Below are 144179 nucleotides of genomic sequence, written 5' to 3' on the forward strand. Positions count from 1 at the left end.
CAAGAAAATTATTTTTCTGGGAGCAAGTCTAAACACAGCTTACCAAATGGCATACCTCACACCAGAAAAACAAATGGCTCTTCCAGCTTACTTCAGACAACTGTCCACCAGGCACCAACTCACGGCAAGGAAAATCCTGCAAGTCCTGGGGTTAATGGCCTCTTGCATCCTCCTTATTCTTTATGCCAGACTGCATATGAGGAAACTTCAATGGTACCTAAAGAGCCTTTGGTGTCAGCACTCTCAGGATCTAGAAACTCTGCTACCAGTGATCCCCTACCTAAGAGAATTTCTTTGGTGGGCCAAAGCCTGCTCCCAGAACAAGGGATTGCCTTTCCACCCCCCCTGCCACCCAGACCCTCACCACAAACTCATCAGACTATGCTTGGGGGGCTCACCTGGATGGGCAGATGCATATAGGGCCAATGGAACTCCCAGCAACTCTCCCTGCACATAAATCTAAAAGAAATGATGGCAGTGCAGCAGGCCTTGCTAGCCTTCAAACCCCTCCTCCCTCCAGGAGCTCTCCTCATCAAAACAGACAACACCACACTGATGTGGTACATCAACAAGCAGGGTGGAACTCACTCCTACCCCCCTGTGCAGGATGGCCATGACCCTTTAGTTCATAGCTTCCTCCATGAGTCACCTGATAGCTCAATACCTTCCAGGCTCCCTCAACACCCTGGCAGACCAATTAAGCAGACAAGTCCTGGACCCCCATGAGTGGCAGTTCAACAGGACAACCTTCTCTCAGATAACTCTAAAATGGGGAACCCCAGAGGTCGACCTCTTTACTCCCCCTCCAACTAACAACTCAGCAAGTTCTGCACCAGGGAGCATCACATCATGGCATGGAGAGTGGATGCCCTGACCTTCCCCTGGGAACACCTCTCAGTCTACGCCTTCCCTCCCCTTCATCTTCTCCCCAAAGTACTGATAAAAATAAGGGAGGAAAAACCAAGGGCCATTCTCATAGCTTTAGAATGGCCCAGGCAACACTGGTACCCCCTGCTGTGCAGCCTGTTCCAGCTGCCCCCTTGGCATCTTCCCCAGATTCCAGACCTCCTAACTCAGAGGAAAGGAGGATTCCTACACCCGCAATTGCAGACTCTCAATTTGGCAGCTTGGCTTGTAGCCTGGGCCTTAACCAATCTGCTCTCCTCAACAAACAGGTTCTGGATGTTCTCCATGAGGCCAGGTGCCCCAGCACCAGGAAGTCTTATGCAGATAAATGGAAGAGGTTCTGCACCTGGATCCAGGCAAAAGGGGCAGACATGACACAGCCCACCATCCCCCTTATCCTGGATTACTTAACTGACCTGCTGAACAATGGCCTTTCCTTCTCCTCCATTAAAATTCATCTCTCAGCAATCTCTGCTCATTGCAATTGCTCATTGCAACACTGAACAGCCTGTTTTCTCTCACCACCTGATCAAGCAGTTCCTCAAGGGAGCTAGCAACCTAAGGACTCCCAGAAGGGCACCAACACCCACATGGGACCTCATCTTTATATTGGAGAAGCTCACCCTGCCTCTTTTTTGAGCCAGCTGCTTCAGCAGATCTAAAATTTCTCTCCTGGAAAACTGCCTTCCTCCTGGCCATAACCTCAACCAGAAGAGTCTCCGAGCTGCAAGCTCTAATGGCAGTGAAACCATTCATAATCTTTCATGCTGATAGGGTCACCCTCAGGACCAACCCCTCTTTTATGCTCAAGGTGATATCCAGAGTGCCCCTTAACCAATCCATTCACTTGCCCACCTTCTTTCCCAACCCTCAAAACAAGGGCGAAAGGATTCTGCATTCCCTAGATGTACACAGACAACTCCTTACTATCTAGAGAGGACTAAGCCCTTCAGAAAATCTGAACAGCTACTGGTAAGCTTTGCTTCAGAGGCAGAGGGTAAAGCCATCTCCAAGCAAACCATTTCCAAATGGATAGCACACTGCATTCATTTCTGGAACAAACACCGTGGTAAGCCTCTCCCAAAGGGGATTAGAATCCACTCCACCAGAGTAGCGTTCACCTCAGCAGCTTTCCTCAGAGGAGTACCTACCAGAGACATTCTGGAGGCTGCCACCTGGAAATCTGTTCACACCTTTACCAAGCATTACCATCCGCCTCTCTTCTCAAAATCCAAGGCAGGGTTTGCCTCTGCTGTCTTGCAGGACATGCTAGCCAACCTCTAAGTTCCCTTGACTGCCTCCACCCTTTCTCCTCAGCTTTGGGAATATTCCCAAATGTAATGACTGCAACAGTGAAACACGAAGAACATAGTACAGTTGTGTACACTTACCATAAATGTAGATGTTCAACTATCTTCACTTTTGCACTCCTGGTTTTCCTCCCTCATTCCCCTCTTTACTGTACTCTTTTGGTTGTTCTCCTTTCCTAGGAAGAGACATACTGTTTTGTGGTGTTACTCTGGTGGGGATCTGACTCCAGTTCCTGGCCTCTTCCTTGGGGGCTCCTGACAGGTTAAGGCAAGAAAAACTGATGTAATGGCATCAGCTGCCTTCCTTTATACCTCTGATGACGTGACGTCAGTCTGCAAGCGGCAGCAACCGATACACAAATACTGTCTCTATTCTGGCCGGCTGAGGGCTATCCAGGCAGGTATAACCCAAATGTAATGACTGCAACAGTGAAGACACTCAAACATCTACATTTATGGTAAGTATACACAACTGTACTTTCTCTGCTTTGCCCTTAGGATTATCCACTGTCCCAAGGGTGTTCACCAAGTGCTTGGCTCCTGTAGTTGCCTTTTGCAGACTTCAGCGCATTCATGTTTTCCCATATCTGGACGATCTTCTGCTGTTAGCTCCTCTAGCTCAGACTCTGGAACACAACTTTTAGTTCACCACATCTCTTCTGCAGAAGCTGGGGTTTACAATCAATCTCAAAAAGTCCATCATTACTCCATCTCAGGACCATGTTTTTCCTGGGGTACAGGTTGCAGACAGATCTCATACTGCCTTCTTTGCCTCCTCCAAAGGCCCAGGAGCTTATTACCTTTTTTTCAAGGCCTTCTCACTCTGACTTTTGTCACAGCCAGGGAGTTTTTCAGGCTTCTGTGGTTCATGGCATCCACTACTCCCATACTACCCCTGGCAAAACTGCACATGAGACAGTTTCAGTGGTATTTGAGAACACTTTGGATGCAACATGCTCATCCATTGATTTCTGTTGTTTCTCTACTTCCATGTCAAAAAAGGAATTCATTTGATGGATTCAACAAGTTTCCCTAAACCCAAGCCTTCCCCTGCATGCTCTACTTCCCAACCATGAGCTGTACACAGACACATCAGATGTGGGATGGGGAGCAACCTTTGCAGGCTTGAAGGTTTAGGGTCTGTGGTCTCCTTCATGGAGGAAAGAACATATCAACATAAAAGAGATGAGAGCCCTTCTCCTTCCTCTTCAGGCCTTTGATCCCCTGTTTCATCTAAGACCTCTCAAACTGTTTACAGACAATACCACAGTTCTTTGGTGTGTAAACAAGGTGGGGGTAAAAGTTGTATTCTTTTTGCTAGCTAGTACTCCTGGTTTGGGAATTGCAGTTCAATTTCAGGTGACTCTTCAAGCAGTGTACATCTCTTCCAGTCAAAACATTGTAGCGGACACTCCCAACAGGTCCATGACACTGTCCCACAAATGGATGCTTTACAAGGATGTGTTGCTGGGGTTCCCCTTTACAAAGTTGAACATTCAGAAACTCGAAATTCATATGGCCGACTCCATATGCTCAAATTTCTGAAGCTCGACTTAGTGAAACGGAACCACAAAAAAAGAACATAAAACAAAAAAGTGTTTCTGCAGGGGGGGGCAAGCCCACCGGCACCCCCCCACAACCCTGCTACTTATTTATTCCAACTCTGAGATCGTACTACAGCACAGAAAGGAATTCTCCTATTCTGAGCTGTATGCCATTCCCCATTCACACAGTCGAGCTTCCACAATTTTGAGCATATGCATTTCGAGATTGTGGCGTCAATTTGTGAAGGGGAACTGTTCTTGGACATTCATCACACTTTACCTCACATGGTGGACCTACTCACCTAAGACAAGGGATCTTTGATTCATCCACATCTCTCAACATTGAGTCTGACATTGTGGGTGATAGGCTTCTGATTCCTTTTAGACATCTTTTTTTCTGGGGACGTGCTTAGGTTTCTTCATTAGGCCAAAAAAAACAATGCTAGGAAATCCTACTTTTCTAAATGGAAGAGGTTTCCATCTGGTGTCGTTCTAACAATCAGGATCCACTCTCTGTGGTCTATTTCACCAGTTCTGTCTTACCTGTGTGATTGCTTAATGCTGGCTTGTCTTATTCGTCTATGAAACTACCTTTGTCAGCTATTTCCTGCCTGTCTGCCTTTTTTTCCTCCTTTGGTTTCTAGGCTAGAGGTTAAACGTTTTTCTTAAAGGCATCCTTCACATTAAACATCCCAAGAAACCAGTTTCTCCTCCTTGGGAATTACATTTTGTTTTTGAAAAGCTGACCTAAGCTCCCTTTGAGCCTGCAACATCAACTTTGTGGCAACACTGCACCTGGAAATTTGTTCTCCTGTTAGCTTTGACTTCTGCTAGAAGGGTATCTGAGATTCAGGCTTTAATGGGTATTCTACCTTTCTTGATTTTCCATAAAGATAGGTTATCTTTACGTACTAATCCTTCTTTTATGCCCAAGGGTGTAAATGAGTTGTCATTTAATCAAAGTTTTCATTTGCCTAACTTTTTTTCCTTTATCTCAGTCCTCTAGAAAAGATTATGCATACCTTGGATGTGCATAGACAGCTCAGATTTTACTTGAATAAAATTAGCTGTTTCTTTTCATCCCAAGGCTCTGGGATTGCCTCTTTCCTCGCAGACTGTTTCTCTTGGATATTGAAGGCTGTTTCTTTTTGTTATGTTTTTATGGCAAGAGTCATCGTTTTCATATGAAGGCTCATTCTACTATGGCTATGGTTTCTTCAGGTGCTTTTCTTTAAAGTGTTAGACACTGACTCCATTCTGGAAGCAGCTACTCCAACTTCAGTTCATACTGTCACTAAACATTACAAATCAGATGACATCTCCAGATCTAGAGTAGGGTTTGCTAGAGCCATTCTTCATGGGTTCCTAGAGAACTCCTCTGCTTCTTCCTCCTCCCAGGTAACCCCATGAGCTTTTGTATTCTCACTTATGTTAAGAATGCTGCAACAGTAGAATAGAAGGATATAGTATAGTTGCATAAAATCGTACCATAACCATAGATGTCCTTCTCTTCTATGTTGCAGTATTCTGTCCCTCCCTCCTTCCCCCTGGTGCTTGCTTCTTTTCTCGATGTATTCATGTTTTTGTACCTCCTTACACTCCTTGAGCTGGTATTCCTCCTTGAGGCATTCAGTTCTGAGGATTGTACGTGTGGGCATCTCTTTTATGGCCAATGTATGCTAGGGCCATTTGTGAGACGTCACATGTACTAGTAGTATACTGGACGGACGTCGGGTTAATATCTCTCATGTTAAGAATACTGCAACATAGAAGAGATGGACATTTTACACAACTAATTTTTCTCCCACCATAGTATCATTAGTTGTTCTGCTTCCTGCCTATGGCATTGACAGCGGTAATGCTCCCCCAACATTGTAATATGTCCTGTTTGTTCCCTGTGCCCTTACTCTGTTGGCCTCCCCTACTCCAACAAAGTCTCCCATGACCCTGCCAGGAGCATTGCAGTGTTAGCACACAGCACATCATGTATGGTGTGACAGCTCTGTGTGTGTGGCAGCTATGCATTCTGAAGCTGTCACTGCAGTATGACATATGTTACCAGTACTTCTGTCTGCTGTCAGTTTTTGTATCTGTCACTTTTCACCACTATCCTCATTTTTTCCATAGTCTTATCCGTGTTTATAGTGCAGTGTCTTGTAGTGTAGCAAATGTGCTGTTTATTGTTTTATGTTAACTGCCAATGTCCTGTAATTCATATGAATAAGACAGTGCATTATCAGCCCTAATCTGCACTGTAAGGCATGGTCTCTTTCCTGCATGTGTACTATGGCCAGTTAAGATGTGCGCTGGCTGTTTCACTACACATGCTTATGGCCATGATGATTGTTCTACCCCACTGCCCATTGTGGCAGTACTTTAGCATGTAATTCATGTAGGATGTGAGTGACTGTGAAGTTTGGCTGCACATCTATTACCCTGCTCAATGCTACTGACCATACATTGTACTGGCATAAATGGCATCATGCTACTGTACTGCCCATTAATACTTGTTACTTGGCATGTGTGACATGCATCATCATGCTACAGCTGTCATTTTCACTCATAGACTTGACCTTGCATGGAGACATGGGTTCTGCATAGTCTGAGTGTGGCAGGTATACTGCTTGTTGTCCAAACAATCAAGAAACCTACAGGGTAGCCAAACAGACCACACAGGAAAACGAAGTGCATATACAATAAAATCAGTAGTCCGACCATCTCGTAAACTATTTAAGTATAACACAAAGCTTTCAAGTTCTCACAATTCTTCCTCAGTATCAATGCAATTAAAGCAATACTTAGCTTAAATAGTAAATGTAATTGGTAGCCAGCTTGTCAAATTACAGCAATAAATCACATGATCAAAAAAACAAACTCATTCATAATTACATTAAATAAATACCTAAAATAGTAAAAATAAATACTTAACATAATACATGACATATTTAAAAACACACAGAATTCTAAAATGTTAGTTGACATATGTTTGTTTTTCTTTAAGTAAAGGTTTTTACACTATTAATAGAATTGAGGCCTGGTGAATGGTCATCACAAAAATAATCCACTTATTTTCCTCAATTTCTGTTTTATTAATTATATCAGCACCTCTTCTATTAAGGTAGATTTTCTGTAAGACTCTAAGACTCTAAACTTAAAAGTATGTTCATCCCCACTTAGTAAGATATGTTTATACAAAGCATGTGACTCAACTTTCCTACAAATCTCTGATAAATGTGATGAAATTCTTTCTTTCTGTTTCTGATTAGTTTTTCCAACGTAGAAACTGCAACATTTTTTACAATTTGCTAAATAGACCACATTTTATGTAGTGCACATCGTATACACTTTAAAAGTAAACAGTTGCTGTGTAATTGGATGTATAAATTGAGTAGAAGGATTAATGCACCTACAAAACATGCAGTTAAAACAAGGAACAGTACCCTTCTTATTAACGTGTAAATCTGACTTCTTAATATTGCATTTATTATTTTTATAACAAGTATGTTTTAAACTTCTCTCCTTCTTATACATAAAATGAGATCTATCACCAATTAATGTATTCAGTTCATTGTATGATGTCAGTATACACCAGTTCTTATTTGTGGTGTACATCTGTTATATTTTGTCATATAACTTAGTTGTCTATAGTTTCCAACCATACCTCTCAACCTGGAAACATCAAAAATCTGGACAAGGCCCATGAAAAATAGGTACAAATAGGTACGCTGATTAACATAAAATTTGCATACATGATTGCATAACCCCGCCCGCACCAATGGAATTGTGGGATGCCAACTTTCAAATGCAAACTGAAGAACAGACAACCAAACTATGGCACCAGAGTCCCCCGCAGCCATTCCAATGTCCCATTACCTGGCTATTTCGCCTCATTTACCATAAACACTAATGTGTACATACTGCTTTAATTCTACAGTGATTATTTGGAGTTTATTTTTACATTTTATAGCACAATGCACAAACACTAATAGATATCAGCTAAACAAAGCAATACTGTCTCACAATGAAAATTGGCATTAAAACTTATTTGCCCTTGAAACTCACATTAATTGAAACATCCAAAGAAAATGCATCTGGCCAGTAGTGGATAAAGATTACCTTTGGGTTGTTTTCAAATCATAGGCCCTTGCACACAAAACAAGAAACATACATGCGTTCTTTGATACACCTTTCTGACTTTATTAAGTTATATTCCTTGTATACTACAGCACAGTTGTTAGACTTAACTTACAGCAGATTTTAAATTTATTGTTTGAACAGTTTTCCAGTAGGTAATGAAACAAATGCATGAATCAATAATGACAAAACTGCCCATTTCAGAATATTTCCATCATAGAGGTCTACTTCCACACACACATGAAATAATAATGACAAAACTGCCCAATTCAGAGCATCATTTCCATCATAAAAATCTACTTACACACACACTATATATAGTGACAGCAGTGTAAGCCATAGGCATCTTGCACAGCTTCTCACATTTATTTTCAGTTTCAGTTTTTTTTTTGAGGGGGACAAAGGGCCAAACTGGAACACATTTTAAACATAGTTTGTATAATTTTGTAAAGTTGCTAGAATAAAATGCTGCATTACCACCATGCATTTCACTGCCAAGTCTTAGCCCCCCAGGACACTGTGCATTACAGTCAGAGCAGCATACAACTAGGCAATAGCAGTTTCCTGAAAGCCAGGAAGACTGAAACTTAAATGGCTATCATTTAGTGAATTCATTTCTCACTTCTCACCACAGCTCTCAACCTCTTAGCACAAAAAACCTGGACAAAGCCAGTAATGGGGGAATACTGCCCCAAAATAGGGGCATATTTCAAATACTGATCTTATAAACTTATAAAACTGCTAAAATAAAAGGTTTTGTGTTACCAGTTATTTTCTGAAGAATATGACATCTGAAATTCAAACACCTGTCATTAATTTAGTGAATTCAACCCTTCAGTGATTTGCCACAAAAAAATCCTGAAAACAACAGATTTAATGAGGAATAGAACAAAAATATGAGGCATAAATTCACAAGTGGTGATGGCTAGGAACTTTAGGCTCACACACACACACACACACACACTAGAAAAGGAAGTCATATCTGTTATACCAAATATAAAATAAAAATCAGATTCAGTTGCTCTTTGCAGCCAGGCTGTAATACCATTATGCAGATTGTTTAGGGATACCAGTCACTGTATTACACATGAAACATTTTTTTTCTTTCATTTTTTTAGCATTGATTGTACTGTTGTCACATCCCTGAACGGAAGAGGTTTGTGCGGGCTTACATACTTTATATGGTCTGTTATTCTGATTGTCCCTCCACGTCCTCAAGGACACTTTTTCTTTAATTTATATCCCAGGCCCACTGGTGTGATGTTGGGTGTTCTAGTCCATAGCAGAGAAAAAGATGATGTCATCTTCGACACACTACAAACATACTTCAGGCTGTCAAGGATTTACTGCATAAACAAACAAGTATGCTTTGCATTGCAGAGATTTATTACACAATTTATAGGTGTTTATGGCATGGGTGGCCACAGTGGTGCAGCAGTTAGCATTGTCGCCTCACAGCAAGAGGTTCTCCAGTTCGATCCTCGGCTGGGGTGCTTTCTGTGTGGAGTCTGCATGTCCTCCCTCTGGTCGCGTGGGTTTCCTCCGGGTGCTCCGGTTTCCTCCCACATCCCAAAGACATGCTGTAGGTGGATTGGACACTCCAAATTGGCCCTAGGTGTGAGTGTGTGAATGTGTGTGCCTTCTGTGGAAGGTTGGGCGCCCGGCTGGCAACTCATCACCGTAAAACTCTACTGCCAATCATGAGTGGACAGGTGATCCACTGTGGCGACCCCTAACTGGGAAAAGCTGAAAGAAGAAGAAGATATGGCCAAAGTGTAATTCACCAGGTCTGACCTTCTGAGGTTTAGCATTCCATGCTGTGCAAATTCAGCTCTTTTGAAGTGCACGGACAAAAGTCATACAAAGCCTAACAAAGGTTCATACCTATAAAAGATTAACACATATATTCACCTTTTCTTTTGTTGCTTTATTCACTATCAACATCCTGAAATTAAAAGGAATTATCCTTGGGCTTCTGCTAACTGACTTCCTGTCAGATCTAGTCAATACCCTGTAAAAATAAAATCACCCCTGGCAAGTCTTTGGCAACCAGATGTTTAGCATTTAACATTTTAGACATACACAAATACATAAATGCATCCCATCTTCACCATGTCCATTTCAGAGTTACAGAAAGCAGAAGCCTTTCCCAGTACGGCATAAGGTAGGAAGCAGTCTTTTTTTCTTTTTCCATCAAGGCTTTCACAAAGTCTAAAGCAGCCATGCATTCTAAGAGACAAGCTACACAGGGCCCTTCTCCAGGCCCCATGCCTAAAAAACAGATGCTTAAAATGGCTGAGGATTTAATTACTCTTATCAGGGGTTCTCAACCCCCCCCGGACAAAAGGCCCAGAGTGGAGGAAGAATCCCCCTCCTCTGACCAGGCCTCCATTATTTCAGAGCACTCTGATGAACAGGAACATTCTTACTCCCCTTTTGAAGATTCTGATGCAGAGGAGTCCATTCCCTCTGTCTCCCCCCCAGAGGATTACTCATTTGAGGAACCCTTGCATACCTTGAGAGAACACTTCCACTGGGAAGGCCAAGAGTACTCAGACTCCAAGAAAAGGCTTAGGGATTTTCTCTTGCTACCTCAGCACAGGCCTCTGGCTATACCTCCTGTCTTAGACATACTAGATGATGTGTATTCGGAGGCCTGCCTTAACCCAGACTCTTTACCTCCAGCCCCAGTCAAGCCTAACAGGTACTACCGGGTTCCTGACTCACACCAAGTTTTATACAAAAGCCATGCGGCTGACCCAGAAACTATATCACAGGGCCCCAAGGGAATTAAGGTCTCCACTGCTAAAAATCCATTACCTTCCGAGAGAGATTCCAGATCTTTAGAAAGGTGGGGAAAAAAGGTATGCACCTCGGCCACCTTAACCATGAGGGCATTAAACTGCCAGTTCCATATGTTAAAGTACCAACAGTTTCTGTTATCACAGTTGAGAAGCAAAATGTCACAACCTGAACAACCAGACTTGAAGGAGTTTGCAGGATTTGATGCATAGTGCAGAACAAGTGGGTAAACATACCTTGCAATGTGGTTTTGATGCTCTAGAGGCCTCATGTAGAGCTGCTGTTACAGGATCAGTCATACATAGACATGCCTGGCTCAAGGAGCAAACCTTACCAGATCATGTCAAAGCTAAATTACTAGATGCCCCTCTACAAAAGGATGTATTATTTGGTGTTAAAGCTGAGGAGGTATTAAAGAAAATGGAGGAAAAGGCTAAATCAATGCAAACAGTGAAATATTTTCTACAGGTACAACCTCCATGTTTCAGTAGAAATTGGCCTTCCAAAAATTGGTCCTTTCCAACCACGGACAGACCCCAAAGAGGTAGATACAGGCGCCCGAGGGGCAGAGGGCAATCTCAAGGATCGTTTAGAGGCAGACAATAAGCAAGCTCCTACACAAAGAGGTGGTGAGGATAGTTCACAGCCATTCAGAAAGCAAACCCAATGACTTTCTCCTTTGCATGCTAAGCAAGGCTCAAATGGCAGCACCCTTAGGTGGAAAACTGGCATTATTTTCGAAAAATTGGCATATTGTCACAAAAGACAAATGAATCCTGGACATTATAAACAGAGGCTACAGATTCCATTTTCACACCCTTCCAAAAATGAGAGGCATGCCAAACCTGCCACACAATCAAAGGGCAGAGGCACAAAGACAAATTTCAGATCTCATGGACATGAAAGCTATTCAAGAGGTACCTATTCAAGACCAAGGTCAAGGTTTTTATTCCAGACTATTCCTGGTACCAAGGAAGGGAAAAGATTGGAGACCTATTTTGGACCTATCCATCCTAAACACATTCTTACTCGTGCCAAAATTCAAGATGCTCACATTACAGCAGCTTCTTCCCATGCTGGGCAAGGAGTCTTGGCTGGTAACATTGGACCTCAAGGAGGCATACCTACATGTCCCAATCAGACAAAATTGCAGAAGATACCTCAGATTTCTTGCAGGTTCAACCCATTATCAATTCTCTGCATTGCCCTTTGGCTTATCTACTGCGCCCAGAGTATTCACGAAATGCCTGGCATCAGTAATTGCCTACTGCAGACTTCAAGGGATACAGATATACCCATATTTGGACAATTGCCTGATCCAAGCGGACAGCAAGCACCTACTTCTGAAACATCTGGCTTTTGTAATAATGTTGTTGAATTCTCTGGGATACACAGTCAACAAAAAGAAATCAAGGCTAATACCCTCTCAGAAAATAATTTTCCTGGGTGACAGCTTGGACACAAACACCCAGATGGCCTACCTCACGCCAGAGAAACAGGGGCAACTAACTCAATACTTCAGAAAACTAGCAAATTTCACCAGGCTGACTGCAAGGAAAATCCTGCAGGCTCTGGGATTCATGGCATCTTGCATCCTACTAATCCCATGTGCAAAGCTGCATATGAGGAAACTTCAATGGTGCCTGAAAAACCTATGGTCTCAACACAGCCACAGTTTGGAAACAATAATACCACTAATTCCATGTCTTCAAAAGGAATTTCTGTGGTGGGCTCAAGCATGCCAAACAAACACAGGTCTCCCATTCTGCAAGCCTCGAGCAAATAAAGTCATCACAACAGACGCCTCGGACTATGCCTGGGGGGCGCACATGACAGATTGGTGCATTCAGGGCAAATGGTCCCAAAAAGAAAAGCACCTTCACATCAATCAAAAGGAAATGCTAGCAGTAATAAATGCTATTATAGCTTTCAAAGACCTTCTGCATCCAGGTCAACTATTGATAAGGACAGACAACACCACAGTAATGTGATACATAAACAAACAGGGAGGAACCCATTCATACCCCCTATGCAGGCTGGCCATGTCACTTTGGAACATGGCTCTGGAATTACAGATCGAACTTCAAGCACAATACTTGCCAGGCAAGGAAAACACGCTGGCAGACAACCTAAGCAGAAATATGATGGATCCACACGAATGGAAGTTGCATCCTGAAGTTTTTACAGAGATAATTCAAGCATGGGGAAGGCCAGACATAGATCTCTTTGCCTCCCACAAAAATCACCAATTGACAAAATTCTGCTCAAGGACTTTTCATCCACAGGCCTGGAGAGTGGACGCTCTCTCTTTCAGTTGGACAACAATGACAGGTTATGCCTTTCCACCTCTTCCTCTGCTGCCCAAAGTTCTATTAAAAATCAGAGCAGACAGATCAAAGATGATTCTCATTGCTCCAGACTGGCCAAGACAGCACTGGTACCCACTACTGAGGAGCCTGACGCATTCCGCACCATGGACCCTACCTCTAATGCCTCTTCTTCTGACTCAACACAGCTTCAAAACTCTTCACAGTCAGCTGAAAACACTCAATCTGGCCGCATGGAAGATTCCTTAACTTCACAACAGACCCTACTCTCCAAGGAGGTGCAGGATGTCATTTTGGAGGCCAGAAGGCCGTCTTCTAGAAAAGCTTACTCGGCAAAATGGAAATGTTTTTGTGCCTGAAATGAGAAAAGGGCCAGAATCCTGGAAAACTGAATTTACCTCAAATATTACAATATCTAGCTGAGCTGCTAAGCAGTGGACTTTCATTCTCCTCCATCAAAATCCATGCCTCAGCCATTTCTGCAGAATACAACACTGATCCACCTTTATTCTCTCACCCCCTGTTAAGACAGTTCCTCAGAGGGGCTAAAAATGTAAAACCCCCAAGGAAACAACCAATACCTGCTTGGGACCTCAATTTCATTCTAGAAAAGCTGACCTTGCTTCCTTTTGAGCCAGCTGCCTCAACAGATTTGCAATATTTGTCCTGAAAAACAGCCTTCCTTCTGGCTATCACCTCAGCTCGCAGGGTATCGGAACTACAAGCCCTCATGGCTGTGCAGCCTTTCATAATTTTCCATCAGGACAGAGTTTCCTTATGAACCAACCCGTCCTTTATGCCAAAGGTGGTATCCAGGGTAGCTTTGAATCAGGCAATCCACTTACCTACCTTTTACCCTAATCCTCAAAACAAAGGGGAGAGACTACTACATTCCTTGGACATCCACAGACAGCTGCGCTATTATTTGGACAGAACAAAGCCTTTCAGAAAATTAGAACAACTCTTTGTGTCCTATGCTATAGGAGCTCAAGGGAAGCCAATTTCCAAACAGCCAATCTCAAAATGGATAGCCCACTGCATACGCTTTTGTTACTCTTTTCATGGTAAAACTGTACCTGCAGGCATCAGATCTCACTCCACAAGGGCCACAGCTACCTCTGCAGCTTTCCTCAGAGGAGTTCCTACCAAAGATATTTTGGAAGCAGCCACTTGGAGTACTGTGCATACCTTCTCCAAGCACTACCACCTACCATTATACTCCAAAACTAGAGCAGGCTTTGCCACTGCAGTCTTGCAGGGCATCCTGGCTCCTCCTAGTTCCACCTAGTGCCTACCACCCCTTTTTCAGCTTTGGGATTCTACCCATCTGTTATGAATGCAGCTGTATGCACGATGAACATAGTACAGTTTTGTACCTACCATAAATGTAGATGTTCGAGTGCTAATACAGCTGCAGTCCAGGTTTCCCTCCCTCCTTCCCCTCTTGGGACAGGCCTATTGGCTAACACCTCCTCATACAACCTGATTGGGGTATTCATTTATGGTGTATTTGCTTGCAACTACTGTATTTTGATTATATTGCATTGCATTATTACATAAATTTATGTATTGCCTTCCTTCTGGGGGCACCTGACATCTGGGGCAAGAAAAACTGAAGAAAATGGCGTCGACTGGTTCTTTTATACCCCTGTCGCACTGACGTCAGGGAAGAAGCGACGACAACCGACGTCGGACCTAGACTTTGGAATTTGGCCGACCGAGGACCCGCCTGACGGCAGGAGAACCCATCTGTTATGACTGCAGCTGTATTAGCACTCGAATATCTACATTTATGGTAGGTACAAAACTGTACTTTCTTCGTGTTTCATTGTTGCAGTCCTCACCCTTGGGTTATCTGCCCACAGGTAACCCTCAGTCGACCCGAATACCAGAGTCTTGAGATTTCTGTGTCGATGTTGTCGCCTCTTCCATGACATCAGGTCGTCAGGGGTATAAAACCGGCAGCTTGATGCCATTACATTAGTCTTTCTTGCACAGTAGGAACCTGTAGCAGAAGCAGTTCACAAGTGCTGGTCAGCCGCTACCTGAAATTTTCATTTTTTGAGTTTCAGACCTGAAGTCTTCTAAAGCTAAGTACCCCGTTGGGGACCCTTTTTTTCTTGCTCTAACCGATGTCAGAAAAAGTTAACAACTGTCTTGCCTGTGGAAAGCAATTACGCCACAGAGATTTCTATTCTTACTGCATCACCTTTTTGGGCCCAGACCACGATGTTCCTTGCTGTTGGTTTTGTGCCTTGTTTAACGCCTGAACCATTCATTGTCGGGCTATCTTTGCCGCTAATTTCTTTTGCTATCACTCTTCTGAAATGGCTTCAATAAACTATCCGACTACCGATCTTCTGAAAAAGCATAAAGATAAAGATAGAGACAGACCGCATAGGTCCAAGACTGCTAATGATATTTCCCTTAAGCTAGTTGCTAGTCCGCCGGCACTCGGTGAGGCACCTTTGCAGCCCCTGATGCCCACTTCTACAGATTCGCAGGCCTCTGCTGAGACCCATTCAGAGTCCGGTATGCTGTGAGATGCTTCTTCAGCTATGGAACCTGTGGATGTCTCTACCTTGGTTGGGTCCGGAGCCGCTCTGCAGGCACTGGCTTCCAAGGGTGTATTCCAACCTTCTGATGTTCACATTAAACCGACAACTTCATTTTCAGCTAAAACTACTGAGTTTCTCAGGCCCAGAGTACGTGCTACACTTAGAAAACTGATGACCAAACACATGCTCAAACTCCCATGGCACAAAAACAAATGCTTAGAATGGCTGAAGACCTTATTACCCTAATTAGGGGAAGCCAGCCTTCTCCTGCTAAGACACACACAATCGAGATTCATTCTGACCCTTCAGACCAGTAGTCTGATGACTCTGACCCTTCTGATTATCAGGACATACCCTTATCAACCTATGAGGATTCAGATGCAGAGGAATCCATTCCCTCTGCCTCCCCTCCAGAGGATTTTTCATTTGGTGAAACCTTGCATACCTTAAGAGAACATTTCCACTGGGAATGCCAGGACTACCCTCAGTCCAAAAAGACTCAGAGAATTTTTAGAGTTGCCTCAGCGCAGGCCTCTAGCTATCCCCCCCTGTCCTGGATATTGTAGATGATGCCTTCATGGAATCCAGTCTCACACCAGACACCTTACCTCCTGCCCCTAGAAAACCTGACAGGTACTACAGAGTACCCGATTCTCACAAATTTCTCTTTAAAAATCCCTCTGCGGATCCAGAGACTATTTTTCAGGACCTAAAGGCATTAAGGCTTCTACAGCCAAAAACCCTACCCTTTCAGACAGGGATTCCAGAGCTTTAGACAGATGGGGTAAGAAGGTATATACCTCTGCTATTCTTGCCATCAGGGCATTGAATTGCCAGTTTCACATGTTGAAGTACCAGCAACATATTATGGAACTAATTAAACAAAAAATGGTGTTACTTCCAGATTTTGCAGAAAATATTTACAACAGTTACTACATTCTCTAAACTAAGTAAGTAAGCATACTTTGCAGTATGGCTCTGATGCCCTAGAAGCATATTGCAGGGCTGCAGTCACTGGGTCTGTACTAAGAAGTTATGCTTGGCTGAAGGAACAATCCTTGCCAGATCATGTCAAATCAAAATTACTAGACGCTCCTGTTGGTGAAGCACCCACCAAGAGGAGAAAATGCTGAGAGAAGAAAGGAGCCACTTTTTGAGATTTTAAGTATTTTTCCTCTATTTATTTGATAAGTTTTTCTGCATAGCTGCCTAGTTTGAGCATTTTCTGGCTGTTTAAACTTGATTTCTGCATTAGTAGCTGTATTTAGAGCACAACCAAAAGCTGTATACTGAATTTCCTGTTTGCACTTAATTTTAAAATCGTTTTTTTCTCAAAACTTGCATATTTTCTGTCTTTGACCTAGCATTCTTGTGTGGGGGTCATTTACTGCACTGTCATAACTTGATATTACTTGTGAACCTCTGCTATCTCTGAAAAAACAAAAACAAAACAAAACAAAAAACAAAAAAAAAAAAATCTTGCTTTTTTTCCCACTTTTCTGAGATTTAAAAAAGTTCAAGTTACAGACTTGCTGTTCTTGAACTGTTTTGTAAGTTTCTGTGAGGCCATTTTTGCTTGGGCTAAAGGAAAGTCTCTCTGTTGATCAGTGGCAGTGATAAACATTGAGCTGCTTCCCTGTCCCCCGTGGGAGTGGTTACTGACTTGAAACTGTAGTTTTATTGGCCAAAAGGGGTCATTTCCAAAACTCCTTCATCTTCCTCTCTTAAAACCTAGTTGCCTTGTGGTTTTGGCATCTTTTCAGGCTTGTTGGCTGTTGGTGAAGCACCCACCAAGAGGAGAAAACGCTGAGAGAAGAAAGGAGCCACTTTTGAGATTTTAAGTATTTTTTCCTCTGTTTATTTGATAAGTTTTTCTGCATAGCTGCCTAGTTTGAGCATTTTCTGGCTGTTTAAACTTGATTTCTGCATTAGTAGCTGTATTTAGAGCACAACCAAAAGCTATATACTGAATTTCCTGTTTGCACTTAATTTTAAAATCGTTTTTTTCTCAAAACTTGCATATTTTCTGTCTTTGACCTAGCACTCTTGTGTGGGGTCATTTACTGCACTGTTATAACTTGATATTACTTGTGAACCTCTGCTATCTCTGAAAAAACAAAAAAAAATCTTGCTTTTTTCCCACTTTTTTTGAGATTTAAAAAAGTTCAAGTTACAGGCTTGCTGTTCTTGAACTGTTTTGTAAGTTTCTGTGAGGCCATTTTTGCTTGGGCTAAAGGAAAGTCTCTCTGTTGATCAGTGGCAGTGATAAACATTGAGCTGCTTCCCTGCCCCGTGGGAGTGGTTACTGACTTGAAACTGTAGTTTTATTGGCCAAAAGGTCATTTCCAAAACTCCTTCATCTTCCTCTCTTAAAACCTAGTTGCCTCATGGTTTTGGCATCTTTTCAGGCTTGTTGGCTGTTGGTGAAGCACCCACCAAGAGGAGAAAATGCTGAGAGAAGAAAGGAGCCACTTTTGAGATTTTAAGTATTTTTCCTCTGTTTATTTGATAAGTTGTTCTGCATAGCTGCCTAGTTTGAGCATTTTCTGGCTGTTTAAACTTGATTTCTGCATTAGTAGCTGTATTTAGAGCACAACCAAAAGCTGTATACTGAATTTCCTGTTTGCACTTAATTTTAAAATCGTTTTTCTCAAAACTTGCATATTTTCTGTCTTTGACCTAGCACTCTTGTGTGGGGTCATTTACTGCACTGTTATAACTTGATATTACTTGTGAACCTCTGCTATCTCTGAAAAAAAAAAAAAAAAAAAAATCTTGCTTTTTTCCCACTTTTCTGAGATTTAAAAAAGTTCAAGTTACAGGCTTGCTGTTCTTGAACTGTTTTGTAAGTTTCTGTGAGGCCATTTTTGCTTGGGCTAAAGGAAAGTCTAGATACAAAGTAAAAAACCTGTACGCTATGCCAAAGTCCCGATGAGCTTCAAAGCACAAACAACTCCAAATAAAAAGCAACAGGACACTGCTGTGTTGATAAAATGTAGATAAAATTTAATCCAACATAGACAGATAAAACACCAGGTAAGCGCTTTCGGGTTACACCCTTCATCAGACAAAGATACATTCTTCAAACAACATTTTTAAAAGATAAGACAACCAATAGCATCTAGTGAAAGACCCGCCTATTTTGGAGGGTGGGTTTAACTTGAATGACATCATTTAATCCTGGTATCCTGTGTGCCATAAACTCTATGATCCATCTTGATTCAGCCAAAGCTGTCTGATGTTTTACATCACCCCCTCCCTACTGTTTGGTTTGATGTTAACAATAGCCCTAAATTTGAAGCTATGTATAGGGTTGCCACTGATATGCCTATATAAGGCATTACTCGGGTCACTATTCCTGACGCTGCTCAAGTGCTGCAAGATTCTAACCTTAAACATATTGTTGGTCATTCCAGCATAGAAACAAGGACATTCAACACATTCGGCTAAGTACACTATGTTCATGGTCCTACATGTGGCCCTCCCTTTTAAATGAAACACCTTCTTAGTTACTGGATGTATAAATGTGGTTTCTTTCTTGATATGACTACAGGCCTTGCATATCCCACAGGGAAGTGTTCCTGCAGTAAACTTCAGGGGTCCACCTTGACCACTCATCTTCTCCTTACACAATAGATCTTTAAGATTCCTATTTCTCCTATATTGGAATCTAGGACTATTGTCAACAATCTCCCTTAGTCCAATATCACTGGTTAAAATATTCCAATTGTTTTGTACAATCCTATTAATGTCTTTTATGTTGCTACCATATGTGAAACTCAGTTTGGGACCCATTTGCATGCATGCATTGTTATCATTTGACGATTCCCCTCCATATGTTCTCTTTAACCAGGGCTTATATCTAGTCCATCTTAATTTAACACTATCATCAGTAGCATGATGTACCAGTCTTTCACTGTAGCCTCTATCCTTAAATAATTTGTCTAATTTATCCAACTCTTCATCAAATTGTGTATCCATAGCACTCACCCTGGATATGCGACTGACCTGCCCCTTTACAATATTTGGAAAAATATGTCGGGGGTGCATGCTATCGTAGGACAGCAAAATGTTTTGCCAACACTCTTTCCTATACAAACTAGAAATAAAACCTTCCTGCGTCTGTTCTACACAAACATCCAAAAACTCTGTATGAGTGTAGGATGTTGTGGCAGTAAATTTCAAGAATGTGGTGGTGGAGTGGATGTAAGAAAGAAAGCGGTCAAATAAATTGCAATCTCCATTCCATAAAATAAAAATATATCCACAAAACGGGCATACATACTTATGTAGCCCTTCCATACTTTGTTATTCAGAATTGTGGAGGATTCCCAGTTGGAGAGAACCAGATTGGTGTAGGTGTTAGCACAGGGGGTGCCCATGGCTACCCCTGTGCTTGTCTGTATATCGAACCTGCTCCTATAAACACATTATTTTCCAAGACAAGTGTCAGCAAATCCTTCACTAACTCAATTTTATATGAATCCACATCTTGCTTTGCAAGAAGCTCACCCACTGCTGTTATGCCATAATCATTCGGGATGACAGTGAATAAACTGTTAACATCTAATGTAATCATTAACAGTCCATCCATTCCATTGGGTCTAACTATACCCCCCAGTATCCTCAGGAAGTGTCCTGTATCCACTAGTATGTTATCTATCCGTTCCATATATGGTTTAAGAGTGGCTTCCAACCATATTGATATGTTCTCAGTAACCCAACCCCTGCCAGACACTATAGGTCAGGGGTGGGTTACTAGATTTGTATTTTAGGCAAAGCCTTGAATACTGGTGTGACTGGTTTGTCCACCGTAAAACTCATGTGTATCAGGTGTGATCCTCATATCATACAATAAAGACCCTAACGCTGGTGCACCTTATCAATGACCAGTCTAACACCTAGGGATTAATCTCCAAATAAGTATCATCTGTTAACATGTTTTTTACTTTCTCATTATACCATGCAGTGTCTAAAACCACCACTGCACCTCCCTTGTCAGCCCCTTTTAATAGTTAGGTCTTTGTTATTCATCAAACATTGTAAAGCCATTTTCTGTGGTATAGTTAGATTGTAATATCTGGTAAAATTACCATCTGAAAAGTATTTAATTAAATCCCTCTCACAGCCATTCATAAAGAGATTCAGTGTGGGTGTAAAAGGTGGCACAAAGCTACTCGGTTTTTTAGGAAAAGCAACATTATTTTCAGTATTACCAAACATTACCTTCAACATGACATTGCGAGAAAACAGCATCAAGTCCATAATAATTTCATTGTAAGAACAAACCTTACTGGGTACAAAGGTAAAGCCTTTGTTCAGTACTGTCAATTCATCTCTATTTAGCGTATAAGAAGATAAGTTGTAAACAATACCAGTACTGACATGAGTAGTCAATAGAGAATCTTTCTTCTTTTGTCCATGTCCTGTAAACTTAAAGATCTCTTCCATACTCCTTTCTTCCTTACTGCAGCTGGTAGCCTGTCCAAAAAACCTTCATGCACTTGGGCTACCTTCGGTCATGCTCCAGAGGCATATACAGTACTTTCATTGACCATGGAGTTTGTAGTTGTGGAAGCCGTCGGTAATAAGGTCACCTCATCGGAACTAGTACTCTCTATCAAAGCGGAGCTTGCAGGTACATCATGGACAGTCATTGTACTTCCTTCCGACACAACATTTAATCCATGTGTAGCCTGGCCATTGCCACTGTTTCCCTCATCACTACTCACATTCTGTGCATCTAATGCGAGCGGAAGCAATTCTGTAGTGTTTCCTGCAAAGTTAGTCACGCTTTTTCCACGTAGATCATAGTCACGCCCCCCAGCAACAGGATGCGTTACTGACTTCCTTGGTATCCATTTATTAGTGTCCGTTGGTGCCTGATTATGCCTTGGCCAAACGAAGATATTCCCATTGGAGAAATCTTCAAAATCTCTTTTAATTTTACTTAACTTTGTATTGCGCAGCTTCTCAGCGTTGCTATGAAAAGATTCATGCAGCACTGCCAGTCTCTGCACATACTTGGAGTCAGTGAACTCAGAGTCTAATTTGCTTTGTAGCTGCTGAACTTCTAACTTCAGCCCTTCTAATTCAGGGGCAAAAAACTAATTCAAAAGGTTCATGTATTGGAAACTAGTGTTGATATTCAGTGTTTGCCACCTCACTAGTAGATCCGGATATCGATCTCCCTGGGCTGGCATGCAGAGTATCCTCATGCCCCTAGGTACTATGCCATATTCGAGACATGCTTCCAAATGGAAGGATTGCCATTGCAAACGTTGCATTTTGTTCATTTTAAAGGAAAGATCATGTAATAAGTCCTCAAAAGTTCTATCTACTGCCACTGGTACAGATTTACCTTGTTGTCCATCCTTCTTGACAATAAAACCTAGGTTCAATAATGGATTATCTTTCATAACCAAGGTTTTGTTCCAACGACAGTTACTTACTTCACCTGAACAGACATTCAGGGAAGAAACATCAACTCCAGTTGTATCCCTCACAGCATGCATAGCGTAACAAATATAAAAGTCCAAATACAAAGTAAAAAACCTGTACGCTATGCCAAAGTCCCGATGAGCTTCAAAGCACAAACAACTCCAAATAAAAAGCAACAGGACACTGCTGTGTTGATAAAATGTAGATAAAATTTAATCCAACATAGACAGATAAAACACCAGGTAAGCGCTTTCGGGTTACACCCTTCATCAGACAAAGATACATTCTTCAAACAACATTTTTAAAAGATAAGATAACCAATAGCATCTAGTGAAAAACCCTCCTATTTTGGAGGGTGGGTTTAACTGGAATGACATCATTTAATCGTGGTATCCTGTGTGCCATAAACTGTCTGATGTTTTACATCACCCCCCCTACTGTTTGGTTTGATGTTAACAATAGCCCTAAATTTGAAGCTATGTGTAGGGTTGCCACTGATATGCCTATATAAGGCATTACTCGGGTCACTATTCCTGATGCTGCTCAAGTGCTGCAAGATTCTAACCTTAAACATATTGTTGGTCATTCCAATATAGAAACAAGGACATTCAACACATTCGGCTAAGTACACTATGTTCATGGTCCTACATGTGGCCCTCCCTTTTAAATGAAACACCTTCTTAGTTGCTGGATGTATAAATGTGGTTTCTTTATTGATATGACTACAGGCCTTGCATATCCCACAGGGATGTGTTCCTGCAGTAAACTTCAGGGATCCACCTTGACCACTCATCTTCTCCTTACACAATAGATCTTTAAGATTCCTATTTCTCCTATATCGGAATCTAGGACTATTGTCAACAATCTGGAGTGGATGTAAGAAAGAAAGCGGTCAAGTAAATTAGGGGGGGTGATGTAAAACATCAGACAGCTTTGGCTGAATCAAGATGGATCATAGAGTTTATGGCACACAGGATACCAGGATTAAATGATGTCATTCCAGTTAAACCCACCCTCCAAAATAGGCGGGTTTTTCACTAGATGCTATTGGTTGTCTTATCTTTAAAAATGTTGTTTGAAGAATGTATCTTTGTCTGATGAAGGGTGTAACCCGAAAGCGCTTACCTGGTGTTTTATCTGTCTATGTTGGATTAAATTTTATCTACATTTTATCAACACAGCAGTGTCCTGTTGCTTTTTATTTGGAGTTGTTTGTGCTTTGAAGCTCATCGGGACTTTGGCATAGCGTACAGGTTTTTTACTTTGTATCTTTACTTTTATATTTGTTACGCTATGCATGCTGTGAGGGATACAACTGGAGTTGATGTTTCTTCCCTGAATGTCGGTTCAGGTGAAGTAAGTAAATGTCGTTGGAACAAAACCTTGGTTATGAAAGATAATCCATTATTGAACCTAGGTTTTATTGTCAAGAAGGATGGACAACAAGGTAAATCTGTACCAGTGGCAGTAGATAGAACTTTTGAGGACTTATTACATGATCTTTCCTTTAAAATGAACAAAATGCAACGTTTGCAATGGCAATCCTTCCATTTGGAAGCATGTCTCGAATATGGCATAGTGCCTAGGGGCATGAGGATACTCTACATGCCAGCCCAGGGAGATCGATATCCGGATCTACTAGCGAGGTGGCAAACACTGAATATCAACACTAGTTTCCAATACATGAACCTTTTGAATGAGTTTTTTGCCCCTGAATTAGAAGGACTGAAGTTAGAAGTTCAGCAGCTACAAAGCAAATTAGACTCTGAGTTCACTGACTCCAAGTATGTACAGAGACTGGCAGCGCTGCATGAATCTTTTCATAGCAACGATGAGAAGCTGCGCAATACAAAGTTAAGTAAAATTAAAAGAGATTTTGAAGATTTCTCCAATGGGAATATCTTCGTTTGGCCAAGGCATAATCAGGCACCAACGGACACTAACAAATGGATACCAAGGAAGTCAGTAACGCATCCTGTTGCTGGGGGGCGTGACTATGATCTACGTGGAAAAAGCGTGACTAACTTTGCAGGAAACACTACAGAATTGCTTCCGCTCGCATTAGATGCACAGAATGTGAGTAGTGATGAGGGAAATAGTGGCAATGGCCAGGCTACACATGGATTAAATGTTGTGTCGGAAGGAAGTACAATGACTGTCCATGATGTATCTGTAAGCTCCGCTTTGATAGAGAGTACTAGTTCCGATGAGGTGACCTTATTACCGACGGCTTCCACAACTACAAACTCCATGGTCAATGAAAGTACTGTATATGCACGACCGAAGGTAGCCCAAGTGCATGAAGGTTTTTTGGACAGGCTACCAGCTGCAGTAAGGAAGAAAGGAGTATGGAAGAGATCTTTAAGCGACGACAGGGACATGGACAAAAGAAGAAAGATTCTCTGTTGACTACTCATGTCAGTACTGGTATTGTTTCAACTTATCTTCTTATACGCTAAATAGAGATGAATTGACAGTACTGAACAAAGGCTTTACCTTTGTACCCAGTAAGGTTTGTTCTTACAATGAAATTATTATGGACTTGATGCTGTTTTGTCGCAATGTCTTGTTGAAGGTAATGTTTGGTAATTCTGAAAATAATGTTGCTTTTCCTAAAAAACCGAGTAGCTTTGTGCCACCTTTTACACCCACACTGAATCTTTTTATGAATGGCTGTGAGAGGGATTTAATTAAATACTTTTCAGATGGAAATTTTACCAGATATTACAATCTAACTATACCACAGAAAATGGCTTTACAATGTTTGATGAATAACAAAGACCTAACTATTAAAGGGGCTGACAAGGGAGGTGCAGTGGTGGTTTTAGACACTGCATGGTATAATGAGAAAGAAAAAAAAAATATTAAAAGATGATACATATTTGGAGATTTATCCCCTAGGTGTTAGACTGGTCATTGATAAGGTGCACCAGTATTTAGGGTCTTTATTGTATGATATGAGGATCACACCTGATACACATGAGTTTTTACGGGTGGACAAACCAGTCACACCAGTATTCAAGGCTTTGCCTAAAATACACAAATCCCTAAGTAACCCACCCCTGCGACCTATAGTGTCTGGCAGGGGTTGGGTTACTGAGAACATATCAATATGGTTGGAAGCCACTCTTAAACCATATATGGAACGGATAGATAACATACTAGTGGATACAGGACACTTCCTGAGGATACTGGGGGGTATAGTTAGACCCAATGGAATGGATGGACTGTTAATGATTACATTAGATGTTAACAGTTTATTCACTGTCATCCCGAATGATTATGGCATAACAGCAGTGGGTGAGCTTCTTGCAAAGCAAGATGTGGATTCATATAAAATTGAGTTAGTGAAGGATTTGCTGACACTTGTCTTGGAAAATAATGTGTTTATAGGAGCAGGTTCGATATACAGACAAGCACAGGGGGTAGCCATGGGCACCCCCTGTGCTAACACCTACGCCAATCTGGTTCTCTCCAACTGGGAATCCTCCACAATTCTGAATAATGAAGTATGGAAGGGCTACATAAGTATGTATGCCCGTTTTGTGGATGATATTTTTATTTTATGGAATGGAGATTGCAATTTATTTGACCGCTTTCTTTCTTACATCCACTCCACCACCACATTCTTGAAATTTACTGCCTCAACATCCTACACTCATATAGAGTTTTTGGATGTTTGTGTAGAACAGACGCAGGAAGGTTTTATTTCTAGTTTGTATAGGAAAGAGTGTTGACAAAACACTTTGCTGTCCTACGATAGCATGCACCCCCGACATATTTTTCCAAATATTGTAAAGGGGCAGGTCAGTCGTATATCCAGGGTGAGTGCTATGGATACACAATTTGATGAAGAGTTGGATAAATTAGACAAATGTTTTAAGGATAGAGGCTACAATGAAAGACTGGTACATCATGCTATTGATGATAGTGTTAAATTAAGACGGACTAGATATAAGCCCTGGTTAAAGAGAACATACGGAGGGGAATCGTCAAATGATAACACTGCATGCGTGCAAATGGGTCCCAAACTGAGTTTCACATATGGTAGCAACATAAAAGACATTAATAGGATTGTACAAAACAATTGGAATATTTTAACCAGTGATATTGGACTAAGGGAGATTGTTGACAATAGTCCTAGATTCCGATATAGGAGAAATAGGAATCTTAAAGATCTATTGTGTAAGGAGAAGATGAGTGGTCAAGGTGGATCCCTGAAGTTTACTGCAGGAACACTTCCCTGTGGGATATGCAAGGCCTGTAGTCATATCAATAAAGAAACCACATTTATACATCCAGTAACTAAGAAGGTGTTTCATTTAAAAGGGAGGGCCACACGTAGGACCATGAACATAGTGTACTTAGCCAAATGTGTTGAATGTCTTTGTTTCTATGTTGGAATGACCAACTATATGTTTAAGGTTAGAATCTTGCAGCACTTGAGCAGCGTCAGGAATAGTGACCCGAGTAATGCCTTCTATAGGCATATCAGTGGCAACCCTACACATAGCTTCAAATTTAGGGCTATTGTTAACATCAAACCAAACAGTAGGGGGGGGGTGATGTAAAACATCAGACAGCTTTGGCTGAATCAAGATGGATCATAGAGTTTATGGCACACAGGATACCAGGATTAAATGATGTCATTCCAGTTAAACCCACCCTCCAAAATAGGCGGGTTTTTCACTAGATGCTATTGGTTGTCTTATCTTTTAAAAATGTTGTTTGAAGAATGTATCTTTGTCTGATGAAGGGTGTAACCCGAAAGCGCTTACCTGGTGTTTTATCTGTCTATGTTGGATTAAATTTTATCTACATTTTATCAACACAGCAGTGTCCTGTTGCTTTTTATTTGGAGCTAAAGGAAAGTCTCTCTGTTGATCAGTGGCAGTGATAAACATTGAGCTGCTTCCCTGCCCCCCGTGGGAGTGGTTACTGACTTGAAACTATAGTTTTATTGGCTGTTTTGGGTCAATTCCTGGCTCTTTCCAGCCCCTACTATCAACCACGCTTTAGAGTGCTTTAGCGCGATTTAGTGCGGAGTTGCCACTAGAGCAGTATCGGGCAGCGCTGGTTTAACAAGGTTAAACTTTTTCTGGCTCCATAAAGTCTGTTCTTCATTTTTTCCCTTAGAACTGCTCTACTAGTAATCTAAACAGTATATCCCATAACTAAAAAGCGCAGCACTTGTTCCTAAAAGCTTTTACTTGTCTTAAAAGCATCTTCTTTTCAGGTTTAGCACTTCTGTATTATACAAAGTCCCTCACTAGCAAAACCCCCCCAGGAGTACCCACTTCCTTACTAAGTCCTCTCTTATTCAGTTACACCCCTAACTTCTAAATTTCTCTAGCATGTCAAAGGGCCAGATGCTGGCATCCTCTGCTGTCCAGTTGGTGAATTTGGGAATATTGAGGCAATGTTACAATTGCCTCATGTACACTGACAACCCTCTCCTCCTCCCACATAACACAAATACTTGCAAGAGATGCAGCTATTTAGCCAAACTGGAGGCTGAGCTCTCTCAACTCAGGACTGGCAAGACCAGACAGGAGGAGAAGGCAACTACACACACCACAAAACCAGTCTCACATAAAGCTATCACAACAATGAATCAAACACATAAACACACAAAGTCATACTCGGAGGCTCTGAGCAAAAATTTACCTAAACAGCAGAGGCCTCCAAAGCAGACATCCAAGCAACTGCCACCTCATGACACACCACAGGCAACACATAAACCACAAAATCAGTGTGCAAAGCAGTCACAGCCTTTAAGGCCAAATACAACACCAAACATACTTGTCTTAGGTGACTCCATAGTCAGACACACTGACGTCCCACTCACCAGGCTGAACAAGGAGAGGGTCACAGTAAGCTGCCTATCGGGAGCTAGAATCCGCCACATAACACAAGCACTCGGGTCACTCCACAGCAAGTACAAATATGACACAGTCATTGTCCATGCTGGTGTGAACGACCTGAGACGTATCTCCCTGGACTACATGAAAAGAGACATAGAGGAGCTCTCTGATTATGTAGCCCAGGCAGGTATGACCCTGACCCTGAGCAGTATCCTTCCTTCACCAAGAATGATGCCACAACATAGAGACAAGATGATCAGCTTTAACAATTGGCTTAATTTCTGGTGTCATTCAAAGGGGATCCAGTGTCTGTCTGCCTGGGATGACATGCTTGACAAGCCACGCTGCTCAAGGGACGGCTTGCACCTGTCACCCTGGGATTCCGGATATTGGCTAAGGCTCTTGCCACCCCATAGTGCCTTATTTAGGCAAGGCTCAAATTCTAAACCTACCACCCTAGAAAACAAAAATGGGAAGAAACTAAGGGTAATGCTGCTCAATGCCAGAAGTCTAAATCTCAAAATGCACGCTCTCGAGGCCCTTCTCAGTATGGAGAACATCGATGTCTGTGCTGTGACTGAAACCTGGTTCAAGGCTCCTGAGAGCACCCCGGCACTATTAGGTTTTACCTCATATCATGCGTTCCGGCCCCAAAACCCGGACCACACCACAAAAGGAGGGGGTGTATCCATAGTCATCAAGGATACCCACACCTCCAGGTTGGTGGCAACGCACGAAGCATCGGAAACCATCCAGGTGCAATTAACCATAGGCAAAACTGCTCTACAATTTGTAGCATGCTACAGGCCACCCTCCCAAACTCAGGAACCCCACACAGCCTTCCTGAAGACACTGGAGGGTATAAATGTATCTCCAAACACCATTATATTGGGTGACTTCAACTACCCGAATATAGACTGGGAACATTACTCAAGCCCCAACTTTCTAGCCCAAAGGTTCCTGGAGTTCATAAATTCAAATGCCATGGAACAACTAGTCACCGTTCCCACAAGAGGGGAAAATATACTAGATCTCATCATCACTAACATGGGGACAAAATACTCCACACCGGAAGTATATCCCTCATTGGTGAGATCTGATCACAAACTTATCTCACTGGAAATCCACATCCCGCCCCCACCCCAAACAAAAAAGACCACAGTGAAGAACTTCTCTAAAGCAAACTTCACACTACTCAAGACTGGTGTGGTATCCTTCAAGGCCCCCGAGCCAGTGGAAACCACAACCCAAGCTGCGGAAGCCCTTACAAATGCCTTCTACGAACACCTCCAGGACTGCATGGATCAGGCAATCCCTAATAAAACCAAGACTCTTTCCACCAAGGGCAAACGTCCAGTCTGGTGGACCCCAGCCATAAACAAACTTTACAATAAGAGGAGAAAGCTGTTACATGATAGAGCAAAATCCATAAAAGAGAAGACACCCTTGATCATTATTAGTAAAAAAATATGAGCACTCATAAAATCATCCAAGGCCAAATTTGAGAGAAAAATTGCAATAGATTCAAAAGACAATCATAAGGCCTTCTTCAGCTGTGTTAGAAACCTGGGTGGAAACTCCCAGATATGCGCAGAATTAGTCCAAAATGATACAAAAATCACTGAACCCACAGACATTGCCAACATACTGGCAGACAGGTTCAGTGCAAACTTCACCCCTCCCCAAAAGGAGAGATAACTATCCCAGCGGAGTGTAGCCTCCCAGACATCTCTAATGCGCAGGTGAAAGCTGCTCTCTCTAAAGCTAAAAACACAGCATCAATGGGACCGGATGGTGTCCCTGGCTGTGTACTACATGAACTCAACGAGGAACTAAACCCGCACATAAGGCAGCTGTTTAATCTTAGCCTTACCACAGGATACGTGCCCAAGGAGTGGCATACGGCAACTGTAGTCCCACTCCACAAAGCCAGTACCTCTACAGACCCTGGAAATTACCACCCCATAAGCTTAACAAGCCTGGTCTGCAAAGCTATGGAGAGGATCATAATGGAACTCATAAACAAAGACATAGGGGACTTGCAGACATTGGACCCGACCCAGTTTGGCTTTGTCAAGGGCAGATCATGCCTTTTGAACTTGGTCGACTTCTTCGAAACAGTCACCAAGGCCATTGATGAGGGAAAGGCAGTCCATACAGCCTACCTTGATCTTGCAAAAGCTTTCGACACAATACCCCACTCGGGTATTATAGAGAAACTTACCAGCTTAAATGTAAACCCATATGTCACAAGATGGATTGCAAACTGGCTAAAGGACAGAACCCACAGGGTTAGAGTTGCTGGCGCCATGTCAGACTCCAAGCCGGTCACAAGTGGTGTCCCACAGGGCTCAGTCCTTGGCCCCCTGTTGTTCGGCATCTACTTCTCAGAAGTACAGGCAAACATAGGAGGATTATGGCTGACAAAGTTTGCAGATGACTGCAAACTGGGCGCCATAGTGGAAAGTACATCGGACACAGATATCCTTCAGAGGGGTCTCACGGAAACTGATAACTGGTGCCAGAGCCATGGTCTGAAGTTAAATGCCAAAAAATGTATAGTCATACCCTTCGGGAAAAACAAGGCAACCCCAAGCTACCATATAGGTGGCAATCCATTAAGCACAGAAGAGGTTATCAGGGACCTAGAAACCCAGGTTGACAGTGGCCTTTCTTTTGACACTCACATTGCTAAAGTGGTTAGAAAGACCTTCTACATTGCCCACCTGATCATGAAGGGATTCACATCCAGATCAAGTGAGGTCATTGTTCCCCTGTACTCTTCACTTATCAGACCAATGATCGAGTACAATGCCCCATTCGGGATGTATCTCACCCGACACTTGCAGCAATTGGAGATACCCCAAAAGTTCCTCACCAAAAGGATAAAGGGACTCCAAAATCTGTCATATGCTGCCAGACTGAAGAAACTCCAGCTCTATTCAGTCGCATACCGCCTGCTCAGAGGTGACCTGTGCCTGACATACAAGGCCATGTCCAACCCGGAATTAATGGACATGATTCACCTCAAAAAATCCAAATCTACCAGATCCACTAGAGCAAGCGACTTAAACCTTAGCACGGGTATAAATAGGACATGCTGGAGGGATAGATTTGTCACCCAGAGACTCCCTAGGCTGTGGAATAAAATCCCGGTCCATGTGAGGCAGAGCACCTCGCTGGCTCTGTTCAAGAGAAATCTTGACCGGTGGATGGGAGATCGTAGGTTTACCCCGGGAAGCATCTCTGTGTCACTGCTGGACAGAGGCACAACAAACTAATGGGCACAGTATTTTTTAACATAAGGGGTGGCGTAAGCCACAAAACTTTGGGCTAGGCTTATAAATGCCTTAGGGCAGATAGCCTAGTATAAACCTATGAACCTATGAACCTATAAGGACTGCTTGTTTGGCACCAAAGCAGAAGAGCCTCTTAAAAAGATGGAACGAAAAGCTCAGTCTATGCAAACTGTTTGATTTCTTACAAGTGCAGCCACCTAGATTCAGTAGGCATTGGCCTTCAAAAAAACTGGTCCTTTCCTGCTCATATCACTCCAAACCCAAGGGAAACAGACCACGCAGACAACAGTTTCAGAGTATGCAGATATCAAAACAATGGAGTACTCCCACCTCAAAAACAAGGAGTGGTAAGCCACCCCCTTATGGTAAAAGTTAACAATGACTCCTCCATTATCCTTCCCAGCCCTGCCCAATTACTTTTGCCCCTAGAAGGAAAACTTGCCCTTCATGCAAGAAACTGGATGTCTATTACTCAGGACCGATGGGTCCTAAACATTGTATCCCAGGGGTACATATTCCACTTCCATTCACTGCCAGCCCCAAGTGGATTCCCAGACCTTCCTCCAAACCAGTGGGCAGAGGCACAAAAGTAAGTACTTTCCCTGCTCAATATCAGGGCTATTCAACCTGTTTCAGTACAACAAAGGGGGCAGGGTTTCTACTCCAGACTCTTCCTGGTGCCCAGAAAAGATGCCTCTTGGGGCCCAATCCTGGACTTATCCATTCTCAACACATTTCTTGTGGTCCCAAAATTCAAAATGCTTACCCTGCAACAGCTTCTCCCTATACTAGCCAAGGATGCCTGGTTAATCACCCTAGAGTTAAAATAAGCTTATCTGCACATCCCCATAAGGGGGTCTTGTAGGAAATATCTACGCTTCAGGGCAGGCTCTATACACTATCAGTTCTCTGCACTTCCCTTTGGCTTATCTACTGCACCCAGAGTACTCACAAAGTGCCTGGCTCCAGCCATTGCATACTGCAGGCAGTGAAATATCCAAATTTTCCCATACTTGGACGATTGCCTAATTCAGGCGGACACTCAGGAATTGCTGCTTCAGCACCTGGCATTCGTAAAAAGACTCCTAACTTCCTTGGGTTACACCATCAATGAAAAGAAATCACAACTGGTGCCCAGTCAAAAAATTGTATTCCTGGGAGCAGGCTTGGACACAACTTCTCAGATGTCTTTTCTCACTCCAGAAAAACAGGCCTATTTGACCAAGTACTTTAAACAACTGGCCACCAAAACCCACCTATCTGCAAGGAAAATGCTGCAGGCCCTAGGGTTCATGGCCTCATGTATTCTGCTAATTCCATATGCAAGACTGCATATGAGGAAACTTCAGTGGTACTTAAGTCTTTGGTGCCAACATTCTCAGGACCTGGAAACAGCCATTCCAATCATACCTTGTCTAAGAGCACAGTTCCTTTGGTGGGCAGAAGCATGCAACCACAACAAGGGACTGCCTTTCACTCAACCCCTAGCTGCCCAAACCCTGACAACAGACGCATCAGACTATGCATGGGGGGAGGCCCACATGGCAGACAAATGCATTCAGGGCAAGTGGAGCCCAGAGCAAATGCACCTACACATCAACCAAACAGAGATGCTAGCTGTACAGAATGCTCTGACAGCCTTCAAATCCCTAATCCTTCTGGGACAGCTGCTGATAAAGACAGACAACACCACTGTTATGTGGTACATAAACAAGCAGGGGGGAACCCATTCTTATCCACTCTGCAGGTTAGCCATGGCCCTGTGGAACACAGCCCTGAGCAACCAAGTGCATCTACAAGCTCAATTCCTGCCAGACAAACAAAATTCACTGGCAGACGACTTAAGCAGAAGTCTCCCAGACCTACACGAGTGGCAATTGGAGCCCAACACCTTCAGCCATCGAATCCAGAGGTGGGGGACACCGGAGGTGGACCTGTTTGCCTCCCCTGAGAACCACCAGTTGAACAAATTCTGCACCAGGAGCCCTCACAGCAGGGCCTGGAAGGTGGATGCCATCTCCTTCCAATGGGAAAGCCTCTCAGTTTATGCCTTCCCCCTCTGCCCCTCCTCTCAAAAGTACTGCTCAAGATTAAACAGGACAGGCCAAGGGCAATTCTTATTGCCCCAGACTGGCCACGCCAGCACTGGTATCCACTCTTACGCAGTGTGACTACAGTGCCACCCTGGCACCTTCACCAGACCCCTACCCTGCTGTCTCAGCAGGGGAGGGACATATTTTGCATCCACAGCTGCAAACCCTCAACCTTGCAGCCTGGCTTATCCTCTGAATACACCACCAAAAACCCTCAGCAAAAAGGTGCTGGGTGTCATTATTGAAGCCAGACGGCCTAGTACCAGGAAATCCTATGCTGAAAAGTGGAAAAGATACTGCTCTTGGAATCAATCTCAAAGAAAGAACACAGCACTGCCCTCCTTACCTCAAATCCTGGATTACCTAGCAGAGCTACTCCACAGAGGCCTATCCTTCTCCTCCATTAAGATGCATGCCTCTGCCATATCAGCTCATTGTAATACTGAGCCACCTCTATTCTCTCACCCTCTCATCAAACAATTCCTGAGAGGGGCTAACATCTTAAGGCCCCCTAGGAGAGCACCCAGCCCCACCTGGGACCTTAACTTTGTACTGGAAAAGCTCACACTTCCCCCTTTTCAACCTGCGGCTTCAGCAGAGTTAAAATTCCTCTCTTGGAAAACAGCCTTGCTTTTAGCCATAACTTCAGCTAGAAGAGTGTCTGAGTTACAGGCACTAATGGCTGTGAAACCCTTCATTATTTTCCATGCGGACAGGGTTTCCCTCAGGACTAACCCATCCTTCATGCCTAAGGTGGTGTCCAGCATGGCTCTAAACCAATCCATCCATTTGCCTACCTTCTACCCTAATCCTCAGAATAAAGGGGAAAGGATCCTGCACTTCTTGGACATACACAGACAGCTCAGATTCTGCCTTGACATGACTAAACCTTTCAGAAAATCTGACCAGCTGCTAGTCAGCTTTGTTACAGGGGCAGAGGGCAAGGCCATTTCAAAGCAAACCATTTCCTAATGGATAGCACACTGCATCCATTTCTGCTATAAGCACCATGGAAAACCTGTCCCACAGGGAATCAGAACACATTTCACTAGGGCTACTTCCACCTCTACTGCATTTCTCAGGGGAGTCCCTATCAGGGACATTCTGGAAGCTACAACATGGAGTTCTATATACACCTTCACTAAGCATTACCACTTACCTATTTTTTCTAAATCCAGTGCTGGATTTGCTAAATTGGTCTTGCAAGGCCTGCTAGCTGCCACTAACACTTCTTGACTGCCTCCACCCTTCCTCAGCTTTGGGAAACAACCCAAGGGTGAGGACTGCAACAGTGAAACATGAAGAACATAGTACAGTTGTGTACACTTACCATAAATGTAGATGTTCGAGTGTCTCACTTTTGCAGTCTTGGTTTCCCTCCTTCCAGCCCCCTGTTTTTTCTCTATGTTTTCTACCTGTACTCTCTATGGCCATTTTTTATGGCAGTGTAATTTACTTTTTACTGATGGTGTTCCCCACCATATACTAGCTTCCTATTTAGGAGGCTCCTGGCATTTGTGGCAAGAAAAAGTAATGTAATGGCATTGGCTGCCGGTTTTATACCCCTGACAACCTGACGTCATTGAAGAGGCGACAGCATCCGACGCAGAAATCCCAAGACACTGGTATTTGGGCTAACTGAGAGTTACCTGCGGGCAGATAACCCAAGGATGAGGACTGCAACAGTGAGACACTCAAACATCTACATTTATGGTAAGTGTACACAACTTTCCTCTTGAACAGTGTCAGAGGTGCTCTGTGTCACATGAATTGGTGGCCTGTTCCAAAAATGCAGCAGTCACTGGGAGTTAAATCTGTCCCTCCAGCATGTCCTATTAAAGTCACAGACCATATTTAGGTTCCTGGAATGGGTAGCCCTAGTCCCGTTTGATTTATGGATATGCAGCAGGTTGTTTAGATTTGGGTCTTGGATTGCTCTGTAGGCCAGGCATAAATCTCCCCTAAGAAGTCTGTACCATACGAAGTATAGTGACAGGGACCTTAATCAATCTGTGTAAGGCACATGCTGGAGCCTCTTGATCTTCTTTGTTAGAAACCTCTGACGTCTATTAAGGCTGTCCTTTATCTCTCCCTTTTTCTGCTGAACCTCCGTAGTACTTTCCCAGCATAGACCAAGAATGACGGATAGTTTAAAAACTAAATTCTTTAATGTAAACAACCAAAACAAACATGAAAACACCTCGGATTTAGCGCTTTCATCTCCCACAACGGAGACTTCTTCAGAATCCAATTTTAAACTAATCCCAACAGTCTTTTATATTGTTCGTTGATTCCCAATAGTAGTTAATTGATTAATTGCTTAATACAATATTAAAGTTTAAATTTAAAAGGGCACTTCATCTTCGTGTTGAACCATATAAAAATGCAATTGATAGTACAAATTAAATAAAATATTCAAGATGTTACATTCTTTAAAAATACTGAATGGGTAATAAAGTGCGTAGATAATTAAATAGTTGAATAAATAAATAATAATAATAATATTAAATTATTTAATTAATTATTTATACTGCATTTATTCTATTAGTTATTGTATAATATATGCCCTTTCATCAGCATCAAGATATTTTATTATTTATTTATTCAACTATTTAATTATCTATGCACTTTATTACCCATTCAGTATTTTTAAAGAATGTAACATCTTGAATATTTTATTTAATTTGTACTATCAATTGCATTTTTATATGGTTCAACACGAAGATGAAGTGCCCTTTTAAATTTAAACTTTAATATTGTATTAAGCAATTAATCAATTAACTACTATTGGGAATCAACGAACAATATAAAAGACTGTTGGGATTAGTTTAAAATTGGATTCTGAAGAAGTCTCCGTTGTGGGAGATGAAAGCGCTAAATCCGAGGTGTTTTCATGTTTGTTTTGGTTGTTTACATTAAAGAATTTAGTTTTTAAACTATCCGTCATTCGTGGTCTATGCTGGGAAAGTACTACGGAGGTTCAGCAGAAAAAGGGAGAGATAAAGGACAGCCTTAATAGTGCCGGGACGTAATTGGTGTTTGGTGACATATTTTTCTTGGTTACAAACCTCTGAGGTCTCCCTAATTGCTGCAGGTGCTTACTATGGCACATGCCAAATGGGGAGTTATACTCAATTATGGGCCAGATAATTGCCAAGTATAGGGGGGTTATAATTTCTTTTGCTGTTGAGGTGATGCCTTTACTAATCAAGTACACTACGTAGAAAGCTTTCCTTACTACAGTAGTCACATGGTGGTCAAAGTTAAGGTTGCAGTAAACCTGTAGTCCCAGGTCCCTTACCACTTTATGGGTGCTTAGGGTATTGTTGATGATTCGATAGCATGACGGGACATTGTTTGTGCCAAAGAGAATGATGATCATTGCTTTGCATTCATTTTGAGACCATGACTAATATACCAGTCATTGGTCTGTGTAAGACCCTTCTGGAGTATACTGACATAATTTGGGGATTCAGTGATTGCACCTAGTTTGCAGATGTCTGCAAACTTGGTCAGCCACAACCCCTTGGTTTTGACCTGAACTTCTGAGAAGTATATACCAAACAGTAGGGGGCCCAGCACTGACCCCTGTGACACCCCACTGGTAACAGGTCTGCTGGTTGATGTGGAGTCACCCAGTTTGATAGCGTGTTTCTGGTTTGTAAGCCTGTTGGAAACCCATCGTACAACAAAGGGGTTTACATTCAGTTTACTAAGTTTATTGGTAATGCCTGAATGTGAGATTGCGTCAAACCTTTTGCCAGTTTGAGGTATGGTGTGTGCACAGATTTGCCCTTGTCAGTGGCCTTGGTCACATTTTCAAAGAAATCCACCAAATTTAACAGGTAGGATCTGCCTTTTATGAAATTTAATTGGGTAGGATCCAGGGTTTGGAGGTCACCTATGTCTTTATTTATGAGGTCCAAAATGATACGTTCTGTGGCCTTACAGATGAGGCTGGTCAGGCTTATAGGTCTGTAATTCCATGCGTTTGTTGCTAGGCCACCTTTGTGGAAGGGAATAACTGTTGCTGTTCTCCATTCCACAGGAACAAAGCCTGTGGTTAGGCTATGATTGAAAATAGATATCTGCCAATGTAGACCCAACATCAGGCCAGTATACAAAATATTATAGCTACTACTAGTACATGCGACGTCTCATGTATGGCACTAGCATATGTTAGCTATAAAAGGGAGGTCTGCATGTACAATCCTCACAACTTCTTTGCCGCCACTCTGAACACCATCTTCATTTATCAGTTTGATCACCTGAGTTATTGTCTGCTGTTTCAGTTTCATTTGTTTTTTTGATTATTGCTATAGCTACTGCTTTCTTTTCTGAGGTTTCATGTAATCTAGGAAAGGCAAGTGCCAGTGTGGGAGGCAGATTCCTTATAAGTATAGTCATGAGCTCTGTCTTTTTTTGCTTAGGCCCAAAGCATGACTATACTGCTTGTAAGATTTGCAAGTCATTCTTCCCTAAAACTCTGCATAGTCATCTTTTATCTCTAAGTCTGTATTTAGAAAATCCGCATTTGAAAGGTTTAGCTGGGGAAATCGTGGAGGGTGCCTCTGGTCTGTCAGTTGAGCCTACTATTAAGAGGAAGGCCAAGAAGCCTAGGCCTGAATTTATGGCTGTGCCTCCTACTTCTGATATATCTCTAGAAGTCAGTAAAGTCCTATGGATGAGTCCAGAGATTGGAGCAGTTTCTTCAGTGGGTACCAGTTCTGATGCCATCAAGGAATCCTTTTCAGGCATGTCCTCGGAGGCTGTGCAGATGTTTGCATCAGATGTGCAGAGGGAACCAAGGCTAATTGTTACTGAAGGACCTAGGGATGTCCCTCAGATTTTGGTTAGGGAAGAAATCCCATCTTCTATTACAGAATGTAGGACTGTGTCTGGCCCTTCCACCTTTCATCATGCAAATGTGCATGTCAAGAGAAAAAAAAACTAAGCACATTCCTGTGCCTGAGTCTTCACAACCTGATTGGGAAACATTTTCCCAAGGCTTGTTTAATGCCTTTTTGGCCCTGAAGCCCCCTTCAGGTTCTGTTCCACCCTTTACTTCCTCTGCTCAAAAAATAACCAGGAAACTTGACTCTTCTGAGGAAGAGGATTCCTCTGGAGATGATTCCTTAGCTTATGCTTCACAAATTACATCTCCTCTTGAATGCGCTTCCCCTGAGTGAGGAATAGTCAAATGGTACATTTTCTCCAGTGGAAGAGAGAACCTTTGTTGAAACTATAACAAAATGATAGAATTCTTTAAAGGGGATTGCTCTCAGGTTTCTGATGTTCAGAAAAGATGGTATGACCTTTTGCAAATGGAGTCTGCCTCTCCTTCAGCTGTTCCTCCAATATTCCCAGCTTTCTTGGATGTCTTTTCATCAGCTTCTAAATTCCCTGATTCTCAGCCTCCTGCTCCCAAAAGAGCAGACAGATTTTTTAAGGTGCCAGAAGACTGCAAATTTCTGTATAGATGTCCCACAGCAGATCCTGCTGTGCTCCACTGCTTCTGACAAACCTTCTAGATTGTTGCCATATACTTCACTCCTTCCTTCTGATAAGGAGAGTAAGATTATGCAAATATTAGGTAGAAAGGTTTGTACCTCTTCTACTTTGGCCTTTTTTGCAATTAATTATCAAACTCACATGACTAGATATGCTTTGGCCCTGCTGTCTCATACTTCTCAAGCTGTCTCTGATCTTCCAGATTCAGACGCAAAAAATCAGGTCTTGTCTTTAAGTGCTTCCTCTCAGGTGGTACGCCACTCTATTAAATGCAGTTATGATGCTGCAGAAGCATCTCCCAGAGCTGCTGCTTTGGGTTCTGTCCTCATGAGATATTCGTGGTTGAGACTTCAACCACTTCCTGATGATATTAAAGCTAAACTTATGGATGCTCTCCTGGATAATAATTTTTTGTTTGGGGCAGCTTCTGCTGAACTGTTCAAAACTTTGAAAGAAAAAGGTAAGGAGCTTCAGGATTTGAACCATATTTTTGTGTCTCCTGTTCCAAAGTTTTAGAGAAATTCTCCTTTTAAGACTTCTTTTAGGAAGGAAACTCACTTCTCTACTCCAAGGAATAAGAAAGGTGGTACGAAGTCTCCTCAGGCTAAATCTTCTCCAGCTCCTGCGCAAAAACAGGCTTTTCCAGGTAAGCCAGGTAGTCTGTGACTACCAAGTTCTAGACAGTTCCACTCCTCTTTCTTCTCATCTATCCCTTTGTCTTCCAATGTGGGAATCTATTACCCAAGACTCCTGGGTCCTTTCCATTGTAAAGAAATGGTACTTCATGGTTTGGGAAACTATGCCTCCATTCATGGGCATCCCACAGCCTTCTTTACAGCAAATGGATCTTTTTCCAGAGGTTATTTAAGAGTTGCTTCAACAGGGATCCAATCAAGAAGTTCCAGCTTCACTAAGAGGAAAAGGTTTTTACTCAAGAATGTTTCTTGTGCCAGGAAAGATGGCCTTTGGAGACCCATTCTGGATATTTCCTCACTTAAACACTTTTCTAAAAATTCCCACTTTTAGAATGATATCTTTACAAACTCTGTTTCCTCTGATTCTTCCTCAGGCTTTCATGGTGTCTCTGGTTATAAAGGATGTTTATCTCCACATTCCCATTCACTCTTCTTACAGGAAATTTCTCTGTTTCTTCCTTGCATTACCAGATGGTCTTTGTGCTTCACTGTTGCAGTCATTACATTTGGGTTATCCCTGCCTGGATAGCCCTTGGCCGACCAGAATACCAGAGACTTAGTATTTGTGTGTCAGTTGCTGTCGCTTGCAGACTGACATCAGGTCATCAGAGGTATAAAGGAAGGCAGCCAACACCATTAAATTAGTCTTTCTTGCTGTGGAGCCCGAAGCAGAAGCAGTTTGCAGGAGTGCCTGTCAGCCATTACCTGAATTTGTTTCCGAATTGAAGTTGAAGTTTTTGAAAGCTAAGTACCCCGTTGGGGATCTTTTTTTCTTGCACTAACTGATGTCAGAGAAAGTAAATAATTGTCTCACCTGTGGAAATCAGATACCACACTGGGACTTCCACTCCTACTGTATCACTTGTCTAGGCCCAGAGCACGATGTTCCCAATTGCCGATGTTCTTCATCTCACATTGCTGCAGTCCTAACACTTGGGTAGTCCGCTGTCCCAGTCGGCCCGAATACCAAAGTATAAGGCTGACGTCGGTCAAGGCGCATTTGTCTGACATCAGGACGTCAGGGTACAAATGCGCATGACCGACGTCATATCCTCAGTCTTTTTTGCCGCATGGTCCGATGCAGAAGCAGTATTGCGAGTGCAGGTTGGCGTTCTGAAATTTTCTGAAGTCGGAGTTTCAGACCGAATCAAAGTTGGCTAAGTACCCCGTTGGGGAATATTTTGGTTTTGTCTTGCCTCAGTATTTAACCGGATGTCAGAAAAAGTGAATAACTGTATTTCTTGTGGGAAACAGATACCTCATAGAGATTACCATACATTGTGTATACCTTGCTTAGGGCCTGAGCACGACGTTGTTGGCTGTCGCTCTTGTGCTAGATTTAACAAACGCACTATTAAGAGAAGATTAGATTGTTCCAGGTTAGTTTTTGGGAAGCGTTGTAATTACAACATGCCATCGGATGCTCCGACGCCCGCTTCGTCTAAAAAGCGCAAAGACAAAGCAGCGAAGCCTAGGGTAGAAGAACCGTCTGTCCTGGACGTCGGTTCTTTAGAGGGCTCGGTGGAGCCGGTGGTTCTACCAGAAGTTCCTTTGGATTCTCAGGGAGAGACTTTACTGTTACAAGATGTGTCCTCTCAGGAGGTAGGCCAGGCTGAAGGGGCTTCTCAGGTAGCTGTTCTCCCCTCTCTTCCTAAGGTGGTTAGGCCCTCCCCTTCTGTTTCCAAGGCTCCTTCTAGAGGCCGGCCAGGGTTAACTTCAGTGGGGGTCTCCCCTAGTTCTTCAGGGTCTCTGCCTAAGAAACATATGCTTAAAATGGCAGAAGATTTGATTACTATGATTAGAGGTTCTTTACCCCCCCCTGATAAGAGGCCTAGGGTGGAACCTGAGCTTGAGAGTTTTGAGCAGTGTTCGGAGGCTTCTGAGTCTTGACTGAAGACTTGCAGGAGTATCCTCCTTATTCTGATTCTGATGTAGATGACTCTACACCTTGACTTCTCCTCCTGAGGATTTTTCTTTTCAGAGACTCTTCATTCCATGAGGGAGCATTTTAAATGGGAAGGTCAAGATTTCTCTGATTCTAGGAAAAGGCTTAGGGAATTTTGTTTCTACCCCAGCATAGGCCTTTAGCTATACTTCCTGTTCTGGATGTGGTAGAGGATGTTTTGCAGAGGCTTCCTGAACCCTGATTCTTTGCCTCCTGCCCCAGTTAAACCGGACAGGTATTATAGGGTGCCTGAAGCTCATAAGTATCTTTTAAGAGTCCTAGGGCAGACCCAGAAACTGTTTCTCAGGGCCCTAAAGGGGTTAAGGCTTCTGTTGTTAAAAATCCTGTTCCTTCCGATAAAGAGGCAAGGGCTTTGGATAGATGGGGGAAAAAGGTGTATACTTCTTCCACTTTAGCCATGAGGGCTTTGAATTGCCAGTTTCACATGTTGAAATACCAAAATTATCTCCTTTCACAATTGAAGTCTAAGGTAGATGCTCTGGCGGAAGGTATTGAGTGTAAAGAGTTGCAGGATTTGGTTCATGTTTCTGAACAGGTGGGTAAGCATTCCTTGCAATGTGGTTTTGATGCTGTACAGGCCTCTTCGAGGGTGGCAGCCACTGGTTCTGTTCTTCGCAGGCACGCCTGGCTGAGGGATCAGAATTTAGCTGAACATGTAAAGACAAGGATTTTAGATGCTCCTTTACAGTCTGATGTGTTGTTTGGTGCGCCTGTGGAAACAGTTTTAAAGAAAATGGAGGACAAGGCTAAGTCTATGCAGACTGTTAAAGATTTTTTGCAGGTTCAGCCTCCAAAGTTTAGTAGAAATTGGCCTACTAAGGGGTGGACTTATCCTTCTTATGATTCTCAGTCTAGGGGTAGATCTAGACGTGGTAGGGGCAGAGCTCAAGGTTCTTTTAGGCCTAGAACAGGCAGTTCGCCTGCCCAGTCTTCTGGTGAGGGCAGGGGTCAGTCCTTTCGTAAGCAGACCCAATGACTTGCCTTTTCAGCTGCCAGAGCCTTCTCGTCTGGCAGCACCTTTGGGAGGAAGGCTGGCACTTTTCAAAGAAAATTGGAGTGTTATTACCCAAGACAGATGGGTATTGGATATCGTTCACCACGGTTACAGGTTTTATTTCCATACCTTGCCTCCATTCAAAGGCATGCCAGACATTCCTCCTATACAAAGAAAAGAGGCTCACAAGCAAATTTCTCTGTTGCTCCAGATAGGGGCCATTCAGCCGGTTCCTGTGCCAGAAAGGGGCCTAGGATTTTATTCTCGCCTGTTCCTAGTACCAAAAAAGGGGAACACGTGGAGACTAATTTTGGATTTGTCTATCCTCAACACTTATTTGGACATTCCCAAGTTCAAAATGTTGACGTTACAACAGCTTTTACCTCTGCTGGGCAAAGATCACTGGATGGTAACTTTAGATCTCAAGGAGGCTTACCTTCATGTGCCTATCAGACTCAGTTGCAGGAAGTATCTGCGTTTCGAGCTGGAAATTCACATTATCAGTTCTCTGCATTGCCCTTTGGCTTATCTACTGCGCCCAGAGTATTCACAAAGTTCTGGCTCCAGTTGTAGCTTTTTCAGGCTAAAAGGAATACAAATCTATCCTTACTTGGACGACTGTCTGATTCTGGCTCAAGAAAAGGACGAGCTTCTTCAGCATCTGGAATATGTGATAGCAGTGCTAAGATGCCTGGGGTATTCTGTGAACGAAATAAAGTCCAGTCTAGTACCCTCTCAAGACATGTGCTTTCTGGGTGTGAGACTGAATACAGCAGCCCAGATGGCCTTTTTAACCCCGGACAAACAAAAGAGTCTATCCCTTTACTTCCATCAACTATCTCATCAGTCCGTGCTGACTGCAAGGACAGTCCTTCAAGCATTAGGGTTCATGGCATCTTGTATTCTGGTGCTTCCCAATGCCAAACTGCATATGAGGAAGCTGCAATGGTATCTAAAAAATGTATGGACACAGCACTGCCAGGATTTGGACACTGTCATTCCAATAATACCTTGCATTCAAAAGGAATTTTTGTGGTGGGCTCAGGAATGTCACCTAAACAAGGGACTCTCTGTGACCCGGCCAGAGGCGAGTCAGATTCTAACGACAGATGCCTCAGACATAGCTTGGGGAGCTCATCTGAATGGAAAGTGGATACAAGACAAGTGGCCTGCCAGACTACAGCATCTACATATCAACATGAAGGAGATGTTAGCAGTCCAGTTTGCATTAATGGCTTTCAAGGGGTTGCTTCTTCCAGGGCAGGTGTTGATTCTAACAGACAACACTACTGTCATGTGGTACATCAACAAGCAAGGGGGAATACATTCTTATCCTCTATGCAGGCAAGCAATGATTTTGTGGGAGACTGCACTCAGCTTGCAGCTAAATCTACAGGCAAGGTTTCTGCCAGGAGCACAGAACTCCTTAGCAGATGTGTTAAGCAGGCAAATCATGGATCCCCACGAGTGGAAACTGGATCTTCATGTATTTCAACAATTGACAGTGTCCTGGGGAACTCCAGACATAGATCTGTTCGCTTCTCCACTAAACCACCAGCTGCCAAAGTTTTGCACGAAAAGGTTTCATCACACAGCTTGGAAAGTGGATGCTCTTTCTTTCAGTTGGGAAAATCTTCATGTGTATGCCTTTCCACCTCTGCCTCTCCTCCCAAAGGTACTCCTAAAGGTCAGACAAGACAAGCCAAGGATGATTTTGATAGCTCCAGATTGGCCTCGGCAACACTGGTACCCATTACTGAGGAATCTGGTAAGGAAGCCTCCATGGCCTTTACCTTTAATTCCACACCTTTTGTCTCAGAGGGACGGTCATCTCCTCAATGTCAAGCTTCACTCTCTTCATCTAACAGCCTGGCATATTCTGTTTTGAACCACAGCAGGTCTCATCTTCCTCAACAAGTTTTGAATGTGATTATGGAAGCCAGAAGGCCTAGTACACGTAAAGTGTATGCAGAAAAATGGAAGAGATTTTTATTTTGGAGTGCAGCAAAGGATTTGGATGTTTCAGAGCCTAATTTGAGTGTGGCTCTTCAATATCTTACTGAGTTATTGGACAAAGGTTTGTCTTTCTCTTCCATTAAGATTCATGCTGCAGCAATTTCAGCTCACTATGATTGTGACCCACCATTGTTTTCTCATCCTTTGTTCAAGCAATTTCTTAGAGGGGCAAAGAATATCAGACCCCAATAGAGCTCCTACTCCTGCTTGGGACCTCAATTTTGTGTTGGAGAAACTTACTCTACAACCTTTTGAGCCTGCGGCTACTGCTGAATTGAAATACTTGTCATGGAAGACTGCTTTTTTGTTGGCCATTACTTCTGCAAGAAGGGTTTCTGAATTGCAGGCCCTTATGGCGGTTGAGCCTTTTTGATTTTTCATAAGGATAGGGTATCATTACGTACTAATCCTTCATTTATGCCTAAGGTGGTTTCTAGTGTGGCTTTAAACCAAACTATTCATTTGCCTACTTTTATGCAAATCCCAAAATAAGGGGAAAAGATTTTGCACACTTTAGATGTACACAGGCAGTTGCGTTATTATTTAAGCAGGACTAGGATTTTAGGCAGTCTCAGCAGTTGTTTGTTTCTTTTGCTTTGAGTTCCCAGGGCAAGCCTGTGTCAAAACAAACTATATCTAAGTGGATTGGGTTTTGCATTGCATTCTGTTATTCCCATCATGGCAAGGAGATTCCAGCTGGGATTAGGCCTCATTCCACGAGGGCTACTGCCACTTCAACAGCATTTCTAAGGGGTGGCAACTAAGGATATTTTGGAGGCAGCTACTTGGAGTTCAGTGCATACTTTCTCCAAGCATTACCACCTTCCTCTCTATTCTAAATCCAGGGCTGGTTTTGCCACTGCTGTGTTGCAGGGCATTTTGGCAGCTCCTGCTTCATTATAGTTTAGCCATCCTCCCTTACCTCTGCTTTGGGATTCTACCCAAGTGTTAGGACTGCAGCAATGTGAGATGAAGAACATAGTACAGTTTTGTACGTACCATAAATGTAGATGTTCAAGATCCACATTGCTGCAGTCCAATTTACCTCCCTCCTTCCCTCTGTGTTTAGGGGTGGTTGTGTGGGTGGGGTTCTATTTTCTAAATTTGTATATATTGTACATATATTAGGTACAGGAGTGTTTGGTGTTTTTTGGTTTTGGCCTTATCTTTTTAGGGTCTTCTGACATCTGGGGCAAGAAAAGACTGAGGATATGACGTCGGTCATGCGCATTTGTACCCTGACGTCCTGATGTCAGACAAATGCGCCTTGACCGACGTCAGCCTTATACTTTGGTATTCAGGCCGACTGGGACAGCGGACTACCCAAGTGTTAGGACTGCAGCAATGTGGATCTTCGAACATCTACATTTATGGTAGGTACAAAACTGTACTTTTCTGTGCGTTATTCACCACCCGAACTATCTGTTGTCCGGCCTTTATTGTAGCCAGATTTTTTGGTCTTCAGTCCTCAATTTCTGATATGGCTTCTATTAGCCATCCGAAAGCAGATCTACCAAAAAAAGTAAAGATAAAGACAGAGACAGACCGCACAGGACTAAACCTTCCGACGACACAACCGTTAAGCTGGTCGTCGGCTTTCTGGAATTCATTAAGGCACCTTTGCAGCCCCTGATGCCCACTTTATTTCATATGCAGGCCTCTACGGAGACCCTTTCAGAGTCTGGTATGCCACAGAAATCTTCTTCATCTAACGATCCTATAGTCGTCTCTACCTTGGATGAGTCCGGAGCTGCTGAGGAAGGCCTTCGCACTACCGAATCCAGACATAAACCGATGTCTTCTTTTCTGACTACCGCTGTTGCTAATCCACCAGACACCCTTAGACTTGCAAGTAAAACCATGCTAAGAAAACCCACCCACAGATAACCACTTGCCCCTGCACCTCTGCCTCAGTCCCAGATGCTTAAAATGGCAGAGGATCTTATCATGCTCATTAGGGGTACTCAACCCACTCCTTCTAAAAGGAAAAGAGATTTGTCCCCTGAGGTTTTGTCTGACTCAGTTTCTGACTAAATACTGCTTACACTAAAAAAACTTTGTAAAAAAGAAACAAGCTGGCTTCAGGAGTACAAACCACAATTTATTGCTGTTTACTGTGAGCGCTTTCATAAGAGTAGATACTCCAACTCACAGTAAACAGCAATAAATTGTGGTTTGTGTTCCTGAAGCCAGCTCATTTCTTTTTGACTCAGTTTCTGAGCAATCCGATGTATCTGTTGATGTAGATGACATACAGCCCCTCTCTGCATATGGGGATTCTGATGCAGAGGAATCTATTCCCTCAGCCTCCCCTCCCAAGGACTTCTCATTTGGGTAAACCCTACATACACACAGGGAGCACTTTAAATGAGAAAGCTAGGATTACCCTCAATCTAAACAGGGGCTCAGAGAAATTTTGCACCTGCCTCAGCACAGCTGCCTAGCCATACCCCAGTCCTAGAAGTAGTGGATGGTGTCTTTCTTGAAACCAGTTTGAGCCCTGACACCATTTCCCCTGCTCCCAGAAAGCATGACAGGTACTACAGAGTCCATGACTCTCTCAAATTTCTTTTTAGGAATCCGTCTGCTGACCCAGAGGTCATTACTCAAGGCCCCAAAGGGGTTAAAGCTAGTTCAGCCAAAAATCCTACTTCCTCTGATAGGGAATCCACAGCTCTAGACAGATGGGGTAAAAAAGTATATACCTCTGCCACTCTTGCTGTCAGAGCACTTAACTGTCAGTTCCATATGCTAAAATATCAACAGCATATTTTGGAACTCCTTAAGAAAAAGATTGCAACCTTTCCTACTCTTGCAGAATCAAAGGACTTAAAGGACTTAATGCATTCTGCTTGTCAAGTAACCAGACATTCCTTGCACTGTGGTTTTGATGCCCTAGAAGTTTCCTGCATGGCAGCAGCCACAAGATCTGTCATTAGAAGATGTGCATGGCTCAGGGAACAGCCCCTAACAGACCATGTAAAACCAAATTGCTTGATGCACCTTTGCACAATGATAACCTATTTGGTAACAAAGCAGAAGAGGTGCTAAAAAAGATGGAAGAAAAGGCCAAATCTATGCAAACTGTTAAAGATTTCTTACAAGTGCAGTCCCTTCAGTTCAGAAGACACTTCCCCTCCAAACATTGGGCATTTCCTGCACCCACCAAGCAGGGACAGCCTAGGTCTCGGGGGAACAGGCCTCCCAGGATACAGTCCCAAGGCCCACAGAGATCTAAGCAGTGGACTTCCTCCACTCCCAAGCAAGGGAGTTCTAAGCACCCCCCCCCCAATAGCAAGAACTCACAATGACTCACCCCCAACCCTCTCCACTTCTGAAAACCAAACGCAACCCCTCGGTGGAAGGCATTCCATTTACTCAAACAACTGGGCCACCATCATCAATGACAAATGGGTCCTCAAAATAGTTTTTCAGGGGTACAAATTCTCCTTCCACGCCCTCCCAACCTCCAAAGGGTAGCCAGACCTCCCACCAAATCAGTGGGCAGAGGCTCTAAAACTAATCCTTACCTTGATTTCCATGAAAGCAGTAGAAAGTGTCCCTGTAGAGCAAGTAGGCCAAGGCTTTTACTCAAGACTCTTCCTAGAAACCAGAAAAGAGGGCACCCGGTGCTCCATTTTGGACTTGTCCATCCTCAACACCTTTCTGGTGATACCAAAATTCAAAATGCTCACCCTCCAGCAGCTGCTACCTATGCTCTCCAAGGACGCTTGGCTAGTCACCCGGGGCCTAAAAGTGACATACCTCCACATCCCCATTAGGGAGTCATGCAGGAAATATCTTCACTTCAGGGCAGAATCTCAGCACTTTCAGTTCTATACTCTTCCCTTTGGCTTATCTACTGCTCCCAGAGTTTTCACAATATGCCTGGCTCCAGCCATTGCCTACTGCAGGTGAAAAAATATTCAGATTTACCTGTACTTAGACGACTGCCTCATTCAGGCAGACAGCCAGGAAAAGCTGCTCAAGGACATGTCCTTTGTAAAACACCTGCTAACCTCATTAGGGTACACAGTCAAGGAAAAGAAATCCAAGCTAGTACCCACCAAGAAAATTATTTTTCTAGGAGCAAGTCTAAACACAGCTTACCAAATGGCATACCTCACACCAGTAAAACAAATGGCTCTTCCAGCTTACTTCAGACAACTGTCCACCAGGCCCCAACTCACGGCAAGGAAAATCCTGCAAGTCCTGGGGCTAATGGCCTCTTGCATCCTCCTTATTCTTTATGCCAGACTGCATATGAGGAAACTTCAATGGTACCTAAAGAGCCTTTGGTGTCAGCACTCTCAGGATCTAGAAACTCTGCTACCAGTGATCCCCTACCTAAGGGCCGAATTTCTTTGGTGGGCCAAAGCCTGCTCCCAGAACAAGGGATTGCCTTTCCACCCCCCCCCCCCTGCCACCCAGACCCTCACCACAAACTCATCAGACTATGCTTGGGGGGCTCATCTGGATGGGCAGATGCATATAGGGCCAATGGAACTCCCAGCAACTCTCTCTGCACATAAATCTAAAAGAAATGATGGCAGTGCAGCAGGCCTTGCTAGCCTTCAAACCCCTCCTCCCTCCAGGAGCTCTCCTCATCGAAACAGACAACACCACACTGATGTGGTACATCAACAAGCAGGGTGGAACTCACTCCTACCCCCTGTGCAGGATGGCCATGACCCTTTGGTTCATAGCTTCCTCCATGAGTCTGCACCTGATAGCTCAATACCTTCCAGGCTCCCTCAACACCCTGGCAGACCAATTAAGCAGACAAGTCCTGGACCCCCATGAGTGGCAGTTCAACAGGACAACCTTCTCTCAGATAACTCTAAAATGGGGAACCCCAGAGGTTGACCTCTTTACTCCCCCTCCAACCAACAACTCAGCAAGTTCTGCACCAGGGAGCATCACATCATGGCATGGAGAGTGGATGCCCTGACCTTCCCCTGGGAACACTTCTCAGTCTACGCCTTCCCTCCCCTTCCTCTTCTCCCCAAAGTAGTGATAAAAATAAGGGAGGAAAAACCAAGGGCCATTCTCATAGCTTCAGAATGGCCCAGGCAACACTGGTACCCCCTGCTGTGCAGCCGGTTCCAGCTGCCCCCTTGGCATCTTCCCCAGATTCCAGACCTCCTAACTCAGAGGAAAGGAGGATTCCTACACCCGCAATTGCAGACTCTCAATTTGGCAGCTTGGCTTATAGCCTGGGCCTTAACCAATCTGCTCTCCTCAACAAACAGGTTCTGGATATTCTCCATGAGGCCAGGTGCCCCAGCACCAGGAAGTCTTATGCAGATAAATGGAAGAGGTTCTGCACCTGGATCCAGGCAAAAGGGGCAGACATGACACAGCCCACCATCCCCCTTATCCTGGATTACTTAACTGACCTGCTGAACAATGGCCTTTCCTTCTCCTCCATTAAAATTCATCCCTCAGCAATCTCTGCTCATTGCAATTGCTCATTGCAACACTGAACAGCCTGTTTTCTCTCACCACCTAATCAAGCAGTTCCTCAAGGGAGCTAGCAACCTAAGGACCCCCAGAAGGGCACCAACACCCACATGGGACCTCATCTTTATATTGGAGAAGCTCACCCTGCCTCCTTTTTGAGCCAGCTGCTTCAGCAGATCTAAAATTTCTCTCCTGGAAAACTGCCTTCCTCCTGGCCATAACCTCAACCAGAAGAGTCTCCGAGCTGCAAGCTCTAATGGCAGTGAAACCATTCATAATCTTTCATGCTGATAGGGTCACCCTCAGGACCAACCCCTCTTTTATGCTCAAGGTGATATCCAGAGTGCCCCTTAACCAATCCATTCACTTGCCCACCTTCTTTCCCAACCCTCAAAACAAGGGCGAAAGGATTCTGCATTCCCTAGATGTACACAGACAACTCCTTACTATCTAGAGAGGACTAAGCCCTTCAGAAAATCTAAACAGCTACTGGTAAGCTTTGCTTCAGAGGCAGAGGGTAAAGCCATCTCCAAGCAAACCATTTCCAAATGGATAGCACACTGCATTCATTTCTGGAACAAACACCGTGGTAAGCCTCTCCCAAAGGGGATTAGAATCCACTCCACCAGAGCAGCGTTCACCTCAGCAGCTTTCCTCAGAGGAGTACCTACCAGAGACATTCTGGAGGCTGCCACCTGGAAATCTGTTCACACCTTTACCAAGCATTACCATCCGCCTCTCTTCTCAAAATCCAAGGCAGGGTTTGCCTCTGCTGTCTTGCAGGACATGCTAGCCAACCTCTAAGTTCCCTTGACTGCCTCCACCCTTTCTCCTCAGCTTTGGGAATATTCCCAAATGTAATGACTGCAACAGTGAAACACGAAGAACATAGTACAGTTGTGTACACTTACCATAAATGTAGATGTTCAACTATCTTCACTTTTGCACTCCTGGTTTTCCTCCCTCATTCCCCTCTTTACTGTACTCTTTTGGTTGTTCTCCTTTCCTAGGAAGAGACATACTGTTTTGTGGTGTTACTCTGGTGGGGATCTGACTCCAGTTCCTGGCCTCTTCCTTGGGGGCTCCTGACAGGTTAAGGCAAGAAAAACTGATGTAATGGCATCAGCTGCCTTCCTTTATACCTCTGATGACGTGACGTCAGTCTGCAAGCGGCAGCAACCGATACACAAATACTGTCTCTATTCTGGCCGGCTGAGGGCTATCCAGGCAGGTATAACCCAAATGTAATGACTGCAACAGTGAAGACACTCAAACATCTACATTTATGGTAAGTATACACAACTGTACTTTCTCTGCTTTGCCCTTAGGATTATCCACTGTCCCAAGGGTGTTCACCAAGTGCTTGGCTCCTGTAGTTGCCTTTTGCAGACTTCAGCGCATTCATGTTTTCCCATATCTGGACGATCTTCTGCTGTTAGCTCCTCTAGCTCAGACTCTGGAACACAACTTTTAGTTCACCACATCTCTTCTGCAGAAGCTGGGGTTTACAATCAATCTCAAAAAGTCCATCATTACTCCATCTCAGGACCATGTTTTTCCTGGGGTACAGGTTGTAGACAGATCTCATGCTGCCTTCTTTGCCTCCTCCAAAGGCCCAGGAGCTTATTACCTTTTTTTCAAGGCCTTCTCACTCTGACTTTTGTCACAGCCAGGGAGTTTTTCAGGCTTCTGTGGTTCATGGCATCCACTACTCCCATACTACCCCTGGCAAAACTGCACATGAGACAGTTTCAGTGGTATTTGAGAACACTTTGGATGCAACATGCTCATCCATTGATTTCTGTTGTTTCTCTACTTCCATGTCAAAAAAGGAATTCATTTGATGGATTCAACAAGTTTCCCTAAACCCAAGCCTTCCCCTGCATGCTCTACTTCCCAACCATGAGCTGTACACAGACACATCAGATGTGGGATGGGGAGCAACCTTTGCAGGCTTGAAGGTTTAGGGTCTGTGGTCTCCTTCATGGAGGAAAGAACATATCAACATAAAAGAGATGAGAGCCCTTCTCCTTCCTCTTCAGGCCTTTGATCCCCTGTTTCATCTAAGACCTCTCAAACTGTTTACAGACAATACCACAGTCCTTTGGTGTGTAAACAAGGTGGGGGGGGGGTAAAAGTTTTATTCATTTTGCTGGCTAGTACTCCTGGTTTGGGAATTGGCAGTTCAATTTCAGGTGACTCTTCAAGCAGTGTACAGCTCTTCCAGTCAAAACTTTGTAGCGGACACTCTCAACAGGTCCATGACACTGTCCCACAAATGGATGCTTTACAAGGATGTGTTGCTGGGGTTCCCCTTTACAAAGTTGAACATTCAGAAACTCGAAATTCATATGGCCGACTCCATATGCTCAAATTTCTGAAGCTCGACTTAGTGAAACGGAACCGCAAAAAAAAAACATAAAACAAAAAAGTGTTTCTGCTGAGGGCAAGCCCACCTGCACCCCCCACACCCCTGCTACTTATTTATTCCAACTCTAAGATCGCACTACAGCACAGAAAGGGAATTCTCCCATTCTGAGCTGTATGTCATTCCCCATTCACACAGTCGAGCTTTCACAATTTTGAGCATATGCATTTCGAGATTGTGGCCGTTCGAATTTGTGAAGGGGAACTGTTCTTGGACATTCATCACACTTTACCTCACATGGTGGACCTACTCACCTAAGACAAGGGATCTTTGATTCATCCACATCTCTCAACATTGAGTCTGACATTGTGGGTGATAGGCTTCTGATTCCTTTTAGACACCTTTTTTTCTGGGGACGTGCTTAGGTTTCTTCATTAGGCCAAAAAAAAAACAATGCTAGGAAATCCTACTTTTCTAAATGGAAGAGGTTTCCATCTGGTGTCGTTCTAACAATCAGGATCCACTCTCTGTGGTCAATTTCACCAGTTCTGTCTTACCTGTGTGAATTGCTTAATGCTGGCTTGTCTTATTCTTCTATGAAACTACCTTTGTCAGCTATTTCCTGCCTGTCTGCCTTTTTTTCCTCCTTTGGTTTCTAGGCTAGAGGTTAAACGTTTTTCTTAAAGGCATCCTTCACATTAAACATCCCAAGAAACCAGTTTCTCCTCCTTGGGAATTACATTTTGTTTTTGAAAAGCTGACCTAAGCTCCCTTTGAGCCTGCAACATCAACTTTGTGGCAACACTGCACCTGGAAAATTGTTCTCCTGTTAGCTTTGACTTCTGCTAGAAGGGTATCTGAGATTCAGGCTTTAATGGGTATTCTACCTTTCTTGATTTTCCATAAAGATAGGTTATCTTTACGTACTAATCCTTCTTTTATGCCCAAGGGTGTAAATGAGTTGTCATTTAATCAAAGTTTTCATTTGCCTAACTTTTTTTCCTTTATCTCAGTCTTCTAGAAAAGATTATGCATACCTTGGATGTGCATAGACTGCTCAGATTTTACTTGAATAAAATTAGCTGTTTCTTTTCATCCCAAGGCTCTGGGATTGCCTCTTTCCTCGCAGACTGTTTCTCTTGGATATTGAAGGCTGTTTCTTTTTGTTATGTTTTATGGCAAGAGTCATTGTTTTCATATGAAGGCTCATTCTACTATGGCTATGGTTTCTTCAGGTGCTAAAGTGTTAGACACTGACTCCGTTCTGGAAGCAGCTACTCCAACTTCAGTTCATACTGTCACTAAACATTACAAATCGGATGGCATCTCCAGATCTAGAGTAGGGTTTGCTAGAGCCATTCTTCATGGGTTCCTAGAGAACTCCTCTGCTTCTTCCTCCTCCCAGGTAACCCCATGAGCTTTTGTATTCTCACTTATGTTAAGAATGCTGCAACAGTAGAATAGAAGGATATAGTATAGTTGCGTAAAATCATACCATAAACATAGATGTCCTTCTCTTCTATGTTGCAGTATTCTGTCCCTCCCTCCTTCCCCCTGGTGCTTGCTTCTTTTCTGGATGTATTCATGTTTTTGTACCTCTTTACACTCCTTGTGCTGGTATTCCTCCTGAGGCATTCAGTTCTGAGGATTGTACGTGTGGGCATCTCTTTTATGGCCAATGTATGCTAGGGCCATTTGTGAGATGTCACATGTACTAGTAGTATACTGGCCGGACGTCGGGTCAATATCTCTCATGTTAAGAATACTGCAACATAGAAGAGATGGACATTTTACACAACTAATCTTTCTCCCACCATAGTATCATTAGTTGTTCTGCTTCCTGCCTATGGCATTGACAGCGGTAATGCTCCTCCAACATTGTAATATGTCCTGTTTGTTCCCTGTGCCCTTACTCTGTTGTCTTCCCCTACTCCAACAAAGCCTCCCATGACCCTGCCCAGGAGCATTGCAGTGTTAGCACACAGCACATCATGTATGGTGTGACAGCTCTGTGTGTGTGGCAGCTATGCATCCTGAAGCTGTCACTGCAGTATGACATATGTTACCAGTACTTCTGTCTGCTGTCAGTTTTTGTATCTGTCACTTTTCACCACTATCTTCATTTTTTCCATAGTCTTATCCGTGTTTATATCCGTGTTTATAGTGCAGTGTCTTGTAGTGTAGCAAATGTGCTGTTTATTGTTTTCTGTTAACTGCCAATGTCCTGTAATTCATATGAATAAGACAGTGCATTATCAGCCCTAATCTGCACTGTAAGGCATGGTCTCTTTCCTGCATGTGTACTATCGCCAGTTAAGATGTGCGCTGGCTGTTTCACTACACATGCTTATGGCCATGATGATTGTTCTACCCCACTGCCCATTGTGGCAGTACTTTAGCATGTAATTCATGTAGGATGTGAGTGACTGTGAAGTTTGGCTGCACAGCTATTACCCTGCTCAATGCTACTGATCATACATTGTACTGGCATAAATGGCATCATGCTACTGTACTGCCCATTAATACTTGTTACTTGGCATGTGTGACATGCATCATCATGCTACAGCTGTCATTTTCACTCATGGACTTGACCTTGCATGGAGACATGGGTTCTGCATAGTCTGAGTGTGGCAGGTATACTGCTTGTTGTCCAAACAATCAAGAAACCTACAAGGTAGCCAAACAGACCACACCGGAAAACGAAGTGCATATACAATAAAATCAGTAGTCCGACCATCTCGTAAACTATTTAAGTATAACACAAAGCTTTCAAGTTCTCACAATTCTTCCTCAGTATCAATGCAATTAAAGCAATACTTAGCTTAAATAGTAAATGTAATTGGTAGCCAGCTTGTCAAATTACAGCAATAAATCACATGATCAAAAAACAAACTAATTCATAATTACATTAAATAAATACCTAAAATAGTAAAAATAAATACTTAAAATAACATAATACATGACATATTTAAAAACACACAGAATTCTAAAATGTTAGTTGACATATGTTTGTTTTTCTTTAAGTAAAGGTTTTTACACTATTAATAGAATTGAGGCCTGGTGAATGGTCATCACAAAAATAATCCACTTATTTTCCTCAATTTCTGTTTTATTAATTATATCTCTTCTATTAAGATAGATTTTCTGTAAGACTCTAAACTTAAAAGTATGATCTGAAGTAGGATATTCATTTGTCTGCAACCTGTGGGTTATGGATCCGATATCGGATCCGAACCGGCATGGTTTTCCAGCTATGGATCCAAGCTCTCAGCTCCTCCCCTCACCCATAATGCCCTGCTCTACCCTCATGACCCCAGATCTCGTTTGCCGCGCTGGTGACTGGATTTGGGTACATAGCTCTCAGCTAAGTGGATTTTGTTACTTGTAAAAATCAGAGAATTTTTGGTTTTTTGAGTGATTCTGTGTGAAAGTTTAGGTTTCCCTTTCTTATAAGTGTATTTTGAGTTTATTTTGAGTTAAATTAAGTAATTTTTTATTCCCTCCCCTCGCTGTTGCGTAGAGTGTGTGTGTAGGCCTGAGTGTCTTTTTGTTTTAAGTTACTTTCAGTAGCTTCTAGTGATTTATAGATTATGGCTGACCAGCCTAAATCTATTTTTTCGAAATGCTCCGAGTGTGGCCATAAGCTCTCACCGGCTGATGGCCACACTCGGTGTGTTAAGTGTCTCGGGGTTGAACACCTCACATCTGGTTGTTCCATTTGTGCAGGGTTCAACCCCAGGGCACTGAGGGAGCGGAGGTCCAAGCTGGTCTTGGCGGGTCTTTACCGCCAGACTCGGCTCGCCTCCGCTCCTTCGGGACTACTGTGGCTACAGTTGTTCCCCTGTGGCACCCCGTCCTGCTCCTGGGACTCAAACTCCCGCTTCTGGAGAGGAGAGGGATGCTACTAAAAAGGACCGGAGGGAGAAGCACCACAAGCGGCGGGCCGAGACCTCTGTTTCGGCCCCGCCAGCCAAGCGGGCTTCTCCCCCGGCTCCATTGTCGGTTCGGTCTCCTCCTTCTCGGCTCCGGTCCCCTGTGTGCTTCTCACCGGGTCCTGAGGAGGAGGAGACCCGATCTCCGTCAAGGCTATCGAGGAGGCACTCCAGGCCTACCTCGGTAGCCTCTTCGAGATCTACCCATAGCCTTTCTGATGCTGATCTGGACCGGATGATGAGAAGGTTCATCCAGGCCCAGATGCAGATGGGAGTGCTCTTGCCTCCCCTCCGGGGAGCTCAACACCCTTTTAAGCCTATTGCTCCTTCTCCGACCCGCTATCCGGGTTGGAGCAGCTGGAGCCGAGCAGCCGGAGCCGGGGTGGGTCGGAGCCAATAGTACTTGGTACCGGACCCGACCCTGCCCTCGAGTGCGTCGGACCCGACCTCGGAGCCTGGATCCGAGCCGGATCCGGGGATCAGTGCTCCTTCGGCGCCGTCTGTGTCGGAGCGCACTGTCCCGCCGGATCCGAGTGCCGGCGCCGGCTCCGATCCACTCTTCGGATCTGAGGGGAGCCGATTGTCGGATCCTTTGGTCGGGTCGGCTCCCCGGCTTTTGATGTAGTGGAGAGGGCTCTGTTGAGGTCTCCGGACCCCGGCACTTGCTTCGGCTCCGTCCCGCTCCCTCTGCACTGGGCCAGGCTTCCACCATCCGGCCCCTGGGACAGCCCGTTTCTGTGCCCCAAGTTGCTCCTATGGAGCAAATTGCTGCTGTGAGGACTCCTCTGACAGCCCCCAGAGGAGGCCCCTCAAGCATACGTGCAAAAGGAGGCACATTGACTCCCGAGTCTCTCACAGAAGACACGGACTTGGAGGAAGGGAAGGCTCCCCACGGTCACCCCGAGGATGTCTCCTTTGGAGACATCATGGAAATGCTCCGTATAAGGGGGTGGTCTGCCCCAAGTCTTCCTCGGACGAGTCCGTGTTCTTGGAGGCATTTGAAGCGGGCCCGTCTACCTCTTGGGTGTCCCCCTGCCGACCCCTGGTGGACCTAATTACCACCAGGGCGAGGAAGGAACCGGACACCGTGGAGCCAATTCCCAAAAGACCGGATAGGATCCTTAGTCCGCCATCCGACCGGACCCATTGGAGTAAGGGGCCTCCGTAGATGCCATGTTGATGGCGGCGCCACAAAGAGGGAACTGGCTCAGGAGAGTCCTCAGTCCACCCACCGAGCAAGGAGTCTCGGATGATGGACCGCTTGGGGAAGCGGATGTTCAGTTCGGCGACCTTCTCAATAAGGCGCTGAACTATTTGGCACATGTTATTCGGATGCAGCGAGATCTTATTAAGGAATACGCTGCATCCCCTGAGTCCATTTCGAGGAGGACAGAGTTCTGCACTCCACCCGTATGGCCACTCTTAGGTCAGTTACAAATACTTCTATCGGCTACTCTCCCATGCAACGGAGGGCCGCTAGAGCTGCGGGACAGGACTGGTCACTAGACGTCAGGCCTGGCTCCGTCACTGCGATTTTTCTGAGCCCTTCAAGGCGTCTTTAACGCCCCTTTGATGGTTCTGCTCTGTTTGGCAAGACCGTTCGCGAGGCGTTGACCCAGAGCGAGAAGGACGGAAGACGCTGTCTGCCGTCGGAATCCGCTTCTCTGCACCCCAGAGGCCCTATTCTAGGAACCAAAAGGGTCAGAAGAAGATGTGGTTCGAAGTCGCAGCAGTCCCAGCCTGCTCCGGACAACCAGTCCTTCCGTGGCAGAGGAGGACAGGGAGGACGCCGCCCTAGAGGCAGAGGGCTCCCAGAAACTTCAGGTCCAGGGAACCTTTCTCTGAACGGCCCGCGCAGCAACCCTGAGGGGTTGCCCGACTGCTCTACTCTGGAGGCAGTCGGGGGTCGTTTTTCTGGGCACCTAGCGGCATGGGAGTCCATAACATCGGACCGCTGGGTTCTCCAAATCATATCCAGGGGATATCGCATTCCTTTCCTTCACCTTCCAAAGTTGAAGTCCCTCCCAGACGTCCCACCCGGTCAACGGGAGGCCGCTTTGGCAGAAATTGGCCATCTGCTAAAGAAAAGAGCCATCCAGCCCGTTCCCCAGACCAGATCGGATCAGGGTTCTACTCCAGATTCTTTTTAGTGCCAAAAAAGACGGGGGAACTAAGACCAATCCTAGACCTCTCTCTTGAATCTGGCAGTCCCCAAAGAAAAATTCCGAATGGTCACTCTGCAATCTATTCTCCCCTTCTGGGAGAAAATCACTGGATGTGCTCGATAGATCTCAAGGACGCGTACTACCACATCCTGATGGACAGGCGCTCCAGGAGGTTTCTCCGCTTCCGGCTGGGAGCCAGTCACTACCAGTTCGGGTCCTTCCCTTTGGTCTCACCACAGCCCCCAGGGTGTTCACCAAAGTACTAGCAGTGGTAGCGGCCCAGCTGTGGCTTCAGGGGTGCAGGTCTTTCCCTACCTGGACGACTGGCTTCTTACCGCCCCAACAAGGCATCTACTTCTCTTGGCGAGACTCCTTTCTCCATCTTGCTCCTTTCTGGGCATCACAATAAATACAAAAAGTCCAACCTGGCGCCCACACAGCTCTTAGATTTCATAGGGGCCAGGCTAGACACAAGGAGTTTACGAGCCTTCCTCACTGCGGACAGAGTTCTAAATCTGCAGCTCCAGGTGCGGGCCATTCTCCATTCAAGTTCTGTTCCAGCGGAGTTGGTCCTGAGGCCTCTAGGGTCCATGGCTTCGCCATAGCACTTCTTCCTCTTGCCAGGCTCAATATGCATTCTACAGTGGACGCTCTTAGTACAGTGGTCATACCTTGCTCTCCCATACATCATCCCATAGCGATCAGCAAGGCTTGCAAGCGGTCCCTCTTGTGGTGGCTCCACTCCCGGATCTCCACAAAGGCCGCCCATTTTGTGCTTCTCCCCCTCTCGCCACGGTGACCACGGACGCCTCCCACCTCGGGTGGGGGCACTTTGGGCGGACAGTCCAAGGCACGTGGAGCGATTCAGAGACCTTACTGCATATCAATGTTCTAGAGATGAGAGCAGTGCTCTTAGCATTGCTAGCACTTCAGGACTTTCTTCCCTTGGGAACAATTGCGATTCAATCGGACAACATGTCTGTTGTCTGGTACATCAACAAGCAAGGGGAACAAGGTCTTACCCTCTTTGTCGAGAGGCCATGAGAGTTTGGGAATGGGCAATCTCCACCAATCGCTTTCTAATAGCAACGCACATTCCGGTCGGTCCAACATCCTAGCGGACAAGCTCAGTCGCACCATTCTGACCCCTTACGAGTGGTCTCTCAATTGTCAAGTAGCGGAACGCATATTCGCACGGTGGGGAACCCCTTCATGCGATCTTTTGCTTCTCCCTCAAACACCAAGTGCGACAGTTTTTCGCTCTAATACCTCCTCCCGGAGGTACCCCAAGAGACGCTCTGGTGCATGCTTGGCCACCCGGTCTTCTGTATGCCTATCCACCCTTGCCTCTGATGCTGCAAGTTCTTCAGAAAGCCTCTCGGGTGGGTTGCAGAATGATTCTCATTGCTCCATTCTGGCCTCGACAGATCTGGTTCCCCTTCCTAAGGTCTCACTCGGTGAATCCTCCTTGGATTCTAGATCCCATCCGGATCTGATATCCCATCCATCCTGCATTCCTCCTCCGAACCTGGACAACCTGAAGCTGACCGCTTGGCTGCTCCAGTTCCACTCTTGATAAGGACTCGGTATTTCTTCACCTGTAATGGCTATTTTGGTGGCGGCTCTTTAACCATCCACTAGAAAGGTTTACGAAGCAAATGGAAACGTTTCTCTGTGTGGGCGGAGCGGCAAGGCCTGAATCCTTCACGGTTCCTCTCCCTTTAGTGCTTGACTTTCTAACCACTCTCTTTAACGATGGTGCCAGCAGTTCCACAGTCAAAGTTCAACTGGCGGCAATTTCTCACTATCACATTGGCCATGACTCTAATCCTCTTATGTCAGCCAAATTGTGTAAGATTTCTTAAAGGTACTTTTCTTCTCAGGCCCCTATAAAACAAGCAGTTCCTCCTTGGGACCTTTCTTTGGTCCTACAGGCCTTGACCGCTCCTCCTTCGAGCCAGCTGCCACGGTGGATCTCAAATTCTTGTCCTACAAGACAGCCTTTTGGTAGCCATTACATCAGCCAAGAGAGTTTCTGAACTTCAAGCTTTATCAGCTAAACCTCCTTACTTGGTATTTCATCCGGACCGTGTCTCCCTCAGGACCAACCCGTCCTTTCTTCCTAAAATCGCTTCTGAAGCAAACATCAATCAATCCATTAACCTCCCTGTTTTCTTCCCTAAATATGAAAACAAAGGTGAATATAAGCTACATTCACTAGATGTTCACAGGCAACTTAGATTTTATCTGAACAGGACAGCTGGTCATAGGCAATCCGACCAGCTGTTTATTTCCTTTGCAAAATTCAATTTGGGCAAGCCAATCTCTAAAGTTTCTCTGTCCCGCTGGATTTCACAGTGCATTTTATTGGCTTATCAAGCATCAGGAAGGCCCGCACCGGAGGGTGTTCATGCCCATTCAACCCGGTCAGTATCTACCTCGGCAGCCTTCAAGGCTAGGATTCCTCTAGATGATATTTGTGCAGCAGCCACGTGGGCTTCATCTCATACATTTATTTCCCACTATAAGTTGGATCTTGCATCTAGGGGTAGAGCATCCTTTGGCTCCGCGGTGCTCGGAATATCCTTCCATGATGGCCCCAAGATTCAGGTAGCTGGGGACTCTGTCCCACAGGTTGCAGACAAATGAATATCCTACTTCAGATTTAGAAGTTATGTACTCACCATAACGTTCCATCTGAGTAGGTGTATTCATTTGTCTGCAACCATCCCGCCCTCCTATCCCCCTGGCCTTTCAGTTTCCTGCATATTCTTTGTTACCCTTTTTAGGGTATTGTTGCTTTGGCAAACTCGATCTGAGGTCATGAGGGTAGAGCAGGGCATTATGGGTGAGGGGAGGAGCTGAGAGCTTGGATCCATAGCTGGAAAACCATGCCGGTTCGGATCCGATATCGGATCCATAACCCACAGGTTGCAGACAAATGAATACACCTACTCAGATGGAACGTTATGGTGAGTACATAACTTCTAATTCATCCCCACTTAGTAAGATATGTTTATACAAAGCATTTGACTCAACTTTCCTACAAATCTCTGATAAATGTGATGAAATTCTTTCTTTCAGTTTCTGATTAGTTTTTCCAACGTAGAAACTGCAACATTTTTTACAATTTGCTAAATAGACCACATTTTATGTAGTGCACATCGTATACACTTTAAAAGCAAACAGTTGCTGTGTAATTGGATGTATGAATTGAGTAGAAGGATTAATGCACCTACAAAACATGCAGTTAAAACAAGGAACAGTATCCTTCTTATTAACGTGTAAATCTGACTTCTTAATATTGCATTTATTATTTTTATAACAAGTATGTTTTAAACTTCTCTCCTTCTTATACATAAAATGAGATCCATCACCAATTAATGTATTCAGTTCATTGTATGATGTCAGTATACACCAGTTCTTATTTGTGGTGTACATCTGTTATATTTTGTCATATAACTTAGTTGTCTATAGTTTCCAACCATACCTCTCAACCTGGAAACATCAAAAATCTGGACAAGGCCCATGAAAAATAGGTACAAATAGGTACGCTGATTAACATAAAATTTGCATACATGATTGCATAACCCCGCCCGCACCAGTGGAATTTTGGGATGTCAACTTTCAAATGCAAACTGAAGAACAGACAACCAAACTATGGCACCAGAGTCCCCCGCAGCCATTCCAATGTCCCATTACCTGGCTATTTCGCCTCATTTACCATAAACACTAATGTGTACATACTGCTTTACTTCTACAGTGATTATTTGGAGTTTATTTTTACATTTTATAGCACAATGCAAAAACACTAATAGATATCAGCTAAACAAAGCAATAGTGTCTCACAATGAAAATTGGCATTAAAACATATTTGCCCTTGAAACTCACATTAATTGAAACATCCAAAGAAAATGCATCTGGCCAGTAGTGAATAAAGATTACCTTTGGGTTGTTTTCAAATCATAGGCCCTTGCACACAAAACAAGAAACATACATGCGTTCTTTGATACACCTTCCTGACTTTATTAAATTATATTCCTTGTATACTACAGCACAGTTGTTAGACTTAACTTACAGCAGATTTTAAATTTATTGTTTGAACAGTTTTCCAGTAGGTAATGAAACAAAATGCATGAATCAATAATGACAAAACTGCCCATTTCAGAATATTTCCATCAAAGAGGTCTACTTCCACACACACATGAAATAATAATGACAAAACTGCCCAATTCAGAACATCATTTCCATCATAAAAATCTACTTACACACACACTATATATAGTGACAGCAGTCTAAGCCATAGGCATCTTGCACAGCTTCTCACATTTATTTTCAGTTTCAGTTTTTTTTTTGGGGGGGGGGGGCAAAGGGCCAAACAGGGACACATTTTAAACATAGTTTGTATAATTTTGTAAAGTTGCTAGAATAAAATGCTGCATTACCACCATGCATTTCACTGCCAAGTCTTAGCCTCCCAGGACACTGTGCATTACAGTCAGAGCAGCATACAACTAGGCAGTATCTGTTTCCTGAAAGCCAGGAAGACTGAAACTTAAATGGCTATCATTTAGTGAATTCAGTTCTCACTTCTCACCACACCTCTTAGCACAAAAAACCTGGACAAAGCCAGTAATGGGGGAATACTGCCCCAAAATAGGGGCATATTTCAAATACTGATCTTATAAACTTAGAAAACTTCTAAAATAAAAGGTTTTGTGTTACCAGTTATTTTCTGAAGAATATGACATCTGAAATTCAAATGCCTGTCATTAATTTAGTGAATTCAACCCTTCAGTGATTTGCCACAAAAGAATCCTGAAAACAATAGATTTAATGAGGAATAGAACAAAAATATGAGGCATAAATTCACAAGTGGTGGTGGCTAGGAACTTTAGGCTCACACGCACACACACACACACACACACACACACACACACACACACACACACACACACACACACACACACACACTAGAAAAGGAAGTCATATCTGTTATACCAAATATAAAATAAAAATCAGATTCAGTTGCTCTTTGCAGCCAGGCTGTAATACCATTATGCAGATTGTTTAGGGATACCAGTCACTGTGTTACACATGAAACAGTTTTTTCTTTCATTTTTTTAGCATTGATTGTACTGTTGTCACATCTCTGAACGGAAGAGGTTTGTGCGGGCTTACATAGTTTATATGGTCTGTTATTCTGATTGTCCCTCCGCGTCCTCAAGGACACTTTTTTTTTAATTTATATCCCAGGCCCACTGGTGTGATGTTGGGTGCTCTAGTCCATAGCGGAGAAAAAGTTGATGTCATCTCCGACACACTACAAACATACTTCAGGCTGTCAAGGATTTACTGCATAAACAAACAAACAAGTATGCTTTGCACTGTAGAGATTTATTACACAATTTATAGGTGTTTATGGCATGGGTGGCCACAGTGGTGCAGCAGTTAGCGTTGTCGCCTCACAGCAAGAGGTTCTCCGGTTCGATCCTCGGCTGGGGTGCTTTCTGTGTGGAGTCTGCATGTCCTCCCTGTGGTCACGTGGGTTTCCTCCGGGTGCTCCGGTTTCCTCCCACATCCCAAAGACATGCTGTAGGTGGATTGGACACTCCAAATTGGCCCTAGGTGTGAGTGTGTGAATGTGTGTGCCTTCTGTGGAAGGTTGGGCGCCGGGCTGGCAACTCATCACCATAAAACTCTACTGCCAATCATGAGTGGACAGGTGATCCACTGTGGCGACCCCTAACCGGGAAAAGCTGAAAGAAGAAGAAGATATGGCCAAAGTGTAATTCACCAGGTCTGACCTTCTGAGGTTTAGCAGTCCATGCTGTGCAAATTCAGCTCTTTTGAAGTATATGGACAAAAGTCAGACAAAGCCTAACAAAGGCTCTTACCTATAAAAGATTAACACATATATTCACCTTTTCTTTTGTTGCTTTATTCACTATCAACATCCTGAAATTAAAAGGAATTATCCTTGGGCTTCTGCTAACCGACTTCCTGTCAGATCTAGTCAATACCCTGTAAAAATAAAATCACCCCTGGCAAGTCTTTGGCAACCAGATGTTTAGCATTTAACATTTTAGACATACACAAATACAAAAATGCATCCCATCTTCACCATGTCCATTTCAGAGTTACAGAAAGCAGAAGCCTTTCCCAGTACGGCATAAGGTAGGAAGCAGTCTTGTACAGAATACAAATCAGTATCCCTCTAAAGGCACATGCACACTTATATGCATATCTCATACAGACACACACACACGTTTATGCATAAATCTATAAATTCACACACATACACACACACACACACACACACACACACACACACACACACACACACACACACACCCTGGAGACAACTCCACCAAAGGAAGGAATATGCACACTAGCTAGCGAGTGAAAAGCAATTGCACTCCACCAGACTTCATATATACAGACTAGAGAACGAAAAGCAACTGCACTCCACCAATATTCCTAAGCTAAATCCCGTGTAGCAGCCATAACTCCATCTGAATATACAGGTAACTCCAAACTAAATACCTTAAGCATCCATTGGAAATAATATGTAGAAAAATGCTCCGTTCGTTTCTTAAGCATCCATTGGAGGAATATATATAAAAAAATACTCCATTCATTTCTCTGCACTCCATCCTAATATACAGAAAATACAAGCAGCCAAACAAAATGTTTCCGCACTTGCAGATCCATTCAGACAGGCTGAAAATGCACGTGAGCCCTTGAACTAAATTCCAACCGGCTAAAGGAGCTGACTTCATCGTGTACGTAATGATGTCAGCTCAAAAGCGCGAAAGAAAAACAAATTTAAAAAAAAAGTGAAAAAAATTGGAAATGAAGAAGTGCCACTCGGGAATCGTGGCAGCCCATAATTTGGACCCCAGAACTCGGTAAAAAACAAGTAAATCAGTATGGTTGGGAGGTATGTTTTTAACCTTATAATTATCTACTATGTCAGATTGATTCCTTAATAAATATGGTTTAGCAGTCCCATTTCTCTCTGATTCAATAAAAAAACATATTACTATTATTACTATGGGTTAAATTCAAGTCATAATTTCTTAATACAAAATCTTCAGTCATAGCCTTTAGTTCTTTGGCAACGCCATCATCCATTGTGTTCAGTCTACTAGCTCTTATAAACTGACTTTTTATCACACGTTTAAATGCATGTTTAGGGTGCATGCTGTTGGCATAAACATATCTAGTTTCCTGTACCATTCATAATAGTAAGATCAAGGTTTAAAAAATTCAAAGTATCTTGTGAGAATTTCAATTCGAAATGGAGGAAATTAGTAGTACCTTGTAAAAAATCAACAAACTTATGCAGACTATTAACATCTCCTTTCCAAATAAGGAAGATGTCATCTGCAAAACATTTGTAAAAACTTAAATCTCTGTTGTAAAATGTCTCACTGTAAATATTATAGATATATATTTCCTATAATACTAGATTAGCATAATTATTAGCTACTGGAGTACCCATAGCAACCCCTAGTAGCTGATGGTAATTTGTAGTAGATTAGTAGACCCCTAGTAGATAATTTGTCTCTAAATATGAAAACATTATTATTGAGTACCACTTCCAACACAGAACAAACAAGTTCAACTTTAGCTGTTGAGAAGTCATTATGCGTACAAAGAAATTCTATAATGTATTGTATCCCAATGTCATTGGGAGTTACTGTAAAAAATTACTTAATGTCAAGCATTACTAGCAGTACATCACTAGAAAAACTTTCACACAACCATCTTTGCAATGCAGTTAGAAAACCATTGGTATTTTTGATGTAACTTTTACTTTTCATAAGAAGGCTGCACAAGGGATTTTCTAGATACTTGGATATAGCTGTAATAATCCAACAATGCCTGAGACTGTAGGCCTCATGGGAGGAGTGATTTGTTGCTTATGAATATTTGGCAAGCCATATATAACATGGATTATTGGATATGCTATATATAAATAATTATATAAATCTGTTGTACTGGAATGTTCTATTAATAAATCATATAAAATAGATTTCACTTTATAAATAATGTTGCCAGCTTCTAATCTATCAATTTATCTAAATGTATTAACATCAGAAAGCAGGACAGACATCCAGTCATTATAATCAGCTGTATTCATCACAACTATTTTCCCTCCTTTATCAGCTTGCTTAATGATTAAATCACCACATTTACAAAGGTTCATTACGGCTAATCTTTCTTCAGAAGTAATAAAAAAAGAAGTTATGTACTTACCATAACGTTCATTGTTTGTAGTTCATCTCATCTACATTCTTGTTGGATGGGTTCAGAGCCGATCCTCGGCTCCAACTCGGCCGATACTAAAGCTCGAGAGCTTTTACTGGCTCGAGGCTAACCCCTATCCCATGGTGTCTCATGGCAATTCCCCAGATCTTGTTTGCAAGAAAGTAAATAGGTACATAATAGTCATTAAACGTTATCAATAACTATGTACATACAAACAGAATACTCTGTATTACTATCCATGCCAAGTGGACGGACAACTACAACCAGGTCAGACAGAATAATGGATAGTCCACCAGTTCTTCCAGGAAACAGGAAGGGGGAAGGAGGGTGAGATGGACTACAAGAATGGAATGTTATGGTAAGTACATAACTTCTTTATGTTATGTAGTCCTATCTCACCGTAATTCTTGCTGGATGGGACAGCGTCCCTAGCACCTTTATTCTGGGTGGCTCAAGCGAAGACACTCTTCAGCACAGTGGACCCAAGGGATGACCCGTCCTGGGAGGCCAAATCCAATTTGTAATGAGTGACAAAGGTATGAGGTCTTGCCCAAGTAGCTGCTGCACAAATGGTATCAAATGGGAGTTTTGATCTAAATGCATATGAAGTTGATACTGCTCTGGTTGAATGGCCTTTTACTTTGGCTGGTACTTGTTTGCCAGAAGTTTTGTAAGCAAATGAAATGTAGTCTGAAAGTCTTTTAGACAAAGTGACCTTATTTTTGTCTGGAAAGGAAACAAACAATTGGTCTGATTTTCAAAATGCTTTAGTCCTGTGCAGGTAAAACCTGAGAATTCTGTGGTCATCCAATTGGTGCAGTCTGTATTCTGATTTATTAGTATGATTTGGGAAGAAAACTGGTAATTCGATAGTTGTGTTGAGATTATGCTCTGAGCATACCTTAGGAAGAAAGAAAGGATTAGTTCTAAGTGAGACTCTATCCTTGTGGAAGACAATGTAAGGAGGTTGAATGGTGAGGGCTTGCAATTCTGAAACTCTCCTAGCAGATGTTACAGCCACTAAGAACAATGTCTTCCAAAACAAGAATTTCATAGATAAACTTACTAAGCTGGGCATAAATCCCTATGTGACCCGATGGGTTGCCAACTGGCTTACTGACAGAACCCACACTGTAAAAGTAGCCGACTCCAGATCCAGATCCAGACAGGTGACAAGTGGAGTACTTCAGGGTTCTGTCCTGGAACCGCTCTTGTTTGGCATCTACTTCTCTGAAGTACAGGCCAACACTAAGGGACTCTGGCTAACAAAGTTTGCAGATGACCGCAAGCTGGGAGCCATTACTGAATCCCCAAATGATGTGGATATTCTACAAAAGGGTCTTATAGAAACAGATGCTTGGTGCCAGAGCCATGGGCTCAAACTTAATGCCAAGAAATGTATAAGTTATCTCCTCTGGAAAAAACCATGTACCCATGAATTACCACATAGGTGGCAGTACACTAAACACTGAAAGTGTGATGAGAGGCTTAAGGACACAGGTGGACAGTGGTCTCACCTTTGATAGCCACATTGCCAAAACAGTCAGGAAATCCTTCTATGTGACATACATCATCACTAAGGGCTTTTCAACCAGAAAATCTGAGGTCATTTCCCACTGTACTCATCCCTCATTAGACCCTTTATAGAGTACAATGCCATGTTTGGTATTTACCTCACAAGACATCTGCAACAGCTGGAAAGGCCGCAGAAATACCTCACTAAAAGAATCACAGGCCTAAAGCAGATGCCCTATGCTGACCGTCTAAAAAAAACTCCAGCTATACTCTGTGGCATATCGTCTTCTCAGAGGTGATCTCTACTTAACATACAAAGCCATCTCAAACCCAGAGCTGTTGGACATACTCCACTTAAAGAAATCCCAATACCTCAGAGCCACATGCTCCAGGGATCTAAACCTTGTCATCACAATGAACAAAACATGCTGGATGGATAGGTTCCTGACCCAGAGACTCCCCATACTCTGGAATAGACTGCCCATACATGTCAAGCAGAGCACCTCCTTGGCCTTCTTCAAAGGGAACCTTGATGATTGGATGGCAGATAGGAAATTCGGGGATCACATCAGTCGCCCTGCTAGAAAGGGGTCCAGGGAAGTAAATATTGTGGGAAGAAATATCCAGGGAATTGTTATAGCTAGGCTTGTATAAGCCCTACGGCTGATAGCCTAGTACCAACCTATGAAGAAGACGGTTCAAAAGGTGGAGAAATTAAAGATGTAAGAACTAAGTTTAGGTCCCAGGACTCCGGTGGTTGCCTGATTGGAGATCTGAGAAGGAAGAGTCCTTTCAAAAAGGTTTTGCATAAAGAGTGGGACATGATTGGATTTCCCATGTAGCCAAAATGATAATTAGAGATGGCAGCTAACTGAACTCTAATAATAGCAGCTGCAACTCCTTCTTGAAAAACGGATGCCAGGAAGGACAGGATAGACTCTATAGGAGATGAGTAGGGATCTATGCCTTAGTTTGCTGCCGAAATGAAGAACCTTTTCCATTTACTGGAATATAATTTCCTGTTGGAAGGTTTGTGTGAAGAAATCAGAATATGTTTGACTGTAGGGGAAAGGGAAACACACCCGGCTATTTGTGGAACTGGAGCAGCCCATGCTGTCAATTTCAGGGTTTGGATAGTAGGATGGAACTGCCCTGATTGATGAATCAGGAGGTCTGGAGATGGTTCCAGAATCCATGGTTCCTCCAAGAGATAGGGCCACAGGAAGGGGAACCAGACTTGGTGAGGCCAGTAAGGAGCAATGAGGATCAGGGTACTCTTCAACAGTTTTGCTTTCTGGATCACTTTTGGTATGAGAGGAAAGGGTGAAAAAGCATAAAGGCGTCCCGGAGGCCAATTGTGGACAAGAGCATCCCTGGGTGACATCCCCGGATGGGGAATTAGGCAAAATATCTGCTGCATTTGCTGTTCATGTACATGGCGAATAGGTCACAGTAAGGTTGGCCCCATTTGCGAAAAATCTCTTCCGCAGCTTCTGAATTCAGGGACCACTCATGAGGCATCAGAATTGCTTGACTGAGTTTGTCTATCACATTGGACTTCCCTGGGATGTGCATTGCTACCAGAAAACGTTGAGTGTCCATCACCCATTTCCATACTCTTAAAGCCTCTTGACAAAGTGGGTAAGATTTGTTTCCCCTTGCTTGTTTATGTACCACACTACAGACATGTTGTCTGATTGAATCGCAATTGTCCCAGTGGGAAGAGAACTGTGAAGTGCTTGCAACGGGTATAGCACCGCTCTCATCTCCAGAACATTTATGTGCAAGTGGTTCTCGTGATCCTGCCAATTACCTTGGACTGTCATTCCCAGATAATGTCCCTCCACCCTATCTGGGAGGTGTCCGTGGTCAAAACTGCATTTTGTTGAGGGGGAGCAAGTGGGTGACCTACATGAAGTTGATCCATACGTAACCACCATGTTAGATCCTTCTTGCAGGAGTTTGTGATGAGTATTTGGTGAGACGGGGAGACCTTGCATTGACCACTGGGTAAATAGTAGCCACTGAATTACTCTCATGTGCAGACGGGCTAGGGGAACTAAGAGAATGGTGGAAGCCATAGTCCCTAGGACCTGAAGGACTATCCTGGCCTGTACTTTGTCTTCTTCAGCAAGGATATGACTTGGTTGTGCAACAATTCTATCCTTTCTGGTGTCAATTTTGCTGTCATGGTGGTTGAGTCTATTTCTGAGCCTAAGAAGACAATGCGCTGCGATGGAGATCAGGCTAATTTTTTTAGGTTTGTTGTAATGCCTAATCTGGCACACAAGGATAAAATCTCGTCCCTGGTTCTGATTAGTTGGTCGTTGGTGGTAGCAGTGAGAAGCCAGTCATCTAGGTACAGAAACCCCTGGAATCCTTGACGTCTCAGGTGAGCTATTACCACTGCCATGCATTTGGTGAACACTCTGGGGGCTGTAATGAGGCCAAAGGGCACCGTTTGAAATTGAAAATAACTGTCTCCCAGCTGAAAGCGTAGATGCCTTCTGGAGCACCTGTCCATTTTGATGTAGTAGTATGCATTCTGAAGATATATTGAGCACATCCAATGGTGTTTCCCGATAAAGGGAAATACCGACTGCAGAGTGATTATACGGAACTTCTATTTCTTTACTGACTTGTTGAGTTTGCTGAGATTAGAATTGATCTCCAGTCCCCGGTCTTTTTTGGAACTAAAAAGAATCGTGAGTAAGTTCCAGATCCTATTTGCTCTGTGGGGACTTCTTGGATGACTCTTTTTTGAAGCAACGAGATGACCTCTGATGTTGCACGATCTAACTGAATGGGTGGCATGTCTGGTAGAGACCAATTTACCAGGGGATCGGAAACAAAGGGAATAAGGTAACCTTTAGAAATTATATTTTGTACCCTACGATCTTGGGAAATTTGTAGCCAGGCACTTGGGTACAGTGAAAGATAACCCCCGACTGCCTCCAGAGGTGGACAGTCGGGCAACCCCTCAGGGATGATGGAAGGGACGGTCAGAGAAAGTATCTCTATCTCCCTGATGCTGCGGACCTCCTCTGCCACGAGGGTGGCGTCTTCCATTATATCCTCCCCCTCTGCCTCTAGGGGAGGGTTGACTTGTGCCTGAGAGAAACCTTTTTTGGGATTTACGGAACCACATTTTCCCTCCTGTTTGACCCTTGGGATAGGATCTAGAAGGAAGGGAGAAATGGACTCGACAGCAGATAAGGTTTTACCTTCCTGCTCACACCTGGTCAAAGTCTCTTTTACCTGCGGTCCAAAAAGTGTTGAACCATCAAAGGGGACGTTGGTAAAGGAAGACTTAATTATGTGAAGTTGCATAGATGCATCCAGGAATGTCTCCTAAGAGAAATTCCTGCTGCGGCTGCCCTGCTCACTCTGTTATCTGCATAGGAAATAAGCATCATGCAGGAGTTAGCTGTATATGTAAGGGTTGAGAGCTGCACAGATACCTTGTCCATGGATCCCGAAGCTACTGAACCCAGAATGGTGTCTCCCAACTCCTTCAGGAGATCCTTTTGAAGTCTAGTAAAATAGGACAGGTAATTCAGCAATCATAAGGTAAATGCCGCTGAAGAGAAGGTACACTTTCCATACCTATCCATCGTCCTGGACTCTTTATTAGGAGGATGGATAGTAGAAGATGTCTCGGACAACTCCTTTTTTGTGGCTGCTGCTACCACCATAGCATCCACAGGAACTCCCTTAGAAAGAAAGGACTTCTGGAGCAGTCATAAATTTGTTTGGCCTCCTTGGCACAGGCTCCACTGTGTCCGGAGAGATCTAGACTTTCTGGGATATGACCCCCAAGAGTGGGTCATAAGGCGGTGTCACCCAGGAGGTGGAAGGTCAGGAACCAAAGGCCTCAAGGTACATTGATTCATCCTCAGTAGGGTTAGAGGTCTTCCACTCACCCGTCTGTCAGGATTTCAAGGATGTCAGCAAAAGAGACATCCTCAGAGGGGGATCTAGGGGACCCTTCTCCAAATCAGTGTCTGACATGACCTTTCCTCTTACAAAGTCTCTTCCAAGGGAGCTCTCCAGTAGGATAATCTGGGGAAGTCTCACAAGAGGGGACACCTTCAATAGGGGCTGCTTGAGCCTGTGGTTCCCTATGCTGAGGGGGGAGGCAGGGGAGTAGAGGCTGCCAGCTGCTGGTGGGACATCGGGTCCAAAGGCAGGGCTTTGCACTGGACAAAGCTTTCTGTATTGCTTCGAAGGCCTTTTCACCTCGCTCTGAAGACGACCTCTGCTTCAAGGAGATGGAAGGTCGGCTTCGAGCAGGAGGGAGAGGTTCCGAAGCAAGCATGGGAACCGAGCTCAGTCGAGCCAAAACACAGAGTGGGAGGGTCGGTTCTGAAGAAAAACCGGGGTGACTATCTGTCATGGAGTCGACTCGAGAGCATTGGCTCCCAGATCACTCAGCTCCAGACTGAGCCACTGAGGATAGAGTTATCGGTTCCGAGGAAGCAGAAGGAATTCTCAGAACCGAAGGATCCAACACAGAAGGAACCAAAGTGTTAGACTCCGAGAGCGAAGCAGTCGGAGGAGGAGCAGTAGTCTGGAGATGGAATGGCTCCGAAGCCTTTGGGTCTGGAAGAGCTAACTTTTTGGCCAGAGCTGGGTCACAGAGCAACCTCTTCAGCACCCACTTGATATCTTCATCTGAAAGTGTCCTGGAGGAATGGGTGGAGACAGAAGGAGATCTCCTCATCTGTAAATAGGAGACCTCAAATTTAGTGAAATAGGGTCGATAATTGGTGAGTGTCTCAATACCAAAGGTTGCCTCAGCACTGAAGAAACCAACGGCACCGAGACAGAAGAAGCAGAATCTGAGCCAGAACTCCTTGGCTCCATCGCTTTAGACTTTTTAGATGGCTCCGACACTGGAACTGAAAATTTTCTCTTCACAGTTTTGGGAGCTGTCTGACCAAGTTCCAGCTGTTCCTGGAAGGAACTAGTCATAAGACCCCTGTCTAACAATTTACGTTTTCTTTCATTAAGAACCCTAGTACTAAAAGCATGACAGAAAGTACAGGGTTCTTGTAAATGAACCTCTCCCAGACAGTGCACACTGCTAGTGTCAGTCAATGACATTTTTTGTGAACACTTGTCACATTTCTTGAACCCAGAAGGGCGGTGTTCCTTATGTTATCTGTCTTTGGACATACTGACAGGAAAACAAGGCTAACAACAGTAATAATAATAATACTAACTATAACCAACAGGCAAAGCTATGAAAAGAAGAAAAACATTTTTTTTAAAGGGAAGAAGGACTAGCACTTAGAGGAAAGGTCCTCTAATTTAAATGGGCAGCTATGGCCCTCTAACTAAAATGGGCCATACAATCCTAAGAAAGTGGAATAGGGGATCAAGCGCTCACAACAATCACACAGGTAATAGATAACAACTATTAAGGTAGAAATATGAAGAAAATAGACAAAAAAAATCAAGATTTATCAAAAAATCTTCTACTTAGCCAACAAGCCAGTAAGAGGACAACCTCGAAGCTTTCGCGGCAAACAAGATCTGGGGAATTGCCATGAGGCACCATGGGAGAGGGGTTAGCCTCGAGCCAGTAAAAGCTCTTGAGCTTTAGTATCGGCCGAGTCGGAGCCAAGAATCAGCTCTGAACCCATCCAGCAAAAATTATGGCGAGAATAGGACTACATAACATCTTATTTTTCTCAAAATATATTTGATACAGTTCATTCTCACATAAATTATAACATGCTTTAGTTGGTGGAATACTACTGGGGACAGAGGTACTTGAACGTTTGAAACTAGTATTCATACTAGTTTCATTCCTTTTATGCATAACTTTTAAGCCAAGATTCCTAACAAAGAGCTTCAGTTCAGAAAGACTTCGTTCAGATTCCCATCGGTAGATGGGATAAAAGTTGAACATTTTTGTAATAAGCGTAACTCAACATCAGAAAGAATAACATTTGATAAGTTTGACACGTTATGCCCCAACTTAATTAGTTCCTTACTATTTTGCTTCTGGTCATTGGTCTCATTCGTACTAGGGTGGCTGGCTTAACATTGCACTCTCTTATTCTGCTTCTTCCAATTATTCTGCTCTTTGATCTCATTTTATCCGGTACCTGTAAAGGAAGTGAAAGTAAAATAGGGTGTTGTGCTGACTGCTTCATAGAATTTAAAAAAATCTTCCTTATTAGAATTTACATTATCCGATGCTTGAACTCCCAACATTCACAGGTTACCAGAGGCTGAATGAGTACGTTCATCTGTGTCAGCCCTTAACAGAGTGAAGTCATCTAAATCAGCTGGTGAGCTGCTCACACATGGTAACTGGTTGACAACTATTTCTAAAGGTGCCATATTTTCCTTAATATCTCTATTAGGGAGATTATATGCTGAAAAATGTCTAGTGGCTAGATGTTCACTGATTTTAGAATGATTACTTCTTAGAGCAGGATTGTAAGTTACATTCTTTGGCCAGTGAAACATGTTGCCATTCTCAAAATCAGTTAAGTCATGAGCAAACTTATGTTTCTTAGACAAAAGTAAAATGCTTTCAAAGGCCATTAATTTGTCAAGCATCCATTGTTATTTCCTGCTCATAATCATTGATTTAATGGGACAGTTCTTTTTCAATCTGTGTAAAGAAGTCATTTATAAGCTTCATATAATTGAATCTTAATTGTAAATTTAGTTCTTGCCACTTCTTTAATAAATCAGAATATTTATTTCCATAGGTCAACATTTTAGTAATTCTTAAACCTCTAGGCACTATTCTGATTTCAGGATTTGTAGAGAAACTTAGCTTCTGCCACTGAAGCCTTTTATACTATTGTATTAAGTTTTGTAATTCAAAAATGTTCTTTATTAAGCTGATTTTATTATCTGACAGCAGATTGTCAGAGTTCATATTAGTACTGCTTGGTGCAGCAGAAAGACTAAGATCTTTCTGTGGTAACCATTTGACATGTTTGGAGCCATTAGATAGAGTCTGAAAGTACGCAGACTGAATGGCCAAAAGAATAAAGTTAAATATACTAAGTCTGAGGTGCTGTTTCTCAAAATGTTCCCTTTTCTCCAAGGTACGGTGACCTCGGAGTAGGTATGTATAAGTTTGAGGGCTATGGGGGCTTGCACCCTGAAAAAAGAAGTTTAAAGTAGAAGAGCAGTTTTTGTGATTCACACTTCTCCTGTGTTTTTGTTCTTTTTTTTTTTTTTGGGCTTGATAGTCAACATCATTTTGATCCCACTATTTCAGTAGGGAGCCTTTATCTGCAGCTGTTGCATGTGCAGCACAAGGAGTGCCTGTTGGGGAACTGCTTTGAAGGTGCCCAGTATAAGGCTGGTGCCTGGCACCCACCAGGGCAGTGAGTTGTGTCAGAGGCATCACTCAGTCTGGTAAGCAGTGCCAACGTAAGTACAGTGATCTGAAGAGGTGCTATTGGCTGGTAAAAGAGGTTAGGGAGAGCTGGCTTCCATATTACAGAAAAAGTTCATTTGTTGCTGAGTCATACTACGGTAGGCCTTACGGTATAGGAATAGGCTCTTTCAGCTGTCCATGATTGTGCTGAGCTCATAAATGTTTATTTGTTTTCTTGTGTGTTCTGCAGTGAAGGAGGAAACTACTGAAAACAGACTTGTGTGCCAAAGGAGGCAGGCCAGACTTTCCAGGCAGAAGAGATAAGGGTTGTGTTGTTGCCAAAACTGAGCCTATGCTTAACTTGCTTACCATGGCACTGACCATATTTCATTCTGTTTTAAGAACTCACTACTTCATACTTCAGTGAAGAATGTTGTGTTTCATGCAACTGTAACAGTGCTAATATCCTTAACTATTCCAAGAATTCCTGAACTTGCCATTTTCATGACACCTGTACAGATCCTATGTACAACTGTACTACAGCAGTTTATTTTTCATTGCTCTTAAAATTGCAGTTGTTCTTCATATTGATCACTGCTGTAGTAGCCCAAGCTATATGGGTTATATCCTGCATAGGATGTAACAGCCAGCCAGCTTCCAAAGGTTCCAGGAACCTTCCACATGCCAAAGCCTTTAGTCAGCTTGAGCTGAGCTGACTAAAAAGACAGGTTTGCATACAGTAACCTTCAAGGCTTTCCTGACACTGAAATGAGTTCTCATTTGTGGGCTTTTGAGGATCGACAGTCAGCTTGTGCTGTTCCGTTGCTGTGTAGATAAGTTTCCTTTGGGGAAAAGATCCTTCACATACTATTTTAATGTTTAAATTTACTTTCCTGTTTGAGAAAGTATGTTTTAAGTGAGTACTATGTGTTTTTGACTGTAGCGCAATTTTGCTGTACTTTTTAATGGGAGCACACTTTTGTGCTTGATAGTTTAAATGATGATTTATACATTTTAAAGCCATTTTTCTCTTTGTAGAAACTGTGTTTAAATTAAGTTTTAGGGCTGGCAAAGTGTATCAGAGTGCTTTTTACTGTGTTTTTATTGGGAAAAATTACTTTGTACTACTTTTGAAATTTTACTGGCCTGTGCTGCTTAGATTCCAAGAGAAAGAGAGACTATTTTCAGCTTGACAAACTACCAGTCCCACGTCAGTCATTCTTCAAGTCACAGAAAGAAAAAGTAATCTGCACAGCCTTTGCCACCAATAGCACACTAGCAGTTTGCCTCAGTCACAGGTGGGTGACCCTGCTGTGGCCTGGTTCATCAGAACACTCATCTTTTTTCCCCAGATCTCTCTGATGTTCCTCTTATAGCCACTATGGATCAGGGGTTAGTCACATCTTCTGCAGCTGTTGGGGTCCCCTCAGTGGTCAAGAGAAAACCCCTTTTGTTAGTGTTAGGAGAAGGGGCAGGAAAGTGCCTCTGTTTAACCAGAATGTTGTGCCCTTCCCTGGGGAAGCTGCTGCTGCCATTAAAACCCTGTCTGTCTTAATTTTCCTGTTAAAAAGAAACAAATAACTAAATGTATATCTTCTCCTGCTCCAGTTTCACTGGACAGTAGTTGTTTATTAAGTCTGGCTGTGGGACTTGTACTTTACATTGATCTTTCTTATCAGGTGGTTTTTGGTAAAGGAAAAAGAGTTCTTCTTTTCCTGAAGAGATTCAAGGAATTGGAGAAGCATGTGATGGGACAAATACAGTTTTCCCCCTCAGAATTCTAATTCAGATTCCAAGGAGAACATATTCTCTGAATCTTCCTTGCAAGGATTCTTTCTGAGAGACTCTAGAGTATGCAACAGTTTTCAGTGGGAGAACACTGAGATTTCTCAGTCCCTCAGAAAATACTATGAAGTATTACAACTGGAATTTTCAGAACCTCCTCCCATTCCCTCAGTACTGGCAGTTATGGAGGATGTGTTTGTCACAACCTCTGGTTTCCTTGATAGCCAGTCTCCTGCACATACGAAAGAAGAGAGAATGTACAAAGTTCCTCAGTTCAAATTTTTGTACACTCACTTCAGACATGACCCAGCAGCTATAGCTGTAGTCAGGTTTAGCTACTACCAGCATGCAAGGGAGCCCGCAGGATTTTTTGCAGGGGGGTGCAAACCCAGAGCCCCACCCACATAGCTCTCCCCGCCCCCTGCCAACACAGCCCTGCCCAAGTCCACCCACCTCAAGCCCCGCCCACACAGCCATTCCAGTGTCCCATTACTTGGCTATTTCTCCCCATTTGCCGTGGACACTGTTCAAATCTGTGTGCATACTGTTTTATGCTTTAGTTCTACAATGATTACAGGCAGTTGGATTTAATTTAAAACTTTTATTTCAAACATTATAGCCCAAACACTGAGACATTTACTAAACCTAAACAAAGCAATAGTCTTACAATGAAAACAGACTTGGCATTAAAGCTTCTCTACTTTTGAAACTCACATTCAATGAAACAGCATTGAAACCCATATTCAAAGAAAATGCATCTGGCCAGTGGCAGGTTATTTACCTTTGAACTGTTTTCAAGCAATAGGCTCCTTGCACACTGTTAGGGCCATGCAAGAGTTTTGATTTACCTGATTGTATTAATTATAATATATAATTGAATTATATCCCTTGTATTATACAGCAACACTTGTTTGAGTGTCTCTGCCGAAGTAAAAGTAATCTGAATAATTCCATATTAAAGATATATGAAACTAATGAAGATGTTGCTAGAAAACAACTGTATATTTCAGTGTTTCATCTACAAATTCAGTGCCTGCTGCAGTCAAAGAATAAATTGCCTATGTTAAATTAAAAAAAATGGTAAGCTGGTATATTGCAATAGAAAATGGATGGCAAGCTGAAAAACAGGTTCATAGTTATTAGACATCTCATCCAAAGGAGGACATCCTCAGGACTGCAGCATACGAATGTACATGCTGTAGGAATAGAACCTCAAGCCTCTACATTAAGATGCAAGTATTCTACTTGTGATGCTACTAACATAGCTTTAAAACTTTATACCACAATAGAGATACCATTTGCTAAACAAAACAGTTGCACATTGTAAATAGACATGGCATGAGCAGCAGTAAACTTCGCTTCCCTTAAAACTCACAGTTCCTTGAAAATGCACTTGAAAATAAATTCCACCTGCTAACTCTAACTTGGGCACTTCACTTTCTCTCTCCCTCACAAACATACCATACCCCTCAAGGCCTCAACCTTAGTGCAAGAAATCTGGACAAAGCCTAAAATAAATAGGGATAGATTATAAATATGGTTCTCATAAACTTAGAAAATTGCAAGAGTAACAGGATTTGTGTTAGTATGCATTTTTCTAAATGATAATGACATCTAAAACTGAAATGTCTCATTATTTAGCAACTTCAATCCTTTTTAGGAGGAATATGGGGCGAAAATCTGGACATTCTGCAAAAACCTGGACAGCTGAGGGGTATGCTACCTCCCTCACACACACACACACACACACACACACACACACACACACACACACACACACACACACACACACACACACACACACAAAATAATACTGGTCAGACTTGAATTAGTTCTGGGAAGGTTGCACTGAACAGCACCGTGCTTGATCTGAAGTGGGTGAAATCCTGGTAGCCAGTGATAATAACTGATCTGCAGCTCAGCAATGTGGAGCATTAAAGCATTTCTAGCAGAGCATTGTTTCATCACTACCTATTGTGTTTGCACGTAAGCTGTAGTTATTTCAAACATTTGCCTTTTTTGATTACTACAGAGTACATTTACCCACCAGAGCTATTGTGTTTTGACTTCAGTGTGGAGCTTACCTAGTTGTTGCAGGGCTTGGCTTTTAAGTAAGGTAGCAATGCTTATTTACCATATACCATTAAAGCCACCCAACTAAGTGTACTAACACACAGACACTGCTATAAGACACTGGTCTCCAATAAAATGTAATGAGCTTCTGAAAATACTGTAATCCTGTCCTTTTATTACAAATACTGTCATATGCATTTCAATACCCAAGGCTTATACATTATCTAGTTATGTAAATATTCTCTGCATGGCAACAACGAAAAGGCTTTCAATGCTGGTAATTCTTTAAAATATGCTTACTAAAGCTTACTTGCATCTTACAATCTCCGACAAGCTTACCTGATGTTCATTAAACCATGGCTACTTAAACAGAGCAACAGGGCACTGTGACAGCATGCAGTTCCTGAATAATAAGAAGCATAAATCAACAGTATAAAAATCTGATAGAAAACCAGAACATCCTGCAAAATCAAGGACAGATGAAAAGCCACGGTCGTATTTGTGATCTACCTTGGATGGGGGAATGCTCTGCACACTTACACTGCATAACTGCTCCTTGCCTTCCTTGGACACATCCAGAGCCACTACAATGGAGGGTGGGGTGCAATAAGTATGTCATAATTTGAAATGTCTCTGGCTGACAGTGATGGCTCTAACACTCATACCTCTCAACATCAACCAAGGCAGCAACAAAGCGTAGTGACTGCCACCAGTTCCGTAGTAAGAAACTGTTTATTCAAATATTCAAACCACAAAACACGATTTCATTTCATTTATGAAATACGTGTTTTGTGGTGGAATATTGGAATAAACTGTTTTCTCTACGAGAACTGGTGGCAGTCCTTACGCTTGTTGCTGCTTGGTTGATGTTTTGAGTTATATAGCAGTGACTGTCTTTTGGACTCGTACCTCTCAACTTCAGAGCAAGAAATCTGGACAAAGCCATACATAGAACTAGAAGTGGGACACAGGCCCAAAAATAAGGCCAGTTTTTAAATATTGCATTATTAACTTAGATAATAGAACAGTAGTAGATCTTGCATTAGTACGAATTTTCTGAAGGGTATAAAATCTGAAACTCAAATGTCTGCCATTATTTTCTAACTTCAATCTTTAATGACTTGCCACTAATTTGCCAGAAAACCACAAGTTTATGAAAAACGGACCAAAATGTGATGCAAAAATACCTGTCAAAAAAGGGACACCTTTTTAGTATTAACATTGTTAACTTGAGCAGCTAACAAAATAAGAGCATCTACATGCATTTCTGAAATAAAAATAATCTATAACTCTGATCATTAGTTATATACAATTGTAAACCCTCCACATTTTCTTCCAAAATTGCCATTTTGGAGGAGGGATTATTAGGGGAGAGCACCATTTTGAGCCAAAATTGGGGACAATTGAGAGGTTTGGATATTCCTAATCTACAGTGATTTGCACGTACCTCTCAACCTCTTAATGCAGGAAATCTGGACAAGGCCAAATATATTGGGGGAACATACAAACACTACTAAAAATTGCTCTTGTATAAACTTAAGACAGTCTTGCATTAGCATGCATTTTTCTGAAGGTTATGACGTCTGAAACTATGTGTCATTTAGTGACTTCATTCCTAAATGATTTGCTAGAAAACCACAAATTTTATGAGGAACAAACCAAAAATAAGAAGCAAATATCTGTTCATTCTGCAAGGATATGGACAACTGAGAGGTATAGTTCAATCAGGGCTGTCTGAGTTCGCTACCCCCCCCTCACAAAATCATGGTCGAATGGAGCCTCCCCCTACAGCCATTCCAATGTCCCATTCCTTGGTTATTTTGCCCCATTTACCATAAACACTGTAATGTGCATACTGCTTTACTTCTGCGATAATTTAGGATTACATTTGAACGTTTTATTTTGCATTTTACAGCACAGACCCTAATATATATCTGTTAAACAAAGCAATGCAGTCTCACAATGAAAATAGACTAACATTACAACTTCACTGCCCTTGAAACTCACATGCATTGAAACAGCATTGAAACCCACATTCAAAGAAAATACATTTTGCCAGTGGCAGATAAATATTAACTCTGGGCTGTCTTCAAAATCATAGGCCCCTCGAACATAACATACACATGCTCTTTGATACACCTTCCTGACTGTATTACATTATATTCCTTGTACAATACAGTACAGTTGTTAGAGGACATTTTAAAATTATTGTTTTGAACATTTTTCCAGTAAACAATGAAACAAAATGCATACACCACTGACAAAACTGCCCAATTCAGAACATTTCCATCATAAAAAGTCTACTTAACCTTCTATAGTCCACCAGTATCAGTAAAAATATGCACAATCTCTGAAGTAGTAAAATCCACATTAAAGAAATTTGTAACTAATAAAGAGGTTGCTGCTTTATATGTCATTGTTTAATCTACAAATAAAGTGCCTGTTACCCTTGAAGAATAAATTGCCTTTGTTGCATGCAATAAAAAATGATAAGCTAGTAATACCGCAATAGGGAATGGATAGCAAACTGATAACAGGTTCATAGTTACTAGGTATCTTTACCAAAAGGACTGCAGCATCCATCCCCTTTACAACACAGTACAGTATCAGCAATGCATCTACCTACTGTGGGAGTAGAACCCACAGCCTTCAGCATTAAAAGCAAGGACACTATCTGTTGTGCTATTAACAATGCAAGCAGACTAAGCATAAGCAGCACTAAACTTTTGCTTCCCTGCAGCTCTCAGCTCATAAAATCTACTCGACACTCAGCTGTATCTCTGAACTTTGCAGCACAAGAAATCTGGAAAAAGCCAAAATTTATTGGGGGGGGGGGGCAAAAGGCCAAAAACCAGGGACACATTTTAAACATTGCTTGTATAATGTTGGAAAGTTGCTAGAATAAAATGCTGCGTTACCACCATACATTTCACTGCCACGTCTTGAACCCAGGGGACCCTGTGCAAAACAGTCAGAGCAACATACCACTACGCCAAATCAGCTGTTTTGTGAAACAGGAAGACTGAAACTTAAATGGCTACCATTTAGTGAATTCAGTTCTCACCATAGCACAGCTGTCAACCTCTTAGCACAAAATACCTGAACAAAGCCAATAATGGGTGAATACAGCCCCCAAACATTCAGTGAATTCAGTTCTCACCATAGCTCTCAACCTCTTGGCAAAAAACACCCGGATAAAGCCAGTAATCGGGGAATATAGCCCCCAAACATATTCAGTGAATTCAGTTCTTACCGTAGCTCTCAACCTTAGCACAAAACCTGGATGAAGCCAATAAATACCTGATACTGGGCAAATACAGCCCCCAAACATATTCAGTGAATTCAGTTCTTACCATAGCTCTCAACCTTAGCGCAAAACCTGGATGAAGCCAATAATGGCGGGGGGGAATACAGTCCCAAAGACAGGGATACATTTCAAATATCCATCTTGTACACTTAAAAAATTGCTAGAATAAAAGCTTTTGTTACCATGCACTTTCTGAAGAATATGAAGTCTGAAGTGCCCATTTTTTTTAACATTTGTTAACCAGGAAAGTCTGACTTGGAAAATAAGCTAGGCCCAGGGAGAAACACTCCAGAGAGCCAAGAATCAAACGAGAGAACATGTAGCTGTCAGGCAACAAGGACACAAATACTGAAACCACAGATTTTATGAGGAACAAAAACAGTATGAGGGAAAAACCTGCAACATTTTTACAAATGGTAGTGGGTAGGGAATTCAGGCTCTTGCCACTTGGTAGTGGAAAATAAGCTGGGGAACATGGTTGTCCTGTCAATACATGTTTGCATTTTACAGACTTAAACTTTAGGGTTAGATGAAGTCCTGCATCTTTTCAGGAAGTAATTTTGACATCTCCATTTTGTACGATGTGGCACAGAGCTGAATGATGACACTGTGTGATGAACTGAAGACCGATTCATCCACAATGAATAGTTTCAGATGACTTTAAAAAAAAACAAGTTATTGCATCTTCCAATGCAGATTTTCCACAGTACCGCAGTGGGCATTATAATAATTCACTTTCATTTGTGCAGGCAAATTTCTAGACATAAGCTTTTTATTTTCAAGTCCAAGACATGATCTCATCATAAATCAAAAATACATTTCTTAAAAATATTTACAGTACAGTAAAACAAATTCAGTATTTAAGATACACATTAGCACATTTTGTACCACATGTGCAAAGCATTTTTCAGATAAATTTGACATCCTGCATGAATAAAGTAAGGATGTAGGAAAACAAGTGCGACCTTCAAAGCTCTTTTTGTTATAAGCCACTGAGATTTTTCAAACGCCATCCATCTTCCCAGTGACTGCTAAATTAATTTTAATCAATGATGCATATGCTACTCTATTACCTGTATGTTTCATAAATAATTTACTAAAACATCATTAATGCATCAATAAAGCTCACTTGGCAACATCAGAACTAAAGAGATGAACATGACGCAAGAAGCTGCTCCATCCATCCTAAATCTACAAACTTTCTGTAATGCCTCTGCCATATCTTCTGTTCAGCATCAATACCCCCACACCCTTTGTGGGCAGCCTCATGTGATTAATTCATAATTCATACAGAATTCACTGTCCTACATCCCTGGAAGAGTAATATCACACTCTCTAAGAACAGTTCCAAAGCAGATAACACACTGGTATGGAAAATAGTTTAGGATTCGGTAAAGGGGACATTAGCATTACAGGATAATGCTTAACTGCATGAAACATTCTGCAAGGGGTTGTGCTGTGGTTGGTATATGTTGGGTGGGAGGACATGTATGCATTGTAGATTGGGAAGGTCTATGGAGATTTCTAACCTGAACAAATGGTCATTCCTATAGTTTTGATAAACTAACATGAACAACAACTTTTACAAAGATGAAGACTTTCATTTGAAAATACCTAATTATCTTACTTGCACACACCTCTCAAACACTTAAAAACACACACGCACACACTTACCTCTCACTTGTACGCTCGTCCCAACATCTTTTAACATCCCCGGCCCTAACTACCTATTTCTTACTTGCACACACCTCTCAAACACTTAAAAACACACACGCACACACTTACCTCTCACTTGTATGCTCATCCCAACATCTTTTAACATCCCCGGCCCTAACTACCTATTTCTTACTTGCACACACCTCTCAAACACTTAAAACACACACACACACTTACCTCTCACTTGTACTCGTCCCAACATCTTTGATTTGAAATTCCGCTAGGTGGAGGAGGAGGCGGAAGCTAAAGACGTAAGCCAACAGTCGCACAGACGGAGAAGATGAAATCATGTCGCAAACACCTGTTCCATCTGTGCGACTTGACGCAAAGAAAAAAAAACATTTTTTTTTTTTAAATTAAAAGAAAATGAAGTCTCCGGGCCAGCCGAATCCAGGGGGGTGCAAGTGCACCCCCTTGCACCTGCCTGAGGGCGCCCTTGCAAGCATGTTATTAATTCTAATCCTTCCCCTTCTGACAAGGGTGGTGTTGCTTGCCTGGTGAGGATGAAACAGATGAGCATAGTGGGTCTTTCTTCAAACAGCTATTTGTTATATACAAACACATCATAAATGAGGCTAAGTAACTTTAACTTATAAATAAACTAGCTATCATGCACATAAATGGTAACACTGGCTGTAACTTCAAAATGGCACTGAAGCTAACACATCCTTGGTATTTATATGCACACACAGATCTTGGAAATGCTTCTTAAAGGTACAAACACATCTGTTATACTACGAGTGGTAAAAACTATTGATTATTTTAGGAAAAAGTGATGCTTCCGCAATTTTAATTTTTAAAGTTTATTCGGAATAATTGTGTAAGTATGAGGAATGTTCTATCTGCAGTTCATTCCTATGTGGAAAATATGCTTTGTGTATAGTTTCTTCTGTTTCTCAGGTCACTACTCACTGTTTAATATGTGTTTATGACTCTGTAAGTACCACCTCCAATTGCCACAGATACTCTGTTTTTTTAAACACCTTTATTGAATTATCACTTGTGACATAGGCAAATTTACATTTATATAAAAGTAATCAGTGTATTAACAAGTTCATACTAACAAACACTGTACTTCATATATATTGCTATATATCATATAAACTAAGCAACATTCCATAATTTATTTATTCCTGCCCTTTTTTTAAACAAGAAACATCCTTGCTTATGTCATAAGTGATGGTTTAATAATCATACATTTATATAAATGAAAACAAACCACACTGACACAATCCTAGTTGCAAGCATTTACATCACAAACCAAACTGACGCGCTCCTAGTTGCAAACATTATACATCACTTATAATCTACCCAGTAATTTTCAGTCAAACATTACATAGTTCATTTAAATCCTACATTCTTTTAAACCTCATTTCTTTCCTGTATATATTCTTCCCACAATTCCCATTTTTTCCTATGTAGTTTGCTCCTACCCTTTCCTAAAGATCTCAGTTCCAGTTGTTTTATCTCTGTTACTATATTCACTACTTTTAATATTGGTTTAGATTTTGATTTCCATTTTCTAGTAATTACTATTTTGGCAGACACCATAATTAGACACAGCAAGGCCTTCTTACCATGTATAGGCTATTCCGATTCTGTTTCATAGCTCAGAAAAATCATCTCCCTAGTCACACCAATCTGCCCACCTAGCATCACTGACAGTGCATCCTGCAGAGAATCTGTAGATCATTGAGTGGATTGTCCCTATTCAGCCACTGTAGCTAGATAGCATGTGCATGTAAATACTGAGCACGTGGAAGAACAGTGCTTGTACAGCCAGCCAGAGTGAATGCAGCCATGAATGGAGATGCATATGTGAGTGTGTTTGAAGTAATGAATGAATCAGTTAGCTTAATACAAGTTCTAATTGCAATTCCTGACATGCTTATGTACAGTAAATATCTTGAACCCATGCATTACTTCATTGTGTCTTTTGAATGCATGAGATAAGCGACATGGTGCCAGAAGGGGTTCCAAAGTTGAAGCAACACACAAGCCATAAGGCATGCAGTCAAAAGTGAAGAAATATACTAGAGTGAACTCGCAAACAGGTCAGCAGTTATTCAAAGGTACCTAAACTCATTTAAATGATTTTTCAGTCGCCACTTATTTGGCCAAGCATTCAAAACATTCAGAATAATTAACAATGTAAATGAAATGTCCAAAAGTGCAACATATTGATAAAAGTATTCAAAATAAATACAAAAGTGTTCACAATAATTTCCAAAGTGTTAAAATGTATGAAGAGGCTAGAACGACCACATTTCTTCACAATGTACTACATTTTCACATTAATTAAAGCTATTCAAACTAGTGTTTGAAGTTTCTAGACTGTTCACAGTGTTTGCAATGGCAAAGTGAATTGATTGTTGTGTATTCCAACATAATTACAAGTACCTGGTCTATGCTTATGTTTAAAAGTATTTTGTTGTTATGGCAGAGGGATTTTGCAGACCTGAACTGCTGTTGTTTGATAACAGTATTGTTCAAAATTGGAGAGTGTGTGAATAAGAATATGATATTTTCATACAGGCTGCTTTTTCTGATAAAGATGCATGTACAAAAGGCTTCATACCTCTTAATTTAGCAGACTTGGAAGCCATTGAGAGGAACGTTCATTTGTGTATGTACCTGCCTTTTATGCAGGGGAGGGGGAATTGCCATATTGTGATGCAGGCTAAAACGGGGGAAGACCCAGAGTGCTTAAAATATAAATTTAGAGAAATGTGTAACCCTCAAATGAATATTACAATGGAAAGGCACATGTTTTACACAAGAAATCAAAAGCCTGGTGAAACTATAGCAGCATATAGTACTGACTTGAGAAATAAAGCTAAAATGTCCAGATTTGGTCATTTGCAAGATGAGTTGATTTTATTTTTTTATTGATTGGATTTTATAGGGAGTATGTTTAGTAAAAGAGGATACCCTACTTGTCTTATTGACAATACCATCAAATATGTCAAGGGGGAGTGGGATAAAAAATACAAACCCCTATTAGGAAGAGAACTAAGTGAACCAGAAATTATGAATGATAATACCAAGAACAATGTAAACCCATTCCAACGAGCATGTATATTGCAATATGGTAACCATTCCAAGGATATACAAAAGATATTTACATCCAATTGGAACATTATGAAAACAGATGAGAATATTTACACCCTTTTAGGAGAACATCCTATATTTGTACATAAAACTGGATGTAACCTTAAGAGCAAACTTGAGAGGAAGATGAATAACAATAGCAGTAATAACAATAAAAAAATGGGGGGTACACATAAATGCGGACAATGCAACCAATGCTTTCTCATTATGGAAGATGCCACTCTAAAATTGGAAGACATGAATCAAACAGTATTAAGGTTCCAGAATGGGAATTGTCGGACACAACATGTGATATATTTAGCAAAATGTACAAAATTTTCTTGTTTTTATGTTGGTAAAACCGACAGATTTCTAAGAAACAGAATATATGACCATTATTACTGTATTAGGAAGAAGGACATAACCAATGCTTTATATAGACATATGGTGAAAAGTCCATGTTGTGATATGTTTAAGTTTGCTATTTTAGAGCATATACTAGGCAATCCCAGAGGTGGTGATATTAGGAAAAAAAACTAGGTGAGAGAGAAATTAAATGGCAATTTTTTTTTAATGCAACAGTACACCCGGGAATTAATGACAGTATATCTATTAAGCCCATCCTGGAAGTAAAAGTTTAATATGCATATTTGATTTGTACTTAATATACATTTGAGTGGTAGAACGCACATAACTTTATTAATATATAATAATTCTACATGATTTTATTTAAGATATAGGTAGGTTTTTATACATATATATATTAAAGTTGTGGCAGTTTTTAATGAAAGCACTGTGCACTTTAAGAGATTAGTATTCCACAATTATGTTTTTAATTGATTGATTTGATTATATTATGTGTTTGATTGGTTAGGGGGAGTATATATATAGAGTTGGCGGAATTAAAGGGAGAACTGAATACTTTAGTTCTCCTGGTAAGAAAGTTACTGCATAGTGATCATGATCAGTCGAATGTAAGTACATCCAATATATGGAACATTCACAATGCACAGCTTGTTACAAATTATGCAGCTGCTAATAATCCAGTGTTAAAAGTTAATTTAGCGGAGTTAAAATCGCCAACACTTGTAGACAGCACAGTTAATAAGAAAAATAAAATAACTGTGACCAAAAGTGAGGGTGAAGCATTCAATGACAGTCTTGACATTCCAAATGGACAGGGCGAAAATACTAAAAGACTACCAAATACACTGGATATTACTGAACCATTAAATAGCAGTAAGATCAATTTGTCTGATTTTACGTTTGACTTTTCATTATACGACGTGGAAGCTAAGAGAACAGGAACAAAACCAAAAAGAACTATTCCTTTAAAAACATATTCGGCTGTTACTGGAAACTGTATACAAAGTAAGAAAGGTACTGTAATGAATACAACTGATGTGGAAATAAAAACTGAACAGTGTGGACTTAACTCAAAGGGCAAACAATTCAATTAATTTTTGACTTTTAATTTCAATATGGACAACGTGAAAAGTAATTTCAATTTTAAATCCCCTGACACTGAAGTGTCAGGCAATTTGAAAAGTATGATTTATTTATTGGGGAAAAAATTGAAAAATATCAATGGGTTGAAAATTGATAATGCTTATCTGTCTAAATGTATTGACAACAAGCTAGTTCCTATGGGGCTTAGATTTTTTAAACAACCCATGGGGCTGGAATTAACAAGTGAAGGTAACTTGTGAGACATTTATTTTATTTTATGTTTCGTGTTGCTGAGTAGTATTGTTCGTCCTCATTTTAGTTTGGTTAAATAAACCGGCTTTTTATTGAACGTTCGGGCACTTATTGGTGGATCCTGAGCACATTTGTTGGAGTATATAACCTAGGTTTAAATTTAGATGAAAGCGCTTAACCGGAGTTCATGTTTTTAATAAACAGCTTTTAAACTGTGCTGTGAAGTTCTCTTTGGATCCTACCACCTATTACAGCAGATTATTTTTGTGGACTGATTTCAGTAGTTGTTATTCGCTGGTTTTTGGACTTTTTATAAGATGAGTTGATAAAAGACAGACTTATGTGTGGTGTTAGTGATGATGCAGTGAGAAAGATTTTACTTTGAGATAGTGATTTAATGTTGAGCAAAGCCATAGAGATTTGTCAAATATACAAGCTTATAGAAAAATACACAATTATGCTTATGAATAAAAAGAATGTGCTTGCAGTAACTAACAGTGTGAATGCTGACAGTATACATGATAATATTGGCTGCAAATGGAGATATAAACCAAAGGATGTGGCAGCTTCTAACCCTAATCATAAACTGAATGTGGCCGCAGCAACAACAAACAACCGTATTGTTAACTGTCGTAACTGCGGAAACAACCATGAACCTAAAGGAGAAAAGTGCTTAGCTTTTGTTCAACAATGTCATAAATGTAAAAATGGAATAATTTAAAAAGGCTTTGCAAGTCTAAAGTGGCACATACTTTTATTAAGAGAGAGCATCCAAAGAAGCAAATAGTTCAAATAGAGAGCTGTGAGCAAACATTTTATGTTGATGGTGTCTCTGTAATTGATGAAACTGTTAACGCAGTAGATTATCAGTTGGCAGCAAAGAGTTACATATTTTGTACTGTTCGGATTTATGGAAAACCTGTAGAGCTTAAAGTACACACTGGGTCTCAGTGCAATGTTTTATCAGCACAAATGTTTGCCACCGTAAAAGCTGGTGAGAAACTTGATTCAGCAAAGTGTGCAAAACTTGTTGATTATGGTTGTGAAGAGATTCAAACTGATGGCACAGTAGTTTTCACATGCCATTCTGCTGGGAACAGCTATGACTTGCAGTTTTATGTAGTTGAAAGACATGTGAAGTCACTAATAGGCCTCAAAAGCAGTTTGAGAATAGAACTGATTTCATTTAATGAGGTCCACCATATAAGTCTAAGCAACCTTGATAGTTTTATACAGACTATTTTTCGCAAGTATGATGACATTTTCAAAGATGAGGTTGGCAAACTTCCAGTCACATATTCCATTAAGTTAAACCATGAAGTAAGCCCAATTGTCAGACCAGCCAGGAAGGTTCTGGTAGCAGTGCAGAGCAAAGTGAAAACAGCACTAGACAAAATGATGAATTTAGGTGTGATAATTCCAGTAAAAGAAGCAACTGAATGGGTATCCTCCATGGTCATAGCTCATAAGAAAAGCTCAGATGAAATGTATTGATCCCAGAGACTTAAAGCGCTTAAATGTCCTCATCATCTAATGTGCACAGTAGAAGTAGTAGCAGCTCTTATGTCAAATGCCACTATTTTTTCCGTTTTAGATACAAAAAGATCTTTTTGGTAAATTTCACTGGATCATAAATCTTCATTGTTAACTGCTTTCAGTATACCATTTGATAGATACAGATTTTTGAGAATGGCATTTGGGATAAATTCTGACAGAGTGACCCTTCACTTGTTCAGATTTCAGAGGACAGTGTACTTACCTCAGATAATCCTGATTTAGTCCCTGAAGTTCCTGTTGAGAAGAATTCCCCAGAAAGTGTCCCTGTTGCTAAGCCCAGTCAAAGTTTTTATGTGACCAGATCGGGTAGAATTTCCAGACCTATTCCAAAGTACACAGCGACTTGGACTTGAGTTCTGATTTGTTGTTAATATTGAAATGTTGTCTAGCATGTAGATTGTCTTACTCTCCTATTGCATGTCAAACAAATCAAAGAGGGAGAGTGTACTGTTCCTATTCAGCCACTGAAGCTAGATAGCATGTGCATATAAGAACTGAGCACATGCAAGAACAGTGCCATTTGGTACAGTCAGCCAGATTGAATGCAGCCATGAATGAAGTTGCCCATATGAGTGTGTTTGAAGGAGTGAGTGAATCAGTTAAAGTACAAGTTCTAATTAAAGTTCCTGACATGTTTACAGTATGTGCAGTAAATATCTTGAACCCATATACCACTTTATCAAATCTTTTGAATGCATGAGACAAGCAACAGAATCCTTAAAGTCCGCCAACTCACCATACTCCACAGATACTGTGTTGAGAAGGTATGCCTGGCTGTGTTCTCAGACCCTCCTCGAGGATGTCAGAAAGGGTCTATATCAAATGATCAAACTTTCAAAAGTTCGTATGTCATATGGTCGATACCATATGATCGAATTTTTGAAAGTTCGAACTTCTTAACAGAGATCTCCGTACAGTGCGGAATGGAAAGATTTTTCCTTTTCTGCACTGTAGTGCGATCTCAGAGTTGGTTGATTTAAAGAGCGGGGGGTGTTGGGGGGTAGCCCTCCTATTTAAAACATTCATGTAGGTTATTTGTTTAGTTTTTTATTAGTTATTTGAACTTTTGACAGTTTGATCATATGGTATCACCCATATGACATTCGAACTTTTGAAAGTTCAATTATCTAATATAGACCCTGTAAAAATTTAGATTTTAAATTCAGCTTTGAGTAGAGATTTAGCTTTTGGACCCCCTGCTGCAGAAGTTATCAGAAAATGTGATAAGAGGGATCAGGTGATATGAAATCTCTGAGTTTTGTTATCTCTCCGTCTCTAAATTTTCCAAAAACTTTTCTGCTCCTTCATCTAGTTTTGGGAAAAAACAAAACCGACAGTCTCAGCAAAATGCTGGTAAAGAGATGTTTAAAACACAGTAGCACGGAGGGTCCAAAAAGAAAGTAGGAACCCCCCTGGAACAAGGAACAGACAAATACATCAGAATGGGTATGTAAGAGAATTTGTCACCTGGGTGAGAGATCTCCTATTCAGGCTGGGATTCTAAGAGAACATTCTAATGTCTTTTTGACACTATCACACAGGATTGTGTTCATGGAATTTTTGCTAGACACCTCAATACAGATAGCTTTTCATCTGCAGGAAAGTCTAGATTTATATATAGTTCTACTCCAGGGGGTTTCCACTCTGGCTTTGGTTGTTGTGAGGAAATACCGCAAGATTTTGGATCTCATGGCATGTATAATTTTCTTGATATCTCTGGCAGGACTCCACATGAGCAAGGTGCAATGGTGTCTGAAGTGTTTGGTCCTATCACCATCACCCGTTATTTTTTTCATATTCCAGTTTTGGGATTTGTTAGAAAATAAATTACTTGAGGGAGGTATCAAATATCCCTGAATCCAGATCTTCCTTTCTCCTCTCCTGCATCAGTCACCACAGATGCCTCAGACTTTGCTTGAGGAGGAGACTCATGGGGGATAAAAGTGCAAGATGTCTGGTACAACTAAGACAAACATGAGCACATAAATATAAAAAAGATGTCTTCCCTTATCAGGACACTGTCAACTCTCTGAATCACCTTTGGTCCCCAGAACTATTTCACGTTGTTGCAGACAGTACCACAGTGATGTGGTATGTAAACAAGCAAGAGGGAGCCAGGTCTTATCCCCTTGTGCAGACTAGCCATGGTAGCATGGGATATAGCTTTACAGTGCAGTCTCACTCTACAGGCTTCCTACATTCATTGAAGCAAAACTGTTTGACAGACAGGCTGAGCATGACAAAAGCAGATCCTCACAAATGGAAACTAGATCAGGGGAGTCTTCCACGATATTATCCATTTGTGGAAAATTCCTCAATTTGCCTAATGTCTGAACAATCATCTGGCAAAATTCTGCTCCAAGACTCCATACAAGAAGGCCTGGAAGGCAGATGCCTTTTATTTTCCTTGGACAGGAATGTCTGTGTATGCTTTTTCATCTTTTCCATTGATGTCCAGGGTGCTTCTGAAGATTCAGAAGGAATTCCCCCAAGGTCATTGTGTTGACTTCCTTCCAACCCAAGCAACAGTGGCTGTCCTATTCAACATTGCAATATTCTTGATATATGGGAGATCCTCCGCCGAAGCAACCCCACGTCCAGCCAGCATACAGCAGCTTGTAGCTACTGTAGGTACACGGGATGTCATATGTATGTCCTGGCAAACAGCCATAAAAGGATGTCCACAAGTACAATCCTCAGAACTTTTCTGCCACCGTTCAGAATGCTTGACTTGTACATTGATCTGCTGCCTAATTCCATTGGTTGTTGGCAGCATTCAGATGAGTGCCTTGTTCAGGATTTATTTCTTTGCTACTGTCTTCTTTATTTAGTTCATGCCATCCAGGAAGGGCAAGTGTGGGTGTGGAATGCAAATTCCCCATAAGGATAGCAATGATCTTTTTGTTTTCTGTCAAGGCCAGAATCACTACCATTGTTCTTGCTCCATTTGTTAGGCCTTTGTCCCAAAGACATTGCAAAGCCGACTTTTGGCTTTGAATCTTTACTTAGAGTATCAACGATTAAAAAAAGATTAGCTAAGGACATTATGGAGGGTTCTGTGGGTCCTTCAGTCGAGACGATTTTTTTGAAGAGGAAAGTCCATAACCCTAGGCCTGAATCCTCTTCTGCTGTGCCTCTATCTGCCAATGTAGCCCTTGAGGTTAGTGAAGATCCAGAGTTATGTTCAGAGGTTGGGTCTGGTTCTTCAGCAGGTACCACCTCAGGAGCTGTTAAAGAATCCGGCCTTGGCACGTCCTCAGGGGCAATGCAGACTTCTATTTCAAATGGAGAAGGGGAACCACAGCTTATAGTTCTAGAAGGGTCCAGGGATGTACCTCTTACTCCAGTTAAGGAACAGATCCCTGTGTCAGTCGCTGAAGCCAGGGTTATGTTGGGTTCTTCCACTGGTCCTTGCGCAGAAATGCATTTTAAGAATAAAACAACAAAACAAGCATTCTCAGGCCCCTTCCTCTTCACAGTCTGACTAGGATACATTTTCTCAGGGGTTGGTTATGGCTTTTTAAGCCTTCCACTGCTGCTTCTGTTCCCTCTTTCATTTCCTCTCCTGTTAGGAGGGTTAGGGAACAAGAGTTATCTGATGATGACTCTTCCTGTGATGAGGATTCCTTGGCATCCTCTACATGAATTATGCCCCCTTTAGAATATACTTTAACAAACATACAGGAAGGAGACAAATCAACTAGACTGTTAACAACTTACTCACTTGACTCTAGAGTCGTTAGAGAAATTGTCAACAAGAACTGGGCATTTATTTTGGAAGATCCCCACCTTAGAAGTTCTTTAGGTTTGACACCCCAACTAACTTTTAGGAGGGGCGTAAACCTAAAAGGTTTGGTTGACAGGCCGAAATGGACTTCTAAATTTAATACAGGCATGACAAAATGTGGGAGATGCCGTCAATGCAAGTTCATTAAATTAACTGACAGAGTAAAAATTAGAAATAAAGTATATCACATCCATGATAGATACAACTGTGATTCTCTAAGGGTTGTTTATGGAACTTTCTGTGATGGTTGCGAAGCATTTTATATCAGGAAAACAGAGAGGAAATTAAAGCAGAGGATTTATGAGCACCAGTACAGCATTATGAACAAAACTAGTACTAGTGCTTTAGCCAGACACACTCTTATTTTCCCAAGTCACAATTTCTTATTTGTGGTTTTACAACAAGTAGAACATAACATATCATCCAAAAAGAAAAGACTGTGAAAATATTTTTAAAATTTGACTAACGGGACCCAGCAATCTCCTTCATAAGTGTCTCTGTCCTCCTGGAAGACCCGAACTGTGTCGTCTAAGCCCCAACCCTGTAATTACGTTGGGGATGTCATCCAAAAAGAAAAGACTGTGAAAGTATGTTTGTAATACATGTTTAATCCAAACATTCTGACCTGCGTGCCCAGTCTACCTACCTGCCCAGGACTGCCAGCAGCCAACAGCACCAGTCCCCATCACCATACTACCCCGATCCTCATTTATTGCACTGCTATAACTACCATTTGTTATTTCCATCTCCTAGCCATTAATTACTTTTTTCCTTACTCTTTTCCTTATTTTATCCCTTCCTTACCTCCATACCTCTGACTTAAATCCTTTTGGCCACTAGCTGGTACCCTTCTACTTTTAGGTGTCCTTCCTTTTAACTTACTCCCACACTCACTGGTAACGTTGACTTCTACCTGTATCTTTAGTTGATTAACTACACTTTTCTTTTCTCTGGCCCTTGCCAAAACACCCTCCTATTCTTATACGACTACTATAAATCTGCTCACCACCAACCCCCACAGTTCATACTATCACATTACCTGTTTTAAACTTGCCTGCTGTTATTTCACTTTACTGATTGTTTTTTCTGTCCCACTATCAACTCCTTTGTGTCTTGCTGCCACTGTTATTATATTTCCCTAAAAGCTCTTTACCCTACACATTCACACACTCCTACTTCACCTGCGCCTACATCTCCTTACACCTACAACTTCATCAGGCCACCCCTCCCCCTAGTTTTCATACTTTTCTCCCTTTGGCTTTTTTCCCGCCTATCTCCTATACCTGCGCCCTTCCCCTGCACCCTCCTCCAAGCCTTCTAAGCAACCTTATAAATATTTCCCCACATCCCAGGACGCCATCTTTCTTTCCCAACTATCAGCTTGGCTGCTGTGCGTCTCGTACTTGGTGCTGGTCGGAAAACTAGGGTATGCTTCATGGTAACACTGTATGTTTGAATTACTCCTGTTTTTAACCTTCTTGGTAACGATTGGTTTCTTATGCTGTTTTATCTATGTTGTATCTATGTTAATAACGTTAGACAGAGGAAGCGCTTTTACTACGCTGTGCCTCATTCCCTGAATAAGGTTACATCAATAGTTAAACTTTTATTTTGTTGAGCTAGTGATTTAACAAAATATTAGCTAATTTATCCTTTCTGCTTGTAACTGAAGACTATTTGCTCGTGGAAGTGCCTCTGTTTGTATAACGTTACCGACTATCTGGGATGGCTTAGTACTATCCCTTTTTTGGCGCCTTTTTCAGATACTGATCTTACCCTTGTAGACCCTGCTTATAGTTATCTTACGACCTGTATCTGGTCTCATTCAACATGCATCTTAGCTAGGTGGAGCTGCGCTAACTTTACATACTGACTTCTAAATATAGCGACTGTTTATGATAACATATTTCGTAGCCTTACTAGTGAATACCTCTTGCTTATATAATCACTCTCTATAGAGTTTGTTTACTTTAATAGCCTCCATAACAGCATACAGCGCTCCAATACTTTGTTGTCCCGCTTAAGACTTGCTTTCTTGGCTATTTAACAGTGGTGCGACGCTTGGTAATCCTAGATATTTAGAGATAAATTACTGTAAGTGCAACGATGATACAGTATATCGCTTGCCAGTAAAATAGTAATGATCGTGATTTCCTACTTTTTAGCTACATATATACTAAGCGTCTGCATGAACATGTTAATACATTCAGTTATATTTCTAGGGAATACCTGTTGTGACTTTTATGCTCACTATAGAGCTTGCTTATTCTAACAACCTCTAGAACAGTGTGTAGTGCTTTAACTTTTTGCTGTCCTGCTTTTGCCTGGCTTTTAGGGCTATATAACTGTGGTGCGACATATGATAAGCCTATATATGTAATGACAGATTGCGGTAAGACTTAAGAAGATATGGTGTATCCCTAGCTAGTAAAAAAGAAAAAAGATTGTGATTTATTACCTTTTAGCTGCATGTATTTTTAGCGACTGCACTATACAGTTGGTATTAGGATTTTTACTAGGAATTACAAATGTAAATGTATTAGCTGTATATATGTATTAGCTGCTGTTTTAGTTAAGAATTCTACCATATGTACTAAAGTGTTTAGAACTCATTTTGAATTTAAACTTCTTAGAATTTTTAAAAGTGCTCTCTAGTTTTTGCCTCACTATCTTCCTCTCTCTCCCAGATATTATTAAAATTTGACTAACGGGACCCAGAAATCTCCTTCATAAGTGTCTCTGTCCTCCTGGAAGACCTGAACTGTGTCCTCTAAGCCCCAACCCTGTAATTACGTCGGGGATATCATCCAAAAAGAAAAGACTGTGAAAGTTTGTTTGTAATACATGTTTAATCCAAACATTCTGACCTGCGTGCCCAATCTACCTACCTGCCCAGGACTGCCAGCAGCCAACAGCACCAGTCCCCATCACCATACTACCCCGATCCTCATTTATTGCACTGCCATAACTACCATTTGTTATTTCCATCTCCTAGCCATTAATTACTTTTTTCCTTACTCTTTTCCTTATTTTATCCCTTCCTTACCTCCATACCTCTGACTTAAATCCTTTTGGCCACTAGCTGGCACCCTTCTACTTTTAGGTGTCCTTCCTTTTAACTTACTCTCACACTCACTGGTAACGTTGACTTCTACCTGTATCTTTAGTTTATTAACTACACTTTTCTTTTCTCTGGCCCTTGCCAAAACACCCTCCTATTCTTACACGACTACTATAAATCTGCTCACCACCAACCCCCACAGTTCATACTATCACATTACCTGTTTTAAACTTACCTGCTGTTATTTCACTTTACTGATTGTTTTTTCTGTCCCACTATCAACTCCTTTGTGTCTTCCCGCTCCGTTCGCCCTTTGGGCTCACTTCGCTCCCCACCCTGCCCCCAAATCTCACCCGCCCCTGGCACCTCTACATTTATTCCTACTTAACCACACCCCTCCCAGCTCAAGACCAATCACAACTTCTTCCTGTCTCCACCCAATCCTTAATAGTCTCCTCCCTCACCCACCCATCTACTATCCAGAACATATACTTTCTAGACACTCTCTCTAATTCTACTTATCATGTCTAACCAATACCACACTATGCTACTACTAACTCTTCTAACTACTCTTTCCTCTACCTATCTCTTTCCTCTACCTATCTCTTAACCTCCTATGAGCAATCCTTATACTCTACTCCTTGCATCCCACGCAAGCAGACCCTAGCTACCCCTCCAATTACATCCATAACCCACCTCAGTCCCATATACAAAAACTCTTATCTTCAACCTAAATATCACCGTCTTTCTCACATTAAATACCTTATTCATACCCTCACAAAACAAAATTACTATTGCAAACCCTCACAATTTGATAACCTTATAGTAAGATTTTCTTTGATTGATGGAGATATACACCCCAACCCTGGCCCTGACCCCTCCCCACTATCCCCTAACTGGCAACAAGTTAAAACAATGTCTACACCAAATACTAAACCCCCCAAATCTCTCTCAATTGCACATCTAAACATTCGTAGCATTTGCAATAAAATTCCACTAATACATGCTCTTCTAGAAGTCCAACAGTTTGACATTCTCTGCCTAACTGAAACATGGCTCAAACCCACATTAAAAGATAATGAAATTATCCCCCCAGGCTATAACATCCTAAGACAAGACCGTTTAAACAAAAAAGGTGGCGGTGTAGCTATACTCTTTAAAACTGGACTGGAAATAAGTAAAACAAATCATACCCTTCTAAAAGACACTAATGTTGAAATTATTATTTCCAAACTTCAGCTTAACCCTCACAAAACTATCAATATTATCTGTACCTATCTTCCCCCAGGCAAAAATCCTACCATATTAGAAGACCTACTAAACTTGCTCTCACTAAACCTCCTTCAAGAAACAATACTTTTAGGAGACTTTAATATTGATTGGACCTTATGTAAACAAACCAATCCATCTACCCTTATTAACTTGCATGGATTCTCTCAAAACATAAACTCCCCAACTAGAACAAACAAACTTAATAATAAAGAAACCATACTTGACTGGATCTTAACAAATAGTCCCCAACAAAAATATACAACAGGAACTCTCCCAGATGACCTTAGTGACCACTCTCTAGCATATTATTAGGCATAAAACACATTTTGCTATACCTCCCCTAATTCGTTCATCCCGTAGCAAAAAACATTTTGATCCCTATCAGTTTAAAAATGAACTTATGCAAGTTAACTGGTCACCTCTTAAAACTCTCCCTATAGATGAAGCTGTTAACCACTTTAATAATATTTTTCTTACCATTCTTGAACATCACGCCCCCTTGCGTTCTATACGTATGAAATCTAAGACAGCTCAATGGCTCACAAGCAATACTAAACAACTAATCCTTAGTAGGAATAAATCCTGGACTAAATGGTGAACCACTAAAAGCTTTACTGATCATCTTACTTTTAAACAAAAAAGAAACATGACAAAGCAAGCCATCCTAAAAGATAAAAAGAACTTTTATACTCAACTACAACTATCCTCCTCCCACCAACCACATAAATTTTGGAAAGCTATTAACACACTAATATCCCCTGGCAAAGCTGCAACACCTAATCCACTAGGCTCCAACCCAGACTCCCCGTTACAAACAGCTAATGCCTTTAACACCTTCTTTACTTCAGCAATACTAAAACTAGCTAACCAACAAAGCCCTGACACCTCTATACTATCTACCCCAAGCTGCACTCCTCCCCCATTTCAACTCAAACCCATACCTACCTCCTATATACTGTCCTTACTTCAAAAACTTAAATCCACAACCCCCTCAGTTGACAATTTACCAGCTGAATACCTCCAGCTAAGTGCAAAAGCTATAGCCTACCCTATCTCTATACTAATTAACAGGACCTTAAAAGAAAGCACTATCCCTTCAGTTTGGAAAATCTCACACATCATTCCTCTTTTCAAAGGGGGTGACTCAATGGAGTATTCTAACTTCCGGCCCATAGCGTTACTATCTCCTCTTGCAAAAATAATGGAGAAATGCATCCACAAACAGTTGCTTAATCACCTCCTATGCAATAATCTCCTAGCTAATTGCCAACATGGGTTTCGATCATTCCATAGCACTACCACAGCCTTATTATCCTTCATAGACTCTATTAACAAAAATCGCAACAAAAATATTCTTTCTTCAGCTTTCTTTGTAGACCTGTCAAAAGCCTTTGACATGGTCAATCACCAACTCCTCTTACATTGTTTAAAATCTCTCTCACTGGACAATCTTACCTTAAGCTGGTTCACATCCTATCTTCATAATCGGAAACAAGCTGTCCTATGGGACAACCATCTTTCTGAACTTCTCCCCACCTCTATAGGGGTCCCTCAGGGCTCCATCCTAGGTCCTCTACTGTTTTCTATTTTTATTAATGACCTGCATCTTGCCACCCCTCAGTCTACTTGCATTCAATATGCTGATGACACCACCATTATCTGCTCTGCCACTACCCAGGCTGACATTCACTCCCTCACTCAAAAAACCTTCACCATTATAGAGAAATGGTTCTCTAATCACTGTCTTCTCCTTAACCCAAAGAAAACCAAACTTCTCCTCTTTGCACCCACACACCTGTCTCCCTCTATCAACTTCACTCTCACATCTAACAATGGCACCCTAATCACTCCAGACCAAACAACCAAACTCTTGGGTGTTACTATTGACAACCAACTAAAATTTGACTTTCATATTAACTCTATCATAAAAACAACTAACAGAAAACTAGGTTCACTGTACAGAATCAAGTCTTTCTTAACTCCTGAAGCTAGAACTACTATAGCTAGAGCCCACTTAATTTCTACCCTATTATACGCTTCCCCCATATACACTAATCTTTCAAAATATAATCTCAACAATCTTGCTACCTCATACAACAACATTGCCAGATTTGCCACTGCCTCTCCATACAGAACTCATCATTGCTTGAATCTCCTAAAACTAGGGTGGCTGGAGTTACCCCACCTAATTCAATATTATCAACTTACAATCACCCACAAAGCCCTCCATCACCCAGATAATACACCAATGCTCTCCACCCTCATAAAACCCTATAACAATCTGAAAAACCTACGCTCTTGCAACAAAATATTGATTCAAACTTCTCTATCAAATAACGCAGCAGGCAACTCCACATTTTCCAACTCAGTTGGCAAAGTATGGAATCAACTTCCTCAAGAACTTATATCCCTGACCTCAATTCCACTATTTAAAACCAAACTTAAACACTTCCTAACCAACCACTGGCTATGCTCTTGCAATAACCCTGGCTGACATTTTTGACTCCCTCCTTATTTAAAACCAAACTTAAACACTTCCTAACCAACCACTGGCTATGCTCTTGCAATAATCCTGGCTGACCTTTTTGACTCCCTCCCTTCTTTACCCCCCTCTCCTCCTCTTTCTTAACTCTATCATAATACACTTTCCATTTCTGAAGTGTATCTGTCTCCCCCTCCCAAAAATAGACACCCAAATTCTTTCTTTTCTCAACTTATAGATAATGTTATTAATTTCTGTAACCTAGTTAGTTACCTGACCTTGCTTACCTTCTAAGTCTCGGTCTGTTCTCTATTGCCTAATCATCCTGTAATTGAGGTTTAAAGTTCTTGTTTTTTTCTTTTTTTTATTGTACATTGTTGTAGTATTTTCTTGTCAAGTAGTAGATAGCGGAGCTTTTCTCCTCGGGCCTCCACTGAAAATGGACATGTATCCAGCTGGACTAGCCCGGTTAACAAATGTAAAATAAAATAAATAAAATAAAATAAATAACAAAAGAGGGGGGCCCTGGGAACTCAAATTAGAAGAGGCTGAAGTGGAATGGTAAATTGCAACTGCTGCTTGCTCTTTTCCAGGGTTAAATGAAGCCATATCTATCAAGAGCTTGTTGAAGCTTAAAGCCCTGGCAAGATAGGGGTGGCAGCTTGTTTGTTTCACACAAAAACATCTAACTGACTTTTCTTCTTCTTATATTTGTTTACGAGTAAGACTTTCTATGGTTTTTACATGTATAACACTATAAGGCAGGGCGTACGAGTCTTGTATGATGTATTTACATTTTGTTTTTTTACATTAACATAATGTAACTCAATTTAATAACATAACATAATATATTTCAATGCTTCACATTTACACAGTACACACTTTTATATAATAATGGTCTATCTTTAAGCATCATTTACCATTCTAATTGTATTTGTATTTATTTTTTGTCTTGGGTTGGAAATGGTAAACTTTTTTATTAACCTTTTTTAGATGCTTAAGACTATCATTTGGGCAACATGGTTTAATTAGTCAATGTTGCTTTAAATGTTTAATGCTGCATGACATCATGTACTTGGGCTGGCCCAGCCCATTGGCTCAGCAGGTTTGTGTTAGGTTTTTAAACTGGGAAGTGAATAGTTTTTACTTGTCTGAAGAAGCTGAAGTATTTTGTTCAGTGAAAGCGCTTACGTACATTAAAGAGTTGGGTATTCCATTGCCTGCGCGTTTTCTTTTCTTGTTTCAGTTTTGCCAGTTTGGATTTGCGTTCTTAAGATACAATTCAACATGTACCTGTGGGCCAAAGAGGCAGGGGGTTTTGCTCAGGAATGTTTCTTGTCCCCAGAAAAGGCCGCCCTTGGAGTCTAATACTGGACCTTTTCCATTTAAACACTTTTCTAAAAGTACTAACTTTTCGCATGCTGTCTTTACAGACTTTGTTTCCTTTGATTCCTCCTCATCCTCAGGCATACGTGGCTTTTCTGGACATCAAGGATGCCTATCTTCGCATACCTATCCATCCTCTTTACAAGAAACTTTTATATTTCTCTGTGGCTTCTTTGCAGTTTCAGTTCCCTGCCTTGCGTTGCCTCAAGGGTATTTAGTATTTGGCTCTTGTGATTGCTTTTCTCAGGGTCAAGGGAGTTCAGGTTTATCCGCACCTGGACAATCTTCTTTTTCTGGCTCCTCTCTCAGAACAGTTAATTCAAAATCTGCAGTTTGACATTTCTGTTCTGCAAAGCTTGGGGTTCACCATAAATTTCAAAAAGTCAATTCTTCCCCTTCTGAGGATCACATCTTCCTAGGGTGCAGATTCAGAACAAATCTCATGATGGCTTTTCTTCTACCAAAAAATATTCTGTGTCTCACTTCCTTCTTCTGCAATCTTCTGCCTCTTCCCTCCATTACACCCAAGGAGTTTCTGAGACTTCTAGGGTTTATAGCATCCACAGTACCTATGTTGCCTCTTGCAAAACTCCACATGAGGAAATTTCAGTGGTTCCTAAAATCAGTTTGGATACAGCATGCACATCCTCTAGAGTTTGTGCTCCTTTCTCTCCTGTGCCTAAAATCTGAGATGCTTTGGTGGATTCAGCAATTTTCTTTGAATCCAGGCCTTCCTCTTCATTTGCCCCAGCCAACTCAAGAGTTGTTCACAGATGCCTCAGACATAGGTTTGGGAGGCAACTTTTGTATCAAAGAAGGTGCAGGCTCTCTGGTCTCTTTCACAAAGGAAAGAGCATATCAATATCAAGGAAAAGAGGGCTCTCATTCTAAATCTTCAGGCTTTCCATCCCTGCTTTCATCTAGGCCCTCTGAAAGTGTTTACGGACAATACCACAGTCCTTTGGTATATGAAAAGGTGGGGGAGGGCAAACTCATACCTTCTTTGCAGGTTCTCTCTCATGGCATGCGATTTGGCAGTTCAGTACAATGTGACTCTTCAAGCGGTTTACATCCCATCCACCCAAAACTTTGTGGCAGACACTGTAAGCAGGTCCATGACTCAATCCCATGAATGGATGTTTCACAGGGATGTGTTTCTGTACTTGGTTCCATCTGTGGGGTGCTTTTCTAGATGATCTTTTTGCTTCCACTCTGAACAGACAACTTCCTCTTTTTTTGGGCCAGAGTCCCAAATCATCTGGCTTGGAAGGTGGACTCTGTCTTTCTCATGGCATCTCTATGCATTCCCCACCCTTTCCTCTCATTCAAAAAGTTCTGCTCAAAATTCAGCAGAACAAACCAAAAAGTCTTGCTGGTGACTCCCTTCTGGCCAAGACAGCATTGGTTTCCTCTACTTCTCAATCACACTAATTTGGAATACTGCAAACCTAAAGTAGTGCATCTCACCATTCCCCATTATATGTTTCACTAACAATTTAAATTTTTATTAGTCTTTCCCATATATTGTGACTTGTACCACTACTAATGTGGTTTATATAGCTATGTGTATGGAATGTAAATCAATCTATGTGGGAAAGACTAATAGAAAGCTAAAGGAAAGGATTAGTGTACTTTAATATAAAGAGGGCAGCGAAAACTAATGCATTAGTGATACATGTAATGAAGAAGGATGGGATGCACCACTTTAGGTTTGCAGTATTGCAAATAGTAAGTGAATGTGATAGAGGTGGAGATTTTGAAAGCAAAGCAGAGGTTTATGAAATTAAATGGATTATTGATTGATTGATTGATTGCCATTTGATTACCAGAAATTCTGACTGGGTAGAAACCCATTTTCAGCAGAGGCCAGGGAGAAAAACTTTGAATTATTACAAAACATTTTAAGAACGGTAATTTTACAATCCTCAAAACTAAATTACAGACATTTGCAGTTTAAATAATTATAACAAATTAGCCATAATATAAAAACATTTGTTAAAAATTGACACAAGGTATATGACAATCATTTAATATTCAGAGGACTTTAGACAGTCTGTAGAGAAAATAAAGGTTAAGTTAGTCTAATAGAACTAAGAATTGCAATATGAGGTAAGGGAAAAACAGGCAAAATGGTATATTTGCTGATTCATTCAAAAGCCTGTACCATAGCTGTTGAATGACATTAAAGTATTCTTCAGAGAAATGCTACAGTGTTTACACTTTGTTTTCATGTACTTCATATAATTGAATTGAATATTTGCTTATTGGGATTTTGTTTCATAACACTCAGATGTTATGTGATCCTATCTCGCCTACATTCTGACTGATGGGTTCGGAGCCGATCCCTCGGCTCCGACTCGGCACGCTTATGCCAAAGAGCGAAGTCTCTTATTGGCTGAGCTTACTATATCCCAGGATGCACCACTACCAGTCCCCTAGATCTCGTTTGCCGCTAATCTGCGAAGACGTGGTCTCGAGCTGGCTGAGCTGAGTAGTAAATTTACTAACTTTTTTCTGTCAGAATTTTGCTGTTCTTGTCATAAAAAGCTGTTTTAACGGCTATTCTTCACTTTTGTGTGTGTTTGGAGTTTGTGAAAAGACTTTGTTGTGTGATTGGGTTGAGTTTGATTTTAGGCCTCCCTCATCTTAGGGCCTTCCCAGTCAGTCAACCCCCTTAAACCTTACAGGGTTTCAAAGTACCCTTAGTAATTTGTGATGGTTTCTTTACTAAACGGCAACTGTAAACCTATTATTAGGTAGTGTCAGTAAACAGAAAGTCAGTGGATAGTGTATTTTCTGTCAGGGATTACTGATTTTTTGCCATAATGTCTCAGAATCCTAGGCCTTCGGGCTTTAAAAAATGCACCAAATGCAATTTCAAGATGTCCATCACAGACGATCACTCGCTCTGTGTGTATTGTTTGGGTGCAAAACATTTACAAGAGTCATGCAGTGTATGTCACGCTTTTTCCACAAGGGTCCTCCAGGAGAGGAAAAATAAACTTATTCTTAAAGGGTTAATAAAACCTTCCTTTGAAGAAGCTTTGGCATCCTCTCCTTCTCCGGCTAAAAAGAAAAGGGCGTCGGCTCCGACAAGTCCGTCGGATCCGACCGCCAAAAGACATAGGCAGGCTTCTCCTTCGGCTCCAAGGACTTCGGAGCCGAGGGCGGAACGGTCTGCCTCGATGCCACCAGTCTCGACTCCTCTGGCTTCGGAGCCGATGGCTGGGGCATCGAGAGGCGGGTCACCTTCGTCGGCTCCACTGGTCTCGGAGCCGACAAAGGTTGCCCGCTCAGACACTTCCTCCTCGGCGCCGAAGTCCACCTCGGCACCGATGGAATCTAGTGTGGGTATTCCTTCGGCGCCGATAGTCATCGGGTCGCCTCGGAGCCGGTCCCCTAGCCCTTTGGGGCCGTTGGAGAGGCCATCTCGAACCCGTTCAGTATCCTCTCGGTCTTCGAGGATGTCGGATTCAGATATAGACAGGGTGCTCCAAAGACTGTTCCAGTCCCCAGTCTTTCAAAAATTTGTTTCGGCTCCTACCCAGTTGGCTTCGGAGCCGATTGCCCAGGCCCATCCCATTGCTATTCCTCCTCCGACCGCTTCGGCTCCGTCGGAGCAGGTGCTGTTGGAGCCGGTGGAGATCTTAGGGTCGGCTCCGACCCTTACTCCAACCTGGGCCTTCGGGTCCGAGTTTGGTACACGGACTTCTTCGGCTGGACCTGGGGGGGATGTTTCGGGACCTATGCTTTCGGTTCCGAGCCTCCCTCTCGGTGCTTCGGCTGCGGGACTTCCGTCGGCTATCATGGCTCCGGGGACCGGACACTCCCAGGACTCTGGGGGTCCGGCTTTCAGAGCTATGAGGAGTGCCTTGGCCAAGTCTTCTTCGCCATCTCTCGGCTTTACCGGCACCTTCCCTGGGCGTGGAGACTGGGTCTTTGGCAGTTCCCTGTCCGTAGGCAGCGGAGCCCCTGGGCCTGAGGTTACCCCCATTGGGGGTTCCCCTCCTCCTGAGGGTTCTTCGGAGTTGTCTTCAGAGGAACCCCCGAGGAAGAGATCGTGCAAGAGGAAGCACGTGGACTCCCCCGAGTCTATTACATCGGACACTGATCTTGATGATGCAGAGGGGTCCCCGAAGTCGTCCTCGGATGATGTCTCATTTGCAGACATCTTAGAGATCCTCAAACAACGAGGCGGCTGGATATCCAAACCCCCCTCTGCTGATGAGTCAGTGCTCCTCAAGGCCTTTGGGGCTCAGCCCTCCGCCTCCTGGGTGTCTCCGTCCTTCGACGAGCTTCTGGATTTAGTTTGTCGAGGCGTGGGAACATCCAGATACCGTGGAACCAGTCCCTTCTCGTCCTAATAAATTTTTGTCTGCCCCGAGAAGGAGTTCCTCACTAAAGGCGTGGCTGTAGATGCCATGGTGGTGGCATCTGCTACACAACAGGACATGGCAGAGGCTTCAACGTCCGTCCATCCTCCTAATAAGGAGTCTAGGAGCATGGACAGGTATGGGAAGCGCACCCTGACTTCAGCGGCCTTTACTTTAAGGTCTCTGAATTATTTGGCACATTTTACCAGGCTTCAGAGGGATCTGGTCAAGGAGCTGTCAGATTCCCTCTCGGTAACCTACCTGAGCAGCTAGCCCAGTCGGTTAGCTCTCAGTTGGCTATCCTTACGTCAATTTCTAACTCGTCCATGAGGCTCATTTCCTATGCGGCCAAGGCGGGTAGAGCGGCAGGCACAGGCGTGGCTCTATGGAGACAAGCCTGACTCGCTTGTGTCAGTTTGGAGGCCTTCAAGTCTTCCTTCGCCGACGCTCCCTTTGATGGGTCCTCTTTGTTTGGACCTAAGGTTAAAGACACCCTTACCGCTGTGAGCAAGAGGGAAAAACTTTATCTGCCGTAGGTGCCCATTATTCCACTCCCTTTCGGCCTTATCCCAAGGCTAAAGGAGGGGGGAAGATGTGGTTCCGTAAATCACGTAAGTTTTTCCCCAACAGCAGGAAGATTCCCCTTCCAGAGGCAGAGGACGGGAAATTTTTCTGGGAGACGCCGTCCCAGAGGCGGCAGAGTGCCCCGCAATTCTGGAGACCGCGAGTCCTTTCGTGGCCCTTCAGCCTCCCACACATCATGAGGGATTGCCCGGCTGTGCTGCTCGAGCCAGTCGGGTGTCGCTTTGCCAAGCACCTAAAAGCCTGGGAGTCAATCACTCAGGACAGATGGGTGCTTCGATCATTGCCGGAGGTTACACCATCCCATTCACATACTCACCCCCACCGTCCAAAAAATCCCGGACCCACCACCCAGTCAAAGGGAAATTGCAGCCGCAGAAGCTTTAAAGCTGCTAGAAAAAGGAGTCATCCAACCGTCCCCACAGACCAGATCGGATCCGGAAATTACTCCAGGTTCTTTTAGTGCCAAAAGACAGGGGACCTGAGACCAATATTGGATCTCAGCAGACTGAACCAATCCGTCACGAAATCCAAATTCGAATGGTCACGTTACAATCCATTCTCCCATTGTTGGAGAAGGATGTTTGATGTGCTCCATAGACCTCAAGGACGCCTATTATCACATACCGATACATCAGACGTCCAGGAGGTATCTGCGCTCAGCCTGGGAGTCAGTCATTTCCAATTTTGTGCACTGCCCTTTGGTCTCACCACAGCCCCAGGGCGTCCACCAAGTGTTTGGCAGTAGTGACTGCTCACCTGAGGAGTCTTGGATTCCAAGTGTTTCCCTATCTGGACGACTGGCTCCTGACTGCCACCACCAGGCATCTACTAATGGACAACCTCAAAGCCACCATCTCCTGGGTGCTACCCTGGGGATTACATTCAATTGGTCAAAGTCTGTCTTGCTGCCCTCTCAGCGCATAAGGTTCATAGGAGCAGAGATAGACTCAAAATTGATGCGCGTTTTCTTCCTGCCGAAAGGATCCAAACTTTACAGGGCCAAGTTCAAGCTCTGATTTCGAGATCCAAAGCCCCAGCCAGGATGGTTCTACAAGTGTTAGGTTCAATGTCTGCCACGGTTCTTTTAGTTCCTCTGGCAAGATTGCACATGAGGATTCTTCAGTGGCTATTGTCAACTCAATGGTCCTTTCAGGACCTTCCCCTCAATCATCCCATCATGATCACAGAAACATGCAAACGGGACCTTCGCTGGTGGCTTCAGACATCCAATCTAAATCAAGGAAGTCCTTTTGTTATTCCCTCTCCAGTGGTCACGCTGACGACAGATGCCTCCCAGACAGGGTGGGGGGGGCATTGTCTGGGCAGGTTAGTTCAGGGATCCTGGCTTCCAGACGAAACTCTTCTCCACATCAATGTATTGGAGATGAGGGCGGTACTTCTATCCCTACAGGCCTTACACAGGTTTCTCCCTCAGGGCATAATCGCCATCCACACAGACAACATGTCGGTGGTTTGGTACCTAAACAAGCAAGGAGGGACCAGATCTTACCCCCTTTGCAGAGAGGCCATGAGGGTGTGGGAATGGGTGGTAGCTACCAGCCGTTTCTTGGTAGCGACCCACATTCCGGGGAAATCGAATATACTGGCAGACAGATTAAGCAGGACAATTCTCTCTCCTCACGAGTGGTCCTTAAACAAAACAGTAACAGATCAGGTTTTCCGGAGATGGGGGACGCCGTGCTGCGACCTATTTGCAACTCCACTAAACACCAAGTGCAAAAGGTTCTTCTCCTTGACTCCACATCAGGGAGTACCAGCTATGGATGCTCTAGCACAACCTTGGCCAACAGGGCTACTTTATGCCTTTCCTCCGATTCCACTTCTCTCCAAGGTCATTCAAAAAGCTTCTCAATTGGGGTCCGCAATGATACTGATTGCCCCATACTGGCCTCGTCAGGTATGGTTTCCTTACCTAAAGAAACATGCGGTGGACGATCCGTGGACTTTAGACCTAATTCGACCTGTTAATTCATCAGTCGGGACAACAGCACCAGTCCCTTCACTCCTTGAAGTTGACAGCTTGGCTCCTCCACTTCCGACTTTAGTCAGAAGTCACACATTAGACCCGGAAGTTATTCACATTTTATCTTCGGCCCACAAACCCACCACTAAGAAATTGTACCTCAGTAAGTGGAAGAGGTTTGCTATCTGGGCTCAACTCAGGGCTTAGACCCTATCACTGCTCCTATCCCAGAGGTTTTGAAATTCTTAACATCCCTGTTTAATCAAGGATCTTCTGTCTCTACTATTAAAGTCCAACTAGCGGCTATCTCTAAATTTCACGAGTCCATGGATCCTCCATTGATGAGCAGCAGACTATGCAAAACTTTCATTAAAGGTGCGGGTCTGTTAAGACCCCAGTTTTTCATCCTGCCCTCCGTGGGATCTAGATTTAGTGCTTCGTGCATTGACATCTTCCCCTTTCGAACCGGCTGCTACATGTGAGTTAAAATATCTGTCTTGGAAAACTGCCTTCTTAGTTGCAATTACTTCTGCAAGAAGAGTTTCAGAGCTTCAAGCCCTGTCTATTAAATCACCGTACTTGATTTTCCACAAGGATAGAGTATCACTTAGGCCTAATCCATCCTTTGTCCCAAAGGTCTGTTCTAATCTCTGTCTCCAACAGTCTCTAGAGCTACCAGTTTTCTTCCCAAAATTCTCCAATGAAGCAGAATACACTCTCCATAAATTGGATGTTCACAGGCAATTGCGCTTTTATTTAGACAGGACTCAGCAACTTCGTAAGTCAGACCAGTTGTTTGTGTCCTTCTCAGACAATAAATTGTGTAAAACCATCACAAAAGCTACTATCTCCAAATGGATTAGAGATTGCATAACTCAGGCTTATTCTTCTTCGAATAAGCAACTTACAACATCTATCAAAGCTCACTCTACCAGAGCTATGGCTACTTCTATAGCTTTTCATTCCAAGCTCGCTATATCGGAGATTTGTACTGCGGCTACTTGGTCCAATCCGCACACTTTCATTTCCCACTATAAATTGGATGTGGCATCTAAAGGACGAGCATCATTTGGTTCCACGGTACTCAGGAGTGTTTTCCAGTGAGCCACCCAGGATTCAGGTGCTAGGGACGCTGTCCCATCAGTCAGAATGTAGGCGAGATAGATCACATAACATCTTTTAGTTATGTACTCACCATAACTTCAGATGTTTGGGATCCATCTCGCCTACATTCCTAATACCCACCCTCCTTCCCCTGCCTTGGAGATCAGAAGAGATTGAACGGTTTGAGTTCTACTGTTTTTATCTTGTTCATCTGACGATGTTATATAATCAGAGCGTGCATGTGTGCATGTATGCGGACAAACTAGATCTGGGGGACTGGTAGTGGTGCATCCTGGGATATAGTAAGCTCAGCCAATAAGAGACTTCGCTCTTTGGCATAAGCGTGCCGAGTCGGAGCCGAGGGATCGGCTCCGAACCCATCAGTCAGAATGTAGGCGAGATGGATCCCAAACATCTGAAGTTATGGTGAGTACATAACTAAAAGTTCCTTAACTCACTATACTGGGTTCATTTAACTGAAGTTTGGTGCTTTCACAGATTACATTATTACAAAATAAGTTGCCTATGCTGTGGTACTTGCTGTGTTCTTATCTTCATTGGGATTACTTGTTATCATAATGCATATGCAAGCAGTGCCACTTTGGACAGATATTGTGACTTTATATGGGTGACCAATCCTCTCCGCCAAGCATACCTTGGCCAGGTGGCACTGTCTGTAAATCTGTTGTGTGCTGGACATGAGTTACCTACTTGGATAACCACAGTAATATACAACTGGATGCATATTATTGTCTTTCACAGTGGTTGCCAGCACAGACCCTGGGTGGCTTTTCCACAACATCCTTACCCTGTTGATCTACTTTCCACAACCCCCCAGTAATCCACTTTCCAGACTATGTCCTCCCTTTTATAAGTTCCTGAGTTTGCCTCTGTATAGAATCCCCCAGCTGTGCCCATGTAGCATGCATGTTGCACACAAGCATCACATTGGGCATACAGCCTGCATGCTGGTGGTCCCAGATCACAGGCCCTTGCATACTGTGGTCTACTTGCTTGCACAGTGACTGACAATTTTAGAACTCTTTACCTTTATTATTCAGCACTATCCTTGGCATGTCTGCTGTGTGTCATCACATTGCATACCTAATCCCTATTGGTCCACACTGCACAGATTCGACTGCGGTATTTGCTGCAACAGTCACATTATCATTCTTTCAGAATGCCCCATTGTGCCGTAACCTCAATGTGAAATATTATAGTTTAGATTCTCTGCTGATTCTTTTCCTTCTTTACTTTAGTACTCCTTGTAAATGCTCTGGGACGTTATTCAACCTATACTCTATAGTGATATAATTTACTCTTTGATTATATACTTCATGTCGCCTCTTGTTTTTATCACTTCTATTTTCCACTTATTTTCTTTTTTAACAAATTATTTTATATTATCACTTCTGTTATTTCCACATCATGTTACTTTTCTAGTGCTCCCACTGATTTATTTAAATATTTTTGTTCATATATCCTTGATGTTATACTCATCTGATTTTCTCATTTTTGGCCTACATAATTAAACAGCATTGTCAAGTGTTAAAAGCAGCATATCTGTTTCTCCCTCTTCCTTCCTCTGCAAGATATGTGACTTTGTTAGGTTCAGCCTTGTACCCAAGAATGGCTGAAGAAAAGTATGCAGTAGCTGCATTTTCACTTCAGCCTGATAAAACGGTGTTTATTAAGTAGACATAAGAAATAACATTCAGCATTGGTTACACGTGAAGAATACATTTTTGGTAATATTCTTTGTTCATCACAAGAATCTCAGCTGCGGTATTATTCATGATATAGAAAAATTAACCAATAGGTGGATATCCACATACTGTATCTGACCCAACTTTCAGAGTTATGGACATCCTTTGAGTAAAGTAGTCCCCATCCCACACACACCAAGGACATTTAGCAGAAAAGAGAGAATAGCCTGTGACACAATTAATTCATTTCTGTTGCAACACTACATTTAGTAGTCAAATCATTCGTCTTATCCTTGTGACTTCCAGAATGAAAAGTACCCTTTTGAAAACTTTGTTCTCGTTATTTTAGCATTTTGCAGTCTCATTGTTCATTGTTTTAGTGTATGTTTCTGTTACTTTCCTTGGAGGTCTTCTGAGGATTATAATGTCACCAGAAGAAATTACTAACAAGTTCACAGGTTCATAGGTATATAGTAGGCTAATGGCCACTGAGGCCTTTATAAGTCTACCTATGCAATCCAAGTGTATCTCACAGGTTATTGTGCCTTAGAGGTTATTTTAAAGGGTGTGTGTTAGGCAACCAATAAATCATGCCCTATGTCCATCAGAGTCATGGGTGTCAGACTGAGGTGAAATTCCAATTTCTTGTACAGTGATCCAGGTTGCGCTTGAATAGAGTTAGGAAAGAGCTCTGCTTCACATGGATAGGAAGCCTATTCCAGAGAGAATGGGGATTCCCTGAGATGTATGCCTGCCCCTCCAACATGACCATTGTCACTAGCAAAGTTTAAATCCTTAGATCTAGTAGTTCTGGTGCTGCTCATTTTGTGATTAAGCAAAAGGTCCATCAGTGTGAGATCCAAGGATGCCTTGCATGCCAGCCATATATCACCTCTCAGGTAGGAAACAGTATAGAGATAGGACTTTGAGGCAATATGTCCTTCTGGTTAACAAATCCCACTGAAGGAAAACTGTTTACCCTCTGTGCTTCTTCTGTCTAGGAGAGGGCACCTTTTTTTTTTTACCATGAGTCTTCTTATTTTAGGAAAAAGTCCTTAATTTATAGGACTAAGAAGCTTAGAGCTTTTACTGAGCACCAGAAGCTTCTTTCCTCTTTGACAAAGACTGCCATTTCCTTCAATTTCCTATGGAGATACCATCTCTTAGTGACTAAAGAAAGACAAAGTTCATGTCACAGAAAAGTGGAGAAGCCTAAAGGACTAGTGGTTAAAGAAGTATGAAGGGTACAAATTCAGAAACCTCATCACACAAGATATGAGTGTACCAGTTCCACTGAGTGGTAAGTATCTTGCTCTACTGCCTGTATTGATAAAGTCCTAAACTGTTGAAGTGCCTCCAGGGGCCAAACCTTTGTGGAGACATTTCTGTCTTCCTGGGTGTCTGCATTTTCTAGTGCAGCCTTTTCCTTATTCAGGATCCAATAGCCCTGGGGCCGCCTACAGTTAGGTTTGGCATTAAGTTAATCTTTGTTAAATTAGAGCTATCAACCTATTTCAGGTGGACCGTTTTTACACCTCAGGGATGCCCATCTGAGAGGTACCTGTTCCAGTATTCTTAATTATAGCTATTTCACAGAGGAATGCTTTGAGCCATGGCAGAGGGCTAATGATCACTTATTACTGCCCACAGAGCCTTCCAGTTCAGAAATGATGTCCTCAGCCAAGAGGAAGAGCGATCTCACTACAGGCCTGTCTTCAAATTTAGATACCAGTAAGGATGAGGACCTGGCCTGCTCCTCTAAAGGATGAGGATGAGGACCTGGCCTACTCCTCAAAAGGATGAAGACCTGGCCTACTCCTCAACAGGATGAGGACCTAGCCTACTCCTCAAAAGGATGAGGACCTGGCTTACTCCTTAACAGGATGAGGATCTGGCCTACTCCACAAAAGAATGAGGATGAGGACCTGGCCTACTCCTGAAAAGAATGAGGATGAGGACCTGGTCTACTCCTCAAAAGGATGAGGACCTGGCCTACTAATCAAAAGAATGAGGATGAGGACCTGGCCTACTCCTCAAAAGAATGAGGATGAGGACCTGGCCTACTCCTCAAAAGAATGAAGATGAGGACCTGGCCTACCCCTCAAAAGGATGAAGACCTGGCCTACTAATCAAAAGAATGAGGATGAGGACCTGGCCTACTCCTCAAAAGAATGAGGATGAGGACCTGGCCTACTCCTCAAAAGAATGAGAATGAGGACCTGGCCTACTCCTCAACAGGGTGAGGACCTGGTACTCCTTAACAGGATGAGGACCTGGCGTACTCCTCAACAGGATGAAGACCTGGCCTACTCCTCAACAGGATGAGGGCCTGGCCTACTCCTCAACAGGATGAGGACCTGGCCTACTCCTCAAAATAATGAGGATGAGGACCTGGCCTAATCCTCAAAAGACTGAGGATGAGGACCTGGCCTACTCCTCAAAAGAATGAGGATGAGGACCTGGCATATTCCTCAAAAGGATGAGGACCTGGCATTCTCTTCAACAGGATGAGGACCTGGCCTACTCCTCATAATTGTACTTACTCCATAGGATGTGATACACGTCAGAAGTTACTCTCCTCAGGATCTCATCTGGAGACATCTTTCTAAGCAGCCCTCAGTTTAAGTAAAAATTATTTTAAGTGAGTTCTAAATAGCTGTCAGCCTGCCACAGATATTCTTAGACATCTTAAACATCAAAGAGCCAAAACAATTCCTCCAGTCTTTCAGCAATGCCTTTGACTGTGCGTTACGGAAGCCCAACTCCCAATCTGCAGCTCACAAAAAAGCTAGGTAGGTTTAGCAGGTGGAGGAGAAAGCAAAACACATGCTTTAAAACTTTTCATCTGGTCCTATGTTGAGAAGCATAGCCAGGGTGGGGTGAAGGGGGCAGCTGCCCAGGTGGAAGGTGTTGAGGGGGCATGATCAGGAGATGTTAATCGATCGGTAGTTCATTACTGGCATCCATTTCCATACTGGTATTTCTAAATGTCGGTACAGAAATGAATGGCTATACTTACTGCATTTGCAGTCAGGATTGCAGTATGTGCGGTGTCAGTTGTAACAAGCTAGTTGCTACAAATGTAGTGCTGTTAGAGGATGGCTTTTGCTAACAATACTTTGCTAGATGATAAAGAAAAGAAACCAGGGTATTGGATATATTCTGTAAGAAATTGTATATCCATCACTTTGGGGAACTCTGCCATCAACTGGCAGATATGTTGTAGTACCAATCAAATATTTTGAAGCAGATGGAGGACCGGTGGAAACCATGCCACATGTGACTTTTAAAACAAAGGCTTCTCAGACTGGTTCATACACTCTTAATGGTAAGCAGACGTAGCATAAAATGAGGTTAAAACATCACAGATGCTTTTGCTAGAGCAGCTACCCAAGTTGTACTCATTAGGAAACACATTGGTTAAGAATTCAAGTCATATTCAATAGTATTACATGACAGATTCTCAGATAGTTTTGAAACTAGAGGTTCCATGACAACTTCCAGCAAAATGCTCCTATCTTGGAATGATTTGTCTGCATTGAAAAGGCATCTGAATTATATTCCTAACTACAATCCTCCCTCACAGGTCTTTCCCAGTGTCCCAGTCACCTCTGTCTTATTTTCCTTTCTGTTAGTTTAAACACAATGTCTTTGTCACACACTGCGTAACTTCATCCTGCTACACAGTACACAGCTTCTTCCATCACTTCCCGCTTCTGTGCCTCGTCTGGTGTATCAGTGACATTGGCACAACTCTTCTATTTCCTTTCTTCATTTTCTTTGTCTGCTTACAAGCCGCTGAGCTTAATTATTTTCCTTAGTGCTGCATTTTATGAGGTGAACATTCCAAACTGTGACTGATGTGTTCCACATTTAACTCTATTCCCTTTCTTTTAACTTCATGTTCCAGACCTGATATAAAACTGCTGTATTTTAGACATTTCTCTCTACCTAGATCTTGCATCCACTCTGGTGTCAGCTTCTCATACTGGAAGTGTATCTGATTTTACATTATTTGCAGGAGGAGCAGGGTTTATATATTTGTATAATTCAGAAAAAAAATTTCTATCAAAAATAAATTCCACTGTATACAAAAGTTCAGAAATACAACTATACATTTAATAAAACATTTTTTTCCTGTATTTTTCAACTCTACAGTTTAGTATATCTTGCACCACAGTTTCATCTGCGTTAAACCAAAATATCTTGTAACAATTTAAATTTATTTTCAGTTCATTTGCCACTTTTTTACAATCCCATACTTTATTATGTAACAGTGTTCCATATATTTTTATCCATAAATTCCATATAATAAATATTAGTATGTGATGTACTTTTTCCTTACAAACTTTCTACCCCCTAAATATAATCCAAAAGTTGACCAATTCACATATTTAGGACATTTAAAATTTAATACCCATACTTTTTTTACTCCCTTGCAAAATGTCTTATTATGATTACATTTCATCAGGAAATGTTCACCGTTTCTTTCGTACTTTTACATTCATTTACACCACATTTTCTGCCCTCCAAAGTTTTGTATTTTGTGTTTGCTTCTACAGGAATCTTTTTATGCAAGTCTTCAGAAATGTTGTAATCAGTTCTTCTCAGCCTTTTCCCTAGTGCTTTGTTCTCCTGTATATACGTATTCCCTAATGCCACAATGTTTTTCATTTTTTTTCAAGAATTCTTCTCCATTCTTCAATGTTCATATTCTTCCTGTAACCCAAAAAAGCCTCCTCCTTCCCCTTGCAGACAGATCTGACTTAAAAAAAAAAGCTGGGGTACAATGACAAATATAAAGAAAGCAAGTGGGAACAAAGTTGCTGCTGAAGGCAACCCAGACATATAAAAAATAAGTAAACATAAAATGGCAACGACTGCACAGAGGACTGCAGACCTAGAGGTACAGACACAGTGACAAGAGTAAGAACCCAGAGAAAGTGGAAAGGAGTGTCATCTAGCTGCAGAGGCAGTCTAATCTGCAAGGTCAAGGAGCCCATTTTATCAGAAATATCCCACACCTTGACCCTCAATAGTTTAATTTTGTAAAGAAAGTTCATGTCTACTCAACTCAGTGAACTTCTTTAAGAGGGTCATGAGGCTGTGGATAGTGCTTACTCACTTCACACAGACTGTCTTGATCTGGCAAAGACATTTGCCTCCATCCCTTATTAGTGTATTCTGCATAAACTAAAAAACCTGATTGTAAACTCTTACATGATAAAGTGTATAGAAAACTGGCAAAATGATAGAACCCATATAGTCAAGTTTACTGGACCCACCTCAGAAAGGAAAAAAGTAATTAGCTGTGTGACTCTGGGACTGATACTGGGACCCCTTATATTTGGCATGTGCTTCTCTGACCTCTAAACAGTAAATCCAGATTTGGTGCAAACAAAATTTGCTGATGACTGCATATTGGGTATTATTGTCTGATCTCCCCTTGATGCACTGTCTCTGCAGTAGGAACTAGTCCTTGATAACCTCTGGTTGTACTGAAAAACAACTAAAATTAAATGCAAAGAAGTGTAGTACTGATACAAGTGGCAAGACATTCTTGTCTCCAGCTTGCACCATACCTTGCACCCCACTCCAGACTAACATGGTTATCATGGATTTTGGCAGCTGGGTCAACAAAGCCCTCACTTTTGACCACTATGTTGCATTAGAAGTCAGGAAATCCTGTTTAGCCCATCTGATATCTAAATTGCTTTGCTTTCGGGTTAGAAGTTATTGTCACACTTTTGTCTGATCTATTTAGACCAGTTGTACAGTATATTGCCACCATTGGTATGTACTTATCCAGAGACACTGCACTGCACTGCTAGAAAGGTCCCATTATTTAGTAGCCATAAAAATTACTGGTCTTAATACCTTGAGCTACTAGCAGAGGCTTGAAACCCTGTTTCTATATTTATAGACTTTTACTTGGAGATCTATGTCCTGCATTCCAGTCTGTCATGGACCAAATCTTCATGGATTTCTTACAACTTCGCAAGGCAAACAACTGCATTCACACTAGATCTCAGGATATGAACCTCCACCAACTTATAAACACAATGAACTTAAGGGAAACATTTATTAATCAACGTGTACACCATCACTAGAACAAACTGCCCTTCTATGTTAAAGAGAGTGGCACCATTGCATCCTGTGATCTAGACGTGAATAGTCCACAGTGTGATCTCCTAGAGCTTTACCATCAGTAATGTCCATACTTCTGCAGGAGATGTATCCATGTAGGCTACATGGAGTGATTGGTTAGAGTTTAAAATGTTCTAGATGTGTCCATCTGTCATGGTGTAACTGCTGCCATATCCTGGTGGTTAGTTACAGATGCCACAGGATGGATGGTGCTATTGTACTGAGGAATATAATGGACTCCATGGGCCCTAAGCTGTGTCCATGGCTGTTCCACAGTGATGTGTTGGTCCTTCATAGAACACCCCACGTGTCTTGGATTTGGGTGTCCTACTGTATCACGCTGGCTAGTGGCCCTCTGACATATCCTTGCACAAGTGGATGCACACACTGAGAGCACACAGGACATATGCACTCCTGTGGTCCTAATTCACCCATTTCATACAGACTAATGCTTCAGACATTCTCCTTATACAAATGCTGAAAAAAGGTACGTGTTCATGAGAAAACACGCACACACACTCACACTCACTCATTCACTCTACACCAAGAACACTGTACTTTTCAGTTTCAACCTTCTGCATTTTCAGTTCCTGCCATCTCTGTTGGATCTTTGGACCTTTGACCTCCTCCCTGTTCATTGACTTCTACCGTGATATCGCCACAACTTTACATTTTGGTGGCTCTGACAGTTGTGCTGCTTTGTTTATTGCCTCCTTTATTCATTTACAGAACATGTCTGACAACTTTGCATTGTGCTTCTTTCACATACGTTGCTGCTAATAATATTTTCTTCCTGTTCTAGGTTTCCAACTTGCCACTTCTTCAGCATTCTGACAAGAACTCCATCTACATGTGCTAAGACTAATGTAGTGCATATTTCTCCATTTACATGTCATCTGGACTCGTAATATCCATTTTGTTTTCTTACTAATCTTGTTTATCCAACATCCAATTAAAAATAGGTTAAATGAGCATCTTTACTTTTTTTTCATAGAGCCATTCAGTGAGGGACTCACTGCTGAAGCAAATATATTTCCTCTGTGAATCCTCTTTTCACTTCTGACACATCCAGGGTCTGTATAACACTGTTGCCATCTTTGTATGATTCACCAAATTGAATGCTGTAAATAAACCTATGCATATTGAATACACCCTCTTTTCCCTGACTATCACTTCTGACATTTCCCTAACCCACCATAGTATATTTCTCATATTCTTCTTCGTGTTCATCATTAGCTCACTACTGCAGTGGTCTAAGCTATATGAATTGTATCCCACATAGGATATAACAGTTAATGAGCATTCTCAAAGCTTAAAGATATCTTCCACTTCCCCAGACCATTGATAACTCAAGCTAGAAGGGAAAAATTAACAGTTGGGACACTAAACTCTTCATAGCTTTCATGCCACTGAAGAGTGCTCCTTTTGTAGGCTTCAGAGGATTGATGATTGGCTAGCATTTCTCCATTGCTGTGCAGATGAGTTCCCTTCTGGAAAAACCCTTCCACATTTACATAATTTTTCAAAAATTAGAAAAAAAAAATCAGTGCTTTTAAAAAGAACTAAGTAAATATTGTGCTTTACTGTTTTATTGGGACTGTCATGACATATTTTTGTCGGTTGAACAAGTGTGCTTTATTTTACTGTTTTAAATGTAAACTTTCCTCACACAGAATCTGATTCTTAGGAGAGTGATGTTATGTGATCCTATCTCGCCTACATTCTGACTGATGGGTTCGGAGCTGATCCCTCGGCTCCGACTCGGCACGCTTATGCCAAAGAGCGAAGTCTCTTATTGGCTGAGCTTACTATATCCCAGGATGCACCACTACCAGTCCCCCAGATCTCGTTTGCCGCTAACTCGCAAAGACGTGGTCTCAAGCTGGCTGAGCTAAGTAGTGTATTTTCACTAACTTTTCTGTCAGAAAGTTGCTAATTCCTTAACAAACAGCTGTTTTAACAGCTATTCTGTACTTTTTGTGTGTGACTGGTTATTTTTTTCTGTGAAATTTGTGTGTGGTTGACGTATTTGTTCTGACTAGAGGCCCTTTCAGTTGTAGGGTTTTTTCCTGTCAGTCAATTGCTTCAAATCCTAAGGGGTTTGGATCCCTTTAGTTAATTTTTCCTTTCTGTTGTTGTCGGACAGGCTACCTTAATCGGCGACTGCAAGCTAATTTGTAGTGACAGTTTAAAAAAAAAAAAAAGAAAAAAAAAGAAAAGTGTGTATTTCTGTAATTGTTGTTAAATTTGTTGCTAATATGTCTCAGGCTCCTAGGCCTTCGGGCTTTAAGAAGTGCACTAAGTGCAGCTTTAAAATGTCTATCACAGATGACCACTCTCTGTGTGTATTGTTTGGGCGCCAAACATTTACAGGAGTCCTGCAGCGTTTGTCACGCTTTTTCCTCGAGGGTCCTCCAAGAGAGGAAAAATAAACTGATTTTGAAAGGCCTTATAAAACCCTCTTTTGAAGAAGCTTTAGCATCCTCTCCTTCTCCTGCTAAAAAGAAAAGGGCGTCGGCTCCGACAAGTCCGTCGGATCCGACCGCCAAAAGACATAGGCAGGCTTCTCCTTCGGCTCCAAGGACTTCGGAGCCGAGGGCGGAACGGTCTGCCTCGATGCCACCAGTCTCGACTCCTCTGGCTTCGGAGCCGATGGCTGGGGCATCGAGAGGCGGGTCACCTTCATCGGCTCTACTGGTCTCGGAGCCGATGAAGGTTGTCCGCCCCGACACTTCCTCCTCAGCGCCTAAGTCCTCCTCGGCACCGATGGAAACTAGTTTGGGTATTCCTTCGGCGCCGATAGTCATCGAGTCGCCTCGGAGCCGGTCCCCTAGCCCCTTGGGGCCATTGGAGAGGCCAACTCGAACCCGTTCAGTATCCTCTAGGTCATCGAGGATGTCAGATTCGGACATAGACAGGGTGCTCCAAAGACTGTTCCAGTCCCCAGTCTTTCAAAAATTTGTTTCGGCTCCGACCCAGTTGGCTTCGGAGCCAACAGCCCATGCCCATGTCATTGCCATTCCTCCTCCGACCGCTCCGGCTCCGTTGGAGCAGGTGCTGTTGGAGCCGGTGGAGATCCTAGGGTCGGCTCCGACCCTTACTCCAACCCCGGCCTTCGGGTCCGAGTTTGGCACATGGACTTCTTCGGCTGGACCCGGGGGTGACGTTTCGGGACCTATGCTGTCGGTTCCGAGCCTCCCTCTCGGTGCTTCGCTGCGGGACTTCCGCCTGCTATCATGGCTCGGGACCGACACTCCCAGGATTCTGGGGTCCGCTTTCAGAGCTATGAGGAGTGCCTTGGCCAAGTCTTCTTCGCCATCTCTCCGGCTTTACCGGCACCTTCCCTGGGCGTGGAGACTGGGTCTTTGGCAGTTCCCCTGTCCTTAGGCAGCGGAGCCCTGGGCCTGAGGTTACCCCACTGGGGTTCCCTCCTCCTGAGGGTTCTTTGGAGTTCTCTTCAGAGGAGCCCCCAAGGAAGAGATCGTGCAAGAGGAAGCACGTGGACTCCCCCGAGTCTCTTACATCGGACACTGATCTTGATGATGCAGAGGGGTCCCCAAGTCGTCCTCGGATGATGTCTCATTTGCAGACATTTTAGAGATCCTCAAACAACGAGGCGGCTGGATATCCAAACCCCCCTCTGCTGATGAGTCAGTGCTTCTCAAGGCCTTTGGGGCTCAGCCCTCTGCCTCCTGGGTGTCTCCGCCCTTCGACGAGCTCCTGGATTTGGTTTGTCGGAGGGCGTGGGAACATCCAGATACCGTGGAACCAGTGCCTTCTCGCCCTAACAAATTTTTGTCTGCCCCACCCGAGAAGGACTTCTTGACTAAAGGCGTGGCTGTAGATGCCATGGTGGTGGCATCTGCTACACAACAGGATGTGGCAGAAGCTTCAACGTCCGTCCATCCTCCTAATAAGGAGTCTAGGAGCATGGACCGCACGGAAGCGCACCCTGACTTCAGCGGCCTTTACACTAAGGTCCCTGAATTATTTGGCACATTTTACCAGGCTACAGAGGGATCTGGTCAAGGAGCTGTCAGATTCCCTCTCGGGTAACCTACCTGAGCAGCTAGCCCAGTCGGTTAGCTCTCAGTTGGCTATCCTTACCTCGATTTCTAACTCGTCCATGAGGCTCATTTCATATGCGGCCGAAGGGGCGGTAGAGCGGCAGGCACAGGCGTGGCTCACGGAGACAAGCCTGGCTCCGCTTGTGTCATTTTGCGGAGGCCTTCAAGTCTTCCTTCACGACGCTCCCTTTGATGGGTCCACTTTGTTTGGACTAAAGATTAAAGACACTCTTACCCGCTGTGAGCAAGAGGGAAAAACCTTATCTGCCGTAGGTGCACGTTATTCCACTCCCTTCGGCCTTATCCCAAGGCTAAAGGAGGAGGGAAGATGTGGTTCCGCAAATCACGTAAGTTTTTCCTCAACAGCAGGAAGATTCCCTTCCAGAGGCAGAGGACGGGAAATTTTTCTGGGAGACGCCGTCCCAGAGGCGGCAGAGGCCCCGCAACACTGGAGACCGCGAGTCCTTTCGCGGGCTCTTCAGCCTCCCACACTTCATGAGGGATTGCCCGGCTGTGCTGCTCGAGCCAGTCGGGTGCCGCTTGCCAAGCACCTAAAAGCCTGGGAGTCTATCACTCAGGACAGATGGGTGCTTCGGATTATTGCCGGAGGTTACACCATCCCTTCACACACTCACCCCCACCGTCCAAAAATCCCGGACCCACCACCCAGTCAAAGGGAAATTGCAGCCGCAGAAGGCCAAAGCTGCTAGAAAAGGAGTCATCCAACCGTCCCCACAGACCAGATCGATCCGAAATTACTCAAGGTTCTTTTTAGTGCCAAAAAAGACAGGGGACCTGAGACCAATATTGGATCTCAGCAGACTAAACCAATCCATCATGAAATCCAAATTCTGAATGGTCACTTTACAATCCATTCTCCCATTGTTGGAGAAGGATGTTTGGATGTGCTCCATAGATCTCAAGGACGCCTATTATCACATACCGATACATCGGGCGTCCAGGAAGTATCTGCGCTTCAGCCTGGGAGACAGTCATTTCCAATTTTGTGCACTGCCCTTTGGTCTCACCACAGCCCCCAGGGTGTTCACCAAGTGTTTGGCAGTAGTGACTGCTCACCTGAGGAGTCTTGGATTCCAAGTGTTTCCCTATCTGGACGACTGGCTCCTGACTGCCACCTCCAGGCATCTACTAATGGACAACCTCAAAGCCACCATCTCCCTGGGTGCTACCCTGGGAATTACATTCAATTGGTCAAAGTCTGTCTTGCTGCCCTCTCAGCGCATAAGGTTCATAGGAGCAGAGATAGACTCAAAATTAATGCGCGTCTTTCTTCCTACCGAAAGGATTCAAACTTTACAAGGTCAAGTTCAAGCCCTGCTTTCAAGATCCAAAGCCCCAGCCAGGATGGTCCTGCAACTTTTAGGTTCGATGTCTGCCACGGTTCTCCTAGTTCCACTGGCAAGATTGCACATGAGGATTCTTCAGTGGCTGTTATCGACTCAATGGTCCTTTCAGAATCTCCCCTCAATCACCCCATTATGATTACAGAAACGCAAACGGGACCTCCGCTGGTGGCTTCAGCCGTCCAATCTGAATCAGGGAAGACCTTTTGTTATCCCCTCCGTGGCCACCCTGACGACGGATGCCTCCCAGACAGGGTGGGGGCATTGTCTGGGCAGGTTAGTTCAGGGTTCCTGGCTTCCAGACGAAACCTTTCTCCATATCAATGTATTGGAAATGAGGGCTGTACTTCTGTCCCTACAGGCCTCCACAAGTTTCTCCCTCAAGGCATTATCGCTATCCACACAGACAACATGTCGGGTGGTCTGGTATCTAAACAAACAAGGAGGGACCAGATCTTACCCCCTTTGCAGAGAGGCCATGAGGGTGTGGGATTGGGCTGTAGCTACCAACCGTTTCTTGGTAGCGACCCACATTCCAGGGAAATCCAATATATTGGCAGACAGATTAAGCAGGACAATTCTCTCTCCTCACGAGTGGTGCCTGAACGAAACAGTAGCAGCTCAGGTTTTCAGAAGATGGGGGACACCGTGCTGCGACCTGTTTGCAACACCACAAAACACAAAGTGCAAAAGGTTCTTCTCCTTGACTCCACGTCAGGGGGAGGCAGCTATGGATGCTCTAGCACAACCTTGGCCAACAGGGCTACTTTATGCATTTCCTCCGGTTCCATTTCTCCCCAAAGTCATTCAGAAAGCTTCCCAATTGGGGTCCACAATGATACTAATTGCTCCGTACTGGCCTCGTCAGGTATGGTTTCCCTACCTGAAGAAACATGCTGTGGACGATCCTTGGTTTTTAGATCTAACTCCGGATCTGCTGATTCAATAGTCGGGATGACAACACCAGTCCCTTCACACTTTGAAATTGACAGCTTGGCTCCTCCACTTCTGACTTTAGTCAGAAATCGCACCTTAGACCCGGAAGTTATTCACATTTTTTCTTCGGCCCACAAACCCACCACTAAGAAATTGTACCTCAGTAAGTGGAAGAGGTTTGCTATCTGGGCTCAACTCAGGGGCTTAGACCCTATCACTGCCCCGATTCCAGAGGTTTTGAAATTTTTAACATCCTTGTTTAATCAAGGATCTTCAGTCTCTACTATTAAAGTCCAACTGGCAGCTATCTCTAAATTTCACGAATCCATGGATCCACCGTTGATGAGCAGCAGATTATGCAAAACTTTCATTAAAGGTGCTGGGCTGTTAAGACCCCCAGTTTTTCATCCTGCGCCTCCGTGGGATCTTGATTTGGTACTTCGTGCCTTAACATCTTCCCCTTTCGAACCGGCTGCTACATGTGAGTTAAAATATCTGTCTTGGAAAACTGCCTTCTTAGTTGCAATTACCTCTGCAAGAAGAGTTTCAGAGCTTCAAGCCCTATCTATCAAACCACCGTACTTGATTTTTCACAAGGATAGAGTATCACTTAGGCCTAACCCATCTTTTGTCCCAAAGGTTTGTTCTAATCTCTGTCTCCAAAAATCTCTAGAGCTACCAGTTTTCTTTCCAAAATTCTCCAACGAAGCGGAGTACATCCTCCATAAATTGGATGTTCACAGGCAGTTGCGCTTCTATCTAGACAGGACTCAGCAAATTCGAAAATCAGACCAGTTGTTTGTGTCCTTCTCAGACAATAAATTGGGTAAAACCATCACTAAAGCTACTATCTCCAAATGGATTAGAGATTGTATAACTCAGGCTTATTCTTCTTCAAATAAGCAACTTACAACATCTATCAAAGCTCACTCTACCAGAGCTATGGCTACTTCTATTGCCTTTCATTCCAAGCTCGCTATTTCTGAGATTTGTGCTGCGGCTACTTGGTCCAACCCGCACACTTTCATTTCCCACTATAAATTGGATGTGGCATCTAAAGGGCGAGCATCATTTGGTTCCACGGTACTCAGGAGTGTTTTCCAGTGAGCCACCCAGGATTCAGGTGCTAGGGACGCTGTCCCATCAGTCAGAATGTAGGCGAGATAGGATCACATAACATCTTTTAGTTATGTACTCACCATAACTTCAGATGTTTGGGATCCATCTCGCCTATATTCCTAATACCCACCCTCCTTCCCCCTGCCTTGGAGATCAGAAGAGATTGAACGGTTTTGGGTTCTACTGTTTTATCTTGTTTCATCTGACGATGTTATATAAGCAGTGCGTGCATGTGTGCATGTATGCGGACAAACTAGATCTGGGGGACTGGTAGTGGTGCATCCTGGGATATAGTAAGCTCAGCCAATAAGAGACTTAGCTCTTTGGCATAAGCGTGCCGAGTCGGAGCCGAGGGATCGGCTCCGAACCCATCAGTCAGAATGTAGGCGAGATGGATCCCAAACATCTGAAGTTATGGTGAGTACATAACTAAAAGTTTTTTCTGATTTTTCACAATGAAGCCTCCTCTTCTAAAACCATTTCTAGAGTGTATCGATTAAATTGGCATAAAAAATATTACAACCTAGTATAACTAGAATTTTCTTTCCCTTCTGCTGTTCGTCCCATTCTAGCAACTTTGGAGGATGTTTTTATTGTAGTCTGCAGCATGCCTGTCAGCCAGCCTTCAGTCAATTAAAATGGCAGACTTTATAAAGTTGCTCAATGTTACAAGTTCTAATTTTTTAATCCCGGAATTTTTCTGTTAAAAATTTCGGCAGCTAAACATTTAGTTAAGTTTTAATCCCTTTCTCTCTAACAAGGATGGGAAAGCTTTTGATAGATTTGGGAAATGATTGAATTCTTCTGCTACTCTCACTTTTATGATTCTTAATTTTTATACTCAAATATTAAAGTTTTTGCTTGCATCTTTTGAAAATATGGGGAAAATAGCTGCTACCTTTCCTTCATCTGAGGGTAAAATTTTCAAAGAGTGTTTAGAGAAGTGTTCTATGACTCAGCTAATAACATCTCCAGTGTGGCAGCTACCAGATCTGTAATGAGAAAATTTGCATTGTTACATTCTTAGACTTTGCTTGGAGATGTTAAAGTTGAAATGTTGAATTATCCTTGATAGGGAGGTTTTATTTGGAGAATGTGCTGCTGAGGTCTTGCAAAAAAAATGTGACGAGAGGAAAACTGATGTAAGGGGTTACTCAGATTTTTCAGCCTTGCTTCTTAAAGTGTTAAATATTTTGCCTCTTATCCAGGGTCTTTTTATAAGAAGCAAAATGAGCAAACTCAGGCAAGCAGACTTTGGAAAGAAGGCTCAAAAAAAAGGGGGAGAGGGGAGCCTCCCACAAACGAGGACAGTCCATTAAACTGGAATTACCATCTACAAAAGTTGATCCAGCCCCCTTCCACCTTGGCAGCTCTTTAATTTTACACCAAAATCTGGTTCTCCTTTTCCCTCTTTGGCAGATCATCTGAATAAATGGGTTAACTGAGAATTGTGTAACAGATAGCAATAGGAGTCCTTACCTCCTTTTCAGGGGATTCTTCCACATCCACCAGATCAGACATCTGTATTCCCCCATCATTCAGCATTTTCTGACTCAAAGGGTGATAGAGCTTGTTCATCTTTCTCTTGCAGATGAAGGATTTTATTCAAGTATGTCTATGATACCAAAGAAAGAAGCTTCATAGAGACCAATCCTAGATATTTCCTTTCTCAACCAGTTTGTGAAAGTTCCAAAGTTCAAAATGCTATCCCTACATAACCTGTTTCTTCTCATGGACCTTCTCAGTTTTTTGATAACTATTTAAAGAATGCTCACATACCAATAGCCACAGACTTCAGGTGTTCCCCAAGATTTTCTTTGCCTGGGTTACACTTTGTTCTCTGCATTAACCTTAAGTTATCTACTGCTTCAAGGTTGTTTACAGGTGTCTTGCTCCAGTGACAGCCTGTTACAAACTGCATGGCATTCATGTTTTTCTGCATGTAAACAACTTGCTTATCTTTGCGTCTTTTTCAAAGTGTCAATAATTTCTTACGTGGGTAAGACATCTTCTTCTCAAACTGGGTTTCCAGGGGAGCATTCATACATCTAGTTTAGTTCCATCTCACAGGACTGTCTTCCTGGGGTGTCTTCTGGGTACATCCATTCTAAGAGCCTTTCTCCCACAGGAGAAAGTAGATCTACATCTGGATCTATTCCTGAGTTTTTTCAGTCAATGACTGCAGCAAGGGAATTCTTCATGATAGGATTTGTGGCATCCATGATGCTCATAATTCTTCTAGCCAGACTTCACATTAGATAAATTCAATAGTACCTAAAATCTGTAAGATTCTTGCATCAGCACCCCCTCTGACTTTTGAAATTTCAGTTTATGGATTTGTAAAAAGGGAGTTACTATGGTGAGGAGACCATATATTTCTGAATCCCAGTCTTACATTCTCCCTTCCATTTCCATTACAGTCTGTACCAAAAGATGTCTGAGACTTTGCTTGGAGAGCAAAGTCTTTGGGGGTAGAAGTCCAGGGTCTTTAGAACAAATAAGGCAGAGCAAAATGCGTACATGTCAAAGAGATGTCAGTAATAAATGCACTGAACTCTGTCACTCATCTTTGGTCCCCAGGGCCTCATCAAGTCATCACAACAACAGCACAGTGATGTGGTATATAAGCAAATGGGGGGGGGGGGTTCCAGATCTTATCCTCTGTGCAGAATAGCTGTGGTAGCCTGGGATGTAGCAATTCAACATAACCTTGCCATGCAGGCTTCTTCCATTCCATCAAGCAAAGCTTTGTGGCAGACAAGTTGAGCAAGACTAGGGTCTTCCACAATTTGGCCAAGCTGCTGAAAATGGATTCCTATTGAAAAGTCAGCATGTGTAACGCAGAATGGCAACACACCAAAAATGCAGACGAATGAATATCAAACATTGCTCTTCTTCTTTATACTTTATTTTGCATGAAATAACACCCCATGTACACCTGATGTAAAAGGAAAACCCTCCCACACACACACACACACCACAAACATATATATTACAACTTCAAATTTGCCTTGCCTTGGAGAAAAGAGAATATTCTAAGAAATTGCAGTCTTGGATTTAGTATATGCTAGTATATGTTTTTAGCTATTCTGTCTCCATACTACGTTTCAAATACCATGGAGAACACCTCAATTAGATCTGCTTGCCCTCATTTGCACAAACAACTAAAGAAACTTTGCTCCCATATTCCTTGCAAGCAGGCCTGGAAAAAAGGTACCTTTTCATTATTTTGGAAGACAGTGTTCCTGTATGTCTTTCAACTGATATCCAGGATCATTTTGAAGATTCAGAAAGACACTTCAAAGATCGTTGTGATGACTCCCTTCTGGCCTAAGCAGTAGTAGTTCTCTTTTCTTTTGGAAATGACCATGGGCAATTACCACAAGCTTCTTCACAGACTGGACTTCTTCCACATCACAGGGGTTGTTCGGTATACCACAATTTGAAACAACTTCAACTGATTCAATTTTAATACCTTTTCAGTGCCTATTTTCTGATGATGTGCAGCAGGTTTTAAAGGAGGCAAAGAAACCTAGGAACAAGGAAAGTCATATATTGGAAAATAGAAAGATTTTCTAGTTGGTGCTAGATTGAGAAAGTCGACATTTTTAAGGCAGATATGCTTCAGGTTCTAAAATATTTGTGAGAGATTTGTATCAGACTTAAAGCCCTGTCACTATACTCAGTATCCTACAGACTGCTAAGAGGTGACCTATGTCTGGCATACAAGGTATTCTTCGGCCCGTTATTGATGAATTTACTGCATATCAACAAGTCAGATGGCATCAGAAATATTCAAGACTAGGAATCAAAACCTCTTCTGCAACATCAACAAAACTGTTTGGAGGGATAAGTATATTTCATAGAAGATACGTCTACTATGGAACAGACTCCCCATCCACATAAAATAGTTCATCCCTGTCCATTTTCAAGTGCAACTTACATCTATAGATAGAAAACAGAAAATTTACTCCATGACTGTCCACTGTACTGCTAATGGACAGATCCAGTGTGTAAATGCTTTATCCCATGCATGGGTCCCCTCACATTTTCAGTGGTATGATCCCAGTTGTTCTCATTAGGGTAATATATAATTATTGACCATGGGATGGATAAGGCCATTCTGTAACCAAATGGGATGGGATATTATAAACACAAAAAGGGAAGTTGGCTAGGTTTAAAATGACCCACAAGGGCTGCTAACTTAGTACTTACCTATGAACCTATAAGATATGATCTCTTCTTTCTTATTCGTCTGTTAAAGTTCACATTTTGGCCATTTCAGTATTTCTGCCAATGCAAGGTGTTCTTCATAGCTGTCCATCTAGGAAGCAGATGTTTCTTCCTTGGGCTCTTGATTTTGTTTGAAAAAAAAAATTAAGACTGGCATCATTGGAACCAGACCATCAGGTTGATTGGCGATTCTTAATATGGGAAATAGTATTGCTCATTGCTTTGACTTCTCCAGTGCTTTCATAGTGGGTTAACCTTATCTAATATTTTCACATAGATAGGGTTTCTTTGAGAATGAATCATTCCTTTATGCCAAAAATGGTATCTGTGTTTAGTTTTAGCAAATCTATCCATTTTCTTATTTTTTTCCAGAACAAAAAATGAAGGAGAGAAGATTTGACATACTGTCTGTCAAAAACTCAGATATTATTTTGACAAAAGCAAAACTTTTTAAAGTTATGATTCACCAGTATCACTGCAAACAAAATTCCTTTTCTAGATGTAGAGCAGACTTTGCTATGACCATTCTCCAGGAGGTCCTGGACCCTCTTTCTTCATCTTTCCAGTCATTCTAAGCTCTGGTGTTCTATCCATGTAGTTTAGGCTACTGCAGCAGTGATCCATGAGACAAGCATAGTACAACTGTGTAAGTAAATGTACCATAATGGTAGATAGTCAAATAGATCACTGCTGCACTAGTCACTGCCCCCACACATACCCTTTAATTTTATTTATTTAGTTGTTATGATTTTGTTCGCTAGAGTGAGAACACATTTTTATATTCCTAACATAGACCTGTTTAGGGGCTGTAGCATCCCTTCTTTAGTTGGCATGAACGCTGTTAAGGGTTTGGCACCCAAACTACTGATTTTCTTCCCTTCCAGCTTGAGCTGTCAATAATTTGGGTATGTAGAAGGTGCCCTTAAGCTTTGGGAAAGTGGGATATCTGTTTATAGCCTTTGCGAGATACAGCCCATGTAGGTTAGGTTACTGCAGCAGTGATTTGTTTAAACATCTACTGTTACAGTATGTCTACTTATGTTACTGTACTTTCTCTGTCACTGCTATTTCATTTTCAGACCTTCCTGCACACTTTCCTATCATTTTCTCATGTTCTGTATTTGTTAATATGTTATAGTCTATACCTGTTAAACATATTGGTCTGCAACTCTCCACTCTCTTTAAATCCCCCTTTTTCTAGAGTTCCATATAGCCTTCATAAAAACTTTGTTCTGTCTCACTCCTTGCTATTTTTCAAACTCTTTTACCAGTAACATCAAATTATCTCTGTATTATGACAGTATTGATAGTCTAAGCCATCAGGCCCAGCTACACTCATCCTTTTGGTCTTCTGAATATTTTTTAAATTCTTCTACCATAATTTTATATCAAATTCCGACTTCCTTTTTTCAGGTCCTCACCATTTCTAGATTTTCACTGTAAAAAGTCTTTCTGCTTTCTTTTAAATTCTTTTATTCTAGTTCGTCTTCATTAGTTTTATAACATATAATTTCTTTTTGACTTTCATATTCAAATTTATGTCATTTCTGCAACTAAACAGGGTCTCTGCTCTCTTACTTTGAAAACATCTCACTTTCAACCTTAACTTAAATCACCCCCTTTTTTCCAGCCTTTCTTGAAACAATCTCAGCCTCATTTATTTTGCAATTCTTCTTCACAATTTTAAGTAAAAAATCTATCTCTTTTAATTTTTTTTTTGAGTGTCACCTGCCATTTCATGTAATAGTCATAAAACACCTTCATTTCTAATGAATCATCCCGCAGAAGTGTAGCTCTCAGTTTTTCTTCTAAACAATTCCAAAGACAAAACTAATGGGTTGGGGGGGGGGACAAAGACTGCAAAACAGGGAGTACATGAATTATTTGTAAATATTACTCTTATCCTCTTAGAGCTACAGGTTTTGTTTCAACATGCATTTTCTGAAAAATAGTATGTATGGAACTCCAGTGTCTGACATCATTGACTGAGGTCTTCAGTGATTTACCAGAAATCAGAAATCTTACTCTGAGTAACAGCAAAAATATGAACCAAAATCAGGGATAGTTGAGAGTTACACAAAGCTGTCTCAATTTTTATATTATCCTCTTGTGAGAACAAAACAGCTGCTTGTATTTTAAGCATCCCTGTCCTACTTTACATCCTGCACATCCTTTTGCCCTGCCTCACACATATTTGACTTGTAATCTGATAAACCCTTTACTTGAACATCTTTCCTCAAATCTTTCACTCCACACTGTATCAGTCTCTTCTGAAAGCTTTCTCCTGTAGTACAGTTTTGTTTGTCTATCCCCAGTCTTATTTGTTATATATCCAAAACAGCCACAGCAATGTCAAAGGTTGACAGTGGTAAATAAAATATGAAGTCCAGTAAACACAAATACCCACTGAAATCCACCATGGCAGATGAATACAATGTTTTATTGTTACAAATGATAAGCGCTTTTGAGCTAATGCTCTTCTTCAGGTCACATAAAACACATTAACATCAATTACTTTTAAAACAATCAACAGCCAATAAAAATCAAAAATGGGGTCTACACTCCTTTAATAAAGGTTTTAAAGGCATGCATCCATTTATTGATTATGTCTATGCATGGGGTTTTTGATGAGCGTACCAATGTATAAATTTGAACATTTCTTAATTTGATACTAAAGAACAATGTGTTCTTGTTATATGATCAATATTTTTGGCAACAGGTAGGGATAACCATGGGTACACCATGTGCTAATTCCTATTCCAATTTGGTTTTAGCATACTGGAAGAATGATGTCTTGTTCTCACATAAGAATAGATGGGGTGATAAACTCAAAGTTTTATTGAAGGTTCATGGATGATGACTTTTTGTTATGGTATGGGACTGCAGATGAGTTAGTTTTTTTTATTGAATACTTAAAAGCAAGTGTGGATTTTTTGAAGTTCACAGTAAGTTATTCATTACAGGAGATTGATTTTTAGATGTGAGGATATACAGACAAGAAGAAGATAGATTACAAACTAGAATTTATAGAAAAAACTGCTGGAAAAATAGTCTTTTAACATATGATAATATTCACCCTAAATACATTTTTAGTAATGCAGCTGGTGGGCAAAGCCTTAGGATATCCAGATTGTGTATGGATGATACGGTATTTGAACAGGAAATTGGGAATATACAACAACAGTTTTTATCTTTAGGATATCCTGATAGGTTAGTATATAAAGCCATCATTAACTCTAGGACCATGAGAAGGACTAGAGGGAGACCTTGGTTTAAACATAGAAATAGACCTGATGTGGGGAAAACCCACAGGATTTTGAAACAGTGAGTTTTGCAGCATATGAGTGATATTAGGCTAGAGGCTAAGCATAATTCCTTAGCCCAGCATGTTAAACTGCATCAGGGACATACATTTGTGTTTATGGTTTTACAGGTACAGCTAGATAGTAGAAAGAGTGGGGATGTTACACATCAGAAAGAACTGAAAGCGTTAAAATGGATAGCTAATCTGAAGGCAGACCGGCTACTAGGTTTAAATGGAGGAATGCCTTTAAAACCTTTACTAAAGGGGCGTAGTCCCCATCTTTGATTTTTATGGGCTGTAGATTGTTTTAAAATTGGTTGATGATAATGTGTTTTATGTGATCTGAAGAACAGCAGTAGCTCAAAAGCGCTTATCATTTGTAACAATAAAAAATTGTATTCATCTGCCGTGGTTTATATCATTGGGTATTTATGTTTATCACTCTTATTTTTTCATATTTAAAATTTGTTTAGAATACCAATATGTTTTTTCTTTTAACTCTGTCTTATGATGCAGTTAAATCCCACAAGCAGATTATATTTTTGGTACTGTCTACCTACCTACATCACAGAATTTTACATAAATTTGCAATTCTGGCAAAGTTGGTTTAGACTTTGATTTCTATTTTCTAGCAATTGTTTTTTTGGCAACCACCAAAGTTAGACTCAGCAAGGCCTTAGTATGTCTAGGCAGTTCCGATTCTTTATCATAGCTCAAAAAAAATAATTTCCTTAGTTACACCAATTTGCTAACCCAGTATCTCTGAGAGAGCAGCCTGCAGGGAATCTTTAAAGTCTGCTAGCTCATTAAACTCCCAGAAAATATGTTCCCAATTACCCTTTTCTCCCCCATCACACCTCCATCATTTGTTGTCTACCTAAGGAAAAATTCTTTGGAGTCTACTTGGAGTATAAACATAACTATATAAACACTTCCAGGCCAAGGATCTTAAAAATCTTCTAGACTTTGTGTTTGGGAGATATACATATATCCCCATTGTTTCTTTGTGAATTCCTTATGCAGTCTCTCTTTCCAGTCCTTTCTAACCTCCTCTGATTAATTCTTATATTATGCAATATTTTGTATGCTGTACTAATTATTCCTTTTTAACAGCAGCTTCTGTTCTAGCTTCCACTAAAAACTCTACCAGTGCTGGTCCTTTGCTTAGTGTTTCAAACTCTAATAGTGAACAATTAGTGCTTTATAGTTTTTGGTGTCTCTTAGTTATCTTGACTTCCTCACCTGTGAGTTTGCTTTGAGCATTTTTATTAAAGATTTTGGAAATGTACAGGTATTTCAATGAACAAGTATAGCAACTATGTACAAAGCGTGCCAGATGATACACTATGAAAATGAAATAAATCCCTAAATGCAGCTTTCACATTATTACAGTTAACAGCTGAATCAAAATTTAAATATTTCTCAATCAGCAAGGGAACATTAGTCCATGGAGATGTTATGAGAGGTTTGGGAAATATCCTGTTTTTCTTGAGAGATCTCTTTCTGAGTTAGTCCTGGTAGAGAAGTCAGGAATTCTTCAAATTTTGGCAGTGAAGATTTCTTCCATCTTTTGTGGTTATATTTTTCTTGCCACAGTCTGGAATAGGTAACAGTTTTTATTATTTATCTGGAAGTTCGCTGGAAGGTTGAATAATATAGAAGATTATGATTGGTTCTCTGATCCTAACCATCTTATTATGTTTTCAAGTCACTGATCATAATTATTTGTAGTGTTTGTAGCTTTATCTGTTCCATGTACTACAAGGTACAGTAAAAATGAAAAAAAAAACACTTGTGTTTTCTGGCCTTTAAAGCTGTTAAACACTTAGTGACCACTATCAAAAAGGAAGTGTGATGCAGTCCCTTACAGTTACCTTTAATATGTCTCATCTGTTCAAATTTTCACAGAATGTTCAGATTATTGCTTCATATTTTGGGTCTGTTCCTCTTAGAAATCTAATTTTGAAGAACCTATTGAGGACTGAAATCGCTAAATGACATATTTGAAAGGGTACAAAGTCTGAAAATTACAGAATGCAGATGAATACACTTACTATTAATAAAACAGCTTTTTAATGCTTAAAACAGGAAGCTAGGGACACTGTGTTTGTATTGACAGCAAGCAGAGACAAATCTTTGGTTCTGCTGCTGTCTTTTGCTAGACAGTACTGGAAGATGTTATTCAGTGCCAAATGCTAGACTGGACCTTACCATCTTTAGCAGGGGATAGTTATTTGTTAAAGGGACACTCCCAGCTTTATAAATTCTGGTCCAAATTAAGGTTGACCAAATTAGCACCCACATTCCCACCCACAGTGTCATTTTACTTTTAAAAATATTATAAATCACTGGTTTCAGTGTTCTTTTAATTCCTACTGAGAACTAGGTCTTATTTTTTAAGTTCATAACAACCTTCAGATTTGCAGCCCTTTGTATGCAGACATATTGTTAACACACAAATGTAATGTACTGCAACCATTTCTGGCAGCCTGTCCAAATAAGAGAAGAAAAGTCTTATTTCTTAATAATACTGATAGTTCACCTGACTTTAGATTTAGTATTGTAGTACCCACTTAACAAAACACTGGAAATTATACTGAATGATTTCCTTTTAATAAGTTTTCTGATAGCTGTGAATCATTTTTTTTTCAAAAATTTCTTTATTAGATTTTCCAATAATTCAAGTATGTCAACAAAAACAAGAAAAAACAAGTATGTACAGAACATATCAGCAGCAAGAAACACTAAATAAAAAGCTATGCAGAAAAATATATACAATATATACAATATATATATATATATATATATATATATATATATATATATATATATATATATATACTATGTACACTAGAAGCCACATTTTAAACCAACCATTGTAAAAATTAACAGATGATAGGATGCACTAGACACCACTTAGGATTTTTTAATGTATCATAAAGGAAGGGATACCATTCTGGGGGTTATTAATGTACCAGGAAAAGGTAGACATTTGGTCTGTTGCTTAGGGCAGGACAATTAGCAATTGCTTGCCATCTGGCGAGAGATAAATAAGAGAGGTTAACCTTAACTTATTATCTGGTCCTAAATCTCAGGCAAACTATATATGACTGTGTAAGCTACATGTTCATCTCTTAAGGATTACATCAAGCAAATATTCCCAGCATTTATGATAATATTTTTGTTTTGTGGTTGTGCAGATTAGTTTGTGAGATGAGACATACTTAATGGCTAGGTTACTGAACTCTTCCCATGTGAGAGGAGTTGAGACTGTCCACTTTTTTGTAATAAAGAATTTAATAAGAGCACACATAGTGACTAAGACTTGCTTGAGGATTTTAGGTAGATTATTTTTGTTGACATGCAATATAGCCATCTCCCATGATAAGGTACTTTTTTCATACCCCATTTTTTCTAATCTAGCCTTTAGTGACCACCATAGGTTGTATACTTTGTTTCATTCCCACATCACATGGAGGATATCTGTTGTTTGAGTGGGGCAGTGTGGGCATTTAGGCAAGTAGTTGGCATTAAATTTATTTAGTTTTAGTGGGGTAAAGTAGGCGTTGTTTACCATTATTTGGGTATACAACGGTCTTTTGAATGGAATAAATTTAACCGTATTTTCAATGGCCTTCTTTTTGCTTTGTTCAGTAATTTCCTGGGATTTCCCTTGCCAGTAAGATGAGAATAACCAGGAGCTCTGACATTTTATGCCCATTACAATTTTATATGTTCTAGATATTGTTTTGCCTTTGGTTGCTAGATTTTTGAGAGTTATAATAGATAAATATCTTGTGTTACAGAATCTACTGGTGAAATTTTGGTGTTTATGAGATGGTGTATTAAGCTAAGGGTGGTTATGTATTTCTTGGGAAGATTAAGTTTCAATCTTAGTTGCGATATATTAGACTCTTTCCATTTGTAGATCTCCTGTACTGTAAGATCCCTTAATAGGGGTTAGTCTTTTAGGTTTATAGGATGGTTATTAATTAATAGGTTGGGGTTTAGGTGAAGAGGCTGCAGGAATGAAAGAGCATCAGATAGTTGTATTGATATGAACAGCTTTTGGGTAACTACAATCGTATGTTTAATAAGTGGGTGTAGATTTTTAATGTGAACAGATTTTTGATTTAAATCTAAGAAAGGGATAGATTTGGGGTTATAGCCAAGTGATTTAAGTTGTTCAAACCAAATTTTTATCCATAGGGGTGACCAGCTGTTAGACTTTGGATCAAAATTTATTATCTGAATTAATCTGTATGAAGTGATAAAACTATAATATAATTTAAAATAATGTAATCCAAACCCTCCCTTATTTTTTGGAAGTACAAGTTTGTCATATTTAATTCTAGTAGATTTGGGAAACCAAATAAAACTTGAAATGGCTCTCTCAATATCCAGAAAGATTTTTTTAGGAATAACTGAGAAGGTAGAATTTAGGTGAAAAAGAATTCTTGGCAACACATTCATTTTAACTACGTTAGCTCTGGAAAGCAGAGACATGTTAATATTTTTCCATCTACTAATATCATTATCAATAGCGGACCAAGTACGTATTAGATTATTTTTTATAATTTCTTTGAAATTTGGGGTGTATAGTATTCCTAGATATTTTAATTGGTATTTTATATTAATCTCACTCTCAGGGAAGTAGTATACATTATGTCCAATGGTATTTAAGGAGAAGAGGTGGGATTTATTAGAATTTAGTTTATAGTTGGAGATCTCTGAGAACCTATCAACTGCATTGAATATTTTCAGAAGATCAGTTGTGGGAAGCTGTAAGTAGATGTTTAAGTCATCAGCAAAGGCCGAGTACATGAGCTTAATATTGAGAATTTTAGGGATGTGGTGAAAAGTTTTTTTGTGCTAAGAACAGGAGCAGGGGTTCTAAATATAAATTAAATAGGTATGGAGAGAGTGGGCAGCCTTGTCTTGTGCCATTAGCAATGGGAATGGGATTGGTTCTGAGATTATTTATCTGAATAGAGGTAGAGGCTTTCTGGTATAGTGTTCTAACTATCTTTATAAATTCCTGTGGGATTTCATATCTAGGCATAGTATTAAACAAGAAGTTTAAATTAACTCTATCAAATGCTTTGCTAGCATCCGCAGTGATAACATATCTGGGATGTTTATCTTTATTGAAAAGTCTGATAAGGGTATCCAAAAGCAAGGTGCCGTCACAAGTTTGCCTAGTTACCATGAAACACATTTGATCATGAAAGATGATAGAGGGGAGTAAGTTTTTCAGTCAATTCACTAAAATATGAGCCAGTATCTTGATGTCAGTATTAATCAGGGCAGTTGACCTATAGTTAGCTGGGTCTGTTGGATCTGAGCATGGCTTAGGTATAAGGATGGTTTTAGAATTGTTTATGTAATTATCAGTTATACCGTATTGTATTATATAAATGAATATCTTAAGAAGAATTCTTGAGACAGGCTCAATGAATAGTTTGTAGAACTCAGCTGTAAATTCATCTGGACCTGGAGATTTGCCCGACGTAAATTTGGTTATCAGTGCCTTTATTTCTTTTAGTTTCAAAGATGCCCCTAGAAGCTTGCCCTGTTCATTCGAGATTTGTGGGAATTCTAAATTATACATAATTTCTTGATATTTGTCCATAGATGAAGGAAGGAGTAGATTATATAAATTTTTATAGATGGCCTCAAACACATTAAGGATGTCTTGGTCTTCATGATTTACTCATCCTTCATACTGTATTTCTTTGATCCTCGGTGGCCCATTCTTTATATTTTTATATTAATTAGTTTATCTAAGATATTCGATGGTTCTTGTGCCCATTCCGAGTATTGATATAAGGATCTTAGTTCTGGTAGAGATAATTTTTCTAGATAGTGTATATGTAGTTGTTTTTGCCATTCAGTTATTTTTTCCTCTAAATCTTTTGAATATTTCTGTTGTAGTTCTAGCTCAGCTGCGCTGATCTGTGTTTCAAGATTAGTTCTAGTATTATTGTATTTTTTTCTTAAACCACACAGACTTTTGGATTATAACACCTCTAATAATTGCTTTTGCAGCCTCCCACTGCTTGTCATAAGGTATAGGAGAGGATAAGAGGTCCTCCTTGAGTTGGGTTAAAGTGTTATTTATTTCTTGAGCTACTTCTTGCTTTTGAATGATTTTAGGATTTAGAGTCCATTTGTTAAAAGACGAGAAGGTATGTTTAGTATTCGTAACATTGATAGAGAAGCTAATTTTTGAGTGATCTGAGATAGATCTAGGGGATACGGCATATTTTAATCTATGTGAGTGGAAGGTTTGAGAGATTAGAAAGGCATCTATCCTTGACCAGGTTTTGTGGGAGGCAGAGAAGAACGTAAACCTAGGAATTGTTTTGTTAAATTGAAAGTTGTCATAGGGGTCAAATAGTTGAAAAGTGCTTTGTAGTTCTTCAAAGGCTATATTGGTACGTTGGAATTGTCTGTAATCATTGTGTGGTCTATCATTGTCTGGGTTTATTATTGTATTCCAGTCTCCTTCTAAAATGTATATGTGGTTTGGATGATTTGCTATAAGGTTGAAAATTTCATAAATAAAGAAATGCTGATTCGAGCAGGGACCATAAATATTAAGAAAAAATAAGGGTTTGTTTATATCATGATGTTTACTAGTAAAAAGCGCCCACCTGCCATTAGGGTCAATATCTGTGGAGATGATCTCTCCCTGATAGGATTGATTAATTATGATCACTACCCCTCTGGAAGTGGAATTATACCCTGCCGCTACTATTTGTTTAATCCATTTCCTTTTCCTTTCTTTATCCCAGTGATGTGTAGTCAACTGTGTTTCTTGTAGAAAGGTTATTTTTGTTTGGTACAAGATATGCATGATTAAATTTCTTTTTTTCTTGTCTGAAATCCGCTTAACATTCCATGAGTTTGTTGCTATCATTTAAACAATTCTTTTTATTACTATTTCTTTACTGGGAGGTAATATGGAGTAACTTTCTAAAACTAAAAGTGTAGATAGTTGGCATTTTATAGTAAGTGTTAACTTACAAATTGTGACTTCTAGACTCTCACCCCCATTGTAGATGCCTGACCACCCATTCCTCTGTGTGATTAAGTAGGTATGTAGTATGTGGGAGCTGTAAAATATAGTTTGCATTGATAAATAATAGGTGTAGAGCAGAGGGATGTCAAAACAACCTATTAAGTTCCAAACGCGAACAAACATCTGTGACATACCATGAAGGGCATACTCCCTATATCATAAGTACTGATATGGAGGTTGCTATGCAACCTCAAATATTAAGTAGGATGTCTAAACTAGTTAGCACTAAGCAAAAATGTGTATAGGAAAGCTTATTATTTACATGGGGTCATATGCTAATAAAATATATAGCCACTAAATACTCACACATTAACTGATTTTAGTAACAAAATAGTCTGATATCCCTATTGAAAGTTGAAGAAAACTAGGGACTAATAAACAATATTAATGTTCAACACACATTTATACCAATTTAAGCAGAGAAATATTTTCATCTGAGACTACCATAGCTATTTAGTAATTGTGACCAGTCTTTTAAATAGAAGCAAAAACAACTGGTGACATCCTTTGCGGCTATAAAATAAAGATAAAGAAGTTTGATACATTCAGTTATTAGGTAGGACGATTTAAACAATATTTATAATAACTCTAAGGACCAGCCATAGTTTAATTTGGCTGGGTTAAAGATATATTTAAGTGCAATTCAGCAGATACCACATTAATTTTACAGGGAAGAAAGATTTTTTTTCCTCCTCTTCGGTACTATTCATGTAAATAAATTCCTTGAACCTTTACCATTGATCAAAATGCATATGTCATCTGAGACAATATAAAACTATAAAACAACTATACATACTAATATTTGTATCTTCCCTTTACAATCCTTTCTTATATTCAAACACTGGAATACACAACTTAATATGATTTAGCTTTCAGCATATAAATAGAAGTGATTGTATCTTTCTTGAAAATGTTGAGTTCAGGTGAAAACAAAGAATAGTACCTTTTGTATATTTTACAAGCCCCAGAGCTTGCATACCAAAAACAGTACATCAGGGAAGGTATAGTCTTCTGATTCTGCTTAGACTCTTAAGTCAGTCTTCAGTTACGGAGGGATGCTTGGAATTTATTTATTTTCCATTTGTAGTCCACATCCAGGCTGTTTCTTGTTTTTTCCGTTGAAGGCTGCATCTGCTGCACCTGAGGATGCATTATTGTTAGAAAAACAGTTGATTTAAGTCTCCCCGGCATTTGCAACGCATTTTAGCCATTTTTCAATCCCAGTAATACACTGGTGCACTTGAGAAAGTTCCTTACGACATCACCAGGTTGAAAGGTGAAAGGTTGCTGCTGACTTCATTTTTCAAGCAGAATTATGGGAAATAGAATGACAAGATGCTCGCAGGCTTCAAGGCCTGCTTCAGAAAAATGGAACTACCCTTGAAACATGCAAAACAGGAAAAAACAAGCTGATTTACCTCTGGAAATGGAGACACAACTGCCGTTTGGTCAGAAATGGTGAGTTTAATTTCTTCACAGTGGATTTACCTTAAACAATCTTAGAAATGTGGATTTTGCTTCCTCGGGAGTTTCCAGAAAAATTTTGTCATTTTTATGGTAGAATATTAAAGTAGAGGGATATTTCATCTGGAAGCGTATGTTGTTTTCAATCAGGTAAGCACAATATTTATCTATTTTTTGACGGCTTTGTTTAATTTCAAGTGGAAGGTCTTGTGTTATAGTAATTTTATGCCCTCTCCAAGTAAAATTCTTTTTAGTTTTATAAGCAGCTAAAATATTTTGTACATGAGCTGAGTTGAGTATCCTGATTTATATCTGTCTTAGATAGTCATTAGCTTGTGGCCTTCGTAAGGATCTGTGAGCTCTTTCTATTTTTATTTCGTCCAAAAGGTCTTTGTTGCTTAGCAATGTGCTTAGTATTTCTTTATTGTATTCAGCTGAGCGTTTTCAAAAGTTTCTGGTATTCCTCTCATAATGTGATTATTGCTCTTGCTTCTTACCTCAAGATCTAAAATTTTTTGTTTTAGTTCTTTGACAGTATTATTATTTGTCTGCAGATTTTTTTTAAGATAATTTATTTTTAGCTCATTGTCCATGGTTTTTGCTTCATTTTGTTCCATCCTAAGCATAATTTGGTCTATGCTGGTGCTGAGTGAAGCCAGTTTATTAAAAAATCCTTGTACTTCAGCTTGTAGTGGTTGTAAAGCATTTTTAAGATCCTGTAGAGTTAATGGTTGTTCTTGCTTTGAATGGAGTGCCAGTTTGGTAGATTCCATCTGAGTTTTATTTGTTTTTTTGTCTTTTGGAAGAGGTATCCTTTTCAAGAGTACTTATTGTAGACAGCTTAGTTTTTGAGGTTGAAGTTTCCATATGGTCTGTTTGATTCTCCATCTTTCCCTGTTTTAGGCCTGCGATTCTGAAAGGATCCACACCATGCGGTTCAGGATACAGTTTTCAGAAAGTGTTGTATTTTGTTTCTCTCAAGGTTTTTTTGACAGAAATAAAGTTGAAAATGATATATATTCACCTTCTTATCTTAATCTTTGTTGATTGAGTTTTTTTCATCAGGATGTGTAGGCTAGAAGTCAGATATTGATTATAGTTTAGGGAGCTGCACTGCTAGTGTGCTTGCAGGCTCTCCACCATTTTGGATTTCCTGATAGCTGTGGATCATACTGTGTAGCGGTATCCCAGTAACGCTAATGCGGTATTGCAGTAGAGCTATTTTTTTTCTGTGATTTCACCCATTTATTTACAGTTCAACTTTAAGGCTTAAAGGATTTAAAAGTAAAAATGTTGAGAGAATAAAATTGAGATACAGTGTAAGCAGAGGCAGACTATTTATTCTAATGGCGGAGCACCAGTCAGTTCTGTCCATGGAAGCTGCAACGCCTTTCTCCTATCCTATCCCGTTGTCATAATGCTTGCTTGCATGCAGACTTAGCAAGGCAGAGGTAAGACTGTGAAACAGGAGATTTTTATGAAAAAATATAAAAACAATGTGCTTTGGCTAGTTATTGAGCCAGACATTTTGGCTAATGTTTTGCTTCTTTTTAAAATATGTTTTGCTGCAACAAGGGGCATCTTTGCAACTTCAACTATGAAGGTTTTGCCACTTTTTTACAGATTTTCAAGCTAATGAGTTTAACATGTGTAATAATCCTGATTCCTGAACCAATATGAAACAAATTAAAGAAAAGTAAAAAAGCACACAAATGACTGTACTTAACTATATGTGTGTGTGTATATATATATATATATATATATATATATATATATATATATCAAATAGTTATTTATTTATTTTATTATTTATTTACATTTGTTTACTGGGAAATTCCAACTGGACACATGTCCATTTTTCAGCCGAGGCCCGGGAGAAAATCTCCTCGAATCAAAGCAAGAACAAGTAACAGATACAAAGCAAGTAAACAGCAGGAATATTAAAAAAAAAGCCAACA

The sequence above is a fragment of the Protopterus annectens genome, chromosome 10.part0, assembly GCF_019279795.1.
Source record: "Protopterus annectens isolate FY-2018-M chromosome 10.part0, PAN1.0, whole genome shotgun sequence".
NCBI lineage: Eukaryota > Metazoa > Chordata > Ceratodontiformes > Protopteridae > Protopterus > Protopterus annectens.